General features: G+C 42.5%; 2 protein-coding genes across 3 annotated transcripts; one reads left to right on the forward strand and one right to left on the reverse strand.

The window, feature by feature from the left end:
• The first annotated feature begins 27,790 nt into the window (after nt 1-27,790).
• flrt2 (fibronectin leucine rich transmembrane protein 2) lies at nt 27,791-76,659 on the forward strand. Of its 2 annotated transcripts, none has more exons than XM_084952401.1 (2): nt 27,791-28,135; nt 69,317-76,659. In XM_084952401.1, the coding sequence occupies exon 2, from the start codon at nt 69,775-69,777 to the stop codon at nt 71,755-71,757; it is 1,983 nt and encodes a 660-aa protein (XP_084808527.1). In that variant the 5' UTR covers nt 27,791-28,135; nt 69,317-69,774; the 3' UTR covers nt 71,758-76,659. The 2 variants fall into 2 exon arrangements, with proteins under 2 accessions (XP_084808527.1, XP_084808526.1); XM_084952400.1 differs by lacking the exon at nt 27,791-28,135 and adding an exon at nt 65,787-66,980.
• A 23,989-nt stretch (nt 76,660-100,648) lies between these two features.
• On the reverse strand, nt 100,649-101,791 carry LOC146371385 (uncharacterized). The gene is made up of 3 exons (XM_084953321.1): nt 101,684-101,791; nt 101,184-101,276; nt 100,649-100,981 (listed from the first exon to the last, which is right to left on the reverse strand). Exons 1-3 carry the CDS (start codon nt 101,786-101,788, stop codon nt 100,649-100,651), a joined length of 531 nt encoding a protein of 176 aa, XP_084809447.1. The 5' UTR covers nt 101,789-101,791.
• Between the last annotated feature and the right edge of the window lie 42,388 nt (nt 101,792-144,179).

Raw genomic sequence — 144,179 nt, forward strand, 5'->3', positions numbered from 1 at the left:
ACACTTTGGGGGTTGGGAGTATAGACATAGGCAAAAATATTGAAGGTAGTGCACTCATTAAAACCAGGAACACAACAGGTAACACAACACTCATCACAAAGCTGCAGGGAGGACACCAATATTGTGATATGCTATTGTGCCATGAATATAACCATGCATTCATTTCTGGACTTTTGTTTTGAAGCCTTAACTCTAGTTTTTATGGCTGTTACCCAGAAATGGGACAGAAAAACTCCCTTTGAGCAGGAGGAAACCTCCTACAGAACCAGGCTCGGAGAGGGGCAGGGCCATCAGCCACCAAAGAGCGCCAAATCACAACAACAGTCGCCTCAAGGACCTTTATATTGTAAGGTCGACCCTACAATAATACATACAGAGAAAAACCCAACAATCATATGACCCCCTATGAGCAGCACTTTGGCGACAGTGGGAAGGAAAAACTCCCTTTTAACAGGAAGAAACCTCCGGCAGAACCAGGCTCAGGGAGGGGCGGGGCCATCTGCTGTGACTGGTTGGGGTGAGAGAAGGAAGACAGGATAAAGACATGCTGTGGAAGAGAGACAGAGATTAATAACAGATATGATTCAATGCAGAGAGTTCTGTTAACACATAGTGAGTGAAGAAGAAACTCCCAGTGCATCATGGGAATCCCCGGCAGTCTACACCTATTGCAGCATAACTAAGGGAGGATTCAGGGTCACCTGGTCCAGCCCTAACTATATGCTTTAGCAAAAAGGAAAGTTTGAAGCCTAATCTTGAAAGTAGAGATAGTGTCTGTCTCCTGAATCCAAACTGGAAGCTGGTTCCACAGAAGAGGGGCCTGAAAACTGAAGGCTCTGCCTCCAATTCTACTTTTAAATACTCTAGGAACAACAAGTAGGCCTGCAGTGTGAGAGCGAAGTGCTCTAATAGGGTGATATGGTACTACGAGGTCATTAAGATAAGATGGGGCCTGATTATTTAAGACCTTGTATGTGAGGAGCAGTACAGTGACATGAAACAAAGGGGCTCATTTTGAGAACATGTATGTATTCTAGTTTTTGGCGCTGGCTGCTTCTCGATCAGACCAAGTGAGGCTCCAGTAACAAAATCCATAGATGTTTTGCCGAGAAAGGAGCCTTATGTATTGTATTGCTTATGCTTTTTATTCATAGATGTAATTCTACACTGTTAACTCTTCAAAAGTTTCACAATCTCGCCCCAACGGAAGCTGACAAACTAAACTATTAGCAGGAGAATGTGTGGACAGCTCTCAGTGGCATTCTTTGTCTGCCAAATGATTCATAACAGGAGAAACCGCATCCAAGTTCTTTAAAAAAACTACAAAAAAACAAAGACAAAGGTGTGCAGCAGTGGAATTAACATGACAACTTGACAGCTCTTTACTTGCTAAGTTCTTGAGAACTGTGAAACCTATAGAAACAAGGTCAAGGGCCAGAAATAGCTGAGAAATCTCACACTACTCTCAGTGCAAGCTCAGGTTTTAGGTGTCAGAGCGAACTGTGGCAGGTAGGTCGACGTTGGGGCTAAGTCAAGTTACAACAGATCTTTGCACGGTGGGACTGTATCATCACTCGTCACTGATGAGAACAGATTGTGTTCGGTTTGGACTGCAACAGCATCCGGCCGGCAGTTTAAGACTTCAAAACACTGATTTTTACGTGAAACTAAAACCGCAGCGCGAGTCTCTGCTTGCTGCTCGATGACTAAGCTCAGCCAGCCATCAGCCTTGACATTTATCTGACAAACTTCTCCTCCGTTTGCCTCTGAGAATGTCGCACAATTGGAAAAAAAAAAGGAAAAAGAAAGAAAGTGTGTTTATCCAAAGCTTTTTGAGTCTTGGCTTTCAGGGCTTTTTTCGCTGGCCGCGCAGTACGGCTGCTTTACCAACACAGCCAGAGGAAGATGGAGGCGAGGACATCATAGAGCAGGTGGAGTGTTAGCAACATAGGGGCAGAGTGGAAAGAAGGTATCACATCAACAGAGATAAGAGGCCAGACATCTCGCGCACACCAAAACAATCGCGCCGCACCACCAAGACCCCAACATCTTTCACCTGTTGCGCATCGACCTTCAAAAGGTTTCGTTTTATCTTTTGTCTACAAAGTGTCGGGTAGTTTGGAGTGTGGAGGGATGTGCGCTGTTTGCAGGCGAGTGTGTGCTTTTCAACCAACTAGATAAAACAGAGACGAAAAGAAAAAAAGCCAAGCAGAGGAAAAATAAGGACTGAGCTGGTGTTCCCGCTGAATAATCTAAGCAGAATCTCATTCGCCGCTGGGGCATATGCTGATACTCTCTGCTCTCTGAAGCTCTCCCCTCTCTCCCTCTTATTTGAGGTGACTCTGGAGCTCAGAAGCCTTTGAGGCCTGACAAAAGCAACCATCACACAAACAGGATAAGCTTAAAGCTGTGTGTAACCAGATTTGATCCCACGGCATTGTCGGAGATGCTCGATTTTGTAGGGCGGCCTGAGAGACGCCGTTTTTAGCGTTCTTATGCAAACACTTTGATGTTAAGCGGAGCGGTGTAACGGAATGTTTTGGATCATTTGGAATTCTGACCCAGACTCTTCACGGGTTCATACGTTTGTAGTCGACTAAGCTGATGCTCTCACCTCTCCTCAATCATTAATCACTCCGAGCCTTGCCGGGGAAGATAGCTCAATCTCAAAATGTATTAAGGCTAAAGCCCGGCCTGGCAGGTTGATGAATTAATAATAATGTTCACATGAAGGTCTATTCCAAGTGGGGAGAATCAAGGTCTCCTCGCTGCTAAGACTCATGAGATTTGTGGAAATGAAATATTACCTTGGGAATATTTAGCGAGGACTGCTTATGTAAAAACTGGCTGGAGACAGATCAAACATATGGTACTCGAATGCATTTTCAGAGTGTTTCAAGGGTCGTTTCACGTGATTGGAACAACTGCTGCGGTTAAAAAAAAATGCATCAAATCACAAAGTTTGAAGAGTGTAAGTGTGAAAGAATTTTTTTTATGTTGCAGTGTTTAAACCATCTGTTACTTTTTACCCATCAGCTTTTACCACAACGTGATTTTACTAATTGTTTTGTAAGACCAAATTAAAAAAAAGAGTTTTATAAAATGTACATTGCAATATTTTGTTTTTTAATATCATTTGCTCGTATAACTTGAACGTATTAGTACTTTGTTGGGTAGCTGTTAACACACTGATCATATGCAGAAGTCTGATTTGATTCTGGGAGCAGACACAACCTCAAAGAGTCTCAAGTTAGTAAACTTCTTAAGCTTAAATGGAAAGGTTGTGTCAGGAACTCAATTTGGCATCAAATCTGTGCCACATCAAACATGTGGAGCCAGCTGGTAGGTCAGCAGAGGTGATAAAGTGTGCAGAAGGAAGTTGGTAAAACAAACATGGTGGCATTGCTTTGAATCACTTTAGATTCGGGTGCTGGTTTAGCTCAGTTGGATGAGAAAGCGACCAGATGCCGTATGGCTGAGAGCAGCTGGCCCGGGTTTCAATCCGACCCGTGGCCGTTTGCCGCATGTCTCCACCTCTCGCTTTCCTGTGAGTGTTCACTGTATCTGTCCAATAAAGCCAGAAAAAGGCCAAAAACTATATTCAAAAAAATCCTTTATATTCTAAAAATCAAATATCAAATTTTTTTGCATTTTTTTTAACAATGATGGGACAAATCAGATACAGTGTCTTGCAAAAGTATTGGGCCCCCTTGAACTTTCCCACATTTTGTCACATTACAGCCACAAACATGAATCAATGTTATTGGAATTGCACGTGAAAGACCAACACAAAGTGGTGCACACGTGAGAAGTGGAACGAAAATCAGACACGATTCAAACATTTGTTACAAATAACTGCAAAGTGGGGTGTGCATAATTATTCAGCCCCCTTTGGTCTGAGTGCAGTCAGTTGCACATAGACGTTGCCTGATGAGTGCTAATGACTAAATAGAGCACCTGTGTGTAATCTAATGTCAGTACAGATACAGCTGCTCTGTGACGGCCTCAGAGGTTGTCTAAGAGAATATTGGGAGCAACGACACCATGAAGTCCAAAGAACACAGCAGACAGGTCAGGGATAAAGTTATTGAGAAATTTAAAGCAGGCTTAGGCTACAAAAAGATTTCCCAAGCCTTGAACATCCCACGGAGCACTGTTCAAGCCATCATTCAGAAATGGAAGGAGTCTGGCACAACTGTAAACCTACCAAGACAAGGCCGTCCACCTAAACTCACAGGCCGAACAAGGAGAGCGCTGATCAGAAATGCAGCCAAGAGGCCCATGGTGACTCTGGACGAGCTGCAGAGATCTACAGCTCAGGTGGGGGAATCTGTCCATGGGACAACTATTAGTCGTGCACTGCACAAAGTTGGCCTTTATGGAAGAGTGGCAAGAAGAAAGCCATTGTTAACAGAAACCATAAGAAGTCCCGTTTGCAGTTTGCCACAAGCCATGTGGGGACACAGCAAACATGTGGAAGAAGCTGCTCTGGTCAGATGAGACCAAAATGCAAAACGCTATGTGTGGAGGAAAACTAACACTGCACATCACTCTGAACATACCATCCCCACTGCCAGATATGGTGGTGGCAGCATCATGCTCTGGGGGGGCTTCTCTGCAGCAGGGACAGGGAAGCTGGTCAGAGTTGATGGGAAGATGGATGGAGCCAAATACAGGGCAATCTTGGAGGAAAACCTCTTGCAGTCTGCAAAAGACTTGAGACTGGGGCGGAGGTTCAGCTTCCAGCAGGACAACGACCCTAAACATAAAGCCAGGGCAACAATGGGATGGTTTAAAACCAAACATATCCATGTGTTAGAACGGCCCAGTCAAAGTCCAGATCTAAATCCAATCGAGAATCTGTGGCAAGATCTGAAAACTGCTGTTCACAAACGCTGTCCATCTAATCTGACTGAGCTGGAGCTGTTTTGCAAAGAAGAATGAGCAAAGATTTCAGTCTGTAGATGTGCAAAGCTGGTAGAGACAGACCCTAAAAGACTGGCAGCTGGAACTGCAGCAAAAGGTGGTTCTACAAAGTATTGACTCAGGGGGCTGAATAATTACGCACACCCCACTTTGCAGTTATTTATTTGTAAAAATGTTTGAATCATGTATGATTTTCGTTCCACTTCTCACGTGTGCACCACTTTGTGTTGGTCTTTCACCTGCAATTCCAATAAAATTGATTCATGTTTGTGGCTGTAATGTGACAAAATGTGGGAAAGTTCAAGGGGGCCGAATACTTTTGCAAGCCACTGTAGACATAATGTGTGGTGTGCAAGGACGCCTGAGATAATGTTAGCTATGGAAGCTAACCTTAAATGAACGCAACTGAAAAACCAACAAACACTGGAGGCACTTAGCTTGACAAAGCTACCTGACAGTTAAGAGTGAGCTAAGAAAATAGTACAATCTATCATCTTCTTCATATGAAATGACCCGTGTCTATACAACTTGGTGGAAATCAAGGGCTTCTGTTGCTCAAGACACTGGAACCCTGTTACTTGATACTTTTACTGCAGTTTTTTGCAGAGACCCCGGCTCTAGAGAAAGGTGACGAGTTACATGTGTGGGTATCACAGGCTGTGAATTCATATGTGATTATAACAGCTATTTACTCCATACAGGACGAGAGGAGCCTGCTGTCTCACGGTCACAGTGCAGCAGTACACAGAGTACATGTACCGCTGTTATGTATTTAAAATACAAAATACGAGTAACTATATTCCGTTACAGTTACCGTTTAAAAAGGTGGTATTCAGAATACAGTTACTTTGGATTACATGGCGGTCTTTTCCTGTTTCCTGTTTTGTGGGCGATCGTGGCTCAAGAGTTGGGCGTTCGCCTTGTAATCGGAAGGTTGCCGGTTCGAGCCCCGGCTTGGACAGTCTCGGTCGTTGTGTCCTTGGGCAAGACACTTCACCCGTTGCCTACTGGTGGTGGTCAGAGGGCCTGGTGGCGCCAGTGTCCGGCAGCCTCGCCTCTGTCAGTGCGCCCCAGGGTGGCTGTGGTTACAATGTAGCTGCCATCACCAGTGTGTGAATGTGTGTGTGAATGGGTGGATGACTGGACATGTAAAGCGCTTTGGGGTCCTTAGGGACTAGTAAAGCGCTATATAAATACAGGCCATTTACCATTTATATGTTAGGCTGTCCCCTCTCTAATTTTGGTGATTCCAAACAAACCCAAACAAAACACACATTAAGAGGCTCTCATGTCTGTGTCTCAATCTTGCAGCCCATGTCGCCCCTACTTACGGCCGCATAATGACGTGAAGAAATATTTTTAAAAATTATTCAAAAAAAAGATTTAATATGAAGGCAATAGCAGAGCGTTACAGGCATCGCCCTAAAGCATGTAGCCTGATGGGCAGTGTAGTCCGTGCTGCAGGGAGAATGGACTGCTGTACCCGTGATGTGTCTTGAGCGAGGAGGGAGAAAAAGGAAAAGTGCGAGCTGTCACCGAGCAGAAACGGGAGCTGGAAGCATGTAAATATAATAAAAACCACTGCAGCCAAACAGAGAGCCTGACGAGCCCAGTTGTAAGTAAGCTATTAAGACTCGACTGTACGCTGTGTTCCTGTTTTCCTCTGAAACAATAAGTTCTGTTGCAGCAGCCTTTCAACGCCTCTCTCTGTCTCTGCTAGCAAAGTGACCCAGACAACAAAGTAAAGCTAGTTTTCAGCTATGAGCCCGACACGAACCCGACGTATTAGCCAGAGGTCCCTTTACTACGGTTCAGAGCCGCGGACCTGTTTTATATACGCGCGGAATAGTTTTCTACACGAGATCGCTGCAAAAAGTGCAGCCTTACCTAATGTCCACCTACTGTTACTCATTTATATTAAGATTTAAACATTAGTTGGTGTTGGTGTGGAGAGTAACCTCCAGTAATAGTAATAAATCACACAGCAGTAGGACATTCATGTAGTTGTAAAAAGCATGATAATATATTAAGTAATCCAAAGTATTCAGAATAGTTACTCTCATTGAGTAACGTAATGGAATACGTTGCAAAATACATTTTGGGGCATGTAATCTGTAATCTGTAATCTGTAGTGGAATACATTTTAAAAGTAACCTTCCCAACACTGGCAGTACAGCAGTCCACACATTTGTGCATTCAGTTGAGCTGACCTAGACTGTAATACAACTAACTTGGTTGTCATGTGCATGCACATACACAAGTTTTAATGACACTTGTGGTCAGTTCAACTGCTTCACAGTCCCACTGTGCACCAAGAAAAGCAAACCAAATCAAATTAATTTATTGTATTACATAAAGCAGATGCTGCGGATATAACTCGCATTTATTGCAATATAGTTTCGTGCAATTCACGGCACATCGCAAAATCGCTGTATCATTGTATCGTGAGTTACGCATCATGACAACATCTTCCTCGTCTTTTGTGACAGCCGTGGTAACAGCTCTGTGAAGAGCCTGGTGTTGCTCCTAAAGCTATATATTAATTATAATCAGGACTGTAGGCAGAGCCAGTGTAACATTTTTGTCTCCCTGAGCTGGTCTCTTCCTGTTAAACGGGACTTCTTCATTGCCACAGTCATTACTTCCAGGGGATTATCTGATTGTTGAGGTTCTCTTGATAACATTGTTGGGATTTAAAATGGGTTGCTTTGAGATACTTGGGCACAGCAGAATAGCTAAATACTAAGACATATATGCTAACATACTCACATAAGCATGCTAATGTTTAGCATGTATAAGGTAGATGATGTTAATTACTGTTTTTTTTGTGCACGTGTGTTAACATGCTAACATTTTCTCAGCAGAACAAAACACAAAAAGACTACAGCTAAAATCAATCTCGTCATCAAGCAGAGGATTCAAAGTTTGGCTTGTCAGCACTGGATGAAATCAACTTGTATGGCAATCTACTCAGGAGTTGTCAGTACTGCTAAATACAACTTTCTAAAAATATGTAATTGGGAATAGTACTGCTGAACGTTGTGCCAGTCCATCGAGCAGATGAAGATGACTGAATGTGATTCATCTTCTTGGAACCCTGAATGTGTACGAAATTTCACTGGAGCTCACGGAATAATTGGCAGAACATATTAAAGCCCAAATGACCAGCTGTCATCCTGCCAAAGCAGCTAAAAATGTGTAGCATTTTTGCCTCCTCTTCTCTTTTTCCCTGATTTTCTTACTCTGCTAGCAGGAAAATTGCAAAAGAAGCATCAACATCCTATAGGCTATTAAAGGATATGACTTTGCCCGACTAAAGTTCACGAAGAGGGACACTCGGCGCAGTGGAGCTCTTGCCCTTTAACTTTGTGTCTGTCAAGTTTTTGTACAAACTCGGCTGCGTGTCCATTACTGCAGCTACGGTGCATTCACTCCCTGCCCGGCTCTGAGGCGCTGAACGGTTTGATTCGGCCTCACTGCTTTGTTCAGCAGCAGGTACAGGAGACACAGGGCATGTCTGCTAAACGGTGGGTGACTGACTGTAATGATGCTGCTTTCGGTTTTGCTCTGTGGCCCCCAGCTGCTAAGGCCTGTCTCAGCATTTCTCCTCCATCTGTGGGAGATGGCACTACCTGGCGGGTAAGAGCCAGTTGGCCAGGAAGAGGTAAGTTAAAAGGTCAGGAGAGAAGCATTAGTGTTTATGCCCAAGCTCACAGGATTGCTGGAACAGGTTTGCTGCGTTTTCTTCTTCTTTTTAGCTCCTGGAAAGAAATATGATGATGTCACACTGTCTGATATCATATACTTTTCTTCTGCATTTCCTTCAGGCCCTCTTGTTTTTCTCTCTCACTGTCCAGTCAAACACACAGGTGAAAACCAGCACAGGATCTAAGCTATGACCCACAGACACGATGCTGCTGAAGAGATGGAGGTTAGGCTTCCTAATGCGGCACGCAGCATAACCTGAACGTGAACAGACCTGCTATGGCCACGTTTTTTGGCAGCAAAGCAAAACGTTGCCTGACTATATGCCCAAACTTTCAGAGCCATGTTAGGATTCATTTGGAGGAGGCCACCTCATAATTTTACTCTCTTTTTAGCTGTTTACTTCTCAAGGACATCAGACTCTTTAGCTACTATGCCGGGTGGGTTTCCTTCATTAATGCCTCCATGGCACTAATAATCACCAGTACACATACAGTAATGTCCAAAAATCTTGAGGTAGCCTCATTTTTTATATTTTGTTTGAAAGTCAAATTTTCAACACGTCTGAGCTCTAAAACATCTGAACAAAGGACACTTTCATCTCATTTCTTTAAGTAGTCTTCAGGAATAGTTCTCCAGGCGTTCAAAGATCTTCTTTAGATGTTTCAGGCTTTTGTTCTTTTCTGTGTCAAAATCGATCGCACACTGCCTCAAGACTAGGGATGGGTATCGTTTAGGTTTTATCCAATACCAGTGCCAAACCGGTACTTTTGAAACGGTGCCGGTGCTTAAACGGTGCTCAAACCGGTGCTTAAAGAATGGAGAACACTAAATTGGTCCAAAAACCTCTCATGTTCAGCTGTTTTTTTGTAAAAAGATAACAATGTTAGCCTTTTCTGCAACTATGGGGCATATATGGTATCATTCTTGGCTGGAAGCAGTGCTTAAACAATGGAAAAAACACAAACTTTGTCCAAAAACCTCTCATGTTTAACTGTTTTCCACTTTTTCTTTGGTCATTTTAGCCTTTTTGGCCAGGGTGAAGGGAGCATCTGCCATCAAACAAGAAGACAGCCGCATGTAACTACTGTTCTGGTTAAACTGTGTGCAGACCAAACAGGAAGTTAAGTTTCAGCTCGCCTTACGTGCATGAGTTCAGTTGCTGGGTTTTTTGGAAATTTTTGGAAATTCACAAATATTTGCCAAAGGGTGGAGGAGGAGTAAAGTGATGGGAGAATCTCAGTGCGAGGCTTCTGTGACACAGCGTGAAACTATTTTTTCTCTCTTTGCCAAAGTGGGCATATTTTCACTTGCACGAACACGTATGTGGCACTGTTGCCTGGCACGGATTTCAGGTTGTTTTGAACACACCGTGAGAGCAACCCTCCATAGCAGGACGAGGACCTCCACCTGAGTCCAAGAGGTGGAGCCAGGTCCATCCACCACAGCAGCTGGCCAATCTGCCGAGAGAAATCGGAAAACAGGAAACCTCTGGGATAGGTGGTTAGCAAGGACTGAACTTTCAAAATAAAAGCAGGACAAGTCTCCTGTATAATAAGTTAGCACGTTGAAGCAGTGATGCAACACTGTAAAGAATATAATTTAATACCATAAAACCATCAGACTGGGTGTGACGGTGTGGTGGAAACCAGCAGGGATGATTTTATCCTGCTGTGTGACACGATCGTTCCTGATGTTCAAAGTAAAGTCATGTGCTTGGATACACCATGATAACATTTCTGTCACATGAACACAAACTACGACGGTGTTTGCTAGTTCACCTTACATGCATTAATGTAATAACGTGGTTAGCCTACTCAACGTAAATTACACACGGACAACATTAAGCTACTCACGCAGAGAAGAACGGCTGCTGCTGCATCATCATCCTCATCATTTCTGCTACACTGGCAGGGCTAGGGGCCAGGACTCTCCTCTTTGGGTTTTTGGGGGATGTTGCAAACTCCGGGTCCAATAACAGGCACCACACCCGCAGTAGATGTGCACGGTGTGAGGTCTCGCAGCAAGCTATTAAATACGGCACATTTCTCGGCTTTAAAAAAAACGCTATGCGTTGCCAGGTGTTTTATCGGATTTGAGGTGTTACCTCCTTTGCACAGTATCACCTTAAAGCACTTGTTGCAGGCTGCTGAGTTTGCATCTTTTGCTGTGAAGTACAGCCAGACTTTTGACCGCTTCGCCTTGGACATTTTTAATCTGTAGCTCTGCTCTAAAAGAACGTACGTACCTGGGCCCGCCTACTATCCTCAGAAACGTAAAATGATTGGCTAGAATCTAAAGTGTATCACAGCTCAGGAAAAAAAAAAGCACCGAAATAAAGCACCGAAATGTGCGCTGCTTTTCGGTCTGGTTACTACCGTTTTTGACAGAACCGGTGCCATCATGGCACCGGATACCGGTACCCATCCCTACTCAAGACAATTGAGGTCTGAGCTCTGGGGAGGCCAATCCATGACCATGAGCTATTGCCCGTAGATAGATAGATCCCACAAGTGAAAACTACTGTGTTACAGCAGCAAGATTAAGAATAAAAAATAGTTCAGTCTACAATAAATACACTAAAGTTAAGGAAGAAGTGCCACAGGTACATAGTGAGGACCTTTTACTGTTGCCACTGATCTTCAGTCCAGTTATTTTGTAATTCAGTTCAATTCAGTTTTATTTATACAGCACCAAATTACAACAACAGTCGCCTCAAGGTGCTTTATATTGTAAGGTACAATAATACATACAGAGAAAAACCCAACAATCATATGACCCCCTGTGAGCAAGCACTTTGGCGATAGTGGGAAGGAAAAACTCCCTTTTAACAGGAAGAAACCTCCAGCAGAACCAGGCTCAGGGAGGGGCGGGGCCATCTGCTGTGATTGGTTGGGGTGAGAGAAGGAAGACAGGATAAAGACATGCTGTGGAAGAGAGACAGAGATTAATAACAGGTATGTAATGTGTATACCTTAGCCTTTTCTCCCTGTTAACAATGACTTCTTCACAGCCACCCTCCACTGAGACCAAACAGTAGATGAACCAACTGAAGGGCCTGTGTCAGGCCTTTGCTGGATTTCTTTCCCTATTTAAGGACGCGACCTTAGATACTGTTCATCTACTGTAGATCGTTTTTAGGCCTGACTCTTCTTCTCTTGTCCCCCACTTGTCCAGTCTGCACGCCATGCTGAGTGTTTAGCTAATCCCTCTCTGGGAATCATCTTATTGGTGAAAAAAATACTTTTTCATGTCTCTCATGCTCTGTTATCTTTGGCATTTTTAGTCTAACTGGTTTTTTGATGTCTGTGTAGATGTAACACTGGTTCATTTCTTGTGTTTGGTGCCTTTCTGCTTGAATCGCTCATAGATCAGCGATAACTGGCAAACAACAACCAAAAAAGCAGTCCTCTAAAAATGGTCAGAAACAAGGACTTGACTGGACGTGAAAAAAAAAATTAGCAGAAGCTTTGACTCTTTTGAAGCAAATAATAAAGAAATGAGTGAAGTTATCTGACCACTTGTTCATATGTTGTCTTATGAGTCTTAAACACAAGTCCGTAGCTAATATCACATGACATGAACTGAAGAGCCAACTCTTCAGTTGACAGCACAAGCTAACTTTAGTTTGCCATATCTTTCTGTAATAGCTAAAGCTGAGATCATATCCATGTGGTCATGGTGATGTCACCCATTTGCTTCCGTTTTGAAGCCTCGAGTTCCTCGTTTCGGCCGTCTGTATCTGTTATGGTCATATAGCAGTTTGTGAGTCACATGCTAGCAGCACACAAAGTCATACCCGGTTTATATACAAAATAAAAGTCATGCTGTTTCAAAAAAGACTTAAAACCCAATAAAGTCATCAAGAAAATATTTACTGAGGTCATACATAACATAAGAAGTTGGGCAATTTAACAAAGACTTCTACACAACTATGTCGGTCCATGCGGCCATCGGAGGGGAAATGCAGATTTAAGGCACTTCTGTATTGGCTTCGTTACTTTTAATAAATACAATGTTTTGGCTTTGGGCTCATTCATAGACACTGATTCAATTGCTTTGGAACATGCATACTCATAACGAAAAACAGGATCCTTTTATTTCTTTAGCAAAGTAATAATTCCTAATGCAGAGCTCAGCAGCGCTACGGGGCTGAGCAAGAACTCAAGCTTTCTAGTTGTATTTGTCAATTATGTATGTACTGCAGACAGAAACTATGGGAGACGCACTGTTGTTCTACAAGTGTGCTGACAGCTTTCAGAACCTGCGGATATGTCCTCTTGTCAGCGATAGAGCCTGAGAAACTGCACACCCTGCTCACAGTTTGAGCTGTTGTGACTTCTTAGAGCTACTTCCGCCGGTAAAAGTGGCGTCTGACTGCGCTAATGCCTCGACATGACAGAGTGAATTATGTGCATTTTCACAATTAAACTAACAAACACATCCAAACAACTCATAATTAGCTTACATACATACAGTACTAACTGCCTCGTTCTTAACACCCTGCTGACGATTCAATATCAAGGAATGAGATGCGTATACAAACTGTAGAGCAACTGATTTTATTTTATTTTTTTTTAAATGCAAGGCAAACACTTTTTGGAAAATTACACATCAATTCCCAGCAGCAGATAAATAGATCCAACTCAGTTTGCATAATTATGTTTACAATGAAAAAATTGTGCCATAATGGCTGCTTTTGCAGGAGCGTGCAAATACCCGGACCATGTAATTTGTTCCGATGTGTGTGCGGCACATCCGAGGTTTGTAAATTGTTTATCTGAGTACAAGAGGAAGGGGAGGGAAAAAAATGCTCGATACAACTTGGGACTGCACGTTCAGTCAATGAAGCGTGATGATAATGCAAGAAAGTCAGCAGGAAGGAGTCAGTGGAAAGATAAAAAAAAAGCAACACGAGAAGCCCCAGAGAAGCCAAAATAAGCAGCTTGCGGCGAGCCTAATGCAGCCCTGCAATAAACAAAATTACAGATCAGCTTGGCTTCGTTTCACATTTGTGGAACCGCAAAAGCTGATTTCCTGTTTATCTAGATGGGGAAGGTAGAGGAGTCTTAAGGCGTAATTTGAATCCATATTTCAGCTGACTTTAACAAGAGACTTTTTACTGACTCTGCATCTGTGCGGTGACACACACCCACACGGCCGGTCGTATGACTCATTAGTGTGTGTTTGCTGGGTTAAAGGGTTACGGTGTGTGCTTGCTGACCTCATGAGCCAACTTCTGTCAGGGTGCGACGTGCGTCTGTCCACATTTTTGAACACTGGCTCTCAGGGTTTATTGCAGGAACACGTAGACAGGAAAACCTCCAGGGGCACTTTCTCATGCTTGATGAACTCTGTGGGTGTCAATTTAAAGGGGAAAAAGAAAAAAAGCTGCGTTAAAGTACATCCTAAAGGAAATGCCGAGCGCAAGTGTTGACTAAGGTCAAGGCAGCCATAACTAAACCGGGAGTCTCAGTGACGAGCAGGTTAGTGCAGAGGGATAAAACATTTATCGCTGACACTGCGACAGCAGCAGCAGAACTATTCACATCACTTTATTTACCTCCCACTCTCAAACTCGCCCTTGACTTTAAATCAGAGGTTATATTAAATTTCCTTTAAGTGAAACTGCTACCTTAAGCCGGTCTTTTGAAATCAGCGAAAACACCTGAATCGAGCCGAGCCATCCCTCTTTCTGGAAGCTGTTGGAACGACCTTAACAATGTTTATCCATTTTTCCTTGCTGGATGCTTTCGACCGCACAGAGTGCCACGTTGTGCAAATACACATTTATAATTAATTATCTTTGTGCGCCACACCGCGGGTTAATATTTGATACATTTGCTACCTTGAGGTTCGTGTAAAAGCAGTCCGCCGAGGCAGAGTCAGAGTTAATTACAGTGGCGGGGACCTCACAGAGCTGCTTTTGTTGTGTGACAGGAGTTTACGCAATCAGTCAGAAATGCAAAAGGTGAGCTTCCCTCAGGCAAAGCCTTTGACAGCTTCAGCTCTCACTGCTATCAAAATACATGGGCTCTCTCCTGAGTGCGGGCCGATGGCAAAACACAAGGCAAAGTCGCCCAGTCTCCCACGTGAAACATTATACAATAGCCAATAAATTTTGAACCTAAGCCTTGGCCTTAAAACCTTTACGCATAAATGTAAAACGACCTCACTTGTCAGGAAACACCCTTTTAGCACCGGCTAGATGGAGTGGGTGGGTGGGAAGGGGTTGTTTAAGTCAATCAAATGGACTTTCCAAGGATCAGGCCTTTCTCAGAAGGAAAGCCGTCGGTCTGCTTAGTGTTCATTAATAAGTGGATCAGCCGGTCTAAAGCTCTCAGGGCCATTTTGATGTTAGCTGAGACCTTTTTTGTCTGACGTACCCGCCCAACCCGTCTTTATCCAGTATTTGGGGCTAATTCTTTTTGGCTTTTTGTTAGTTGTGCTTTTCAGCTCAACTGTTCGTTCCATCATCTGTCCTTTACAGTCATAGCTGCTAGCTTAAATATGACATGCACCATCTACTGCAATTAGCATCACAGCGATTTGTAATCATGTTTGGATGCTGTCCCAAACACAGATACTGTATTTCCTGCTACAAGCTGGTAGCATGCCTGTATTTTATTTTGTTATTATTCTTATTTTGTTATGTTATTTTCTTCTCATTATTATTTTGTGCCAGAGGCAGACCTTTATTTTATAGCTCGCTTGGTTTGAATAGTATAAAAGGTGAAAGTCTTAGATGTAGTTTTGTAACAGTTTTGTGAAAACACAGCAGTGGGCTGAAAGATAATCCACTGCTGAAATGCCAAAAAGTGCAGTTTAATCAGCTGCTGACTAAGAAAGTGAAACCTCATTGGCTCCCCTGGTCAAATGTCCATCTATGAAGGTAACATAGTTACAGCCAGCTACAAGCAGCAGTTTCAGTCTCAGCTCATCACTCTTTTCAAGACAACTGTACAATGGGTGAATTTTTTCCTCCCAACTGGTTTGGAGTGGTTGCTGGAAGTCGCTGTGAAACCGCTTTTACTAAAGCCCCAGTAACCCCAGTAGCACAGCTACAGACCGATCGGTGACCTGCTGGTAACCACCAGCTACTTGGGAAAAATGCGTGTTCTGCAAATGGTAACTTGAGGTTGCCAGCAGTTGCAGTTGCAGTTGCCAACAAAGGCTGCTCGCCTTAAGAGGAAACGGTGAGCCAAAGGACAGCTTTTACTTTGAAGGGGAAAATTCTGCTTTTCCAGTTTGCATCGCACTTTTTCAAGTTTTACTTCAACACACCGCTCCATTTATATTTAGTTAAATTTCCTTTAGCAAGCTGAACCTTTACCAGAAGTCACTGGTAGCCATCAGCAAGCTTCTGGCATGATTCTGGCTGCCTACAAGTTTCACCTGTGTAGCTGTTGATTTCATTATTCCATCTCCTTTCCATCAAATGTACCAGCAAAACAGCCAGAGAGCTCGATGCCACCACCGTGTTTGACACTTTCTTTGAAAGCCTCACATGTGTGAGTGCTATAAAAATGTTTATTGATATTATTATTATTCTCAGGTTTTAGCCCAAACACTAATGTGAGGAAAGCAGAACTCAGTGGGTTGGAGGCTGTTTGTTTTTCTCAACAGTGAGTTCAGTCAGACACAGTTTTTAATTAACTGTCATTCTTATTGTTTGAGAAAACATGGAGGGTTTTTTTATTATTAAATGATATTTTCTCTTTTTCTAAATTGAAGGAGTCCTTTCTGTGCCCTCCGTCTGCTGCAGGAGTAGCCGCCCCCCTGAGGTGCGCCGCCCCCTCACTGTGAACTGTTAATCCATCCACCAACTGAGCAAACTGAACCCGACTCGGAGCTTCGCCCTCTGGGAGTATTGGCAAAGAGCAGATGACATCAAATCGCTTCATGCCACATGTTCCATGAACTTGACACCGCCGGCTGCTTTATTAGACACAGCCGTCTTTTAAGACCCTAATGTGGGAGTGGTGCCCCCGTATGCTGCCACAGGGCCGCGTTCGCTGCGTGTCAACACCAACAGTAAATCAGCTGCCCGCTCTTTATCTCACCACTGACACGGCAGTTAACGAGATTGGAGAGTGACAAATCCTATGGAGCATAATTACATCAATCTGATTACAAATTATGCTAATCCTATTACAAAAAGTGGTAACTGAGTAAAGAGGAGATACTTAGAGCAGTCAGTGACTCATATTTGGAGCTACAGGCACATTGATTGAGATGTTTCATGGATGCACGTGTCGACAGTGTCACTCAGACCGGTGTGATGACTCTGCGTGCCTCTTTTGATAACTCTCAGTTGAATTTGTCCGGCTCTCGAGCTGGATTGATTCAATAACACGGTACCAAATAGTGTTTGAGCAGGTACTAAAGCTACATTTCATTCTGAGAGTGACCTTACCAGATTTGAGCCCAGCAGCTGCAGCCTGTCTGGCTTTTTTTCTCTCTCCTACTCTGTACCACAGCAGCAGCTGAGGAGCCATTTTGGGGCCTTGACGCATTCAACAGCTGGTGGTGCCAAGCCCGGGGTGGGCGTAGAAGAGAGAAGGAGGAGGAGAGAGAAGAAGAGGGGGAGAGCGAGGTCACCTGCCCACCGAGCCGTGGAAGCACGGGCCTCGGAGCATGTCGGTCGGCAGGCGAGCTGCCAAATGGCAAAACAAGGTTTGCAGGAGGAACAGCGACACCACTTTACCCGCGTCGCTCCTCCTCGGATCCAGCGCCGACCTAAAATCACATTTGTAAGCGTCCCATCACTCAAACGTCTGTGTAATGCATTCCAGGAGAACACTCGCCCATATGCCGCATGTTTTAGGAACCAAACCCCAGAGCTGGTTTCGGTTCATCGCTCTGTTCCTGGGCCAGGTATGTGTGTGTGTGTGTGTGTGTGTGTGTGTGTGTGTGTGTGTGTGTGTGTGTGTGGACACAGTGAGACAATGCACTGCTTGTGGATTTTTTTTCTCTTTTTTTTCCAGACTTGAGCTTCACTTAAGAGCAGTGTAAAGAAATCCAAAGTGGATGGTATCCCACTCTTCCTACAATCCCAGGATGTGCTTCCATAAATCAGCCCTGGTGGTGTCAAGTACTGGAAAAATCTCCATTGGGCTGAATGTTTACATGCACTGAGGAGAGATACTAGAGAGGTACGACCTCTGTTTTGAAATATCTCAAACCTCTTCACTAGACTGACAGTGTTTCTTCTTCTTCTTATTTCCTTCAACTATTTCGAGTGTGTTGGCGTGCAGAGAGCGCTGGTGCGGTTAGAATGAAGCAGACAGGATGCTGCGTGAAGGTTGAGTCTTACTGTTAAGTTGTTTTTTCCTCAAATAAAGATCATTCCTGTGTCCCTGCTGACACCCGAGGAAGATTTTCACTCTTTTTATGTTTTGTTCAATCACACAACCTGCTGTGTATCTTAGAGATTCTCTCCGTCCTCAGAAACGATGCGCTCTGTGTACAGTTTGAGGCCTCCGCATGTGTGTGTGTGTGTGTGTGTGGTGAAGCGACTGTGGAGATGAGAGGACAGCTGAACAAATGAAGGAAGAGATAAACATTTGGACAGGACACACCAGGTGGATGATGAGCAGTGTCCAGACGGCACTGTGACAAATCACGGTGCTACAGTTTGATGCATTTCTCAGCATTCAAATTCAGAAAAGCGCTCCAGAGTTTCTCACATTTCATCGCAAACTCCAAAACATCCTGTGTGATTGCTCAGATTCAGGCCTCCCAATCAAAACCTGCGATACGATTACTCGAGCTCACCCCATAAACAGGCGTACGCTCAGCCGTCGGCCATCATTTCTATCTGGTGGAATAACCGTGAAGATCAGGGCAACACTGTGACGAGTACCACGAGCTGTCAGGAAGGTTTAAACAAGCTAGCAGTGTAATCATATATTCGATACCACTTTATAAGGGTCGTAAAATTAAAATGAGCACACCCACAAAGATGGAAATGTTTTTTTGTTGTAGGACAAACACAGGTGCAGCGTTATTTATGGTTCTGTTCAAGCTGTGACTCCATAGTTTTTATTATGGTTGTTATCATTTTCTTTTCTTTTGTTCTACGATTTCGTCTTTAATCTGGTTTGGTTTCCACAGCGACTTTCACTCTAATTTTCACTGACTCCAAACGTTCAGTTTGAGCCTAGTTGTTATTATTATAATGACACATGTGATGGTTTAACAACTTCAAGACAGCACAATAATATAATAGGAACACATTCACACGGGTGCTCCACTTTCATTAAAGCAGATGTGCCAGTGTTTCCTTGAGCTGTGGGAAACTGGACCAAACATTCAATCTTCCTCTCCTTCACCCCCCAGATGAGACCCCCTCCCTGAGCCTTCCTGTTAAAAGGGAGTTTTTCCTCCCCACTGTTGCCAAGCTCACAGGGTTTTTTCTGTATTATTTGAGGGTCTTTACTTTACTATGTGAAATAAACTGAACTGAAAAAGACTGAAAGTAGAATAATGTGTTATTTATATTTAATATAATCTGTTTGTTGTTTGTTTGCTTTACTAAAACATCCTTTGAAACTTTGTATCGTTTTATTTAAACAATAATCTCGTGTGACACTCGAAGGTGTTTTTGACCTTTAACTTCTGCCGGCAGAGGTGGAAACACTGACGTGTGTGCAGAGGCAGAGCCAGACTATTTTTATAAGAGTTGTTACGATACATAACTGACTTTATGGTGGCCTTTCTTTCTTATTCTTTTTTATTTTTGCAATGCAAATTGCTACAGTCGAAATATTACATTTTTATAGGTCACTTACTTTATTTCTGCATTTTTAGGAATGACTGCAGAAATACACCAAGAAGACACATGTGGTATATACTATATATACGTTTTTAAATGAATCCTCTGTAATAGTAGTTAACAGATTATTATTTAATTGTTGATAAAGATATCTCTGTATGGGAAATGTAACCGTGATCTCCTAAAGTGCAGTCGAGACATGAATGCTGCTTAAACATCCACAAAAGCTTCTGCCTCACTGCTGGGATGAAGAATTTTGGCACACACCGAGATGTGGAGATCTGTGTGGAGCGATGAGAGGAGCACAACTTTCCTCAGATGAATGCATGAAACAAATCGAAATATTTTCGTCATATTTTTTTCTCCATCCTTTGAGGTCTAGCTTTTTCTTTTTTTATTGTGTCATCTAATTACATCTTCTTCTTCTGCTGTGGTTTAATGGCACCAAACTGAAGCTTTAGCACTGTTGTTTGTGTTTATCAGTCCAGTCTATTTGCATAGCAGTGAATGAAAAGGTAGATTCTCTGTAGATTACATTTCAGTTTGCAGTACAGAGTTGGATGGAAACTTACCCTTTGCAATATGACTGGAGGACCTTTGGTCCTGTGTAACCCGGGTGTACGACACCTTGACCTCTTCAGACTTTCTTCTTCTTTTAGTTCTCTGCCCTTGGGCAGCAATTAATTTGGTGAATATAGAGAAGAAGGATGGCAAACAATGCAAATCAGAGATTTTCCTTCAAAGGATTCTCAGGTGATTAACTCGTGGTTGGTACTTGAAAGCTAATATTAGCTACTTTAGTGAGTAAGGGTAAAATCCACTCCTGCTCTGTTCTACATCAGGCAGCCAAAAGATTAAAACCACTGCTATTAATTATTTTGTTACCTTGAAAAGCACTTTGGCTCCTGGCATGTGAAAGCTACACAGATACCTAAACACTGATGCAGATCTAATACAGCCACAATAGGATAAGACCCCTCGGTCGCTATGCCTCACCTCCAACCAGCCACTGCAGATGGCAGGAAGTTTCTTCCTGTTAAAAGGGAGTTTTTCCTTCCCACTGTCACCAAGTGCTTCGTGCCCTTTTCTCTGTATTATTGTAGGGGCTGACTGCTGCTGTGAGTTGGTGCTATATAATTTAAATCGGTTTGAATCTTTCCTGGCATCGATGTAATATTTGACAGGTGGTCTTAATGTTGTGGCTGATTGCTGTCTACTACTGTGAGTAGTTTTTGTCAGAGGTGCTTTTACATGGAGGAAAAAAGCCACTAAGTCAGAGTAAATAGTGGATGTTGGCTTCTAGAAAATACATACCTGTTTCAGTTCCTGCCATAATGTATCCTGTATGAACCCTTTAAATTGCTCCTGAAAGCGGTGACTAAAAACATAAATGTGAAAGGTATTTTTCACAATATGCGTCAAACAGATTTCCCTCCATCCTGCTATCACATTCAAAGTCCAATTTTATGATGATTCACCGTGATTAGCCTGCATTTCCACAGGGTTAGATGAACACTGCTGCCATATCCTTATTTGACACACTATACACCTCCTCCGGTACACCCAAGGTGTGCCAATGAATATTTCAGCAAGTCAAAATGGATATTACTCCTGAGTCAGACCTGCTGGCACAGACTGCAGCGCTACAGGTGGGGCTTTATGGTGCCAGGCACGCTCAGAGTGCAGGGCTAATGTATCAAGACATTATGGGCCTGGGTCACTGCAGTTTCTCTTTTATTCACCACACTTGGAGACTTGAGAAAGATTAGGAATTGCTGTCAGAAGCATATTCAGTTCTAATGGATGGATGCAGCAACATACGTTTGGACTTCCATCATTTGGAACGCAAACATCCTGCTAATCTTCGCCTAACATAAGCACATGCTGCTCTGCATTTCCAAGCATGTGCGTGTCCCTCTCGATGACTTTACAAATCGTAGTTGCTTTGCTCAATGTTTATTTAATTGTGTTGTTTTACTCGTTCGACAAAACACTGAAAAGCACATCCATGCATCCACCTGCTTATGTGTGATTAAAATGCGATACAACGGGCATGTTAATGCTAGATTTCAGGTTACTCGGATTCTGGCTTTCAGCTTCATTTATGTGTCATCCAGATGGTTTTGGGCAATAGAGTTCTCACATGGCTCATCAAAAGATAAGCTCCTCTTACAATTGTTGCATTTCAGCTGAGAGCGCGCTTCCCACTGCACAGGAATTGCCTTCAACCAGTCACTGTACAAATACTTTGACGTAAACCATCCATGAAAGAGCCTCATTCCCCCAGCAGCGTTTAAAGAAAGAGAATGCACGAGGAGGAAACATGACACTTTGCTTTTATATAAAATCATATGAAATGTATGCAGGTTTAACAAGCGATAACATTGGACTTGGTGAAACGTGTAGTCAGATTCTTATAAGGAAAGCAAAGCACGGCAGCCATTATTTGGACACGAGAAGCACATTATCATCGGCTCTGGCTCTGAATTTGCAAGAGGCACTTTGACTGCAGCTACAAAGGGGCTATGAGCCCTATTCAGGGTTTTGCTCTCATTCATGACAATACATCTTATCGTCGAGTATCCATCTCCTTTCATGTCTCTCCTCGGGGACCAAACCGGCACCATAAGCGCTGTGCCATGATTCAAGTGTGCTTCTGCCAATTTATTTTTCCATAAGACTATGTCAGTCAGGCTCAAAAGTAATAAACCAGCGCCTCTGGTAAAGACATTTGCAAAGTAAATAGGGCCTCCTTTCTGACAGCAAATGTGTGCCTATAACTGCCATCGCCATGGTACCGACTGTCAGCATCATTGTCGCCGTGGCGCTATGGGCTGATGTTAATCTTTTCTGCGGGTGTGACACTTCGCGTGGTCAGAGAGGGAGCTCCAGAAGCAGGGATGTGGTAAATGTGTCAGCTACTGTCCAGGCAAAGGACCAAGACAAAGCTGAGGGGGAAGCATGTTTACAAAAAACACTTTTAATGATGTTAAAATGTCAACAACACTGTACTTACTCATGCTCCACAGAGGGTAAATCTTCCTTTAGCACCAGCCAGAGCTGATCCACACGTTCAGAAAGCCGTTCATGGTTGCCTGAGGATACGTCCAGACTCTTCCTGTATTGATTATGTCAACACACAGAGTGTGCGCTCAACCCACCAATCAGCCAAAGCGTCAAAAGGTAACCCCTCACAGCCCAGCTGGCTGAGGCTGGTTCAGATTTCTTCCTGTTAAAAGGGAGTTTTTCCTTCCCACTATCACCAAGTGCTTACTCATAAGGGTCATCTGATTGGTTGGATTTTTGCTCTATAGTTGTAGGGTCTTTACAAAATAAAGAGGCTGTGCTGTTGTTGTTATTTATTTAAAAATATATGTAATATATATATATAAAACCTGAACTAAACTCATGGTTACAGTCACACTGCCGTCACCGCAGCTTTTGTGCTTTATGGTCTTTCAGTTTTGTGGTAATACACTGTGTGTACAAAGGTACTGGGCCGTCTACACGTTACACCTATGGGAGCTGCTGCCATGGAAACTCACGCCAAAAAGCATGAGACTGCAAACACCTGCATTCAAAGTTTAAGAAGTGTGGTCCTGAGGTTTTGTCCATACGATCTACTTTAGCAGGCTATAAATAAAAGCTCTTGTAAGTGTGCTTTTTAGAAAAGACACAACAGACACAACGAGTTTATTGCTCTATTTTTACCCGGCAATCACACAGGCCATGGTGGCATGTAACACAAAAGTAAAGAGTAGTGTATTACTTTGTTCAGGGAGTAAATAAAACTAACAACTCTAAAAATGGTGCCGAGCAGCCAAAGTTAGCATGCTCCAATGTTCACAGTAAGAGTATGTTAGACAGCTTGTAGCATGTAGCTCAAAGCAAACCACAGCAAACGCCCAAAGCCCCGAGCACGGTGTGGTTGTGGACTGCAGATAAAAGCATGGCTTGTGTAACGATGAAAGAGCCTTGAAATAATTCTGTTCATCTAAAGAGGTGACAAGGTTTATAAGACAAGAGTCTCTTGTAAAGCACCGAGTGTGGTCTGTTCTGGTCTGGAGGAGCGGCGGTGGAATATGAAAGACATTTTTCTTTTCTCCACCTCTCTGTTTGTTCAGTTTCGCTCTCGTGGGGGAAACAGATCAGAGCATGAAACACATCTGGGACTGGCCTGGTGCAGACTGTGTGTGTGTTGGATGGGGGGTACCTACTGTAGACTGGGTGCTGGAGAGAATCACCACTGTTTTCTTTCTCAGTAGCGTGCCCCACGCAGATTTACACTGTAGCCCTGCCATACGCTCTACCCAGGAAATGGGCTTTATTAATACATTTAAAAGCACGTCAGGCTTTGGTGACTTATGGTCTATATAAGCCAATGTGAAGGTGCATTGTCGGCACCTTTTCACCAATAACGACAGCGTGAGAGACGGAAAGAAAAACATTCTCTGGGGGCCCGACCGGTTTGGGCCTTGCACGGGGGGAGAAGGCTGTTTTAGCTGAGTGTTCCAGGTGTTGCTTTTTAATTGGCAATTCCACAAGCAATAAAGCATTTCACTTACCTTCGCTTGTAAAGTGCTTTCATTCCATCTCCAAATGATGTAATTACCCAGCCGTCCCAGGCAAGAGGGAGGAAGGAGAGGAGAGGAAGGTCTGCTGGCCTCTGTGCCGCTCGCTCTCTCAGCGAGAACCCTGGCGAAGAGTTTCTGGGAGAATGTTTTCATTTAGGAATCCAAATAGCGTAAAGCGAGGTAGTCATTTGCACAATAAACATACGGCGCTTTAATTTCATTTCAAGCTCAGTGTGGGTCTTCTATTAAAGAAAACACATCAAAACAAAAGCAAAAAAAGCCTGAATATAGGTTTGCAGTTGTGTTTGATGTATGAAGGTCAGCGGGGGATGTTTGTTCTTTGTTCCTGGACACAGATGGCGAGTGATTTTTCTGTGTAGCCAACACTGATTTCTTTTTATTGCTGTTCATAAACCTACAGAAGCGTTTTTTCCCATCACAGTTACAGTTTGACTTCTTAAGTCAGTACGTGGGCACAGCCACGCTTGCCAAATTCAGTGCTGAGATGCAAATGAGTTTTAAACCTGTCCACTTCTTCACCCTTTTTCTTCTGCTTCTTCCTGAAAAGGCTTCAGATTACCAATATGCTAATGAAGTCAGCTAACCCATGCGGCGATGTTATCGTTTGAAATTTTATGTGATTTAAAAAAAAAAATCCAAAACACATTTTCCTGTTCAGCTTGTGTGGAATTCCCTCCGAGACACAGAAAGGTCAGAAGCGAAGCCAAGTGTCTGTCGGCCAAGCGTGCAGAGACGTGTAACACTAACCTGAAGTCATTTGACTAAAACCGATCTCGCATCCACCTTGGGGGGGGGGGGGATTGTGAACCCTCAAGAACAAGTTCAGTCTGTCAGCTTGTGGCGTGGAGCGAGCTCTGAAACACAAGCGCCGTTTGATCAACGATAGGTGGAAGAAAAAAAAACAAGGAAAAAAGTGGAATTCCACCGAAGCCGTGTGACTGAATAGCTCAGCGTGGATTTAGAAACACAGAGGAGAAAGTCAAAGAGAAAACATTCTTTTCACATAAAGCCTACCTGGCAGAGATTTTGCATATCAGACCTCCCCAGCGCCTGTCAGTATTCCAGCAGTGGCAACACTGCCAAAAACCACAAAAACAAGCTGTTCGCTATCACTGCTGTTCCCATGGGAACAGGCCCGCAGAGGGTGTGCCCGCTCCGACACTCATCTGCACAAACAGTATATGAGCTCAGTCCTCAGCATGTTACACAGACCGGGAGGGGTGTGTGTGTGTCCCGTCAGCCTGTTTCTCTGAGACGCGGGGCCTCATACACAAACTTGCTATCAGTATAAGCGATTAGCTGGACCCCGCTTGTGAAAAGTGCCACAAGGGGGAAAAGGATCAAGACTCCTGAGATTTTGGGCCCGCGGTGCTCATTTGCACACTTCCTCTCCTTAATAAAGACCACACATTCCCGGCGACTGGAGCGGCTTCCAGGGCTGCAGTTCAAAGTTAGCTGGGCCGGCAGAAGAGGGGGAAAGAGTAAACAGCAGGAAAAACACGCCAGGCTGCATCTGTGATTCACCGTTATTATGATTATTTTTGTTTTATAGTTTGATCATCTCTGAGAGAATTACTTTGCTCTCTCTATCTCTTTTTTTCCTGGTGTGTTGTCCATTTAGCTCTCAGTGCAACCCCTGCTCACACCTCTGCAGCATCACCCAGGTGCAGCAAACTGCATATAATTAGCACAAAGTGTAACGTGCCACCAAACAGGTGCCGGTGATTGTCAGCAGCTCTTCATTTGCATATGAAACTGCAACAATATGGCCAAAGCTTTCACCCTCAAGTTGGCCACAAGCTAAAAGTGGCCTTTTTGTTTTTTATGGCAGCCTAAGAATATGAAATCCTGACAACAGAAAAATCTATTCATTGGCATATTATTGGCATTTACTTACAATATGAGAGAGTTTAAACAGAACATTTCAATTCAGTTCTACTTATATAGCAGCAAATCACAACAACAGTTACCTCAAAGTGCTTTACAATATGATAACAGGGGGTCGTCTGATTGTTGGGGTTTATCAGCAAACACTTGGCGACAGTGGGAAGGAAAAACTCCCTTTTGACAGGAAGTAACCTCCAACAGAACCAAGCTCAGGGAAGGCAGGACAAAAAACACACGGATAACATTGCTATGCTGCATTAATTTACTTACATAACAATAATAATAAAAATATACATATGTTTCACCCAAACTATTGAAAACATCTATGGACTTGTTCATTATAAAAAGACAGCTGTTGTTCTACCATACAGTTTGCTAAAGTTGCCTTTGGATATAAATGTGTTATTACAGACACAGTTCATGCAGATTTCCCCCTTTGTTTGTTAAATAAGGAATCAAATAAAGAAAGAATTAAAAAAAGGTTAAAAATAGAGTTTTTATGATCATTATGCGAGAGGTGAAAATCAACTCAGGCTCTGTAATTACAAGACAGATTTCATCCACTTGCTAAATATTTCTCACTTTGATTACAGCTTTAATAATTTATTCCCCATTAATTTATTAATGTATCCGGGCACAATATCAGGGACCTCACAGGATGTCAGCTCAGAGGCTTTCACAGAGACGTATACGACTGCATGGCAGCAGCACAGCTAAGAAATCAGGATTATGCGTGTGCTTCCTGTAGGAATGAGAAGGGCAGTGGTCCACGTCAGCTGCCTTGTGGATCACCTTAATTTGGCGAGATTCATACCTGCAGCTACCACACTTCTATCAAAGCTGCAGGTGGATCGATACTCTGGACACATGTGGGTAAGATTTCTCAAACACACGACCGAGTGCACTCTGAATGTGTCAAGGGGGAATTTCAGCCTCCAGTGGTTTGTAAATTAGTTGCATTATGGAGTTTGAAAATAGGGTTTGACCTGATTTCTTACCATGCTCTCAAGTAGTCATCAAGACCCAGTGGTTGCATATTTTCAGAAACAAAGTGAATTATTGAGTCTGTAACAATCCCACACCTGACTGTTGTAAAACCATGTGTGAAAAACAGCATTAACGGGGTTTAGTTCACATCTGGTTGAGAAAATCCAGAGCAGGGACAGAACTACTTTCTATTTAACCGCACAACATCATTGTGAATTATGGTGGAGTCTTTACAAACACTGATATGCATTTTGGGCTTATTCGCTAAGCCACGGTGATATTTTACCTGTTCTTCTTAATCTTCGGTGTAGCTGCCTGATCTAGGGGGCATTAGGTGCCATTAAACAAATTCCTGCTCCTCATAATCCTTGCTAACGTTGCACTATGCAAATGACCGTATTATTCTCCTGATTGTGGTCACACTCCTGCCTCTGACCCAACGCTGCTCAAAATATGAAAACAGCAGAAGAAAAAAAGCGTTTGTCCCGGAGGAAAACACCCGACCCCCTAAGTGAGCAATAAATCTGGCACTTAGACATGAATATGTGCGTATGTGAGCGTGTAAATGTACTCGGTGTTCCTGAAGTCTGTAGCCTCCAGAGATGTCAAATGTTGCCGGCAACATCCGTAACCCGTGACCCCTGAGACTCCTGTTTTGTTCTCGGCTCTCCGGGGCCCCCCTCTCGAGATATCCATCCGCTGGAACTCCCCGGGATGACGGACTCCCCTGTCATCCCCATTCCTCCGCACTACAGCCCGGTAGCCTTTGACCTCCCCGCCACCTCTCGCCTCTTCCAGACTGCCCTCGCATTCCAGCAAAAGACGCTGAAACCTGAGCCCGCGGTGAGCTCATCGAAAATCAAGAGTTAAATGATACCAAAAAACCCTGAGAAATGTGAGAGGGAGAAAAGGGGAGAGGCACGCCGCCGGAGCAGGACAGGTCTGGAACTGGTTGTGTGTGTCTGCTCGCCGGAGCTCCTCGGGGGGGTTAAGTTACAGCAGAGAAAGCGAGGAAGAGGAAGAAGAAACTGCTGGCGTCTTTGAATTCTCTCCGCTTTGTGTCTGCCTCGTTTGCCTGCTCCTCGCCGGCCTGACTGACTTGTGCCTGCAGTTTCCTCTTGACACACTTCAGCGAGCTCTCAAGTTAACGAGCCCGTCGGTGTCTGTGAGCCGGGCTGACATGAGAGCGTAACGCCGTGAGGGCTCCTCGCCTCTGTTCTCCTTTGACCCCGCTACGACCACCGAGTGCTTAGAGACGGTAAGTGTGTGTGTGTGTGTGTGTGTTTTAAATTGCCCGCTGTGTTTGGATGTGTTTTAGTGTCTGTAAACAAAAAAGAAAAGAAGAAAAATAGCAGATTTCTTCCCAAAGCTTTATCACAAATGTCACAGCTCTAAATCATTGTAAGTCATGTCTCATATTGTGATGAGTACCATTAAGATGCCTAATCACGGCACACATAATTAAACTAATCAGTGTCTATCTCAAGCTGAGCTCGGAGTATGACTGCATAGAAGTTGGCAAAAAGGCGCTTTTTTCCTTTCATGTGAGAGCATCTTCAGCTGAAAGCCAAAATGAACTTTCAGAAGTTGTTGTTTTTTTTCCACGCATGCATTATTCACGGCTGCCTGTTTCTCACTGGCCGTTGTTCACTGTGCTTCTTCCTGACCTGCTGCACTTGTCTTGTCAACCTTTGGGATGACGAATGCCTTCTGAAGCAAAGTTTTAAACAGGGCTGATGAATTTAATGGGTGGCCTACAGGAGACGCTAAATAAAAGGTTGAGTACACGTTATTGTTATTACTGTCTTTAAAGAGCGTGATGAAAAGAGTGCACCCACAGCCTCTGCAGGGCTGGTTGAAAAAGAAGAAAGCATTCAGAACAGGGTAAGGGCCGGTTTACGTTGTGTAACCTCACCAGCTCTTCCTTTTCCAGCAAAAGGAAGCGATTGAAAATAATTGTGAGCATACCAGCAATAACTTTTAAAATGTCTGAGGTGAAATAGAAACAATTATCTCTAACATCTTTCGCAATGGTCTCATTATTTAAATGGGTGTGAAGTCCTCCTCTGCCTCTCACAGGTAAACACTCCACGCTTCTTTGGAAATAATGACATCTCTATCATCAAAAGCTTTTCTCCTCTTCTTTACTGGGGAAAGCTGCCCTGATTACACTCCATTTACAAAGCTGTTTTATTCACCGGCTTTTACTTAACAAACCTCCAGAACGCCAAGTCCCAGACCACAACTGCCAATGAACGTGATTAATGAGGAAACATAAGGCTACAGCATACAGAGAATAGTGACACACACTTCTCCAGCATCAACATATGACTTCTAATATTTCATTTTCCTAACATGTTCACAGTTGTTCCATATTGTGTAGCAGTAGCCTGGATATGTCTGCTGTTTTTGTCCCTGTAGATTTTATTTTCAGAATCATATTGTTCATACGGAGTCATCAAACAGCTCGCAGGAAACACTCCACATATATGTATTTTAACTCACTGCAAAGTAATGCTTTAAAAACAGTCACTGGGTCAAGTTTGCTGCACCGTTCTGAGAGGCTGCGTCTGATTTGGAGCTTTTATTCATCGCTCTACTTTTTGCTGTTTTAACTTTTTATCTGTTGGGTTTAAGTAACAATTTTAGAAAGTGTTTGTTTAAAATGCAAATTCTCTCTTAACTGTTTGAACTTGGAGCCAAAGTCTTTACGGGCTCTGATCTGTTATTTTGGGTTAACCATTTAAAACGTTTACTCGGCTAATAGAAGTCATGTATTACACCAAGTGTTTGAAACGTGAATGCTTTCTTAGCTTACCATTTCAATCATTGTATTTAGCCTATTTTTAGCTAATTATTTAAACTAAATATGAGCTTTAGTGCTCTGTTTATTTTTACAGTTCTATTTAAATTTTTAACTACTTTTACATAAACAATTAAAATTCTTTGCTAATTATTTCAGCAGTTTTTATATATTACTTGTTGTTGTTACCTTTAGCTAACGTTTTGTTTCTGGTTTACTAACAATCTTTGAGCCAAACAAAGACGGCACATCTGAAAATACATTTCAAAGAAATCTTATTTCATTATGATTTATTACGTTTTAACAGTACATGGAGAAAAAAATCCCTCAGAAAACAAAAATCAAGTAAATAGAATCAAAGTGATGCGATAAGAGGTAATACTTCAAGAAGACAGTTGAGTGTTATTGAGTATTTTATACTGTCTGTCCTTCTGTAGTTTATACAGATTATTATTGAGTTACTACTACAGATGGCTTCACATGTAACCACGAGTTTCATATTTTAGTGGTAAAGGTGGTGTTAGTTCAACTTTTTTTCCTTATTTTATTTTTTTTTTTTTTTTACAAAACATCATTTTTGAGGCTCCATAATTTTTCCATATCATTTTTACACTGTAAAATAACTTGTACGTGATGTGTTTGTTAAATGCAATGAAGCATAAGTGTAAAGTGTCCGTCTAAAGCAGGGGTGTCAAACTCAAATACACAGTGGGCCAAAATTCAAAACTGGAACAAGGTCGCGGGCTAACATTAATATTTATTGAAAAATAAATCTTCCTCCAGATTTAAGAATGAATCTCTTCTTATGGACTCAAACAAGTTTTGCTGAAAAACTGAATATGGAACAAGCAAAGCTTAATACTAAACAATACATATTAGCTGTATAATACCAGTAGGCCAGCTCTAATAGTAATTTGGTATGGCTTCGCGGGCCAAATGTAATTAGGCTGCGGGCCACATTTGGCCCACGGGCCAGAGTTTGACACCTATGGTCTAAAGGAACTGACGTCTTTCCAAATCTGCAAATTTTCTGCATCATCATTTCTGCATCAGTTCTTTAAAGTATGCATTGTGTAATGTGTCAGTTGACAGCTCAGCAGGCACCTTTCTGGAGCTCAGGTTAAAGTGAGCGCTTTCACCTCCACAGTATCATTGCTTTGGGGCACAGGCAGAAGGGTTTTACACATCAGTATAGAAATGAACACATTCGACAGCTGCAGTGTGTTTTCTACAACATGGGGGATAAAAGACGCATAGATTCAGCCTTTTTTATTTTATTTTTTTAAACATTTTGATACAATTAGTTGCAAAAAATAATAATTTCACATGACTTTGACATTAGGAATGTCTCACTGTGTCTGAGACTGTCAGAAATGACAGTGAAGAAAAACAGTTTGATCTTTTTTTTTAAAGAAGTCTTGAATTACTTTATTTAGACTCTCGTTTATTAACATCCTGACAGAAGACTGAATCCTATACAAGCCCAAACCTGTAGCACTGAAGAGTCAGCTGACGGCAGCGGCCGACTCAAAGCACGAATCAGACATTGTCTGGTGCTGGACGCAGCCTGAGGGCAGAGCTCAGATATGCAGTGATGGAGGAGCAGGAAAGGACGAAGACGAGAGCGAGAAAGAGAGGGAGGGAGAAGGAAGACCGTAGGCTGCTTCTATGGCCGACTGGGAGATCGGACACAAGGAGAAGCTTGTTCTCGCTCCGTCTCACTGTTCTGGGCATGTAGCAGGAGGACATGGCCTCTCCTGAACGAAAGGAAAATAGAGTCAAATACCAGAGGATAATGTGATTATAGGCAAATAGGAGAACGAAGGTTAATTAGAGTTAAGTGTCTATAAAAAACGTCTCTGTGTATACATCTGCATTTCAGCCTCCGCCCCATCAACGGGCTCGAATTCTTTCTGCCTCCATTAAAACAAACATAACTCGGTAGTTCAGAAAGAATGTTGTGAATGTATATTTTTGGAAGATAATACCTGCGCGCAGTCATTAGATTATAGTCGACGGCTTAGACATTAACATACCATAAAGACCGATGTACCTGAAAAAAAGCCCCAAAAACACAAAGCTGCAACAGTGACCTCACGCACACGTCTGGAGGTCGAACTGAGTCAACATCAGCCATGATAAATCCCACCAATAGCTGTTTTCATCAAACACTCATAATCTCCCACTTGTGACCGCTGGCGCCCCATTAATGTGGGACCTGTCGTTCAGAGAGAGACGCGCTGCAGCCGTAACCTCTGAAAGATTCGACCAGAACTGAACCAATCAGGGAACAGCAGCTGATTTTCTTTTCTTTCTTTGGTGGGGGGGGGGCGCGCTAACATTCGCCATGTTGCATCAAATGTATCTGACGATTAGAGGTGACCAACACGGTTTGTTTTTTTCACAAAGTGAGCGACTCAACATTTAGCTGCACCTTTGATTGTTCTTTACGGAGCAGTTTAAAAGGAAAATCACAGCTTTGATTGCTGCAGTAACAATGTTCTGAAAAACAATTCAAACCACTTAGGGACAAAGAAACCCCGTAAACACCCAGAAGAGTCAGTTCAATCTGGCCCTTCTTCCTTCTCTCTCTGTGGCTGAGACCCAGGAACCGCCACGCTGTAAAAGGCATTTTGAATATTAGTTGTGGAAAATGTGACCATGGATTCTGGATTAAAGCTGATTGGTCACACGCTGTAGTTAGCAAGAAAAAGAAAGACTTGTTTTTGTAAGTCCTGCGATTTTTGGTTGTTGGCTCGTTACCGCCCCTGATGTCTTAATGTGTCTGAGGATACATGTGCCATGCTTAGCGTAACCCTGAGGGTCTGTGGGCTTCCTCGTGCCTTCTTCTTGGACCTAAATCCATTCACCAGCTGACTGTTATTACTGCATAAATCTAATTCTGATGAGTCAGTTTTGGTGGTTTGAACTGAAAAATGTAATTACCATTATACATCCTCACAATGACTTTTTGCGTACATTGTGTAATGCATAACTAGAGTTCAGCCAGAATATGAAAACCTCCCAAGGACTCAGCAAATGCTGCTTTGTCTAAAGCTGGAACCTTCGAGGGTATAGACCAAAGCAGCTCGGACACATCAGGACGGGCCCTTTGGGGGTATCGTGTGGTGGCAATGATACACTGGCAGCAGATCCTGTGGGGCTACAGACCTCTGAGGTGAGACCTCCATTTATTCTGTGTTTTGTGCGTCGTGCTGCCGATAGAAACCCAGCAATCTTTAAATGAACAGAGTAACAGAGTGAATGACAAGGCACGCATGTTGCAGCTGACTGCTGTAAAAAAAGCACAACATCTAACTGCAGTCATGGCAACCTTAAGCAAGATAAGCTAATGCTCCGTCTTTCTGAGTACAAACTAGTCTCATAGTTGTTGGAGCGACTCGGATATTTTGAGAGTGAAGTTGTTCACCACAAAATAAGTTTTGATCGGAAAAATTGGACGTGTTGTAGCTGAGGTATGGGCGTTACATCTGTTTTTTTCTTGTTCCTTTGCTTCCTTTGCAAAACACTTAACGATGGTTCTAAACTGCAGTATGAGTACAGAGAGTTGGCAGGAAGTCTTCAGACACTTGAAGCTATTATTTCAGCAAGTGATGGGACAACATGTGTGCCAATGCATTCGGTACTTTTGTGGTGCTTACTGCTACATTGGCTTCTGAACAGGCAGTATAGCTATTATGGTATTATGCCACAGACATAAACACCACAGATCTTATCCCCTGTCTTAACAACAATCTAGTATATTTGGTGCTACCATACCTGATGAAATTTTTTTTAAATTACAGATAATGTATAATAATAATAATAATGATGATGATAATAATAATATATACAGCATTCGGAGTATTGCCTAAACCAGCATCATGATACCTCGTTATGGGCCAAAACAGATACTCCACATTTAAATGTAACTTATAGATTTTCAGCGTATTTGGAAGTTACTGAAGTACTTTGAACATTTTCTTACCCTTTGAGTACAGCGCTGCCTATAATTGAGGACAGGTTTTATGGCGCGGAAGCAGAGCTGTTCCTGTTTGCTTTGGAAACCTCTGAAAGTGGCCAAAAAAGCGCCGGCGAATGCCAGCCAGAAGGGCTGCCAGCAGGCGTACATAACACAACTCGGAGCTGCACTCCTTGATTTTCTGCTCCAGTCACACTGAACTTTTAACAGGCTTCGTGCTGCTGACGCATTCAGGACTCAGCCGCCCCCCCTCCACCCTCATGTCCCCCCCTTATCTTAGATTTTATGTTCACATCTCATAAAAACTCAATTTATTCCTCAAAGTTGAGCTTTAGTTGTGAAATCCTTGTTGTCATTTACAAGCGATGTTGCATTTGGTGTTCAGGCATCGCAGAGCTATCAGCATTAGTTTTTGTGGCAGCAGTGCTGCTACACACACACACACACACACACACTGAACAAGTGTGAAAGTGAGTGGTAGGGTATTTCTCTCAAATGTAACCAAAACAGAAGGCTGCAGATTAGATGAATACGGGCGATGAATCGTCTCACACCACAGTAGTGGTGGTGATGCGGGTCGTATCAGACACCAGGAATGTTTGTCTCTGTTTCTGCTTCTTTCAACGCCGAGTTCATTTCATTCCATGAAGTCTTTTTATTCAGCTTCATGCGATGGCATTGGTTCTTTTTCACATTTACTGGGTTGTTGCTCCACTTTCTTGTCACATCTCAGATAGCTCGGAGTGGTTCGCTGTTTCAGCAGACCTCTTCCCAGAAGGCTTTAAAAATAACTGTTTACATTAGACTCCAAAAATAGACCCACATTTATGTGGCAAAACTTCCTTTTTTGATGACAAAAAATAAAAAATGTTTATATTTCCAAAGAATGTGGTTAAAATCGTCATTCTTCTTCATTCAAACCTCTCTCCTCTGATCTAACAGCAGTGATCCTGCTACAGCTCAAGGCTTTATATTTAAAGTTGTAATAACAAGTTTCAACTGAAACTCGCAAAATGTGGGTTCGTGCTTTGTGGAGAAACTGTTGTTGGCAAGTACAGCAGCAAGATGTTTCTTGTACCTGGTCAACAGTTTTGCACACATCTTATGAAGGTTTGGTTCACTAATCTTTACAAACTCTCTAAAGTCTCCAGCTTAAACTCTCTACACAGACTTTCTGTAGGATTAAGGTCTGGAGACTTGCTGGGCCGCTCCATGAGCTCAATGTTCTTCTTCTTTAGCCACTTCATTTTTGCCTGGGCCTCATGATTTGGGTCTTGGTGGAAGATCCATCCATGACCCATCTTCATTGCTCTGTCCAAGATTTTACGGTTCATGGCCTCCTTGTTGTGTTTAAGTTGTCCTGTACCCTCAGTCCCGAAGCATAATAGTTCCACCTTCATGCTTGATTGTGTGGACGTTTGGGCGGGGGGCCGCCTCTAACTGGTACTAATACCATACCAGTTAGAGGCTGTTCATTTCTTTGTAAGTCAGCAAACTTACAAATTCATTCCTGAAATCTCATCGACATCCCATCAGCTCTGGTCGCCACGTCGCCGTTTGGCGTTGACGCCTCTTTATCAAAGATAAAGTTGCCCTAAAGTCGATGCCATTGCAACTTTGAGGCTGTTTAGCATCGGCTGAAACCAATTGCATTTCTGGCAGCGTTTTCCAGGGTGTATCCTGTTAATAACCTAAAAACTATTTGCCACTTCACTGCATCATTTGTTTAAAGCTGTTCAAATTGGCTCCATTTCCACCAGTAACATGCTAACGGTAACACTGAGGCACCACTAATAACAATAACACAGGCCCCACTCTGCTTTTTCCTCGTTCAAGGAGGCGATTTTACCTGAAGCTGCATGAGCGAGCGAGATCAGAACTATAGTGCGCCGTATATCTTAACATCTGGCCAAAACATCACCGCCCGGGCATCCAAAAAGCTCAACATCTCAGCACAGCGGGGGTCTATTTTGTGTGTATGGACACAGTACACCAAAGGCAGTGGGTGGTTTCCAAGACTTATAGAGATGTATTTTTACTTAAATAAAAGACTCACAGACCTCCGTGGTCTCCAGCAGTTGCAGCCAGGTGTGATGTTACCGTCATGTGTTCTGTGTTAGGCGCTGGCAGTGACGTAAAGGACAGTTGGAAATGTGATTTGAGTGGCTCTGGGCACGAAGTCGTTTAAAATTTGATTTGAATCAGATTCCTAACCACCGACAGCGTGACTTTTACAATCTGCAATCTGATTCCAATTTGGATATGCCAAAAAACAAACATAACCAAATCCACGTCTTCACCCGTTTTCTTCACCTCCCACATTTTTATCACCTCTGCCCCCCCCCATTCTTCCTCCTTACCAGTCAACATGACATCATGTTGTTGTTGCAGCACCCAAACCCTCGACTGGGCGATGCGGGTGAGAACAAAGGTCCAAACTCAACAGCTCACAGGCGTTGCGTCACCTTTCTGTTATTACTCACCTTAAAGTTTTGTCTTTATTAAACTTTGTGACCTATGACGACGCTGCAGCTTAACACGGCAAACTGAAACAATCCTGTCGTGTGGGAAAAACATTGAATCCTTTTCTTTATATGCATGAATCACTCTCAATGAAACCAAACCTAGTCTGAGACACCCCCCCCCAGCCCTGCTTTCAGTCATGTTCACTTCTCTTTAGATGTGTCTCGATGTTTGCACGTGCTCCTTTTCTCTGTCTACATAAATCGCTTTTTCCTGTTCGTGTGCAGCCTTCATGTTTGCCGTGTGTCTCTGCGTTGGACCGACGCTCTTCACTTCTGGCACTCTAAGCCATTATTTTCCTATTTTGCATGTCGCTTGCTGAGTTAGCGCACGCTGTCAGCTGCCTGCTGAGCGATGCATTCCTCTCTATCTCAAAAGCTTCGCAGTAATTGCTAGGTAATTGTTTGTCCAGTTATGCAGCATGCAAAAGCCCAGCCTCACATTATGTCAGTTAAACTCTGTCGAAACAATGCACTGCCAAATAAAAAAACCAAACAAAGCATAAAACACTGAGATCTTTGCCCCGTGGCGATGTAGCCTCGCATGCTTCAGAAACTCAATTATTCAAATAAACCTGGACAACAGTGAGGAATAATCTCTCCCAGGTGGCATACAGTTTTCACTTTGTTTTAAAAAAAATAAGCTTTTGTGACTGAACGCAGCCTCTGGCGAGCAACCGACCCCGCCGCATTCCACTTTCACATGACCTTCTCGACAGACCTGGCCCGGAGCGAGAGCCGCGCAGCCCACCCCTCGCCACGCCTCCCGTTCGACTGGCCTAGATAGGACGAGGGCCTGCTCGTCTTTTCCTCCTTCTCTGTGTTTATTAGCTTGACTCAAGTCCAAGGAGGCAATTGGCTTGTAAATTTCATCTATGTATATTTACAGTTGTGTTTTACAAGGACAGATTCATATCCCTCTCAGAGGATGGGAGAGTGTAAAATTGGGCCTGGTGCAGGCGGTTTTCAGCATGTTTGTGTACATGGATGTTTGGAGAGTTTGAGTGCTGCAAAGTGGCCGAGTAGTTTAATTGATTAGATAATATTTAGGGAATGCAGTCGTGTCAGGGGTGATTTGTGACAGAAGGGTAACGGCGAGCGTGAAAGGGAAGGTTTACAAGAGGCTAGTGAGACCTGCTGTGATTTATGGTTTGGCTAAGGTGGCAAGTCAGAGCTGAAGATGCTGACTGGGAGGGGACCAGAATGGACATGACTGGGAATGAATACATCAGAGGGACGGCTCAGGTCGAGTGGTTTGGAGACAAAGTTGGAGAGACAAGGCTAAGATGATTCGGACGTGGGAGAAGGGATATATTGGACAAAGGATGTTGAAGATGGAGCTGGCAGGCAGGAGGAAAAGAGGAAGACCACAGAGAAGAAGGACATGCAGATGTGACAGAAGAGGGTGCTGGGATAGGATGAGATGGATGCAGACGCTGTGGTGACCCCTAAAGGCAGCAGCTGAAAGATCAAGATCGTTTTGTTTGCTTTTAAGCTCGAAAAATACACGAAAACACTCGGCTAATGAAAAAAAGGTCAAAAACCTAAAAGATGGAATAAAAATTCACCAAAGACTTTAAACTGATTTATTAAATCGCTAATTAATCAGTGCAGTTGTGCATGGCAGCGTGATTGTCTTTTTAGATGATTGAACATATCAGTGATAACCAGCGATTTTATCACCGTGAGGAATCAGTTTAAAGTCTTAACGCTAAGTTAGCTTTCATTTTAGTAAAAACCAGCTAGTTAACTCGTCGTGTGACATACAAACATCAGTTAAATTATTAGGGCCATGTCTTCATTGCCTGTTAACGTTAATATCTAATCAGCCAATAAAGTGGCAGGAACACAGCGTCCGAACCGAGCGTCAGAATGTGGAAAAAGTGGGATTTAAGTGACTTGAACGCAGCACGGTTGTTGGTGCCAGACGACTGAGTATTTCAGAAACTGCTGACCTGCTGGGATTTTCCCACACAACCATCAGTGAGCATTGTTTGAACACCATAGCCTTCCCGAGTGTTGCTGCTGACTCAGATGACCTGCACAGTCACCTGATCTCAGTCCTGTACAGCACCTTTGGGATGTGGTGGATTGGGAGATTTGCATCATGGATGTGCAGCTGCTATCGTGTCAACATCGTCCACAGTCTTTGCTGCACTAACAAGGTGTTCCTGCCTTTGGTTCTCTGGTTCCATATGTGATACCAAGGGATGGGCTAGATATGTTTTGGCACTTTTGAACCCTATTTTGAGGATACGTGTTAAGTGTATAATTGTTATTTACTACTATATACATGCAGCAGATGCAGCTCCTCGCATGATTGGCGGTTTGCTTGGCTGTGTTGGTGGGGAGGCCACAGGGTTACAGCCCAGTGCAGAGCTGTTGCCTCACTTGTTACTGGATTGTCATCATTAGGCTGAAGTTATTTTTCACTTTGACTTTGTTCACCTCTGTTTCTTGGCTCGACTTTATCTTCAGTAGAGGCCAAACTGGTCCACACTGTAAACATCCTGCACTGAGCCGCTGCTGTAAAGAAGGAAGAGCTTTCTCTCAGCTGACCCTCACATTTACTAACATGATATAACTTCAGAGGCACCAGTGAGCACCGCTCGCTGTTTCTGCCATTCAGTCAAATTTGAAAAATTAGCCCATGAAGCTGTTGGAGTATAATTAGTGAAGCTTTGGAGGTTCTCACAGGCTGAATGTGCTCGCTCTTTCTAATCTTCATGCTGTGGCGTTTCATCCAACTCGCTCCAAAGTCTGAAACTTTTCTCCTCAGACATTCATTAAGAAAAAATAAATAAAAGTAAAGCTTCTTAAATGAGAGGATGTTCAGCTTTCTGTAAATGTTACACCTCACTATCTTGGTTAGAAAACAAGAAGCCGTTCCTTTACTCCCTGAAAAAGCGACATGTTATTATTAGCAATAAAATCATCATTATGTGAGAGAGACTCGGCAGCGCAAACTCTCACATAATCGAAAAGTTCCTCTCACAAGTCCCAGTTTATATTTGTTTTCTGAAAAAAAAAAAAAAAAAAACAGGAGAAAGCTACAAAGCCGGTTTCTAAAACAGGAAATGGAATTGGCTTTTTTTTTTTTTTGCAAATGACGGCTTGAGTGTTTGTGTTAAGGAGTCAGAGAGACAAAGAGAGAGAGGCAGCACTTTAATATCCTCAATAATGACGCACGGAGACTGGGGGGGGGTATCTGTTTGCGAATCCCACATCAAAGGAGGCGCAGTGTCAGCGGAGGGTTATGCATATATTTCCCTTGTTCTTCTCGTGCAGCAGGAGCGAGCGCAGAAGCTGATGACTGGAAGGAGACGCTGTTGTGATCGGGGCCTGAACGCGAGGACAGGAGAAACCAAACAGAGCGGACGCCGCGAGTAAACACGCGGACGCAGAGTCAAAACAGCTACAAGAGAAAACTTGCAAATCAATTACATTATCAAGGTCTGGCTCTTGTTTTTGCTGCGTTGCGGGGGGGCTGTTGCGGGGGGGCTGTTGCGGGGGGCTGTTCCCCCCCCGCGAGGGCATCTGGAGGAGATTACGCTCCAAACTGAAACTGCAGGCCCCGTGAAACATGACTCAGGGATGAATGGAGGCTTTTAGACCGGTGTCTGCCTTCCCACACGCAGCTCTGCTATTCTTTATTTGTCCGTCACCCAATAAAACACGCACGGCATTATCTGATACCCGCACGCTGCATGAGCAAGCAAGGATCTTTTATTAAGCAAGCCTTTATTGATGCAAGTTGTTTTTGTGAGAGACACGCAAAAAAAATATGATATAGCTTCCCCTCTGAAGAACAAGATGTTACTGACGGTGTTATTAATCTCGAATCAGCTCTCAGCCCAGACCGTGCCTTATTGTGAGAGATTGTGATTTGTAAGGTCGCAAACGCCTGTTTTTGTCTCGTAAAAGCGGCGAACCCGAGCGTAAAAGAGAGCGTGGGGACGGGGAGCGTGAGGGAACGCGACAGCAACACGAGTTTGGGCCCATCGGAGGCCAAAGTATCTGCGAGAACAGACGGAGCTCCCGGTCAGGGCGCTACGTGGCAGCGGATTGGACGCTTATTATATTCGATCCACGTTTTTACTTGTAGCTCAGAAGAAGCCCTCCAGCCTCTATCCAGTTATGCCTGGAGGGGGGGGGTTCGCGCTCACATTTGCTCCTCCATTCTGGGGGCGGGGGGGAACTAATGCATGTCACCGATGCCACCTGCAGTTAGAGTAAACAGAGCTGACCACCACTCAGCCGGGCACTAATGCGCCACACAAAGAAGGCGAGGTTGGAACAGGAGCAAGTCCAATATTAGCTCCACATTACTACGTCAACTGACCCGGGCCACGTCGATGAAAGGGTACATGTATAGAAATGCGAGGCACGTGTGCACATTCATGCATGTTTTAAGTATCGTACGGATTTTATCCAGCAGCCTCCACCTGAAAGCCGTTTTGTTGCCTCTATAATTGCCAGACTTGCTGCTGCCGCTGTCAGCTGTATTTTTTTTTTTTTGCAAGAAAATATGCAAGCCGAGGTAGCGACTTGACACGTTAATCAGTCGGCGAGCGTGCTCAGCCTAACAAACATTTTTTTCGTGGCCTGGAGAATACGCATATTCTCAAGAGGGAGAGATGCAGGGATTCAGGAATTGTTTCCATTTCTTCAACTAGTCAAAGCCAAGACTACATGGCTCTGCTCTCTTTGAGAGTCTGCTGCTGTCCCTGCATAGGTTTCAATTTCAACCCTCTCAGCACATCGGCGATGCGATTGCTTCCTACTGCAATTTATTGCGGGCAAATTGAAAGATTCCAAGGCGCGAGTGGGTTTGCGTTGGCTCCGGCCGCGCTGGGCCGGTTGCCTACACCTTTACTCCGTCTCCTCACACACAGACAGAGCTCCCTCCCATCTGGGTTCGTCAGAGCTGGAGTTATTGTAACCAAGTCTTCAGGAAAGAAGGCGGGTTGGGGGGGGGGTGTCCAAAGCCTAGAGGCAGGATGGCAGTGGTCCCATTAGCTGACCCCCAGGCGAGCCCTCTGGAGGCAGATAGTCTTACCAGCGTCAGAGCGTAAGAATACGCGCTGGGCGGCATCAAAGTGCTGCACCGCGGCAGCTGATAGCGTGTGGTGACATCGTGCCGTGGGACAGAACACTCTCCGCCATCATTACCGTGGATCCCTCACATCAGCTATTTATAATCAATTTTCCATCGCCTGTGTCTCGCATATGGTGTTGAGAAAAAGAGGGGGGGGGGCAACGGGCAATAAAGGAGAGGGAACAACTGGAAAAATTACACAACAGGGACCGTTCATATAAATGGACCCAGACATGTTAAAGTAACGAGCGGTTTAGGGAAGCCGTTTCTTTAAAAAGCAGCTCTGACGAGGAATAAAACCACTCGGTTCCTAGTGGGTCGTGCTTCACAATAGTCCCTTTTCAAATTAGCCTGTAAACTGTGGAAAGCCGCATCGTTATTCGCAACAAAACGGCCTCATTTTCAGGCACACACATCAGCAGCCGGCGAGAGAAGCATTGTTCTGTATTTATTATCAGGGGACTTTTTACACTCACATTACTCCGGGTATCACTTTACACTTTTTTTTCCATGTGTACTGAAAACGCACTCATGAGTGGAATTTGTTTTGCTTTGGTTAAATGTCAGTGGAGCCAAACTGTCAAGGGATGAATGCTGTAGAGACTTGTACATCTTAGTATGCCCAGATGACAAACTGAGATGTGTGTGTGTGTGTGTGTGTTCACTCCCTCCCTGAAAGGATGAGCTGCAGCATTCTTGATCGAGGTGATGAACCCACATCACAGTGACATTCTGTCTAAGTGTGTGTGTGTTTGTGCGTGCCTGCGGTGTGATGTTTTGACTCTGACACGTTGATGTAGTAAAGGAAGGAGGAGTTCAGCTCGGGCTGTGACTGTGACGGGGAAATATGACTAAACCCAGAGACGACGGAGGGTCAAGTGCTGCTCTTCTTTCCCCTAACACTCGACACTTATTCATGCACACAAGCTGAGGTCTGTGGCCCCGTGTGTCACAGTAATAAGCCTGGAAGTGTAACTAGGTTCACAACTGATGCAGGTTAGGAGAAACAAATGGTGGTGCTGACCTTTGTGTTAACCTCTCTCATTTTTCAGCTCCGTCAGGCCCATCAGCACCATCAGATATGTGGTCCTCAGCCACATTGTTGGGCCTCCTCGTAGATTCCTCGTTGGTCACTGTCATTCATGGGAGCAATCTGCCCGCCCCATCTCATGCTGAGTTTTTCTGCTTGTTTAGTTTGTTTGCCCCACGTGTCATTGATCCAAGGGGTTTGGTTACGTAAAGTGCAGATTTTCACACAAATTTATTTATTTATTTTTTTGGTGAGGCTGCACATAGAGGGGTTCGACCTCCAGCTACTCCCGTCTATCTGTTGAGGTGTCCTCAACAGATAGACAGATAGACTCGAGCAGTCGAACGCAGGGCAAGCTAGCGAGACAGAAGCTAAGCTCTCCTTGCAACATGGCAAACTGAACCTCCCCCACCCTCATTCAGATCTGGCGTTTGGAACTATTTTGGTTTTCATGTGACGTATGACCCTGAAGGTAAGCGCGTCATGGACAAAAGTAAAACAGTATGTTGGATGTGCCACGCAATGCTCAATTACATGGGTGGGAGCTAGTGTGTTAGCGCAGTTAGCTCGTTAACGTGTTGGCCGTCCAGCCCCACCCACGGGGCGATCCGCGGTAGCTCGTTAACGGAGATTTGCCGTGTTGTGGCGTTAACGTCATTTCAACGAGAATAACGCTGACAGCACTAGTGGGAACACAACGAATATGACTGCACTTTACTCCGACATCATCCTAGTGCAAAGACAAGTGGAAGCAGACAAAAACAACAAGCACGCATGCTACAAACTTTACCCGAGTCATTTAGACAGCCGTTAGCACAGGATTCTCCTTATGGGGACCTGATATGTTTAATATGCTGCTGAGAATATAGCCCAGAAGAAGCGTATAGTATAGCTTTTATTTTGGAAAGAGCCATTTCTCTGTAATAAACTCTCTTTTCCAAAGATGAGTGATTTCTCAATCAGATTAATTTTTTTTATCCCTTTGTTGTTTCAGCAACATTAAATTTAAAAACTGTACTTTTGAGTTAAAATATATATTTATAATTTTAATAAATGACAAATTAAAAAGGCATGAACATTTTTTTTTGTATCGAAAAAATATCAAATCGTGACACCAAAGTATCGAACTGAACTGTGAATTTTGTGTATGGTTGCACCCCTACTATATATATATATATATATATATATATATATATAAATATAAATATATATATATTCTGATTAATTTGTGATGAATTCATTTCACTTTATTTATATGGAATTAAACTATAATTATAAAATTTACATTTTATAAAAAAAAAGCTCGTTTGAAAAACTAAGTTTGTGGTTTCCTGTGATCAGAGCAGCTGGTCGGTATGACAGGATGAGCTAACTGCATTATTATATGAAAACAATTTGAAGAGCAATTACTGAAAAATGATCAGTGACTTTGTAAATGACTATTTTCACATTTATGAGTGTTGATCAGACGTAAGAGACACATTATTTTTTCCCACCTTCTATAATTCAGTAGCTGGGACGATCTGATTAACAGCAAAACTGACAGTAAATTTTCTGCATGGGAAAAATAAAAATATCCATTAATTTGATACAAAGGCAAAATCTGAACCTTTGACTCTGCTTCACGTTGTATCAGTGAAAGTTCAGGGTTTTGCTTAAACAGTGGAAAAATAGCTGTTTATGCACAAGTGCTAAAAACGAGTCTGTTGAACATTGCGTCAGCGTGTGAGTGTGAATGAAGCTGGAAGTGTCGGGTGTTTGAATCCTAAATGAAACGATGTCAGTTTGAGGGCACAAACTGAAAGATGTCCGCTGATTTATAAACACAGCTGTAAACTGAGTGTGATCAGTGAAAAGCAGCTGAAGATGGTGAAAATGTTGGAAATGTAACTGACAGTGCAACAAAAATGATCCTTTAAAACGACAAATTGTTGGACAGTGGTGCAAATAATGATCATTACAATTCAAAAGAAAATAAAGTCGTAGAAACAAAGTCATCAGTGACAGGTGCAGTACAACAGCAGCTGACCTTCAACGACAGGGCACCAAACACACAAATGAGGAAATTAATAAAAAACCAAGAAAAACAAACTAATAAAAAATCTTTTAAGCTTCTTGCAGAAAGACAGAGATGTCAGTGGAACCGCAGCTAATCAATTAAAATCCTGATACTTCAGGTTTTTAGACCAAAACAAACTAAAATGAAATAAAAGTTTAAAAAGTAAACTTCACCAGGAATGCAGTGAAAGAAATCACACAAAAACAGCTCTGCTGACCTCCTTTGTATTTTAAAGAATCAAAACAACAGAGAAAAGATGAGAGTGAGAATCGTGAAATTAAACACCGACAAGGATTCCAGTTTACGGTGAATCTTTCCACGTCACACAGGATTGTTTCAGGTGTTTTTACAAATACTGATTTTTTTTATTTTTATTTTTTGCAAAAATCTGCAAAACTGAAATCTTGCAAAGTTTATAACTGAATCTGACAACCTTAAGTAAACAGAGCATCCACCCTCCACTGTGGACAGCTATTGCAACCTCAGTGTCACTTAAAACAACAGGACAGTTTCAAAGTTAATATTTGGGACACAGTCCTCAGTATTCATGGATTACATTTGCAATAAAAAGTTAAGTCCCCGCTAAATTAAAAGAAAAGCTTTTTATCTTTTGAATAGGACATTATGGCCTAAAAAGTTCCAAAAATATTCAGACATTTAAACAACGAGTTTTTTTTTTAAAAAAAAGCCATTGAGAGAGAGTTTTCTGAAGCAGCCTGGGATCATTATACGCCCCCGACTCTCATCGAGGCTGAGCTTCCAGGACTCAGAGCCCTCCCTGTGCTCTGCCTACACTCTGGAGTTATGCGACCAGTTGATGAGTAGCTGTGTCAAGTTGGAAGGTCCTTGGCAAGAGGCCTTGGGCACCACTGGAAGACTATCAGAGTGCAGAGTCATTAGAAATCCCTCATTCTCGCCCCTATGTGTAAACGGCCCCGCGGCCTCCATCTGAACGAGCCCCGAGGAAGGATCTCCTCCGTCGGGCTGAAATTGGATCGTGCAGAGAGGAGGGAGCTCTGGGAGCTGAGAGTTAGCGAGGAAGAAAAAGAGAGAGAGAAAGTAATATGCTCCTATTTATTGACTCGGCTGCAGAGATCACTGCACTAAACTGTTTCAAAGGAGGTGTAGTTTGGGGAGTTTGTCCCATAAGCACTGCAGGCATTAGAGGCATGACAAGTTGCCTTCATAAAAGCCTTAAGTGGCTTTTCAGAAGGAAAACTCAATTGGAAATGTACTTAAACAAATACCAGGTCAGCTATATGTTTTTAGTTTGTTTTTCCCAGAAATTGTATAACACGAGCAAAATGTGTCCCCAGGCAGAAACTGTGTGCACGCCGGGCTCTTGGAATAATGATTAAATATATATGTTTAATAAATATCACCTAAATGTCTAATACAAAACCGAAAGAATGAAATCCCAACAACTTCCTCATCGTATTTGATCTTGTAAAGGGGATACAACTTCAGAGAGAGAGAACCCCAGCCGTCAGATGATCCCTGTGAGCAGGACTTGGTGACAATGGGAAGGAAGACAGGAATAGACCTCTCCCAGAACCAAGCTCAGGGAGGGGAAGCCATCAACCACAGCGGGGGACCAAAAGAAAAAAAAGAAACCACATCAAAGCCGGTGTTCTTATTTCCTCTGAAATATATAAAAATTACACTTTGTGGGTGAAAATGGATCTGAACATCTACTGTTTAAAATCATGCAGAACCATGACCAATGCTGTCAAACGACTCTTATCGACATCGCGACATCAGACTGAGGGGTTATTTGTCCCCTGCAGCAACGCCACTGCTGCTACCATCACACTGACACTCGGAGACGTCCCCACGTTTTGTGCTTATATTGCCAGTTGGCTGTAAGAACTCCGGCTTCAGGCATTACTGGGGCTGTGGGCATGGTTTGAATGAATGCAGAGCCACGCTGGTCCTCCACCACACCAGTGCAGCTTCAGGAAATTCTGGAGGGCAAAAGCCATCAAGAGAGGCCTTTGGCAGAAGTGCCACTCTGTGTCCCTCTCCATTGTTCTCTGACCGGGGAAGTCACAAAGTAACCACCTCACAGATACATTTGAGGTAAATTAGTTTTAGCATTTTTCACTTTTTTCCAGTGAGTTGAGTCGATTTGGCACACGGTGCTGCCTTTACATGTTTCCATTAAATCTCAGCTGATTGAAACCAAAGGCCGTCCATCTTTTATAGTATAAAACATGGACCTGTCTACTGTAGCATCAGCCACTGATTTGTCCTGCTTTGAATCCTTGAGATGATCTTTTCTTCTTTTGAGATCTTGGTGTTATGAAACTGGATGTGAGGTGAGTCCGACTATGAAACAAGATACTGATTGGCTAAAGATGTTTAATAAGCAGCTGACAAAAAGTTAGTTTACATGTTTGGAAGCATATACTGAACAACAGATGCTCCTTTAGTTTGAAAATGTGAAGGTACCCAAACCCTCCACTCTTTCTAATCGACATAATCCCTGAAGGACTCTTAATTAGTAGCTAAAGTTAGCATGTCACTTAAAAGCGTCCAGCGTTTTGTTGTTAGCAAGTCAGCTGAAATGCTCCAGTTGCCAACGCTGACTAAAAGGGAACATTGAAAATTTTGGTAAGGGAACTAACAGTCCAGACTTTAACAAAGGTGATTCATAAATTAAGTCTTCTTGGGGCTAATCGAAGTCCACAAGCATGTGCTTAATGCTGGCATGTGTTTGTGTTTTATTTTGAATTTTGTGGATTGGGCGAGCCTCATCATAGTCACTTCACTCTGACCTGACCCAGACTTTCACTGAACTTTTCATTTTATATCACCTCTTAAAATCAAGATAATCTTGAAATTAAGGTGAAGTGAAGGAACATATTTGGACTAACGAGCGTAATGTCACCACTGGTCCTTAACACTTAAAAATTTAGTTAAGGACAGCAAGTATACCACACCATAATGAGGCGACTTATCTTTGTTGCCATGGCAGTAGTTATAATGTAGCTTACGCTTGACTGTCAAAAGAAATAACGATTTTTGCACAGAGACACGAAAGTGAAAATCTGATTCCCACTTGTGTTTTTATGTATTCTTTCATGAGTGAAGAAAGAGCGGCAGCCTTGTGTGTGTGTGTGTGTGTGTGTGTAATCGGTTCATTTAATTAACTGTTGCAGAGGGATACATGTGGACATTGGCAGAACAAATATCATCTAGACGGTCAAGGACCTGAACATTATGTCTAAGTGCTCAAACAGAAGCACATCAGTTAGAAAGTCTCGTGTGGGTCGTCGTACCTCCCAGAAAACAGGCTCCTGTTCAAAAACTTGTCTGGCCATAAATGTCTAATTTAATCCATCATTTACAGCATCACATGTACTGTGTACTGATGTGGCTTCACAGCACCACAACTGCTGCGCTGAGTTTGCATATCAAACCCACTTCTGTGCTGCAACAATAGAAGTGGAACGAGACGATGCAGAGATTGTGTGCAATCGCCAAACACTTTATGTTCACCAGACGAACTGAAAGTATGTGTGTCGTAAAAGTGCTCCGCAACGGAACGAGTGAAAACAGTCCGCATTAAATACGATAATGAGCTGTGCGATTAAGTCACACGAAGAAAGGAAAATAGGATACACGTGTTGTTTAAAGAAACGATGGCGTGTGTGAGTGATGGCGGGCTGTTTCTAAACGCTTTCTGAAAACAAAAAGAAACGTGACATCCGGGCTGGAAGGCGCCGAGCGGAACAGATAAAAAACCAAAAGGTTTCTTACAGCAGAGCAGCACCTTTACACGTTTTCCAGCAAAAATAGAGCAGTTGGTTGGAAAAGGTATTAGCACCTTTCCTCCACACACACCTGTACTCTTCATTAAGTGCCAGAGTGTGAGTAATGCAGCGTTTGGCCTTGGTGCTTGAGAGTGGTAGCTTTATTTTACACCAGTGTACTTGTGTTTGTGCTGCACGTGGGCAGCAGTCCGAGCTGTGGAAAAAGAAAATTTTTTTTATTGGCATGAATAAAGAGGGCTGATTGCAGAGGAAGAGGAAGTATGAGAGGTCGGCAGCCAAACAAGCGAGAGAGGAAGAAAAAACAGGTTTATAATTAAATTCTGAGAGGAAGCCTTGTCATTGAGGTAGGCCATGTCGAGACATTAGCAGGGCAGCGGATGGCTGCGCACTTTTTCACCTTAAAGGCAGCGGCAGCCAAGGAGGTGACAGAGATGTGCACTCTCCCTGCTTTTACTCCTATTACTCCCGGCAACGGCAGACAAATGTGCAAATGCCATTTGCTTTCCAAGGGTATTATCAATGTGCAAGGACCTTAATGCCTCTGGACACAGCTGGATAGACCAGCTCCGACCAGCCAAGAGCAACAAAGCACTGCGGCTACCTCCACACGCACACGGCTTTCTTTTTCTAAACCAGAATTTTCTTTCTTCCGGTTGTTTTTTGAAAACACAAAATGACGTCAAGAGCACCAAAATCAGTTTTTCCTTGTCAACATATAAATGCAAAAGTTTATGAAAGTTTTCACTTTGGAAGGATTTTCTGAAAAGCTCCGTTTTCACTGGTGTAAAATGGCATTGATGTTTACACGAAAGAGCCAGAACACGTAAAAACATAGTGGGGTGCGTGTGGACATGTATGGTAAATATATAAGCGTGACCTGATCTCAGGCCGAGTTTCCTTTCTTTCTCTTTCACATTAAATATCAACAGTCTCATGGAAAAATGTGAAATAGTCACAAAAAGCAATTATTTGTTTGTGTTGTTGAGAGTCAGCAAGACTTTGAGCCTAATTTATTTCAGCAGGAAGAATGATTCATGTCATGGCAATGATCATATTTCTTTATTTAACTGAGTCTCTTTCAGTCACAACTGATGACACATTTGAATTATAAAAATCTGTCTGTGGGATTCAAACTGAGGTAAACGGCCAACTTAATTCATACAAATCACAAAGCTCACACTCTTGTCTCAAACTGTGGATGTTTTTGCCATTTAAAAGTGAAAACCTTTATTTTGTGTGCATTGACACAATTGATTTCTACCAGGCTGATAGATAAACACAGAGGTCGAAGTCAGACGTAGCTCTGTCACAAAGAATCATCCGATTTCAAAAGGTTGCATTTTTTTTAAGTAAAAAATACTGCAAGCTTCTATGCAGTATTATATAAAGTTTTACATACAAAACAATATTCACATCCCCATCTGGGTGCACAGTAAACATCCATGGCTGGAATCACTGATTCCATCGATGTTGTGATGCTAGCTCGTCTTTCTAACAGTACATGTTTTAATCTTTGCTGAATTACAACATATGAAAGACAATAACTTTTCAACCTTTTCCCCCTAAAAAGTCCTTTTTTTGCCCAAAGCATGAGGTTATGTTTAGGGTTGGGCACTTTGGTCTCATGGGGTTAATTGTTTGTTCCATCAAGCCCATCAAGGGTTGTTTTCCCAGGAGAGGAACAGCCAGCTTGTTCTGTGTTCCTCGTGTTATAGTCTTTGAAAAACAGCGGAGGATGGATCAGTATTGAAAGTTTCAAGATGACTAAAGTCTTGTTTTAGTATTGACACCATCATTAGGGTAAATAGCAGAAAATGGATCGATCTAAGGCTGTTTCCACCAACAGTACAGAGCATTAGCTACAAACAAAATAACATTATCGGTGGAATTATTTGGCATTCTGGCTCTGCCATTGCACACTGACCCAAACACTACGACTGCGCTGGTGTAAACTGATGCAAATCTGCACTTTTTGTTACCATTTTGTCTTTTTTGCATATTTTTTTCTAGTTGAAAGATTCAGTTTCACCTGACTGGGAAAAACAACAAGCAGGCGGTGTGTGTGTGTGTGTGTGTGTGTGTGTGAGGTGCTGTGATAAAGGGCATTCCTGATGTCCCCACTGTTTCTGTACTGGCAGACTGTGTGTTTGTGTGTCCGTCTGTGTGTTTATCAGTCTGAGACCAGTTTATTTGCTCTACTGTCTGTTTGTCTGTGAGTGTATCAGTCAGCTGGGTGTATTTGTTGTGTGTGTGTGTGTGTCTTTATTGGAATGTTTGATGTTTGCATTTCTGTGTGTGTTGATCAGGGAGGACGCACATGTGTGTGTGTGTGTGTGTGTGTACAGCAGGAATAAAGCGCCCCATTGATAAGAACAAGTTCTTCTTGTTAATGTATCAGTAGAGCTGGACCCACGCCAGAGCTGAAGTCCCAGGGGCGTATTTCTGCACAGCCCCCGCTGTGACACGGCAGTTACTGTTCACACACACACACACACACACACACCCAGGGCTAGATAGCCCAGGAACCAAACATGTGTTAACACTCTTTCCAAGAGATACATTGAAGAGGACATTGAGCAATGTTTCGTCTTACATCTCTCCGGTGGACGCCTGCTCTGCAGCCGTCTAAAATGCTTCCATGTGCAGTCCCTGCATTCCGCCTACCTTTCTGGATCATTCCGAGACTATGCCTGAAGATACCCGATACCCGGGGGAAAGCAGATAGTCATGAGAAATACCTGCTAGCTCTTAACAGTTTTAAATAACACGGGGGGAATTTTTGCCTTCCTTGTTTTTCTGGTCAGGCACATGTGCCAGCTATTGTTTTTCCTCCCTTATACACCAGGGAGATGGAGCCAAGGCTGTTTTATGACAGTCATAATCACCACCCCTGGCAGCTGCATAGGGACATCAGCTCCAATCGGCTGTTGCGGGGCACACCTTGTTGTCAAATAAAAGTGTCTGGATGAAGGTCGGCGGGAGAACAAAGAAGTTCAGTGTGCAGAATAAGCACCTACAAACTCCCACCGGTGCACAGCGAGCACGCTCTGCATCGCGGCCATTTGTTTAACCGTTCCAGGCCACTGTGGATGTTGTAGAGACGTCCGTGCACGCGGTCTCTGACAGCAGGGGCTATCAGTGTAAATCTGTGCAGAGACACACAATTAATCACATCGGCGTGTTGAACAAGTGGCTCGCCCTGACAAATGCATGCGGGCAGCGGCCGCTGGGAGCCGAAACATAGCATTTAGTGTACAAATGACATTCCATCAAGGTGGCGTTTAATAAAAAACAGGCACGCTCTCATACAGGACACAGGAGAGCGTATTCAAAAGAGGCGTGTTGTTTGGTGCGCACACAAGGGTTTAGTGTACTGCAGCCCAAATTTAGCTCGTTAGCATCGTCCTCGTATCGTTTGAAATCGTAAATACATTTACACTTTTGCTAACTTGCCCGTTTATCACGAGATAAGTATTTACTGAGCACAAAACGCACTTTTAAAGGCAAGCGGGCAAGTTTTATTTTCCAGATGGCTTTGATATAGATCATAGCGGTGTCACCGCCGAAGCATGCTTTCCATTATTGGGAGCATTTAAAAGCTTTACCTCTTAAGGCTAATGCAAAGTGACAAATCCAAAGGGGTTCAAACAAAGAAAGGCAGCAGATCTTACAAATGGAATTGTCCCCATGGGCAAACCACATAATATTCATATCAAACCCGATACATCCACCATTTGAATTTCTAACCATGCAATCAGGGGCTTTGCCAAGTTAGTGAATACGCCGTGATGAGTGTGACGATAAGAGGGGACCAACGGGGCACTGTGGCTTTTGTGAAAGGCTGCGCTCTCATTAGCCATCAAACATCTCGAGTCGGTATAAAATATTAGCTCACAGGCAGTAAACACTTCCTGTGCTGCAGAGCCTGGAAATCTAATTTGATAAGTGGGAATGGTGGTTTTTTTAAACTGTTCGCAAGAGCAGCTTTTCACTGGTGACAGGATGTACATCGCAGTCACACTGAGACCTTACAATTATAAAATATTATCTATCTCAAAGAAATGCACTTTACAGTCGAGTTATTTGATGCATTCTGGAATTTTCTTTGGGCGTTGACTGTCCGTTTTTGCTCTACATGTTGAGGCCTGGGCTCTGGGGAGGCCGATCCATGACTGAGTTGTTTTTACTGATGTTTTCTGATTATTATTTTTTTAGTTTACTTTTTTCTGCCCCTTTAATGTTGCTCCTAATTTGATCTGTTATTGTTTACAACTCTCAGGATGTTTGTTACATATGAACACTGGATAGATAATAATACACGTTACAGTATTACTGCCGACAGCAACTTAAAAGACAAACTTTACAATTACTCGTTCTGCAGACAAATGAATCCTGTCACCTCGCCTCGATGACGCCTGACGTTTACGTGATCCACCGTGTCGACAGGAGTCCGATGCAGCCAGCTGGCAGGACGCTGTGGCTGATGTCATCAGTCTTGGTCAAGTTACTTGAAAAAAGTAATCAGTAACTAATTACTGATTACTTCCCCAAAAAAGTAATCCCGTTACTTTACTGATTACTTATTTTCAAAAGTAATTAATTACTTAGTTACTTAGTTACTTTTTAAAAACACGATTTACAACCTGAAGAGGTGATAAAGCGATAAATCTTTCAGCCCAATTCTACTTTTTCTACAATCCATCATACAAAATGTAATCAAATGGAAAAGTCGCTTTTTTAAAACTTGTTTTATTAGTTTTAATCTTTTAACTTTATGCATCAAGCAAAAATTTAATTATCTGCACCATTCTCTGACTGGAAGAAATTTGTTTAACATTTAAACCTATTTTCTGCACATTCCAGCACATAAAATAAAATATTTTTGTGTTTACACTCAGTCTTTCAAATAGATGCAAGTAAAACACAGCAGAAAATAAATAAAGTCAAAGACTAGCGGTCCTGTTGCTCTATTTTCACCTGTAAAGCAGGAGTGGGTCAGGCGGAGGTTTACCCTGGTGCAGGTGTGCCGCAGCGGTCAGTGGAAGAATCCTCGAGTTTCTCTGTGAGTTTCCCATTACGTCGTAGCTACTCGGTACTTGCTTGGAAGTTTAGGGTTTTTTTTCGCTGTAAAAAGAAGTTTTCTTCCCACGCACAACAGACGCTAATGTTTTTGTCACTTTTTATGGAATCAAACTCAAAGTAAGGTCAGTACTTCCACGCTTTAAACGCTGCACGCTCATACTCTCTCCCGCACTCGACATATGTATGGGCTCAAAATGTGGTCATAAATATTTTGTACTTGTAAAAAAGATTTGTATGTGTAAAAAAGATTTGTGTGTGTAAAAAGAATTTGTGTGTGCGTGAAAAAGATTTGTATGTGTAAAAAAGATTTGTGTGTGTAAAAAGAATTTGTGTGTGCGTGAAAAAGATTTGTATGTGTAAAAAAGATTTGTGTGTGTGTAAAAAAGATTTGTGTGTGGACTTAGAAAAAAAACCCCTGCAAGTTACAAGTACGAATTTTGACCCTATTTTTCTTCCTTTCATCTGATTGGTCAATGTCATGTCAATCACAAATGTAACAATCCAATCAGAGAACAGATGGGTTTGGCTGTCGGAGGGGCACTTTTTTGAACTGCAGGTCCTTGAAGGGTGATACAGTTTGAAGCTGGAGGATCTCTATATAAATATCCCATAGCAGTTAGGTCCCCTAACTTTCAGCAGCTGTTGAAAGGATAAAGTTGTGGTATGTCAGTGGTTAGAAATACCATTATTACTTTAGGATTAGTTTAACACAAAGTCAGGGCTGACCCGGGACCATTGCTGTGAGTCACAGTGCGCAGCATAAAAGTCCTTTCACATCGGACGCAGGATGTGCTGCTAATGCTAACTGCTAACTAAAAGCAAAGGATCCAGAATTTGTTGCTGGCTGCTGGGCTCTGTGGGTTTTTGCAGCAGCTCTACCTGTACTAGATGCACCTGCTCCTTGTCTTTTCTATCTCTGACTTTATGTCCTCTACAAGAGTTTCTGTTTTTTTTGCTGGTTCTTCAAATGTTCAATAAAAACATGTATGCTAATTCATAACGAAGAAAGCTTTGTAATGAAGACTGTCATTTCCAAAACACTGCCCGCCCCCACCCCGCGGTCCGCAGCGCTGTTGAAAAGGCTGTGGAAGTCCCTATATTAAACACGTAGACCTGTGACACAAAAATCACCAAACTCGGACGACCACAGACTGTTTTCCTTCGTGGTGATGAAGGAAAACGCTGGGTTGGCATGTAAAAGGGCATTTATTCCCTTCAAAGACCTGCAGTTCAAAAAAAAGTGCCCCTCCAACAGCCAAACCCATCTGTTCTCTGATTGGATTGTTACATTTGTGATTGACATGACATTGACCAATCAGATGAAAGGAAGAAAAATAGGGTCAAAATTCGTACTTGTAACTTGCAGGGTTTTTTTTTTCTAAGTCCACACACAAATCTTTTTTACGCACACACAAATCTTTTTTACACACACAAATCTTTTTTACACATACAAATCTTTTTTACAAGTACAAAATATTTATGACCACATTTTGAGCCCATACATATGAGCCACTGTTGATCTGCACACAGCTGTTGTCACGAACGTCGCACTCGCTTACGTCACTGTCATGAGACATTCTCGCAAAAAAAATCACGGTTTTAGTAACGCAATAACGCAGCGTTCCTATGGGAAAGTAACGGTAATCTAATTACCGTTTTTGCAGTAGTAACCCCTTACTTTACTTGAAAAAAGTAATCGGATTACAGTAACGCGTTACAAGTAACGCGTTACTGCCCATCTCTGGATGTCACTGTGGTCAACGCTTTCCTATTACTTAAAAAACGCCGTTGGCGCCTGTTCGCTCCCTTTCCTTTAGCGCTGTTATTCTGGGCAGTGGGTCTTATAAATAACTAATAAAGACAAATCCGTGATGTATTCATCTTAATGCACAGTGGCAACAGGGGCAGGTGTGCTGGCTTATTTCTACCTTTTGTAGGACAGCGCAATTAATCTGCTTTGTGCCAAGTTAAGAGCAGCGAGAGGGATGTGGAAAGAGACAAATGAAAAACCAAAAGGGAAAGTCATGAATTTTACAGTGAACTCAACCCAACGAGCACCTGACCTCGGTTACCTTTACACTCACACCTCCATCGAGAATCACTTCCTTAGAAAATAAGAGGCACCGGTGAAGTCGCCTGTTCCCGAAATAGAAAAACAATGAAGATAGGTGACGCTAGGCGTGTGTGTGTGTGTGTCGGAGAGAGGGTAAAGTGGGGAGATATTAGCCATATGTGATTCATTTACAACAGCATGCTTCAATTAATCTGGGCAGGGTGGCAGCACCGGGGTTGGGCCCCGTGCCACCTGAGCGAGAAAGGAGGAGTGATCTGTTGCTCAGCGAGGGATGAGCGATGAAAACAGATCCCCTCGAATCGATCGCTCTGCTCTTCCTCTCTCGCTGAGCCTCTTTGTTCTCCCTCTTCACGGGACGCGAGGCCAGAAGAGGCTCGATGAGACGCTCTGAATCACCGGGCGTCCCTGAAGCACCCTGAGAGGAGTGCTAATTCTCGTGTAGGCGTTCACCTCTAGAGACGCCCTCGGGATGTTTCGTGAGCCGGCTTTCAGAGTGGGGTGGGCGCGCTGCGGCAGTTAGTGGAAGCAGAGCAGGGAGGCAGGGAGAGGAGGCAACCAGACCAAGGGGCAAAAACCACAGCGACCAGATGGAAGTGCAGATTGTTTTAAGGGGCTACTGCCTCAGCAAAACCACGTTTACTGTAATCTCATGTTTGTTTTTTAGGACATAGTGAGCAGCACTTTGGGATCCTGCAAAGAATAAGATTTAAAAAAAGCGGTTATGTGCATATCTCTGGGGCATGTTGTTTAATTTCAACTCCAAAATAAGAGCAAGAGAACACTTGCCAGGCTTTTTAATACCATAACGCATTAGGTTACACTGAAGCTCGCCAAGTCCAATAGTGTGATTGTTGCAAGAATAAATAAAGTGGAACAAAAAAATGTGATGATGATGAATTAACCAGAGGAAAGAAACGTATATTAAGACACAGGATAAGGATATTAAATTACGGCACTTGATGGGAAAAGACAACCAAATGGCATCGGCGTGGCAGAGGATTACCGGCTGTAGCTTAGTGGTGTCTGACAGCATAATTATATTTTTAGCTGACTGTTTTGTGAGCCGTTTCACCTGCCTTCTGATGTAATCTGGATTTATCCAAAGTCCTGCCTCACGCATCGGGGGATTTTTCACACCCAAAGGGCGAGAGGAGGGCTAAAACGGATAATGGGAGCCTTTCGCACATCCACCGCAATGCCTACTTTTTGGACGTACCGCAGGCTGAAGTGTCTCCTCGCTTCCCAGGCAATTAAACATTTCCACGAGGAATAGAGATTGGCAGAGTGTTTAATCTGAAAGTGAAGACGTGGGAGCACATAAGCAAAGAGGAAGTGAAGAACAGCCTTCACGCGTGCGTCTGTGCCTGGCGTGCGCGACTGTTTGGATAATTTAAGCTGCTGAATTAAAAAAAAAGGAAGCAATGATCGTAATAAGGACGACAACAACAATTATCGCTTCATTTTACTCAGGGTTATATAAATAAAGAAGGTTTACAATGAAACCCCCATTATATGCTTAGGTAGTGTAATTATCTTTAATTAAAATATAGCAAATTGTCTTGAGACGTCCTCCACTTGGCTCTAATTTGAAATGGTGCATTAATAAATCAGCTGTCAGAAGAGGAAAAGGTTCAGGGGACTGTGGTGTTTTGGTGTTCCGGGGATTTAGTTAATTAGTTGGAGGGGAAAGCCAAAGATAAACACAGATTGTCATTCGAGCACAGGCAGAGCCTTTAAGCAGCTGCTGAGACCTGATCAAATCAAGTTAGTGGTCAGAGCAGCGCTGCAGCGCATACTCATCTTCTTAGTTTGTTACCGATCCAGTTTGGCAAAACAGTGTTTTATTGCCGAGTTCCTCGTTTTCAGACACTGAAAGTTTCATTTTATTCACGTGCAACATGAAAAAGAGAAATATGTGCTGGGCTCATTGGATGCGTAGCAGTCCTTGTGTTTCATTACATAAAGTATTTGTCATCTTTACTGTAAACCAAGCTTGTAATTGTGTTTTGGCAGCTCGATGAACTTGTTCATTGGCTTTGCACCCATTTACCGTTGCTGATATCAAAGCCGCCAAAGTCTAGATTCTCTAACTTTTATGAGTCAGACAAAAAAATTCCTACATTTCCCATAATGCAACCCAATAATATCATTCGTATGTCCACTTCTTTAAAAAACAAAGAGTATGTTTTGGGCGAAGGCCGAGGCGACCCTGAAAGACATCACCCAAGTGTTTTCTCTTATGTAAAATCAGTGGAGTGGCCTTAACTGTTTTCTTAAGAGTTTTTAATTTTATTGCACTTCTACGAAGTTATTTCTCCACTCACGTGGGCATGTGTCTGGCTGAAACTGAATCACTAGCAGGCTTTCAGTCCTTAGTATGAAATGAACCAACATTTCCCATAATGCAGTTAAATATTACCTCATAGAGAAGCAGCTCAAACTGTTTCATCAGTGTTGCAACCCTTTGTGTACAGAATAATGTGCACGTGACTTCCTCCTCGCAGGCAGTAAGGCCGTCATGACCCGTGTGATGAAATAAGTCACGAGTTGTACCTTGTCTCTGGTGTGATAACTGTTGTGATCTTTTGAACCTGTTAAACTGATTGCATCTGTCTTCAGTCAAAACAGGCGTTTGCTAACGTGTCACATGAGTGACCAGCCTGTCTCAGTCATCATGGAGTGATGAGCACTGATTCAGGGTCTGGCTATGGGATTGTACAGTGCCTGGTTCAGTGACTCATAGATGTATGGTATTTAGAAGTGTTTAGCCTGGGAGGCAAGAGCGGTCCTGAGACTCTTTTCCACCCACCCAGAAGACTTCCTCTATGCTCCGTGCAGAAGGGGAAATTCAGCCCAGATGTGACTTCAAACAAAAGAAAAGCTGCAGGGATTGGAGGTGGGATCAGGCCCATCTTTCGCGTGACCCCGAGACCTGCTCCTTCCTGGCATCTGTCTATTTTTCTCCTCTACTGTTCTTTCTCTGCTGATCTCTTGTAAGTTTCTCTCTCGCGGGTCTTTTTACTTTTACTCCTAAACATCCTGGCTGTTTTTAACAAGCCTGCGCTGTGTCAAGGAAATCCTGCGAGGAAGCACATTTTTCACCAAATAAAGTGAAATTCCAGGATTTGTAAAGTTGAACACACTTCAAGCCTTTTAGCTAAAAAGGCCTGCTTTACGCTTTTCAGCCGGGTATTTTATTTCTTCTCAGAAATATCGAACGAGCTGTGGGGGATGTTTAAGAAAAGGTTCAAACGTGAAGATAAAACATATGTAGTCATGAAATATCAGAATAAAAATTCTGCAGTCGTTCTTCTTTATTTCCCTTATGAAGAAAAAAAGAAACTTTATTTTTTTTACATTAAAATTACAGTTTTTGGCTTTAAATGGGTTTTGAACGCTCTGGTATGACAGTGCACTGTTCTCCTGCCAGTTTAAATTCTTAGTAACTTCCTTACTCCATGAGAGCTCCAAAATTCCCAAGAAACTGCCTAAAGTCATCTTTAAAAATGCAAATACTAGCAGCTCCGTGAGGCTCCGCCTAAACACGAAATGCTAATAAGGCAAAGCTCACATGCGTCACAGTGACAAAGCTAACGTACTCGTGATTACTGGTGTGTTCTGTTGTTCACACCGTGGATCTGTAGTTTCAGAGGGATAGTTCAGGATACATGGAAATGTGACGCATTTTTTTATAAACAGGGTTGAGATGATAAAGTTCAATTTTAATTTATTTTTTTTATTTCATATTTTTAATTTCAGGCAGCAGCAACCTGACAGCAATCACCTTTGACCACTGCAGTCATCTTCTTATACAAATGTCCAAGTTTCTCTGTGGCTGAACTTCCAACAACTAGCTCTGGTTTACAAACGAGTGCCATTAAGGGAGTGTGCCGTGTCATAAATCCTTAACTGACCTGTTAGCATAGATTAGCAGAACACTCGCCTTTCAGGCACGTTTTGCCCTGCAAAAAAATGATTGAATATAATTTCGTTATGTTTCAGTTTTTAAGGAATTACTGGAATAGCTCTCCTAGTTTGGCTTTTAATATGTTCATGGCAATTAGAAATGGTTACCTGGAAGCTGAGTGTCCGACACACTCCACCCCTGGCAACCCTGGCTGATTGGGACCCACACCCAGTTTCACACCTTGGCTCAGGCGATTAGAGGATCATCAGGGGGTCCTTTTGTCCCTCTGTGGGGGGATACTCCCACTAGGTTTAAATCTGGGACTCCCCGCCATTTGACCTTAGAACTGAAGAAGCTTCTCGGATGAGAGGTGAAACGTCTTCAAGCAACTTAAAGAGGTCCAGACGCTTTTCTTTGCAAGCTCCTTTGACTCCACCCCTAGGGCGACTTTTGATCTCGAGCTGATTGAAAAGGTCAACCGGTCTCCAAACAATCACGGTCTGACTTGGATTCATTGCTGTCACTCTTAGACAGTTTCGTAATAGTTTGCAAATAACTGCAGACATATTGTCAGCCCGTTGCAGTCAATTGGAGTGAGTCTGTGCCGATGAGCCCGAGTCAGCTATATGAATATGATTAATCTTCTAAGGACCATTAAAGTTTGATTGTTTGCTCCAGACAAAAATATGTCAGCAGCTATCAAAGTGCTGGACCAACAAGGCCATAGCAAGGCCAAAAAAGCAGCAATGATTGGAAAACTACTTATGTCTTTATTGCTCAACAGAATATTTTTTAATCGGGATGGTCTTGAAGGCTTTGGAGGATTGAAGAAATAAAGAAAAAAACAAAGTATTTTCACTCTGTGAGCAGATTGCACTGCTGTAGTGCTTTGAGATGCACTGACTGCAACATACTGGCAGAGATAAATATCACAGACCTGTTGTGTAAACTAAAGTAAAGATTTCCCAGGGTGGACGGCACCTTTTAAGATATTTTTCACAGCAGAGAGCAGCACACGTCAGCAAAAAAGCCGCCACTCATCTTCACAATTAGACACTGCAAGGCACTTGTCAGCGGTATTAAATCGTAGAAGGGCAGCGATGACATGGCAGCCACATATCAAGAACCAGTCCTCTTATGACCTCCTTTGATTTCAAACCACTCTGCCTCTTTTCTCCCTCTCCACCCCCTCCGCTCCCCCTTCCTCTGCTGCTCTCTCCCCCATCCCTCCCTCAGCAGAACTACAGGGGCTTGCTTGTTGTCAAGTCAGTGTTTTTACAGCCTGGCATTAGCACAGGGCAGCATTCAGTCAGGACCCTGCATTCACTCTGGCTCCCCTATAATTCACATGCTCACGTTGGAGCGCGCTGCCTTCGGTGCTACTCGTGAAACGACCCTGATTGAGCCGCGACAGTTCCGCTGACCATTTTGCTCATTTTATTAAAGCAACTTTTATGCCTCGCCGATAAATCTTTTTACATTTTAAATGCCAACACGAAACACCCCCCATGACATTATAGGGGGAGATGGAGTTGAGCTGGATTCGTACAGGACGCTGTGGGCTTGACTTTTTCCTCCGCTTTTAAAGAGGGCCTATTATTATGCTCATTTCCAGCTCCATAGTTTCATTCTTGGACTATACCAGAGTAGCTTTGCATGATTCATAGTTAAAAATAATCCTCTTTTTTTCACCTTTTGTTTTTATGATGGGTGCCTGTGGCTAATCGGAAGGTTGGCGGTTCAATTGCTGATCCGGTCTGCATGCCAAAGTAGCCAAAGTATCCTTAGCCAAGATGCTGAGCCCTGATGAGTTCATCCGAGTATGAAAGAGTGCGAATGTCATTGAGTGAAAGCACTCGGGCGTACAAAAAAATACTTGTATGAGTGTGTGTGTGAATTATTGATTGAATAAAGTAGAAAAGCTTTATATGAGAAGAAGTCCCATTACCTTATACGAGACCTTGGTGCGCCCCAACATCTGCTATTTACAAAACAAGCTTTTTTGGTTTCCTAATCTTTCCTTTAATCTTCCAACCTTTGTTCTGATTGGCTGCTCCTGGCAAAGAGAAACCCATGTTTCAGATGTCAGGATGCTCTAAATGACATAATCCAAGGCACAAATTTAACAAAAAAATGTTGGAAATTGAGTATTTAGAGTAGAAGATACACGAGCTTGTGGTTATAGTTATGTGTGTGTGTGTGTGTGTGTGCTTATTTTTGTGTTTGTGCCTGTTAAAAAATCTAAAGATCAAAAAATTAAAAGTGGTTAAAGAGTTTGTTCACAGCCCCCTGCCTCCTCTCAGCTCACTCCTTGGCGATATAATATACATCGTGTTGTCGGCCAAGTTATTTCCCTTGGCTGTGAAAAAGCGGCCCTTCTAGGAGTCGCGCCGTGCTGTTAGATGCATGTGGATTGATAATCGACGAGGGCAAACATAATTACATTGCCTGAGAAATTAATGAACGCATTGATCTCCCACTCTAAACCTAATCAGCATATTTTTCTTTAAGCCACTGGAATCTGGAGCGGCGGGCCCCCGATTGCATCACAGCTCGCAATATTACTGTGGTTTCCCACAGTTAGTGCTTTTCAGAGATCCTGCCAATACGTGCACGGAAGTTTTTAAACACTGATCTTGTTGCCACCTTTGAAGTGCCTTTCGGTGTCCAGATGTAAATTCATGCAGGGAGAAACGCGATAAGCTAATGATGTCTCTCGGGGACTGCAGCTAACATAACCATGGGATAAACATATCTGCATATCTAAGTGGACTTTCCCCCCACGCTTCTCCTTCCTCTGCCCTCCTTTAACACTGTTTGGGGCCCTGAACAGGAGCAGATGGACAGAGCAGGCTTTGATGTGCGCTCGGGTCATGTGTGTATCTGCAGTTTTATCAAGGTACACAAGCGTGCAGAGTAAATACGCCACACCAAAAAAACTAAAATCCCTGGGAAGGTCTCTGGGCAAGTGAAGGGGAATTTCCACTTCCAGTATATTCCTGCATTTGTCCGATATAGTTTCAAACATATGCAGAAGGAATCCTGATTAATTTGATCCGCTTCGACTCTTATTTATTTATTTTGCAGGTCATTTTACATCTGACTTCTGCTCTGTTATTTTGCTTGACAACAATGAGCAAAACCAAATTAACAAGCCAGATAATGGCTTCAGCGTATTTGCCCATAGCCCCCCCCCCTTCCTTTGCTCATCTAAATGTCTGTCATTTCATCCCCATTTGTGTGCTCGAGCGAGAACGAGACATACCGCCGCGCTGCAGCGACCGTGAACGTAGCACACTGCTGCAAAACACGTCCATCAAGGAGAAAATAAGAATAGGCTGTTTCCTCTAAATTCACTTTATCAATAATTCATGGCGTGCGGAGACGCTTGATTTATGAAGGAATTAAATGTTGTGGACTGGGCCTCGCAACGGCCGCCCGTCTGTCTCGGGGACGCGGCGGACAAAATTAAACGTGAAAGGCAAACGCCGAGAACAAGCGAATCATCTCGTGGAAGCGCTGTAGCTTTTAGAAGACTTGAGCGACACGTGCTCACCGGACAGGCCTGACTGGACGATATGACGGGGGTGATTAAGCGGGAGCTGCCTGATTTGTTGGAAAGGTTGTTCATGACTTATGTGCGTTGTTGAAATGGGTCACCGCAAGTCCATCATTAATGCTCTCTGGCAAATGGAGGCAAAGATCAAAGGCAGGCGCACCTGCTGACCTGAACGGCTTCCTGACCCCGGCTCCGCCTCACGCAGCACACAGATCCTGACAGCTTTTAGTATTTCTAAGGCAAAAGCTGACATTTGAATCCCTCCTCTTTTGTTAGTAATTTATATTTCTTTCCTTTCCTGTGAAAGCTAATATAAATTAGAATGACATCCTAGCAGGATCAGAGTGGTTTTGCCTCTGACATCTGTTTGCTAGCCCTCCGAGGCGACGCACTGTAAACCTCTGCCGTTCATGAAAGACACACATCATAGCCTACAAATGCTGTTTGCATGTTTCCCTACCTTCTCAGGCACAAATCAGCTGTCAAACCCTTTACGACTTTCAGCGCTCTGCTGTTTAGACTGCAGTTCACTGAGGACGGGGAAACTAGCAAACTACTGCTAGTCAGCCTGCCTTTGCAAGGTTGGAGAACACAGAGTTGACACTACAGGATAAATTCCAGTAGATAAATAATTGGAAAGTAACATATTATTGTTTTGTATATGTGGCTCAATACTTACATGGGCAAAAGGAGAGTTATAAGTAGGTGTTCCCATCTTACCCTCACATGGTAACATAGTAACAATTGTAACAATGTCAGACTGCTGGTTTACTTAGAATATTTCATTCAGAACGGGAGGCCGAGCCCTCAGCTTTCAGGTCCTTCTTCTTCTTTTAATAATAGACTTCAAACTTTCCTTTTTGATAAAGCACATAGTTATGGCTGGATCAGGTGACCCTGAGTCCTCCCGTAGTTACGATGCAATAGCTGTAGGCTGCTGGGAGCTTCCCATGAAGTACTGACTGCTTCTTCTTCACTCACCTCTTTTCACTGTGTTTAGACACCACTCTGCAGTTAATCATTAGTTATTATAAATCTCTGGCTCCCTTCCTCGGTGTGTCTTTTGTCCTGTCTCGTTGCCCTCATCCCCAACCGTCGATGGCTGCGCCTCATTGTCTTCTTTTTAAAAGGGTGTTTTTCCTTCCTACAGTCTAGAAAGTGTTACCTAAGAGGGGGTCGTCTGATTGTTAGGGTCTTTATTTTACCTTGGGATGACTGTTGTTGCGATTTATGTATAAAACTGAATGGAATTCAACTAAAAATGATACCACACACATGCATGTAGTTATATTTTTGTTTAGCTGCAGCCATGTTGGCAGTTGTGAATGCCTAGCATTGTGGCGTTTGCTAACAGTAGCGTAGAGTCATAAAGTCAGCAAATTATTTGGGAGGTTATACAAAGAGGATTGGAGTTGTCTGCGCTTCCTAAGATCAAAACCATTATTGGGGTGAAAGTGAAATGGTCACATCTTATTTGGGTGTCATTTTAAATCAGAATGTGTCATTTAAAACAAATCAAGTTAAAACTTGAACTAATTTATTTTTAGGAATAAATCTCGTTTCTCTGCACACGTAGGGAAACACAGAGAAGTACACTGATCTGCTCTTTCTGAATGCTCGTGGAGAGTACCTAAAAAAGTTGGAGCCTGTCTACGATTATGTTGTCTATGTTTTACGACGCCGTGGAACTCGAGTACGTCACAGTTGCCTGTATGCTGCTGCTGAGTGACCGTCTCTGTAAAGTTTCCCATTGGTTGGTTTTTATCTGTACATCTTTGCTGGGGCTGGTTCGTCCTTATCTCTGCATATATGTGTACAAAAACATAAACGGTATAGCCTGCACTCTCCCAGCATTACACAAACATTTGTCCCCAGAGTCAGAATTAGGGAAGAAAAAAAGCTTTTAAATGTGCTGCTGCTGTTTGCTGGAAGGATTTACAGAATGAGCTGAAAGGGCGGGATCGTTCATTTTACAACATGTGATTCCATGACAAAATTCTTATCTTGTTTGTAATTATAATACTTACATAAACTACTGTTTAAATATTATTGTTTCTGCTTTTCTTGTCTTCTGTTGACTTAAAGTTACTCCCAACATGTCTGTGAGTTGCCTAACCCGTCCTGTCAAAGCTGACTTGAAGCGAGATTCATTTAGTGGCTTCTCCTCGTTTCTGCCGTCCATTATCGTCTTCTGACTTTATCTTTTGGCATCTAACCACAAACCCGAACCATTTAAAGAGCGTTTTGCAGCTTTGCATGTTTTCCTAGCTTCAGGTGCACACCTGAAAAAAATATTTGAAACACAGACAGGTAAATCAAGCCTTCTCACGACAATAACACGTGGAGTGATACAAGCTGACTGACACATTTAAATCGTTGCTATTTGTGATACATTTATTAGTTATCATTAATAATAATAATAATAATGATTGACATGGCAGTTGGCTTATTTTCATGTCAATCACTTAACACTGAGTTAGCTTTAAACACATTATGCTATGTCACATGTCACACATTTGAAGCAGAAAAACGTGGAATCGTTTCATGTCTGTGGGAGGTTATTCCCTCTGGTAGCTTTGACATTTCTTTCATCCAAACATAAAAACAGTACAAAAGTTGGCCTTTCTCAGGAGAATGAGTCACAACCCTGAATCAGACCTCTTCAGCAAAATGGCGTCAGAAGCTCATCTCACAACAGGACCTGAGTGTGGCAACAGCAGGCCAGCTGTTTGCTAACATTAGCCACTTTAAGCTGTTAGTCACTAACAGCTAGCCAGGCTGCAACACACTGACTGTACTTATGAGTGTGTGTGACGTATGAATTTCATATATTTTAAACGTCCTCACTCATGCCCACGTGGGCATGAGTGGGAGAAGCGTCACGTGAGCAATTAGGCAAAGTTTGGCGCACAGATACACGAGGAGCGTTAGCGCACGCCGGGGACGTGCGCGGGCACGGCAGCAGTGCACCGGTGAGCCGGTATTAACGCCAGGGTGCAATGTAGTCTGATGAAATTACCGTGGCTGTCAACGCCTGTCTGGAAGCTTTGAGGCAGTACAAGAGAGTGGCTGCGGGCAAAGATGAAGCCGTACTTTTGGGCTTAATTATCCAGCTTTAAGCTAATTAGAGGAACACGTCACAAAAAGAACAGGGGTTAAAGAGGCCTAAGACATTACAGCGGGCCAACAGAACAGCACAGAAGCACCGTAGCTAAAGAGAAAACCCCATTTCCCTGACACTGGAAATTAAAATCCAGGATGATATAGAAGGGAATGCTGACTTTTTTTCCTTTTGCTTTTATTCACCGGGAATGTGAATCCAGGACTAATTTCGGGATTTTGTGATTAAAATGTAAATGTGTGTGTGTGTGTGTGTGTGTGTGTGTGTGTGTGGTTCGGGAGCTCGGATCTGACATCAGTGGCGAGGGTTAAGGTAGGCCGGGCAAAATAGCGTGTGTGGGGATAGAGTGTGTTTGAGAGACAAACTATTTTCTGCAGTGTGAGGGCAGCGGGGAGGATCTGTGGCTTAAAGCCATCACGGAGCCGCTCTGGAGGAGATGCATTCTTTATTCTGAGGAGGGGAGGAGGGACAGGAGAGAGAGGGAGAGGTGAGCGGAGAAGGCACGTCGCACTATCAGCTGAATCCATCTAAGAAAACAACTCGCAGGGAGTCCGGGTCTGAGCTGCGCCAGGCACTGAAAGGCAAGTCTGACCTCCCCACCAAAAACAGCGCACAGGACGGACGCAGCTGGCCGTCATGGCCCGTGGCGGATCAGGCGGCGGACAGTTCGGCGAGTGCGTCCTCACCGTTCGGCCAGAGTGTGGAAGGCGAGAGAAGTGCCCCCTGCCGCTGTCTCCGGTGCTTTTGCGCCGCTCACGGTGTTGAGTCAAAGCGGAGGGAGCTCTCCTTTTAGAAGCTGGGAAAACGCAGGAGAGAAAAAAAAGTACCGACGGCAGTGCGGACGGACTCGCAGCCACATCCGAGAGACACACACGGGGAGGCAGAAGGGGACATAACCCATGCGGGCAAATATGCTCCTCCGTAGAGTCGCCGGGTTCGAGCTGTTCGTAGGAACCGACTCGCACAAGCGTCGCCGAACAGAGCTTTACGCACGGGTTTGCAGCAGGACCGCATGAAGGACGGAGGCGTAAAGACGGGGGAAAAGTTGACTGCGGTTGCGGGGTTTGCGATGGATAAAGGCTCACCAAAGGTACGATGGATGCTTTTCGGTCAATAATGAAAATGTGTGTTAAAATGCAGCTTTACATCGGGCCCGGGCTGCGTTTAAACGAACCACTTTTCACTCGAAATTCGTTATTCCAGCGCAGAAAGCATAACCGAACCCACATCCAGCAGAACTACGTATGGTAAGGAAAGACGTTCAGGTTCCCAGACACTTTTAGAGAGAAAAAGCAAAGGGAAAACGGTTGTTCAGTTTATATTTGTGCGGTTCATGAGACATTTCATCGAGTTTTTGGCGCTAACAAAACACGCAGCTCCACATTTTTCCCACTCGAGTGAAAACCCGAGTTTTTTTTTTTTTCTTCTTTTCCTCTTTTTTTTTTGTAAAGGGGCTTTCACCCTCTGTGCACTGCACGGTTTTCGACCCCCCCCCCCTTCCCCGCTTTGAAATAATTCATTCAAATGAACACCGCTCACTGGGCAGCCTTTGAAGTGTACCTGATCCGCCTCTTATCGCCTCTTAAATACCTTATCCATTTTTAAACTTTTAATTGCGTTTCTGGGGCTAAATCCAGTTCTAATCGGATTGTCCTGGCCACATATCACAGCGTTCATCTGGTGGTGAGAAACTGTGCTCCCTGGGCTGAAAATTAAATTAAAAAGAAAATCAAGACGGAAAAAAGCAGAGTGTTGGTGGGGTAGTTTTTTTTCTCCTTTTTTATCAAGCCACTGCAGCTCATTGATCTGTGTTTCTTTGGTGGTGTTAAGTAAACTCGACACTGTGTTTCTTTGAATCTGGATTCTTGGTGACATTTTATTTATGCACCTATGTAATCTTGATGCTGCTGCCTTCTGCTGTTGATTCTGTCGCTGTGGCAGCACATTTTATCGCCTCATGTGGTTGCTTATCCCCACCACCCCAAGCTTATTTGATTAAATTTAGCTCTTTCAATTTAGAAAAGTAGATCACAGATGTGTGTCAGAGGATTGTTTCTCCATCCCCGCCACAAAGAGCCCATGCGGGCTTCCATCTAGTCAACAAACAAACGGTTTAATTTAAGGAAGTGGAGCCGTGAAGACGTATAGATTTCTTCTTCTTTCTTTCCCCCCTCCTTCTACTAAATATAGCTGCTTGTCTGATATACCAAGTCTGGATTTAGTTGTTTAACACGGCCCCTAAACTGAACAGATTCCTCTGAGCTTGCTGAATGATGAGGGGCCCCATAACCCTGCAAGGCTCCTTAATCCACAGTCACGGCCGTTGCAGTGCTTAACATTCAACCAGTCGTTCCCACCGTCGTGTGTCATCCAACGCTGACTTCGGGTGGAGCTTCAGTTAAGCTGAAAGCTACCTATGGTAAGGAAAGGTGGTGGTGGTGGTGGGGGGGCAGGGAAATATTTGATGGCTCATAAAAGTTGGAATAATGGATTTTAGGGAGGGGTGGTCTACTGTAATCCAGCGGCCTTGTGCTTCACTGCAAACCTCTCCGAGGTGAAAAACAGCCTGTATCGATCATTTGTTGCAGGTGGAGGGGCTAAATTATTTTCCAATCCCATTTCTTTAGACAGCTTGTACTTGTCACTCCATCCGGGGCGCGAGGGGAGGTGGAGCTGATATGCAGCGCCTCTGTTCCTCGATTGCCTCGTCTTTGTTTTCCAAACATCCACAGCCTCAAAATCTCCAGTTTGGCCACGTTAGGTTCAGGCCTTGCACGTAATAACGAGCTCTTCCTCGGGCCACCGGCAAAAACAATTGGCTGTGTTTACTGTAAGCACTTGTGTGTTTACCCGTGTACCTCTGCTCGAGAATCTGCTCAGGCAGCTGGGAAGCAGAAAAGAGGCTGTTGCAGCTTGTTTTCTGTTCGGCATTGTTTTCTTTTCCCAGGAAATATCCTCCGTGTCCGTGTTGGCACACAGAGAGCTCATATCTTTATTAACCTCGCCTCTTTTTAGCATGTTTTCCATTAAGCAGCGCTGATGTTGCTGAGAAACCCTGTGAATCCACGAGTGTGTGTCCTTGCAGTGCTCTATTACCGCCTTTGATAGAGCGCAAGGGATAAAAGCCTTCTTTATGTCTGTGAAACCGGATGTGCAGGAGCTGTTCAGAATATTTATCAGACTCTTTTTTTTTTTTTTTTTTTTTTACATAGTCAGTGCATAATTCCACAGTGCAATGTTTTGTGCCTCTGTCTGTCTTGGGAAAGAAGGGAAGAGTGGGAGCAAAATGGAAGTCAGTTGGTATGTGTTTGTATTTTAAATAAAGAGACAGAGGGAAAAGGGAGGCCCCCTATTTTTCTTTTCTTTTTTTCCGAGAACAGGCCACCTCTGAAAATACTCATCTAGCTTCCCTTTGTTTTCCCGCAGGTCTCTGGATCCAAATGTCACCCCCCTTGGACTCTGCCCTGGTCTGGGACCAGCAGTGTGTGACGGACAGGCGAGCGGAGCCTGCGGTGGCACTCAAATTGGCCCTGGCTGAGCTCTGCATGGAGCAGCGAGAGAAGAGTCCTGCTATGGTCTGATGTCTCAGCATGGATGGAGTCAGTCAGAGGCCTGGCCACCACTAATGAGACCATCGCTCTTCGGCTGAGGACTAGCATTTACAGGATTACTCCCACAGTTTCCTGCTCTTTTCCCAGCTAACTGCATCATTACTTAACAATCTTAGTTGGACTTTTTTTATATATTTTCATGGGTCTGGTTTTTGGTGGATATATACGTCATTTGCCTCTCTGATTTTCATTTTTTTATTCCCTCCCACCAGTTTTTTTTTTTTTTTTTAAATTGTTGGTTTGCCTTTTTTCCCCCCTGTTTGTTTTTCCACTATGGAGTTTCTGGCTGGACCCTGGATTAAAGATTGGGCTTCGTTCTTGCAATTTTGGTTGACTGTCATCCTAAGCCTCCAAATGCAATTCAGCCCAGGTGCCTCTTGTCCGCAAGAGTGTCGTTGTGACAAAGGGTTTGTGTACTGCAACGAACGCAGCCTGACATCAGTGCCTCTGGGGATACAGGAGGGCTACAAGGTCCTCTACCTCCACAACAACCAGATCAACAATGCTGGTTTCCCTGTGGAACTTCACAATCTGGCCTCCGTAGAAACTGTGTACCTGTACGGCAACCAGCTGGACGAATTCCCCGTGAATCTGCCCAAAAACACCAAGGTCCTGCACCTCCAGGAGAACAATATCCAAACAATCTCCAAGGCAGCTCTTGCCCAATTGACTAAACTAGAGGAGCTACACCTTGACGATAACTCCATCTCCACAGTAGGGGTGGAAGAAGGGGCCTTCAGGGAGGCGGTAAGCCTCAAACTCCTCTTCCTCACCAAGAACCACTTAAGCAGCGTTCCCATTGGTCTTCCCGAAGACCTGAAGGAGCTGCGGTTAGATGAGAACCGCATTGCTGTCATTGCAGAGGAGGCCTTCCAGAATGTGACACGTCTACAGCGCCTCCTGCTGGACGGGAACCTGCTGACAGATGAGGGCATCGCACCAGGGACCTTCCAGGACCTGGCCACCCTCCGTGAGTTGGCTCTGGCCCGCAATTCACTAACTTTCCCCCCTCCTCTCTTGCCCAGCCAGTCGCTGGTCAAACTTAGCCTACAGGAGAACCAGATCGACCAGATCCCCGTGGCGGCATTTGCGGGTCTAAACAGGCTGGAAAGACTGGATATCTCCAGCAACCAGCTTCAAACTCTAACGCAAGGTGTGTTCGATGGCCTGTCCAGCCTGAGGCACCTCATAGTGCGAAACAACCCGTGGCGCTGTGACTGCACTGTAAAATGGGTGGTGGTGTGGCTCAAATCGCTGCCTTCCTCTGTCAACGCCCGCGGGTTTACGTGCTCGAGTCCGGAGAAGGTGCGTGGAATGACAATCAGAGAGCTCACGCTGGATATTATCGAGTGCCCCATTCAACCCGACCAACCGCCCTGGCCCACCCTCCGCTCCACACCCCCTCCCCCACCCACCACCACCCCTGTCACCACCATGACTTCCACCCTCATCACTTCATCCATCCCTTACTACTTTGACTCCCCCTCCCCCACGCTGCCCCCCTTACTTAACAACCCTGCCGGACCCCTGCCTCCTTACGAGGACCCTCTTCAGATCTCCTTCCACGTGGTCAACTCCACCAACATCGACGTGAGCTGGGCTTCCTACTTTACTGTCACCGCCTACAAGGTCACTTGGGTCAAAAGGGGCCAAAGCCAAATCAACGAAGGAATGCAGGAGAGGACGGTGAGCGGGGACCTGCGGCGCATCAGCCTCACCAACCTGGATCCCCGGTCTGTGTATCGGATCTGCGTGCATGTCCTGGACACCCTTAATTCCTATAGGCCTGGGGAGGATACTATATGCTCCGAGGCCAGGACCAAGCCGCCAGTGACCACCAAGCCTCCGGGCAGAGAGCAGGCTCCTCAGGACAGCATCAGCTCCACGCTGCTAATGGCTGGGATCATAGGAGGGGCTGTTCTTATCGTCCTGGTTACGCTGCTCAGCTTGTTTTGCTGGCACATGCACAGGAAGAACCGGTCGTCTTCGACCAAGTGGAAATACAACCGCGGCAGGAGAAAAGACGACTACTGCGAGGCTGGAACCAAGAAGGATAACTCCATTCTGGAGATGACTGAGACCAGTTTCCAGATAGTGGCGCTGAACAATGAGCAGCTGCTCAAGGGAGATTTCCGCATCCAGCCCATCTACACTCCCAATGGGGGCATTGGATTTAGAGACTGTCACCTCAGTAACAACAGCATAGCCTACTGCAAGAGCAGCAACGTGCCCAGTACAGAGTTCTGCCACACGTGATGCTGCAGACACTCAGTACAGCAGCATTCACACACACACACACACACACACACACACACACACACACACACACACACACACACACACACACAAAGCAAAAAGACTTGCATAAACACACACACACTGTTTGTCTAGACATTGAAAAATATAAAAAATTATAGTGAAATATAACTGTATTATATATATTTCCAAGTTCTGTCTACGATGTAATTTATACTGTGGATAATAATGTGGGATTCTCTGCTATCTTTTTTATTCCTAGAAAAACAGATACAAGTGTTTCTTTTTTTTTTTTATAACCAGCAGGGTTTGGAAGTTGTTTTAACGGTCAGTACTGTACATGAACATGGATTTGTACAATCACGGCACCCTGGGTGTAGCTTCTGACAAAAAAAATTTGCTGTCAGCCTTGGAAATGTTTTTTGGGGGAGGGGGCACTTTAGGAGGGCTGGGATCCTTTGCTAACCACAGAAGCAAAAATAGGACCTTTTCACACTTTGAAACCCTGCAAAAAAATCAAAAGAATAATAAAAACACCCTCCCCAGAACAACACAGCAGACGGGGAAATCCAAACACTGCTGATTAGAGGAAATATGGCGCTGGTTCAGTGACGGCGTGTTTAAAAAGAAAACGTGAGAATTGAAGTGCATGTTCTTATTAAATGAGCGGAGGTAGGCGGTGGTGGCGTGTGACGGGGGTTGTGCACGGCCGTGCAGGTTGGGAATATCATCGGTGTTGTTGAAAAGCCTGGGCTGAAAGGTCCTTAACACTAAAAGCATCTTTGTTCTGTTTGTTTCCAGGTAGAATTGGTGGCTTTTGGACAGCTCTGGAAAAATTATTGTTTCTAAAATCATGCTTGAATGTGCTGATTCTTGCTGATCCTTTCCTTTCGAAGAAACATTCGTTCGCTCAGCTTCTTTTCCCCCCAAATGTTTTGGCCAGTGAGGCCACAAGGGGGCAGTTTTCCTCAGCGTTTTGTGTGTGTGTGTGTGTGTGTGTGTGTGTGTGGTACATAGACAGGCCAGAGAGATCACTTTACCTCCACCATTTCCCCCGAGCCCATTACCCAGACAACATTACTCATGCTTGAACAGCATTGTGTCGAGTATTTTTGCTCATTGGGCTACTTAATGATGTGGAATCATTTAAAACTAACAGTGTTTCTGTGTTTGCTGGCTAAATGATATGGATTTTCACCACTCCGGTCCAATATGAGATGATTTGTGTGTGTGTGTGTGTGTGGAGAGCATGATGAATTTTGATATGGCTCACACATAACACTAATTATACAGCCACTTATCTCAACCTTGTCCCATCGTCCATTAGACTTTGTGATAAATTAGGAAATTACAACAATGGACTCGCACCCCGCCCATGATCGCACACTGCGCTGCGACCGAGCGCTTCATCTAGCTTCTCATTATTTATCCTTTTGTCCGCACTTATAGTGTGGCCTTTTTCATTCACGCTTTGCTCAACCAAAACAATGCAGCTGCTCACTTCACAACAGCATCTCTGAGAAGATGATTGCCACTCTGTCTGCCTTCCCGTGTCAGCGTCCAACTCTTCGCTCCGATCTGTGCACGGCTCAGTTAAAACGCTTTCCCTGCCCTTCAGCTTGTAAGCGTTGGTGGCTTCTCTTTGCATTGAATGTGAGGGTGCCAGTGTGAGGTCTTCATTATGCACCTCTTAAGGAAGCTTTATTTGATTTGACAAGATTTTATTTTGAGGGGCCAGGCTTAAAGAGCTCCTTCCCTTTTCTTTCCCCCCTTCGCATAATCCTCAACCAAAAAAGGGAGAGAAATATGTAGGCCTTATTTTCACATGGCTGCCCGAAGCTCATGCTGAGAGGTAGTTTTTAACTCTTTGCGAGGCACACAGATTCAGCTGTTCAAATGCACTGTACCCGACAGAGTCGGCACAACCTAAGATCACTTTTTACAATCCAGAGATTTTTTTAAGGGCTCGTGCGAAGCGTTGAGATTAAAAGTAAGTGCTCTTCCTATGACTCCAGCAATAGCTCAGATTGTGATAAATTGGCCTGTTTGCAATTCCAGTGCTTAAAATCTGTTCAACCTTTAATTGAATACTTTAATGAATTAAATCATCCATCTTAAAACGTAATTTAAGGTCACCCTAAAATAATTTTTACGTATTGAAAATGCATTTGTTTTTTAGATGGAAGTGGTAATTTCTTTTTCAAAGATAAAATCTCTGTCATTAATTTTTTTTAATGACAGAGATTTTAATGACATTTTTTTTCTGAGTGTTTAGCTGAAAAAAAATCTACTAGAGTTTCATCATAAAAACTTTTTGTAACATTTCAGAATATCGTATATTATCATGTAGCCTAATTGTTCTTTGCTGTACAGTTGTTGTGTGTTTAGGTCACAGATTTACTCTTTGCAGCTCTTTGTTCATTTGCACAAAAAAAGAAACAAAAACCCAAGATATATAATTTCAGCAAGATTTGAATCAGTAGCTTTGTTTTCTCAGAAAAGCGTTTTAGCTAGCATAGCAATATTTGAACAAGGATCAATAGCAAATATGTTATAGCTATCACAACATTATTGTTGTCAGTTCTGTTTTTTTGGTCATGATAGTTGTGCAGTAAAATCTATTAAAAAACTTCTAATTAACACCACTTTACTGTTAGCATGCTAAAAAAAAAAGGTGCTAGCAGCGGCAGCCAGCTAGCCGAACCTAGCTTGGAAAGTAAAAACAGCTTGTTTGCACTCGCAGACAAGTCTATGAAGTCTTCTACGCTGTAAAATCACAAGGTCATTTTTAGACTTCTAATTTTTGTACAGATTGAACAAATGTGATCTAATGTAGATATTGGACATAGCGAGATTAGCCGTAGCCCTTTCTGTTTCAAGCTAAGCTCATCTGCTCTTGACTACGACTTCGTGTCTATGGCATCAATCTTCTCCTTACTTTAGTAAGAAACCACCTATTATTCCCCAACTTCTAAATTAATATGCAGGTGATTTAGATAATTTATTTAAAGCTAAGGATGATTGATAGCGATGATTGATTTGTCGGGTTTTTTAATTTCTTTTTTGTCATCATATCCAAATGTATTTTTTTTTTGTGAATATTTTTAGCCAAAATAATCACAATATCAATCATGTGAAAAAGGAACAATCATACTACTCTGCTCACTATAAGGGACACTGTCACTGGCTGCCTATTATCATAGTTGAGCTTCAAGTCTGAAAACTGGAAAATAGCTAGCGTGCTCAGGCTAACGCTAAAAAAATTTACTATAAAATGTTGTTTTTAGACTTCATATTTTTGCACAGATTAAAAACAAATGTGAACTAATGTGCTTATTAATGGTGTTGGCTTTGGTGCTGGTAAATGGTGAGTTGAACATAACAGTTTTAGCTTATCACTGAATTAAGCTATACAGACATGAAAGTGATGTGAGTCTTCTCATCAATCTCAGCAAAAAAAGTGAACTTTGTAAAACGGCAAACCCCATCTTTCACTTCTCAGCTCCTATTCAAGTATGTAAATCATTTTAAAAAATTATTTCAAGTTGTTCTACATCTTCTGTGGTTATCAAAGTATCTCTACTTTTTGTTTAAATCTTTTTCTACTAATACACATATCAGCCAACCCAATACATGCTGTCCATCGAGACACACCAGGCTGCCCTGACCTGTGCTCGGCTTTCCCCTGCTGGGTACCTAACCGACAGTTCACCATGTACTGTTCGCTACATGCTTTAACAGCTGACCATAATCCCACGCAGCACTTGAACATGCTACCGCTGGGATTTTTTTTTCTTTCATTTTAGATATAAAGCCCTATTTTAGTCCCACGATCAAGCAAGCCAGGTGAATCCATTGCAACATTTAGCATCTCCCCCTGTCTGTGAATGTGTAACGGAGACAGATATTTGCCTTACCTTTTATGCAGGAATGAATAATTAACGAGAGGGAGAGAGAGCGAGGGAGCTAAGTGGGAGGAAGAAAGGGGAGTAGAAAACATGAGACATAAAGAGACGGCAGCAAGAACAGAAAGCACATTTCTCCGATCGACTGCAGCAACAATAACGGCGTTAACAGGAAGCGTGACACACACACTAGCTAACGAAGAGACTGTTCATCCATAGTGCCAGAAATTAAGCGGTGCACTGCTAATGATTCAGCCAGACTGGGAAGAGGCTTTGGTGGTTGTTTTGCAGCATACATTACTCTTAATTTTGATCAAGAGACTGCAGTGCCATAGCCAATGGAATTTACACACGGCTGCGAATGTCGGCTTATTACAGTTTCAGGGTGCCGAGAAGCTCATTGATTCACGTTGGAATAATTACGTTTAATCATTGAGAGGTCACCTCAGACAGAACACGTGAAATTGAAAAGGTGGAAAGTCGCCCTTTTCTTCCTGCAGGCAGAACCGTTGCTGCAAATATCTATTAGCCAGTGATGTTCATTCAAGAATTTTTTGCATGTACTGTATTTAGCTTCATAGCCTTTCATTTGTTATCACACCGAGGTTTGGACTTTCAAATATTTCTTCTTCCCAGTCGATCGCCACACGCGGTTGAGATGCAGCGCGGGCAACCGTACGCAGAGATTTTCTTTGGTGTAGAGGAAGTAGGCTGGAAACTTACAGTGCATGTAAAATGGCTATGTTGGGATACGTCGCCATCCTGGCTTCTGGCTTCTCATCCGAGACACAGTGTTACGTTAGCCATCCACACCGAGACGTTTTCTTAGGAACCAAAGTTAAATTTCTGTTCTCATGATGAAATATTGATGTTGTTCCATGTATGTGCCTTGAGGTTGAACTTACAATGTAAAGTCCTTGAAACCTTTAAATGTTTTTGCACAAACTGTAAATACTTAAGTGAAGCTTTTTGAAAATAAAAGAGCCATTGGATTTGAGCGATCACTCGTTTCCTTGTATCCAGCAAAGAAGTGAATGTGTTCTTTGGAGTGATCCTGCATTCTTGTTGCTCTACATGTTCCCCAAAAACACACTCGGAGCGATATCTATTTTGGGTCAGACACTGGCAATACTGTGTCAAAGATTTGTGCTGTGCGCAACATGCCAAGTTATCCTCTTATTTCTATATGGGAAGCTTGTGCCGTCTTAGCGTAGCCACTGCAGCTTAGCATTCAGCTGGGGAGAATCCAGGAGACTCTCTTATTCTGCTTGTATGGCACAACTAAACCCCAGGATGGGCTCGATCTCGAAGTCCAACTTTTTTCCCTCCACGTGACCGCATCCCAGTGTGGCCTCTGTAACCTCCAGCCTGCTAAGAAGCCCACGTTAGCTGAGTCTTAATTCACTATGACAATTAACCACAGCTGAAACAAAAGGGTGTGCCACTCTGGTATTTTGAGCTGGAAATGGGTATATTTCTCAAAATCCCCAAATGTCAAAATGTGATTTGTTATTGCGGAATTGTCGGCTTTACGTGGAGGCCAAGTGGTTAAAAGAATCGAGGCTTTGGCACTCGGATCATCCGCTGTCTGTTCCTCCCTCTTTCTGTGTTGTGCAACTCTTGCTTTGAAAGATTTAGTGTATAATCTTCCCCCTGTGCATTTACCAGGACTGGCTTCTTCACTGAGGTGAAGCTAGTCATAAAGAAATTATTCACGCAGCTTGGATTTATCATTAAAATCTTTAGTGATGTGTACAAATGTTTGCAAGAAAATCAGAACTGCCATCAAGAAATGTAGCAAACTGTAGCAAATGTTTAAAAGTACAATTTCAGGAGGGAAAATGATATGTTAACAGAAACGTCCAAACCATGTAAAGTATTCAAAGTTAAGAAACAGCTTTTCAGAGTAAATAAAAATGGAACCGAGAACTTTCAAATTTTGCTAAGCTAATTCATTTTGGCTAATTTTATTGTTATATAACTTAAAACAGTTTACAGTTGTTACAGTGGTCTGGTTATGACATTAAATAGCATTTTATTAAATGTCAGGTTCCAGACGCATCAACCACATGACCTTAAATTTGAACCTGGTCAAATTAGCTTACGATACTTTAGCTAGTTCGTTGTGTTAGTTACACGTTACTCGGTGCTTCATCCTTTGTCAGTGTTGGAGCTTAAAACCTACATTTAATCGAGCAGGTATATTTGAAGTATTGACTTTATTGTTTTCTTGCTGCTTTATATTTTACATTGAAGTATAAAATAGACGCTGCTAAAATTAGCAACACACATAATTAAGTGTAGAAATTGATCTGATTTTTAACCACACGATTATCACATTAGGCTATGCAAATGAGAACAACAATATCCTGAATGTGTTAAAGTTGCTAACTTAATTATATGATCTCTTATTTCCCTTAGCTGTCAGCTAATTTCAGTATTGCTCTGCATTATAGAGGGACGTTTATATGCATAAACCTATAACATGTATTATTATGATAAAGTGCTGCTTAACCATTAGTTATAATAATTAGTTTATAGGGTTATAACACTTAAATTTTTTAATATTAGTGCTGCTTAAGTAGCATTTCGCTGTTATATATTTCTTTTATGCTCTTATGTATTGTAAGTAAAGGACAGACTGTTCTGCGTACAGTCTGGTGAAAATTAATCTCTTGTTAAAAACTCTTATTTGTGCTACAACCCATCTTATCTATTGATTTGGTAAGCTCTGCTGAGTAGTCACCTACCCAGTGAGTACTTATCTGAAAACCCAGAGATAAGTACTCACTAGGAACAGAGTTGGTACGCTCAGTTTTCTAGAACATGTTTTTTGTGAATGCTGTAAATCATTTCAAAGAAAGTGGTTTGTCATATTCCATATGGCAGCAACTAATCAAATGTGAATTTCTGCCTTTGAATCGTTCCGTGAACAGGTGTTAGCGCCGAGTAGCTCTATTTTTTTCGCTCCCCTAAAGGAATATTCAATTTTGTGCCTTGTAAAAGCTCCATAACAGCCTTACTTTGTGATCCACATTTAAGCATCTTCTAATCAGCCTCAATATGGTGGAAAAGTCATTAAAGCAATCTTATTCCAGGTATTACAAACGTCGACATCTGGCAGAATTAACATTGAACTGATTGGTTTAAAGCTGCGCTCCAGCGTTATCCCGTCTTTCATTGCCCTCAGTAGTGTTTAATTAAAGCCTGAATGCAGGTGAAGCCTTTGCCTCTTTCACAATATGTCGGGCTAATTGTGTGTCACAATGGGTCACTGGACTCCGCCTATTGGTTGCCAAGAGTGGACACAATGAACATTAAGTAAAAACCACCCAAATCAATTTAGGATCACCTTGCTGTGTGATGAAATGATATGGAAAGTAAATGAATGGAAAATTGGTCTGAACAGGCAGCACTGTGTGTGATTATTCCTGCGTGAAGGTGAAGGAGGAAAAAAGGCCCGGCGACTTTTCCCTTTTACGAAGCGACACTGTTTGCTGAAGGTGCTCGCCCTTTTTGATGCCAGCCATTAAAATGTGATGTTCTGAGTTTAAAGCAAACGCAGCACTGACACTGCAGGAATTCCTCTGGCAGTGTTTAAGGGTTGAACGTGGGGTGGTCTTTTCAGCGGTTGTCGATCAGTGGACCGTTTTGAAATGTAAATTCAATTTGTCCTTCTGAATTTAGATTTTTCGGCGCCAGATTGCCATGTGAGCTGCGAACAGCCTTTTTTTTCTTTCTCTGTATCTCAGCACAGAAAATGTGCTCGGCACCATTAAAATAAGAAAGATATTTTCAGCACTGAAATGAGTGCATTAAATCAGGCCTGACAAGCTGTTTAGTGTCTGCGAGGAGACTTGCCTTTAAAAACTGCAGCACTCTCCATAATATGAACTGTTTTCTTCCCTTTTACAACTTATGAAAAGTTGCCCACCGGCTACACTGACCACTGTAATTGGTGACAAGATAAGGGGTTACACTGAAAACTGCTGTCTGGCTGCCTGAACTGGGTGGTGTTTACAGGTGCAGACACACTAAAAAGCAGCCCCCGCTGTTTACAGTGTGATGCAACCCACAACCAGACAACAGTTGCAACAAATGGTGCAATTGTGAAGCTTATAATGGTCAGCTTGTGTTGCGGCAGTTTCCTGGAGGCAATAATAGAGCTGACCGGCCAATGGTAGCAGATTGCAGTGAACTGTCTCTAAGGTATGAATCAAGATGGTTAGTAATCATTTTAATAGGTTTTGCCATCTACTAATATTATTTGTCTTATTTTGGCCACGTGTTAAAACTACTGTTGCCATAATCTGGACACTTTGTGCATCAATAGGAAGTATAATGTTGCACATTTTACAAACGTAGGCTCACTTTATCCAACCCCGTCTTTTAAAGTGGAAGTATTAATGATGCATATTGTGTGCTGAGAGGTTTGAGTGCACTTTTAACTCACAGTCTCAACTTTCTATAGCCAACTCACTTGCACCCCCCTCAGGATGTGCGCCTCACATGAAAGAAAAACATGTATATTTATTGAGATCTATGAAGTGTAGCATGTTGGTTTTAATGTTTCATAGAAAGATAAGTAACCTGCCATGCTAGCTCAATGAGTTTACAGAGATTATTACAAACTGCAGCATCCACAGTATTTGAAACGCTGCCTAAACTGCTTTTGATTGGACGCCTGTAACAGCACAGCTCTGTGTCGTACTGCCAGGTAAAAACTCTCACGTTGACCTGGTAATTTAGCTTGTTTTTCAAGCTCACAATATATGTACATGTCCTCACTGTCTTTTTTCCATGAAGCTGTGCAGAGTGGAACTTGTGCGCATTTGTATGCTAATTGGTGATTTCTCTGTCTAGCTTACATTGCGGTGTTGGGTTCCTCGGGGAGCCTGTTATCATAAGAAAGGTGATGTCTTCTAACACAAGTATAGAGGAATAATTGGCTTGGACCTGAACAGCACTTCGTCTCTGTCTGGTTTGCTTGATTGAAAGGAATTGTGCGTCTGGCACGCTTGAAATTAAAAAAAAACAAAAAAACAATATTAATGATGTTGAGCTGGATGAGTTTTTTTAATAGAGAAGATGTTTATGCATGCGCAGCAATCACAACAAGGAGGAAGGGCGAAATGGAATAAATTGGTCGTTCTGGCTTTGAGTTGTTGTTCTTCAGAAGTCATTTGTGGCAAGACTAAATGTGAACATTTTAAATAATTAAAACGCCACCTGCCAAGGAAACTTTGAGCAAATTCCCCAGTAGCCAGCCAGATTAAAGTTTAACTTTCTCTCCTGGAGCACACGGAGCAAGATAGCACTTCCATATGCCGGGCCAGTGGGTCAGAGGAGTCGCCGTTCCAGGTGGGACGGAGCAGCTGTGACCTTGAGCGCTGCTCGCCGTCTGGTAGTGCCCATAATGAATGGAGACGGTGATGAATAGTGAAAGCAAAGTTCTCCCAGCTTTCTGGAGGTGACCAGGAGGAAATGGTCTCTCTCTCTTTGTTTTCATGTTAGATCTAAGTTCAGCATGTGCAAGGTCTCAGCCCAGAGAGGTTCACCGACATCACTGAAGCTCTGCTGAGACTCAAAACGCAGGACGACTGGGTGAAGTTTTGCTTTAGAGAAAACAAAAGAAAATGTGTTATAATTATTCTTTTGCTTACATTTAGAAACATCTTACCTAAAGAAGCAGAAAATCTAACCTCTGTAGGGTTGAAGCGTCTATGAGGGTGAATATCACCAATGGAAGGAAATCCTGAGACTAAACTTTTCATTAACTAGCTGTTGTTTGAGTTTCACCTCAGTTCAGTTTTAGAGTTCAGCTGTGTTTATCTGACCAATCGAAAGACAAAGAAATAATATTAGCCAATTTGCCCCTTTCTGGAGCTATAATAGGTTCCTCAGAACAAGATTTAAAATATGATGATAATTATCCATCCTCCCCACCCGAGTGTGACGTGGGTCAAACCTCACCACTGCTTTGAAATGGTCCAATAGTGATATATAAAACATAAGTCAGTAACCAAACTGATTTAACTGGCAATAAAGCTTGGTGAATGAATAGCAACCTGTGCTGGTTGTGTTTCATTTCATCTTGTCAGCTTTCTACTTTTCTACGTACACTATCGAATAAGCAAATGTAGGTTTGCATACAAAGCTGCCTCCAAGTTTCACCACAGCGACATGAGAAAGTGCTCAACTGCGATGCGAGACCGCAGCGGGGATCGTTGCGAGTCACATAATCTCCCCGAGTCATGAACTCCTTGTTCACAGCTGCATTCTTCAGGCCGAAGTCATAAATACCCTCCTTGGAGAAAGTAAAACCCGTGGTGCTGCAGTACTGCTGGCCCAGAAACAAGGCTTTGATGAGCAAAACATTCCCCCATTTGTGATGGAAAGAGTGCTGAGTGGTTGTCGCCAGGCAAACATCTGCAGTCGATGTAACGCAGGAAAGTTGCTTTTGATGTGCGCTCATTTACAGTCTGTTAGAAATCACGAGTTGCTGTGCACGTCCTTGGTAATCAACTTTACTGAATTGATCCAAAACTGCATCCAAAGAAGGGATTCTTAAATAAATACAGTTCACTTGATTTACCTTTGAGAAATTCTATTTATGTTTAGCTGCGAGAGTGCGCTGACGCTCTCTGTGGGATGGCAGCTTTTGGTTCTGACTGGCAGTGTTTGTTTTCAGTATATAAAAAAAATGATGAATCATTAAGGAGAACATGTGGAATATGTTGTGTAGGAGTCTATAGGTCTTTACCTCTGTATGCACTGTCTTGTGGAGGTTATGGCCTCAGTCTCTCATTTTGGGTTCTACTGAATAAATAAAGTAAATCTCTTTTGTAAATCTTGATCATGCTGTGTTTCAGATTGGAGGATTATCTGTGGTATGAAGACGAACATTATTGGCTAACAGTTTGTAAGACCCGTCCGCATCACGTCCAGTCTCGAAATTGGACTCCACAAACCGGCGGGCGACGTCCACTCTCGATGCTCTAATCCTATTGGCAGCAGTAGCAGTTAATGATGACTCCTTCATGACACCCTTGCTGTTTGTGAATCAAATTGTGGATATGAACAAAGGGTCACGGTTACACTTCTTAGCCTTTCCTGTCAGCTTGGACAATGCAGTCACTGAGCTTACAGTAAACATTACATCACACCCAGGATATTTATCCTAACACATTGCAAGTGGGCGCTAGGTAGCCAAGAGCGCACACGCTTATAAATACATTCATCTTGTTGAAATACAGCTGTAGGTTACGTACAGGAAAACGCACTACAGCTAGCTTTCTTAATGTAGACAGTAAAAACTATGGACGGCGCCACCATGATCTCACGCACTGGTTACTGACGCCCCAGTTTGAAGCGTGTTCTCCATTCCCATTGGGCGCTGATCTGATCTAAAATCAAAGTGTACACTGGATAGCCCTCCTTTCTGATTCTAAAATGACGCTAATTTAAAAAATGACACTCAGGATTACCTGGAAACTAGCTGTTGAGCCCATAAAGCTGTAAAGGAAGTCACAGAACAGGGGGCGGAGTTCCATTTGTCCATATACTTCTATACAATCAGAAGTCTTTTTTTAATGCCCCCTGCTGACCATTTAAAAGAATGCAGGCTTAGACACCTTCTATACTTTTATGTCTCTTAACATTCATAGCATGAACAATACAAATGTATGAGTCTCTCCAATATTCAACATTATCATGTAAATCTCTATAAGACACATCTCCAACTTTAGGCAGTTTTTTGGGGGAGGGTCTTAGGGTAATCCAGCAATCCTGGCATGTAACACTGTTGCCACAAATACTCTGTATCCCTAATTTGACCTCATACTCTTTTGAATACTAGAGATTCTATTTTCTTCCCAAAGCAGAGGGGAAAAAGGGAAAAATCCAGACACTTGTTTCCAAATATTTATCTCTTCGTGATCATGTTGATTCTAAATCATGTGGAAAATTTTGGTTTCCACATAATTGAAGAATATTATTTTTGTTCATTTCCTGTCATGCAGTAGTTGTTTTCTTTTTCCCCGGAGCTTGCAGTACCTAATGAGCTCTAAGCTCTTCACATGATTTTTAACAAAGTATGTGTGTCGGTGTGTGCGTGTTAGCTACAGTGCATGTTTTTATTGATGATTCCTGTAGCATTGGCTTTACTTTGAGGAATACAGTAAATGTACTGCTGAGGTTTCCACCACTCTTTAACTACCTGCACACACAAAATATCTAAACCTGTTGGGAATTAAAGTGCCTGTTTTATTCTCTTAAACACCTTTTTATTTATTTTTTGTCTTTTCCCTGAACCTGCCTACTTCCTCTCAAATTTTTCCAGCCCCAAACAAACATTTCAGTCTAAATTGGGAGCTGATTAGGGTCTCACACATCCACTCAAAGCACGGAACAGCGAGATATTATGAATTGATTTTCTCTATATCTGGACTATAAAAGCTGAGTGCATTAGCATTAGAGAAGACAAACGCTGCATTTGAGGCCGGCCGAGGGGTGAGAGTGGTGTTGAATTAAACAGACATGTTTAACAAGCTGTTAACAACTCTCGCTGTTCCGCGTCCTCTCTCTTTCCTCTCCCTTTTTGCTGTAAATAGCAGAGACAAAAAGCAGCCGTGGCCCGAACGGGAGCGCGATCCCACGAGAAAACGCAGTGAAAGGAGGCTTTCGCTGGGGGAGAGGTGGTGACAGTTCACACGGCGATACTGGAGAGGAGACTGCGCACAACAAAAAGCAGAAGCTCTTTGTCTCACAGCTGGGGGAAGTGCGCCTCAAAGCTGTTTAAATGTTATGGCGACTAGGAATGGTTCTTACGAGCCCCGGGTCCGGAGTGCACATTACATGTTAATGACTTGGAACACACAGCAGAGCAGAGGCTCAAACTGCCAATTAAGCATATGCTACAGACGCCACTGGTGTTCACACACAAGCATCTGATAGCGCTCAAGCTTGGCCTGCAGATCTGAATCTCTCCATGGGACGTGGAGGCACTCCAATGGTGAGTCATTAGCCACAGACAACCCCTGAAAACCACAGAGGAATAAAAGCAGCTGCTGATTGGATACCGCTCAATCAGCGCCGTCCTTTTATGACGGGCTCACTGTTCGTCACTCATCTGCTTAGTCAAACACTTGGTGGTGATGATGATGGTGTTTGCCTGTAAACATGTAAGCAAACAACACTCCAGCGCCTTACCTCTTCAATTGCTCTGCAAAGTGCTGAGTGGCTTGTGATTAAAGTGCGGAGGTGTTAATACTGATGTGGAGGGAAAATACTGCACTCTAATATGGATTACCTTTTAGAAATATCGATACCCTTTCAGAGTTTTCTTGTGTGTTTTTTCAGCTCATGTGTACAATCAGAGTAGATTTAGAAACTTTTGAATTGAGGTTTCAGCCTGAGGCACCGTTTTAACGAAGAGCTGTCGATTTATAAACTGCATACGAGATCCAGATAAGCTGCGGTTATAGCTAAACGCTGTATTATTAATAAATGCATTGCATATAAAATGAAATATACAACTTCAGTTATTCTACTGTCACAGTTTAGGCAATACAGAAAACCATAAACCTGTTTTGGTCCTCAGCTCTGGTATGACAGTTATTAGATTAAATGATGTGCTATTAATACAAATATCTCACAGTCACGAACAGATTATCCAATTAGGTGCTCCAGGCCACAGGCTTCCAAAGGGTCCTCGCCCGTCTTAGGATCAACGTGAGGCTGCATACCCCCTCCAAGCACAAAACTTCCATTAGCACAATGCATGAATTGAGTGCCTGGATCCAGACAGATATCTAAATTTGGAGCAGTTTTTGACATTTTTCTTAAGAAGATGAAAACAGTGGGGCTCATTCACTAATACTGTGTTTGCCCCCTCCTCATTTCCTATTTGTTTGGTATGTTTTTCACACTTAAATGTTTTAGATCATCAAAAAAATCACATCTACACACAGGACATTGTAGGTTTGGATCTTTGTCACATCAGTGTATATGTATAGATATGCTCATACCTTGTGCACAAAATAAGGACATAAAACAGCTTAGTGTAGTTGTAGTGTAGTGTAGCTACACAAACATCTTTGTGTAGCTGTTAGTGAATCACAATCATTCTAAATGGATTGTGGACAGCAAGTATCAATCAAAAGCCGGAACATTTTATGAGTGAAGAAACTGAAACGACAGCGTCTGAGGTGAAATCCTAAAAAGGCAAATAGAGCAAATACTCCATTTGATCAGGTAAAACAAGGAAGCATTGACGTCTAATAATGTTAAAACGTAATACCAGTGAAGTCAAGTGGCTTTGTTGTCATTCAAACCATGTGCAGTGGCACAGTACACAGTAAAATGAGACCATGGTGCTACATATGAAATATAACAGACAATCAACACAGGACTACTGAAGTGCAAGTGTGCAAAAAGTGCAAAACAAACAAAGACAGTGCAACAGCAGACAGAACAGAACGATACAGACACAACAGTGCAATAGAAATGTGCAAAACACTGAGCGTTGTGCACCATTTTGGTCCAGAGCGCCGCCGCCGTGCCGCCTGAGACATAAGCCTACTAGTAATAATAATAATAATGAAGTTTCATTATTTCTGGTCACATTTTCTATGACAGGCCTTCATCATCTGTAGGGACACATAGTGGTATTTGTTGGTATTTGTTCAGGGAGCCGTTGTGGTTGCTTAGATCTCCTTTTGATGTTATTTAGAGCATCTTTGTGGTCATTTAGTTTTCTTTGTAGTTATTTAGTGCCTCTTTGTGGTCATTTAGAGTTTTCTTATTGCTATTTAGTGCATTTTCTGTGTTTGTTTAGCAAGTCTTTGTGGTTGTTTTGATCTCTTCTGGTATTTATTGTATCTTTTAGTTGTTTAATGCATTTTCTGGTGTTTAGTTTGTCTCTGTGGCTGTTTTGAGCTCTTTGTAGCTATTTAGTGTGTCTTTTGGGGTTGTTTAGAGTATCCTTGTTGCTGTTTACTGGATCTTTGTGTCTATTTACAAAGTCTGGAGTTTTGATCCCTTTGTAGTTCCTTTGTAGTTTAGTATCTTTGTTGTTTAGTGTCTCTTTGTGGTTGTTTTGATTTGTTTGTGGTTGTTTAGTGTCTCTTTGTGGTTGTTTAGTGCATCTTTGTGGTTGTTCTGTCGCCTCTGTCAGTGCGCCCCAGGGTGGCTGTGGCTACAATGTAGCTTACCATCACCAATGTGTGAATGTGTGTGAATGGGTGGATGACTGGATGTGTAAAGCGCTTTGGGGTCCTTAGGGACTATTAAAAAGCGCTATACAAATACAGGCCATTTACCATCTTTGTTTTTGTTTAGTGTCTCTTTGTTTTTGTTTAGTGCATCTTTGTGGTTGTTTAGTGTTTCTTTGTGGTTGTTTAGTGTCTCTTTGTTTTTGTTTAGTGCATCTTTGTGGTTGTTTAGTGTTTCTTTGTGGTTGTTTAGTACATCTTTGTGGTTGTTTAGTGTCTCTTTGTTTTTGTTTAGTGCATCTTTGTGGTTGTTTAGTACATCTTTGTGTATGTGTGTGCGCATGTGCTCATCCAAGAAATTGTTACAATGTCTTGCATGGCAGGAGAGATAGGACCGGTGGTGTGCCACTGAGCAGTGTTTACTACATTGACTCAGAGTATGTTTAATTAAGCTTTATTTTGAAGAATTGAAAAAAACTCAAAGTGAAAAGAAATCTCTACAAATTGATCTAAATTAAGCCCAAGGAAAAAACACAAAACAATTGATTGCATAATTCACCCACTTTAAATCAATACTCAGTCGCGGCGTCTTTGGCAGCAGTTGTAGGCCTGCCTCTGTGTGTATCAGTCTGTCTCAGGTTTTAGCCAAGACGCTGCAGAATTTCCACATTTTTCTTTGCCAAACTGTTCTAGCTCTGTGAAGCTGCGTGAGGCAGTCCATCTGCATTCTTGTGTGCCTGTGTCATGACAGGCACATAGTCGGTGTGATAATGTTTTGCTGTTACTTGACCTTAATTTTTTTTTATCTTTTTAGAGACCGATTTGCACACTTTATTATTATTTGTTTTTTAGCTGACCTTTTCTTTCACAAGTTGTTCAGAACAAGCTGCAGAGATGCTTCCCCTGCAGCATAATGACTGCCACCAGACTTTGGGGATAGTGTTTTTGCTTATGTAGCAGTCAGTGTGCTATTATCACACAATTCTATTGCTACCATATCTCAACATGGCCTCTTTTAATCGTGCCTTTCTCATATAGACTTTTAACCATGAAAACTTGTGACTTGTGATGACTACTGAAATGTACAGAAAAGAAAAAAACAGACTTTAATTAACTTAAATCAATGTAATATATTTAAATACATTCATAAATTTGTTTTGGTTAGACATTTAGAATTGTGTTCTGTGTTCTTGTTACACAGTATTTTAATAGGGACCGAATGAAGCAACAGTCTCTCAAATGATGTTCGCTCATGTGGTGTTTTGATGTTGAAGAGCGTATTCCTCTGAATTCTCATGTAGGAGTTTAATTGGATTCTGGGAGATTGGGTGACTTTGAAGGCTATAGCATACAGCATGTTTCAGATCTTTTAGCACTCATTAAACCACTCAGTGACACTGTGTACCCTGCATGGAAGCATCTGTGTTCACCACACAAGATAAATAATGCAATATGCTGTACACTAAATTGGTGTATAGGTATAAGAACATATGGGCTATAGAATGAGTTCATTTCTGAACCTACAGGTGGAATCGTCACTAGAGTGAGGAAGGTGAGACAGTCTGTGGTGCCCCCCTCCCTGAAAAGGAAGAAATTCATATGAATGTCAATTTTACATTTAGATATTCTTAATTTAAATAAAATGAAAAGCAGTGAATACTTTGAGACATGTTTTCTAGTGATGGGATTTCCGGCTCGTTTTAGAGAACCGGCTCTTTCGGCTCCGAACCGGCTCTTCAGTTTGTTTTGTTGCTTTAATTAATTTATTATTAACAATAATATAAAATTATGCACAAAAGGAATTACTAATGTAAAAAAAAGAACTGGTTTTATTTATATATGTTTATATATAAATATATGCTGTGGCCCCAAGAGACAAAGCACGTACACATACAAACTCCAAAACACATTGCTAGCATTAACTGAACTTCCAAAACAGAGCTACCTAGATCACTTAAATTACACAATTGAAAGCGTATGTGTATTGTTTATGTATTTATACACAAGCACTCATATATATTCAAATAATTTAAAAAAAAATGTTCATTTACCTGTTACTACCACACACCAAATCCGGTCGTTGGTACTTGCTGGCTTGTGTAGCCACTAGGTAACAAAAGCTCAACACTGCCCCCTAGCATCCTGGAGCACTTCTGTTGTGTTTTTTACGTGTTTTGGAGTTTGTACGTGCTTCAGAGTTCGTACGTGATTTGAAGTTTGTATGTGTTTTGTCTGTAGGGGCCACCGTAAACATACTTTTATTTATTCACTCCACATAAAATGTAATAAATAAATCATATAATACAAAAATCAACTATTCACATTTCAACTTTTAACTATTTAAATTTTCAGCTTTTTCCTTTTAAACAAATTTAAAATGAAACAACACAAAACACTGCAAACCACAACACAATTAAATATGAATTAAAATATGAAAACAAAAAGAAGATGCACATTCTCTGTCATATGGGCCTGCATGAATAAACTTTCTGAATCCTTTATCATCTGCAACTGAAAATAGTTGTGGATGATTACTATACCTTTCTAATGTGACGTTGTTGTCCCTGGCTCTCTTTCTCTCTCCCTCCCGCTCTGTTCCTGTGCTACTGCGAGTCCCTCGGAGTGACGCGGAAAAAAAGTGCGAGAGAGAGGGTGAGAGAAGGAAAAAAAAAAAAAAACACGGCTCGCGTCGTTCACGTCAAAGATCCGGCTCTAAGAGCCATTTCGTTCCCGACCGACACATCACTAATGTTTTCTTCTGTATATGTTTACATGTCATCAGCGTGATGATGAAGAGGTTAGCACTGATACGCTGTTGGTGCAGACGATCCTGTGAGTGGTCATTAAGACTAAAACAAAGTGGTATACAAATGCAAATCTAAAGCTAGCTACTTAATAGCTAATTAAATATATAAAAAAAAAAAATACTGTACTCAAACTTTTTTTTTTTACTGTTACATTAAGGCACAAATTTGTTATTACAGGCAGTAATTATTGGACTTATTTAGTATTGTTGCAATTGTAATAGCCAGCTCGATCACAGTAAGAAACACAGAAAAGGGTTTGCATTTATGAGGCCACAGAGAGGACAGACAAACAATAACTGTGCCGCCACTTCTTGTGTCAACACCATAAGAAGCCGAGCCACAGGAGAGGTCCTCAAACAAGGCAGTTATTCCTGGTAAACAAGCAAATATGAACGAGGTGGACGAGTAATCAAATGCATTAAGGGAGCTTGCTGCAGCGATAGCATTTCCCCCCTGTTTTATCTTTCCACCAGACAGAAAACCTTTTGTATCGATTTTGCTTTTTTCTGAAGGCTCCGTTCGCCGCCACACTCAAATCAGCAGCATCATTTTAGCCAAGGTTGTAGAGTCGGGGGAAAATTCTCTCAGGGAAGTGATCAAGAGTCACCACAAGTCTCTGAATGTGAGACTTTGTGGTCCTGCCAACACTCACTTCACTGAGAGGAAATTCTACAGTAAGCACTCTTTCTGCACAAGGGAGCTGCTGAACCTTTCGCCCTGTAGTGGCCACAGATGCCTTTCAAAGCCTTGATGGAGAATTCTACAATGCATGTTTAATGCTATGTTAAGAAAGAGACAAACCGCCGATGCTGCCGGCACTGCTGTGCACTGCGTTACATTGTGTTTCTTTTTTAATTCGACATTGCTGTTCTGATCTGTCCAGATGAAAAGCAAGCTTCAGATTTTTACGTCTTGTTTAAAAAAATCATTATTGTTATAAAAGATTTGTCACCACCTCAGCTGTAAGGTACAAAGCAAAAACATGTACCTCCTTTCAAGCATACAATGGCAGCACGTTAGAGGGTAGCACCCCAGTGACAAGCTATTGTACCCTAAGAGGTTATTTATTTTCTGAGTATTCTGCAGAATAATGTTTGGCACTCAACTTCAAAAATGATTCCACTGTCAGGTTTGTTGGTCTGACAATAATTTTGCAGCATTACCTGCCTGACGGTGTAATGGGATGGAAAACAATCACAGTACTCTAAATAGTACTGGTCGACGTATATACGTGTGATATTTAATTTAAATCCCTCGAATGGTTTTGATTTTTGGTGGCATACAAAACAGCTCTTTGTCTCTTTAACTTTCCAATCAATTTGTTAACGTTATGACTCACTATATGCTACTGTTAGCATATGCAGTAATGCTGGGCAACTGCCACAGCGCCTCCTGCTTAACAAAACTATAACTACACTACAGCTTTCAATACAATTTTATTTATATAGCACCAAATAGTAGTGCAGCGGATCACAGTTGATACGTAATCTGAACCGATCCCACTCCACGGTTCGGTACGCACGTGATCCGAAGATTCGAAAAAAAAGAAAAAAAAGTACGTGTATGGTGGCGTATTGTGTCAGTCAAGCGATAGTTATGGCCCGCACTAGCAGTCCAAGGAGCAGAGGAGTTTGCGGTATTTAAGCAGCCCTTTGCTGCCCAGTCCGACCGGGCTAAAGCTATTACAGAAGCTGTTGGGGTGTTTAGCTGCAGACGGGAGGCCGTATTCTGTTGTGCAAAACAAGGGGTTTAAACTATGATGAACGTGCTTGAGCCACGCTATGATATCTCGTTGCGCGTCCACTTTAGTGGCAAGATCGTTCCAAGCATGTATGAGCAGGAGAAGTTTAAAGTTATGGCTGAGCTGTCCCAGGCATCTTCTGTTGCCCTAACTACTACAAATGGGTGGAGCTCCGGGTCAACGGAAAGCTACGTGACCGTGACCGCTCGTTATATCACAGCGGAGTGCGATATAATGAGCGGTATGTATTATTGTAGGGTCTACCTTACAATATAAAGCGCCTTGAGGCGACTGTTGTTGTTTAATTGAATTGAATTGAATTGAGTGGTAGATACAAAGACTGTACTGCCCTATATTGTATCATCATTTTTTTTTTAATAATTGCGTGGAATGAGTCTAGAGTTGAATGTTTTTAACAGGCAAAAAATACTTCAATAAGTAAATAAGTAAATGTTCAATTTTTATCTTTTTTTTTTTTTTTGCTGATCCAAAAATTGATCCGAACCGTGACTTAAAACCGTGATCCGATCCGAACCGTGACATTTTTGATCCATTGCACCACTAGCACCAAATAACAACAACAGTCATCTCGAGGTGCTTTATAATGTAAGGTACAATAGTACAGAGAAAGACCAACAACAAGGCAACAGAGCAGTTGGCAACAGTGAGGAGGAAAAACTCCCTTTAAACAGGAAGACACCTCTGGTAGACTCAAGCTCCAGGAAACCTTTTCATCTCCCATGAATGGTTGGAGCTGAATGCAGGGAGACAAGACAAAAGACGCACCGTGTAAGAAACCAAAAAAAAGAAACAAAACCAACAACAACCAAAAACACTCGACTGAATCTCACTGATACAGGCAGGGCCCATTCTCTCGCTCGTCATCCAAAGTGCAGACCAGGACCTCATATTGTGCTATTGTTGAAAGTTCATTTTCTCCCTGATATGCAAGCAGCAAAATCAACAGTGACAATTCAATTTTCCACGATCCACGAGCGTTCAGCCACTCCCGAAACCAAACCACACACATCTGCTGATAAGCGTCTCCGCACACCGAGGAAAGTTGGTGCCAAAAGCAGTTTGCACAGCATCTCTTTGACCTTGGCATGATTGCCTGTGAGGCACTTTAATTTAATCAGCTTCCCCAAGCTTGAAGCTGTGCTCATTGTTAAGGAGAGCAGGACCAGGGAACACTGTCCACACATGTACACACACACACACACACACACACACACAGGCACATGAAGGCATACTCCTCTTTGTGCTGAGGCAAGGTTAGCGACACACCAAAGCTCTGGGGACCTGGGCCTCACAGCCTCACAAAGGCCAACAGACAGAGGAGTTTGCCAGGCATCTCCATCAAACAGGCCCGTCTCTAATTATGTCATCAATCAGGGACAAGATGACGGGCAGGTACTCAATTAATGGCCATTGGAATGCAGCAAAGGGTCTTCGGGCACCGTGCCATCTCTGTCATCTTAGACAGGCAGCAGGACATACACATCAATGCACTTGGAGAATGTGCGAGGTTGGGGCTAGGACAAACACATGGAGCCATTGTACCGGACCCAAAGATTGTTAAGGCTGCATTCTTGGTGCACTGCAGAACTGATCAGCTGCTTCTGAGAGAATTCACATCTTAAAGGTTGTTATGCCTCTTAGCTAGACACAACTGCGATAGCATCTTTCTTTTGTTGTTACTCCAGTTAATATTTGATGGCTTTGGTTACGTCTGCATGTTTTTCAAACTCTTTGAAAGACTGCCCTAATATCACTGCTGTATAATACTCACTGACTACCTGGTGCAGTGTGGGACTGTGCTTTGTTAACACCAACTGCTTCTACTGGGTTGCTAAAGTTAAACAGTTAAACTCAAAGCTTTGTGGAGTTCTACACCTGACTAGTAACCTGACTAAACACTTTCATGATGTGAGACTCCATATTTATCCTAATGTTTGTTCAAGTACCCTGAACACCAGCTATTAAGGGAACTGGATGTGCCCCAAGGTTGTTCGCCGTTGTTTCCAGTATAATTTGCTGACTGCTCACAGGCTTATTTGGTTCCACTGAACTGACACACTTCCTGCTGACTCCTCACACACACAAATGCCTGTACTGATGGCAAACTTTTTAGCTAGGGCAGTTACTCCCAAATGATAGTATTATGGCCCCTTTTCACCTTTCTTTAAGAAAAGCTCAATCTTTTACATATATCAGTGACATTTTATAATTTAGAATGATTTATTCCCTTTGCTTCAGTCCAATTTTCCTCTTTGCTGTTTACATAGAATTTGCTCTAATGTTTTCCCCTGGGTGCCCCAGCTTCCACCCTGAGTCCAGTGCTTGTTAAGTTATCTGATGGTACTGCATGGTTGTCTGTCTCCATGTGTTGGTGACCCATCCGGGTTATACCTGGCCTGTCACAGCCACACCCTGACCTCAAGTTCGGTGTAGGGAGAGAAAAAACATGGATGTAGGGATGTATGGTTCTGGGGATGTCCCTAGGAAGAAGTTGCTGTTGCTGAGTTGAGATTGCTGTGACATGCTGCTTGATGAGATTAAGGTAGCTCATTCCTGGTGTAATGTTCCTCCTCTTAAAGGCTTTGCAAAGACTCTGCTGACTGACCAGCAGTAGCACACTTCTAAAACCATGCTTTATGCGTTGGCACCTTGGCTAGCTCCAAGGCAAACTTAAAAAGAAGTTAGTAATGCAGGCTGGGGTGGACTTCCTAAAGCGATATAGGGGCAATCGTGGCAGTTGGCAGTTCGTCTTGTAATCGGAAGGTTGCTGGTTCGAGACCGACAGTCTCGGCCGTTGTGTCCTTGGGCAAGACACTTCACCCGTTGCCTATTGGTGGTGGTCAGAGGGCCCGGTGGCGCCAGTGTCCGGCAGCCTCGCCTCTGTCAGTGCGCCCCAGGGTGGCTGTGGCTACAATGTAGCTGCCATCACCAGTGTGTGAATGTGTGTGTGATTGAATGTAGCGTAAAGCGCTATACAAATACAGGCCATGTAAAGCTTCCTTAAATATTTGGTTTGATCTTTTGTCTTAACACTTTCAGTCTGTTTTTGCTCCATCATGTTCTCAACAAAATGAACAAAAACGTGAAAGTGGCTTATAATGCCCACCAGTAGAGTTTTCATTGATGCAGGCATACTAGACACTTCATAATGCCTCATCATTTTATTGTTATAATTACTGCTATAAAAGAAGGCTCAGAGGTGGGAGCATCTTGTAAACTCTGCATGAGGATGAAATGGAATAATTGCATTTTCCCATAAGTGCTACAGCTAAGCGTAACCTGCTGCATGTTCTGCAGCATAGCATAGTGCTGAAGTGACTCAGGATGGCAAATGAGGAGGAGGGAATGACAATTTCCAAGAAAATCTTGAACAAACCAGTTCATGTTTAATTGCAAATGAATGAGTGCGCAGTTCACTGAAAACATTCAATGGATGCAACGAAAAACAAGAAAGAAAGCAAACTGCAAAAAAGGTGGTGAACAGGAAACGACATAAACAAGTGATGAACAAGGTTAGTTTTGTTTAAAAGCGTTTGCACTGGTTTAGCAAAAAAAAAAACCATCTGTGTGTCAGGTGATTGAATTTCTTGCTTGTATAACTTTGTTGGCGTTAAAAAAACCCAACACATAAAATAATTCTGTAGTACTTAAGAAACCTGTCCAAAGGCCTGTCTCCCCTCACCACACTCCCTGCCGGTAACTGATGCCCTCAGGGGTCGGTGCGTTGGTGGTTCTTGGTGTCCGGGGCTGGGCGCTCAGGTATGTACCAGCTCACTCCCGGTGACTACTTGGCGTGGCCTGGTGCCTGTTGCTCGGTCAGGCCTCTTCCGGGGCGTAGGGGGGCCTCCGGGCCTGCGACTCAGTTCACTCTGGCACAACTGGCTGCCGGCAGAGCCCTCCGGTGGTCCTCCTTGGGCTCTCGCACTCTGGGGCCTCAGACAACAATTCTGACGGCTAAAGAACCAAATGGGACAGGCACAAAAAAAAAAAAAAGAAACCTGTCCATTTATGGACTATAAAGTCAGATTTGGGGTCGGGGTGGGCGACAACTGATAGGTAAGTGTGTGTACAGTACAGTAATGGACACAAGCTTACGGTACTATTTCATAATATTCATGGTTGAGTATGAAGTGTTACATATAAAACTGACTGTGGTTACAAGTGTTCAGTTTGTCCCCCTCCACACGTACGACACATGTCCAAACAATAGTCAGACATGTACTTGCGAACCAGCCCGTTCTCCCGAGGCGTAACAATCTGACAATTTGTCAAATCCAGAGGCGTTCCTGAGGAATGTGAAATGTGACCTTCAGCGTTCTTATGCTACGCGCCGCGTTATGGATGAAATCCAGCAGAATGACGCTCCCACAGTAATACACGTTCCAGCAATGTATTCCAACCCTAACCTTATCTCTAACCCTAACCAGCACTTTAATGACATTTGTGACATTTGACCAAAGTGATTTAAGTAAAACGAACATGTGTAGATTCATTCCAAACGGTTCTCATGTTTCCTCATGTTTTTCGTTCTCGTAATATAGGGACGTGTCGGGTGCCCGGAAGCGTAATATGTTGACGATTTATCACCTAGCATAAAATGTTATGCTTTGGGAGTGAGAACGTGCTGTACAAGCACGTAACAGTGGCTACCGTGAAACTCACGAATCCGTTATTTCTAGCAGTCCACGTTTTTATTGTTAGCAGTGAATGGCTGTGGAATTACAGCACTTTGAAATCCTGTCATTATTTTTGATACACGCTGTATATCTACAGCCCTGTTTATAATTATGAATTATTATTTCAATTATGAATTGGGAATTTGTGATCATTTCACTTCAGCTCTGATACTAAAGAAAACAGTTCACAATAAAATTTGCAGCATTTATTCTTCTCTGCACTTCTGCCCTAATGCCTTCCTTTATTCTCCATATGCGAATGTAATTGAACGCATTAATTTTAAGTAAGGCAAAATCGAAAGTACAATATTCATTTAAACATTTAGGGAATAACAGGCTCCTGCTCCAATTAAAAGGCTTTAAAAGAAACTCGACACCACTCATTTTGATTAACACATATGATGATGGCTTTTAAGGCAAAAACAGACCTCCTTCAGTCTTGCTGATGAAGGAGGTGTCATCATTAGTGACCCTGCTATCTGCTCCATGGGAAGCCTTTGTGATAGATTACACATGAAATTGAGTCTTCTGCTTTTTTAGGGTCTTCTGTGTACGACTCTTCATTCTTGGGTTGTTTTCCTTTGCTGCATATTTTTAGTATGTTTCAGCTGTAAGATGGAAACCTGGAGGTTTTGACCAGTAGTTGCTGGACCGTGCTCGCAGATGGGAATATTTACCAGGTCAACTAAGCATAGGGGGCTTTGCAGAGAGCTGGGTGACGATACCGAGGAATCTCAAAGCTGTTATGAAAGGGGAAGAGAACAGATCTTGTGCTGCTCTTGAACTCTGCTTGTGCACTCTGTGGTCCTGCGGGCCTTTAAGAGCAGAGGTAGAAAGATGGGTTTTTGTAGACAACTACACAATTGTTGCCTCTCAATAGAGTAAGAAACTCAGTGTTAAAAATGTGGCTTCTCAAACCTCAAACAAGAGGTGGAATGGAGCGCTTTAGCAACTGCTTACTTAATCCATGCTTGTCACTACCCAAAAATGTAAAAGTGTGACACATATTTATATACACCCATGTCTTGCTCCTAATAGATTACTCGTGAATTAGCTATATTTTTTTCGTAGATTTTTTAAAGTTAACAAGTCCAGCACAATAATCCAAACACAGTAACATTATGTAGCATCACATGAAACTGACTCTATGTAACCAAACTGCTCCTACATAAAAACCCGCTGTGCCTTAACACACTGATTTATATCTGTTAGTTATGAGCCATTCTCTTGATAACCTGAAACTAATAATAATAATTTAAACTAAAACTAGTGAATGAGCCCATAAAGTAGTTTTTTTAAACCTACTGAAGTCACAGAACAAAGGAGGCTTCTTTACAGCCTGGGCAGAGCAAGTCCTTTCAGAGCCAGAGTAGTCGCCCCCTGCTGGCCATTAAAAAGAAGACGAGTTTAAAGCGATTCTACATTAGTATCACTTTTGAGACCCCGAGGGTACGTCCATTTTTTATACTCCCTATGGCACAGGCACACGTACCTGCAAATTAGTAACAACAATATGCTTTTATGTTTTTAATGCTGGTAACATTGGCTGGTTACATTTTAACATGCTTAGAGAATCTGCCTCATGTGGTCACTATAGGAACTACAGCTTTTGAGATTTCTGTGTTGTTTTTTTTTTTACAGTGAATACAGCGGCGCATTCTCACCAGCTAGACTTGTAACCTACAAAGCTGACTTAAAAACACTATGACGACAGCGCGTATTGTTATCAGCGGTGGGTATGCGCATCTGCCAGTGACGATAATCATATGAAGGTCAGCTTAGAGGATAAATGTTCGTATGGTTTCTGTTTTTATTTGGTGGCGTTCGTTCTCTTGAGTTTCTAAGGGTTTAACTTTCCGTTTCATGTCTTTTTTTGGAGTTTCTTGCTTTATTTTGCTAATCAGCTGCCTTCCTGTCTTTGCCTCTTTTATTTCCTCTGCCTTTGTAATTGTCTTCTCCCAGCCCAATTAGGTGGGTCTCTATCTTGTTTTCCAAATTACCCCTAGTCTCTACTTACTCCTCTGCCTTGTTTTCTTCTTCTGGATTCCTTTTTCCGGTTTTGTTCTTTAATTAGACTTTCTTCTATTGAGCATTTGTTGTTTCCTGCTTGCACAATGCAGGGATTTTTGCTCTTTGAGGAAGCTTCATTAAACGTTATTGTCATGTCTTACCCACCTGTCTGAAGAATGAATTTGGATTGTCATTATGAAAGAAATACATCATCTATAAAATTAAGAGGAGTTATGTGGACTACTGAAGGGGGAGTATCTTGATAAATATGCCTTCAGTGCATCATCAAAGCATGACTTCTGCAAATGAATGTCAAACGTTATGAAAAACTATTTAATGTCCTGGTGCCACAATTCCTCACAAGAAACTTTTAATGTTTTCACAACTTAATCACTTCTAACACTTTTTCTATATTTAGAAACAAATCAGAATTTTCTTGACGTGTTTCTTTTTAATTTTCAGAGAGAACTTTTAGTAAAACTGACTGAAAGACTCTGGCATCCGAGTCGGATCCCCGGATGACGGGAAGCGATTTAAGCTAATCAAAAATCATTTCGTTCAAAGATGAAAACTAATATTGAACCTCAGATGTAATCATTGCATTTAATCAAGGATGCCGACACGTATGGAATCCACATAATTTGTTTACTGATATGCAGAGACCTGACATTAATACATCTAATTTTTTTCCACGGGCACTATTAGAGCAGGCTGAAATGGACTTTGATCAGTGATTTGGTTACAAAATGAATCGCACTAGAATTAATGATGTTCGATTACTGTGCAGGCCCACTTGTGAGATGCTAACTGCACTCATTAGCCCCTGAACTGGGCAGGTGTGAAATGGGCGCCCACTGTGTGTCGATACGAGCCCCTGCCTCAATGTGCAGCGCACAGCATTATCAGCGGCTGTTTAGACAGAGCCAGCTGATAAATAGGAGGGCAAAAATGCACTTAAACTGATTCATTTGATTAGCATTGGATGTGATTTTTTTTCCACTGGAGACAACCTGTTCATTTCTGTGAGGGCGTTGAATCTATGCGCCTGCTCGTGTGTGTGTTTGTGTGTGCTGGCTGACAGATGTTCTTCTAGTCAAACCGTGAAAATACCTCCACAACAAGTAAATTTAGGTGAAGCCAATACTTGTGCCCAGAAAAACAGATTCTTTATACCAGATGGATCAATAGTTTTCTGCAGTGGAGAGATATCCTGGGAACATTCGGCTGGCCATTCCTTTGAGCCTCTGCAGCTCGCTCTCTATATATACTCCAGCATTAGAATTAAAATGAATGCTCACAAAAAAAGAAAAATGGAGGCAGTCCAGATGCCACAGAGCTGCTGTGCAGAGAGGGAAAGTGAAATCAGGGTAAGTTGCTGCTGCTTCTACCCCTGTGACAGCTTCACGCTGAATGCACATTAATATTCCTGTTTTGAGTTTTATCCGGGTTTTGATCGTTTTCTGAATATGACTTTTTTATTGAAAAAATGAGGAGCCTGATTATTTACGTCCCAAATGCTGCAATGCATGATCATTGCAGCATTCGGGTTTCTGGTCACTGGTGTGCAGCGATCAGAGTAAAATGTTTCCATGTCCAACAGGCAACAATCAGGACATTAGTGGCTCATTCGGTAGAGCAGATCGTCTGCTTATCGTGTTCAGTCCCCGGCTCGTCTACACGTCAAAGTAGCCTCGATGATCATAGTGAACCCTGAGTCGGCCTCAGAGTGGCTGAATGTTGGTTAAAAGAGCTTAGGAACAGGAAGTGTGTGAATGGGTGAGCGAGGTTTGTAGAAAGAAATCACTCCATAACATTCAGTCTGCTATAAACGTTTGGCTGGTTTGTGTTGATTTGTGTTTCCATCTGGAAATACACTCACTGTAAATAAAGGATGGAACTGTCTTGCAAATTTGAAAATCAAAGCGCCTTTAACCTGCACTCTTTCAAAAGTCTGCAGTTTAGACTTTTAAGCTAGAAACAATTTAATCAACAAAGGGCCCACTGTAAGAATTTACCCAATAAATCTGAGGTAACAATTTGCATTGACTTTTTTGGGGTAGATTTAAGTCAATATATTGTGTATAAAATAGCTTCAATAAAAAGCTATGAAATACTTAATTAAATTGGGTAAAATTTACCCCATATTTACGTATATATTCAACAGCTACTTACTCATTGAAATTAGGTAAAATTAATTTTATAATTACTAATAAAATTTAATTATTATCAGTTGATAAACATTACCTATTCATATAAGGTAAAATGTACCCCCCCAAAAAAGACATTCAGATGGTTCATCATCTCAATGTTTTTATTACATAAAAACACAGAATAAAGTGCAACACAACAGCTAATGCAGACAACAAAGGCCACTTAGTCCATTTTAAAAGCCAAAAGCACAGAAACTCTACGAGGTTGTTTCTGTGCATGTACGTTATCAAAAATATGGATACATAGAACAGAACACTAACATTCAATCTGTGCTTGCTGTCAGAAGAAAAATTACAGCTCCATCAAGCTATGTCTGGACAAAAGATCCTCTGGGAACAGGAGGGGAAACGTGTGTGCATTGCACAAGCTTATTTTTAAACTTTTTCAGTAGTTTCGCCCCGTCAAGTTCCAAAAAAAGTTTTTGAAAAGTATCAAATGTGTTCTTCAGCTCCTTCGGATATTCGAGGTTGAGGGCATATATCAGTCCCATCAGCAGTACACATGCCTTTGTTCGGCTTCCACATCCCTCCATCACTTGGTTTCCCTCAATCACAATGGACACATCTGATGGATCCTCCTCAGCCATGATGTTGTGGATCACGATCACCTTCATCATATTGTCTGTGTAATCCTCACATTCCTACATGTTAAAAAGAAAGAAAGAAAAAGCATACACATGTTTTATTTGATTTAAGATGCTTTTTCAGTACATTTCAGTTTATCTAAAGAGGGGAGTGGACACGATGGATAGAGAAGGGGAGAACAGGGGATAGGAGAGGACAGGAGAGAAGAACATTAGGATCCCTTGAGTTAATAAGTAATCTGTTATCAATATGACAAACCTGGCAGTCATGAAAAAGATCTTCTTGTCTTTCCCCGAGGTAGCTAATGAGGCAGCAGATAAGGAGATCCCTTTTCTTCTCAATGCTTTGTGTCTGTAGGGAGATACAATTTAGTGAAAAGACTAAGTCGAGTGATTTACTTACATTAAGACTGAATTAAAAACAAAAACGTGGCTGATGTCTATCTCCAGCTTTCAACAGGTGAGAAGCTGGGTACACCCTGGACAGTCAATCACAAGGCAACATAGAGACAGACGGGATAAACAACCACGCACACACTCAAACCTAAGGACAATTTGGAGAGACCAATTAACCTAACAGTCATGTTTTCTGACTGTGGGAGGAAGCTGGAATACCTGGGGGGAACCCACACATGCACAGGGAGAACATGCAAACTCCATGCATAAAGACCCTGGGCCAGGATTTGAACCCAGGACCTTCTTGCTACCCACTGCAGCCCTCCACAATTACATATTTGTGAGAAAAGTCAAATAACATACGTCATTCAAAGTGTCCAGCAGAGGTCTCATCTTGGAACCAGCAGCTCCTCCTTTGGCAGGCATAAGCTGCAAAAGACCTGGTGTGTACTCATCAAGTTTCAGCATGAATGTCTCCGCCAAAGAAACTGGTGATGTGTCTGAACTCTTCGATGATCTAAGAAGGGGACAAAAAAAACAATGAAATGACTGACCAGATCTCATAGTTATAACATGAATGTTTTTTTATTTATTTGTTTTCCTCCTGAAAAATCTCCCTATAGCTGGAGTTCATGATGCTGCTGTGTCCCAGTGTTTCCACGCAGTGCGATCAGCTGAGCGGATAATGAAGCAGATACGTGAGCAAAGCTGTATCTGCATGAGAGAACAAGCGACTACTGCCACACACATTTTTAAATACAAGCAAGCATGCTTCAGAGTTTTTCAGAAAGTTCTGGTGCTGCTAAAACAAAGCCGCCAGTTACAGCTGGGAGAAAGCTTTCCGTGAACTCTCCGCGATGATGAGGAGCTACAGATCAATGGGGAGACGCAGACAGAAGCAACAGCTGATTTTTAAGAGTTTAAAACACGACTGTTGGGAATGATCTGCCCAATGTTCATAGAATCTCAAAGACATACAGGATTTAAGTTTGTTTACCTGTTTTATGTGTTGACCCAGAAGCAGAGCCACCACAACTTAAGGATTGCGCCTCTCATTTCTCAAAAAAATCGTCTGACGTCCATTTTCTTTTCCATCAAGGCAGGAAAGTAGTTTGCAAAGACCGTGATTCAAATTCATGGGCTGCATCCTCCTGAGGCCGCATTTGTAGACCGATTATGCCACAGCGACGCGCCGAAGGCTGTCCAAATTCGTGGACTCCTCCGAATGTCGCCGACAAATGCGTCCTCCTTTTCCTCGAATTTCAAGGATGGGTCGCGTGTGTCCTTCGTGGCCCACCTTATCCCAGAATTCATAGCGCGGCCCAGCCAAACTCCAGTTTCCGGCAATGGCGGCCGCTACTAAGTTTTAAAATTACTCTTATTAATCTTTCTGGGTCACAAAATAAACTTTTAACATATTTTCAGGCGAGAATGTGGGTGTGTAAACTTCAAATATCTGCTCCGTTTATCGAGACATCATTTGCAAAAGTGACTGGTCATGCATGCTGACTGATAAAAAGCGCACCACGAACACATTTCATTGCAACTTACCGGCAGTTGTCTAGACGGTTAACAGACAGCAGCAGATTCAAAGTTTTATTTCAAGTAATGGTGCATTACACAGACGTAAGCAATACAAGTGAAGTGTAATAGCTCATTACTTCAAAAATTACCATTTGCATACGCTATTATATATTATTCACCCTGTGTAAATAGCTCACCTTCACTTCTGTGGTTCGATCGGGTTTGTTGGAAGCTGAAGAAAGGACCCAGAATTTGCTTCCTGTCCCGCTTGGTCAAAAAGCGCGGTCTGGCGCAATTAGGAACATAAGACTTATTGTTTTACTGTATTTTCTAATGTAATGTTGTTACTGTTAGGAAAAGGGTATAATTAACCCATTACTTTATAGTTCCATGCCTGAGTGCAATATTAGAGTAAATTTTACATGATTTGCATAGGTTATATATACCTCTCTCCAAAATAGCTTTTATCAGTGCATGTTGTTGTACATGTAGAATTACAATAAAGGGCTGTTCCATTCTATTCTACTCTATTCTAATATTTTTCTCTGACAAATAAAAATGAGATGTAAATTTTATTTGTATACCTCCTAATCGCCCATCTCATGGGTGGGATGTGTCTGGCTTAGTTAGAGAGATGGATACGTGCCATCCATGTTCCTGAGTAGGTTAGGTCAGGTTAATAAAATGCTAGTATTTCATCATCAAAGCTGAAGTACACAACAGTGATTAAATTAATTGTCAGAAAATCACAAACAGCCTGCGTCAGGACACATTAGAAAAATATTCACCACCCTAAACTGTACACAGAGGCCGAGCCCACTGTATTTCATTCTTGGGTATAAACACACTTTGTAATGCTGTGAGTTGCACCGTGCGACTCTACAGGCACTGGCACTAGCTTCAAGTGGCCACAGGAGGAGCTGTGGTTTTTGGCACATGTGTGCTCTGGAGGCTGGCCATGGTCATTATCCTGGTGTTGGTCATTAACTCTAATGCAATTCTATTTTCACATGTATCAAACGCCTGAGACTGTAACTGAGGAAAAGCTCCCACACAGCTTTATTCACAGTGGCATGCCCACTGCATGACATTTTCTCACTTTTTTTTAAAGTAAGACTTTACCTGCTAACTCATTTCCTTATTGGCTAATGTTGGTCCTGCATAGCCAACGAATAGCTTTGCTTTATTTTCTGTCATAGATACAGTAAACTTTTATAATAGCAGCTGCTCATATTAAAGAAAGTTTTAAATAATGAGATAATAATAATTAGGTACTGATCAGGGTGCTATAACTACTCTATTTGAGACCATTCTTTCTCCTTTTGACTCTCTGTGATGACCGTGAGAGCAAATATCCCATTTCCAGCAAAGAAGTCCAACCTGCTTGTGCACCAACACCATGCAGAGCTTCTCTTGTAGAGTCCAAAAAACAAATTATAGAGCTGTAAATATACATGCAGGCCACCTTGAAAGCATTTACTAGGAGAAAAAACCACACCTGCTATTTTATATATTTTATATATGGATATTAAAGTGCAGCACTTTGATATAAAATTTGAATAGCTTGTTATTTACAAGAGAGAGAATAACTAGTTTATCAAATGGTCACGATGGTTATAAGATTACAAAGGAAGAATTGTGGCTCTCAAATATTTTAGTAAGCAAGGTGACATGACAGTGTGAGGAGCAGTAAATGTGCTTTTCTCTGCTGGGCATTATGAAAGGGGCAGGTTTGGATAGATATTGTCGATTCTCTAAAGCACATTTCATTCAGCTCTGCATCTCGAACGCTCGGAAGAATAGAGCAGCCAAGCACAATACTGCGTCTATGCAGGAATCTGTCTCAAACTCTTAACTTCATCCCTCTTGAAATCCTATTGGCAGATAATGACATACTTACGTTTCGAGGGTTTAACAAGTGGAGGCCTGATTCTCTCTGCTACTCTTTTCCTGTACTGAGAGCAGTGAGAAACAATAAAGTGTGAAGCTACAAAGTAAAGTCACACAGAAAGGAGTATTTTTCTTATCATGAGACTGATAAACAGCTCAAAGCAGCGACACTCTTCACTGTTCCTTAGTTTTGCTTGTAGGCTTTCTGTTTATCCATTCAGATAGTCATATGTCTGTGTTACAGCTGAACTTCCCGACGGTGTGATCAAGGCCATTTTTCATGCCATGTCAGTCAACATCCAGCATCCACTGCAGAGGATGACATGCAAAGGGTTGGGCTAACCTTTAATTACAGCCTATAGTACACAGTGTTGAAAGGCAAGTGATTCATAGACATTAAGAAGTTATGCATTAAAAAGATGGCTTGGTATTCATGACATGCTCTAACAGAAGCATGGAGATGACTTGATTGTCTGTATAACATCCAGCCTCAGCACAGATGACTTTTAGTCATTCTAAATGTTGTTATGACTGCGAGCTCTGCAGCTGAGGCCTACCTGATAGCATCACATTGTACACAAAGCGCACTTCCGTTGCCGGGCTTGGCGAGCGCACGTTGAATCCAAGGTTCACAGTTCCTCTCCTATCAGTATGACTGATCGCCGGCATCTGTGCTGAGCTAGCACAAGCTAATGATGCATCGCATTGACTGCATTGATCCAAATGTCGCACTTCAGCCTTATAAAATCAGAGTGACTATAGAATAACGATGAGGTGAAAAGATAACTGAAAGACATTGCCCTACGATGGACGGGTGACCTCTCCATGGTTCAGCCCGCACGTCGCCCTGTGATGCTTTCTGTGGAAATGGTTATATGATAGTATATAGGGACACTTTTTAATCAGAGTAAGCATCGTCAGTTAAAGCCCTGGGATATTGATCTGGTTGGTTAAGTAGAAGGGGGAGTTGTTAATCAGTTTCGGCTGCTTCGGTGTTATGTCCCAAAACAGGAATGGTTTTACAGGTGGAGGCTCCTCATGTTTGCTATTTTTTCACTAGTTTTGCATTTGGCTAGAGTCAAAAGCAGAGATACTGGGAAACAGGCAGTTACTCTGGGAGAGCTAGACAGGGCCATAGAAGGCCCTCAACCATCACTGGGACCAGTATCTGCTCCTTTGTGCAAGGAGGACCAGGATGAGCACTGCCAGGACTACAATATGACTTCCAGCAGGCCACTGGTGTGAATGTCTTTGACCAAACAATCAGAAACAGACTATGGGGATGGCCCGAAGGCCCGACATCCTCTAGTGGGCTCTGTGCTCATTGCCTGTCACCATGGAGCCTGGGTGGCATTTACCACAGAATACCAGAATTGGCAGGTACAGCAGTTGTGTCCTGTGCTTTTCACAGATGAAAACAAGTTTCCCTCAAGCACATGCAGATGTGAAAGGGTCTGGAGGGATGTCCTGACTGTCATTAATTATCAGGATGAAACTGTTGGACCCAGTGGTGCAGTTGATCCTGGGTTTCCCCTTATGCACAACAGTGGCTGACTTCATGCAGTGAAAGTATGCATACATTTCCTGGAGGATGGAGGAATTGACACATTGACTGTCCTCCACGCTTGCCTGATCTAGATCCAATAGAGAAGCTCTGGGACTTTATGTTTCGGTCCATCTGACGCTGCCAGGTTGCTCCTCAGAATGTCCAGGAGCTCAGTGCTTCCCTGGTCCAGGTCTGGGAGGAGATCCCCCAGGACACCATCCGTCGTCTTATTAGGATCGCGCCCCAGTGTTGCCATAAAAACTCCCGAGTACCATTTTGAGTTGCTGCAACGAAATCCCAACAGCACGGACCAGCCTGCTGCATCATTTCTTAACTTTGATTTTTGTCTTTGAATTTGTAGGTTGATCTAAAATTGTGGCATCTTTTCATTCCTAACACGCTACCCCTGCACATGGATATGCAGCATGAATTTTTCCCCATTGAGATCTGATGTGTTTTTAAAATGTTCCTTTAATTTTTTTGAGCCGTGTCTGTATAATCTGAAAAGTAATTAGTGGCTTTATCTGATACTCTGATATTTAGAAAAGGTACAGCAGGAAACACACTTGGTTAATTTCGACTGGCGGTGTTATGTTCATTACATTTTGATAAAATAAATGTCCATAGCTGTTCTGATTCCAGAGATCTCATTTTGGTATGAGCACAACCGTATAATTATTACAGTAGCTCCTAGATATCAATGAAAACCACTCATTAAAACCAATCATCACTTAGTTATTTGCTGATTAGTCCCCGGAAGTTAAATTACAATCATTTTTAGGAGTAGATAGCTATTAATTATCTCATTACTAATTTGCCCCTCTTCATTTTTTAAACTAGCTCTGAATTTTTTCTGTAGCGTGTTCTACTGGTAGCACACGGAGTCCGTCATAAAGTCTGAATCTCCAGCAAAAGGAATGTTTAGATGGAGGTTAATGAAGGCTGACTGGGTGAGAGAGCAGAATGGCGCCAGGGAGCTCGCCAGGCCTCAGCCCCTCCAGGGAATCACAAAAGACCTGCAAGTAGAGGAGATCATGGCCCTGCCAATCCTTGATACCCCTTGAAAAGGACAGACATTGTCTGGCCTGTGCTCTCATGCCTGAAAATAAGCATTCCTCTGGGCAATTTAAGCTGTTGTGGATGCCAAGAAGCAGAAAAAAAGGATCTGGTGATGCACGGTTAATGTTGGCAGATTAAAAAGAATCCTTGACAGCTGTGCACATTTGTGTAGGTAAATTCAACCTTATGGGTAAGGATTATTTCAAAATATGAATGTGCACTGTTAGACGTCTTATAATTCTCAATTAAGTGCTATATGTGAATAATTAAAAATGACACTTTTTGCTGTTATATTTACAAAGCAACTAAAATAATAGTCACGTTAGCAGCTGCTTTACCTTTTTTTACACAGCACATCGCTGTTAATGAGCAGCTTCAGAGCCGATACCACACATCACATGTTCTCCATATAATATGTAGAAATGGAAAATAATACACGATTTAGCTGTGAAAAATACTTTGATTTCCTTTTTCTTTTTTTGTCACACAACATTCAGATCATTGAAGAATGCAGTTTTCAAATGATGATGTCGTTCAAACCTACCTGGGCCTGCATGAAAATGTCATTGCCTCCTAAACCTAATAATTGGTTGTGCAGTGAGTCTTTCACATCGCTGGGGAGGACATGTGTCCGCTGTTCTTTGCAGAATAGTTTTAATTGAGTCACACTGGAGGGTGAACGGCATGCTTATAGTCATGCAAAGCATCACAGTTGGAATTAAGTCCAGACTTTGACTAGGCCACATTTCATTTTTGTTGTAATAATAATAATAATAATAATAATGGATTGCATTTATAAAGCGCTTTTTGGGACCGTCAAAGCGCTTTACAATTCCACTATGCATACACACTGGTGTAGACATTCAGACTTGCTGGTGTTTTTTGGCATGACCAGTCTGCTTCAGGAATCTCTGCTGGAGACTAAGACGTCCAGAACCTGAACCAGCAAAGCAGCCCCAAATCATCAGACTCGCACTGCACTGTTTGACTGTTGGCATCATGTTCTTTTTATGAAACGCTGTGTTAGTTTTATCCCAGATATGAGAAATACCAGATGCACTGTGTGCACTTCATCAGTGCACACAGTGTTTCCCAGTGTTGGGATCATCGAGATGTTTTTTGGCATGTGTGAGATGAGCCTTTGTTCTTTTTGGTCAGAAGAACTCGTCTGTTGATGCCATTTTTGCCCAATAACTGAGGCCTGGAGGTTTTTAGGTGTTGTTCTGGGTTCTTTTTTGACCTCTGGGTGAATCTCACCGGTTGATGCGCTCTTGGGCTAATTTTGGTGATGAAAGTTCACACTGTTCAAGGTTTTCAGCTCTCACTGTGGTTCAGCCCCAAAGCCTTAGAAATAGCTTTATAGCCATTTCCAGACTGATAGATGTCACTGACTTTGTTTCTCAGCTGTGATGTGACGTGTTGCTTTGTGACATCTTTTAGCTTACTTCACTTTGTCAGACAGGCTCTATTACAGCAGGTCCGACAGTAATCAGCTAATTTATGATTCAACAAGGTGAGGAAAAAACCTTTTCATGTAGCTCCAGTTGGTTTGCAGCTCCTTCCTCATAAAAAATAAAATATTCATTTTATTATCTTTAAGGTTAGAATTTGTTTGATGATCTGAAACCTATAAATGTGACAAACAAATAAGAAATCAGAAAAAGGGCAAATACTGATCTGCGATGTAGACAATTCAAGGCACTAATGCTGCTGTAGTGCTCAGAGGCAAACATCACTGTAGATTAAAATGTTGAAGCTCTTTCAGCTTCAGTAAAGTGAACTCACTATTCTCCCACGTGTTACAATCAAGCACAGTATCCGTATTAAACAGAGTAGAAAATGAAAGATAGATTATTAATATGTTCAATACACCGTTAAATAAGAAAATTCATTATTCAACTAAAATCCGGTTTGGAATAATTAGTGTTTGGTGTAATGGCTGCCATTTATCAGAGATGACAGGACTTCACATATTCAGACCAGTCATTTGAAGCCAGAGCTTTTCAGTATTGGCACCTTGATGCAATTCCACATTCAGGGAAGTGGACCAAATGGGCCAGCTGGAGGAAGTACGACTACAGGAGTGGTTCGCTGAATGCCATAATCACAGAGAACACGTTTCAATCAGCGAGAGTACCTGACTCAGAAGCTTGACCAAAACGGTTAGCAGGTTAGAACAGCTGGCCCGGTCCTGAATGCAGCAGCTGAAAGGATCTACGTGCAGAAGATAAAAATATCAATCACATGCAGACGCGAGGGGAGGACGATGAGCCAAGATGTCAGAGGAAATTGTCCAGGCGTAGGGAAAGTGAAAGCACTCAGACGTCTAAAAAAATGGAATAATTTCATAAAGAACATCAGGATTATATATTTAACACAACGCTTGAATGTTATCTCTTTTGCCTGTTCTGTAAACTGACAGTGAAGAGCATAAATCAGAATAAAGATATAGATTTACGAGTTTACGGCTCCTTATTTTTCCTCCTTTTTCCTCTCAGCCATATTGTCCCATAGATCTACAAGGCCTGACACTTCGATGAGCCTATTCCAAGCGAGTGATATTGCACCATAGATTTTAACAACGTGACAGAAACACCAATACAGTGCTGAACAAAGAGGCATTAAGGCAAAGATAAACCTCTCTGAAAAGGACATAAATCTGCAAGGGCCTGGTTTAAGATGGAGCCCAGAAGGGTGATGGCCATCCTTAATCAATAAGAAGCTCATCAAGAAAGGTTTCTGCTACTCTGCTGAAACTTATACCGTGACTGGAAGGAGCATCTGCTTTTAGAGCACACTTAGCTTTGCTGGTCCAATTAGTTACTGATTGTGCTGTGACAGTATTCTTACATCCCAGGCAAAACCATCTGGTTGGGAGTTTGGAAAGTTTCTTTAAAGTAAGTAATTTTAGACACGTTTCATCGTTTGGTTTGTTTGTCTCATTAAATCCAGTGGAGGTTAAACTGAAATACAGATGGACACGGGGGAAATTAGTCTTCTGGTATACATGAATGTGCTGACAAGTTTCAGCTAAACAGGCACACGACAAAGTCTCACTGGGGTTTTGATAAAAGGTCATCTCAAGTGTTAATCCCCAGAGTCCATCAGTTAAATGGACAGTGACTGGCCAATAAGCTTAAAGTTCACTGCGGGTTCAGTACGGAGAAACCTGAGATCAAGTTCTTTTCACTCAGTGTGAGGTCAGCTGTGGCTGCATTTGTTGTCTAATGTACTGGAAACCAGGATTTTGTGTTTCCTTATTGCCCAGTAAAGTCTTATTCAATTCAATTCAATTCAATTTTATTTATACAGCATCAAATCCCAACAACAGTCGCCTCAAGGAGCTTTATATTGTAAGGTCGACCCTACAATAATCCATACAGAGAAAAACCCAACAATCATATGACCCCCTATGAGCAGCACTTTGGCGACAGTGGGAAGGAAAAACTCCCTTTTAACAGGAAGAAACCTCCGGCAGAACCAGGCTCAGGGAGGGGCGGGGCCATCTGCTGTGATTGGTTGGGGTGAGAGAAGGAAGACAGGATAAAGACATGCTGTGGAAGAGAGACAGAGATTAATAACAGGTATGATTCAATGCAGAGAGGTTTGTTAACACATAGTGAGCGAAGTGCATCATGGGAATCCCCCGGCAGCCTACACCTATCGCAGCATAACTAAGGGAGGATTCAGGGTCACCTGGTCCAGCCCTAACTATATGCTTCAGCAAAAAGGAAAGTTTGAAGCCTAATCTTAAAAGTAGAGATAGTTTCTGTCTTATTTATTTTAAACATTAAAAGTTGGTAAGTATTGAGTCTGACTTAATGTAAATTAATGTAAATTTAATTTTCTTCATCAATCCTTGTAAGTGTGGTTGCTACAGTTTTGGTGGTGCCACAGTCTACAGCCACTATTATCCATAGTGTGACTGTAGCATTACTGAAGCTTCTCCCAACTTTACCCATCAATTTAAATTCCTACAAACATCCATGCTTCCCTTATAATTATTTAATAATTAATATTTAATCACACCATGAGGCTGCCGTGTTATTTAGTGAAGCGTCCCGGTACATATGGCATAGTTTTAATGCAATTATTTAAACGCTAATTAATAACTGTTAGCAACTATACATCTGGTGCTAAGATGGTAACACTGATGCAATTCTACGTTCTCAACAGCTGCAAACCAAAAAAGTTTAAATTTTTTTTATGTTTTATAGCTTTTTTGTATAAAAACCCATTTACACATTCCAAAGTCAATGCCGACATCGACTGTTATCCTATTATTATTACTGTTATCTTAGCCAAGGGCAAAGCATGTCAAAGGCAGTGAGGAAGTGAAGACCTTTAATTTTGAAGCCAGTACGAAGGATGATAGGAAAATCCTTGACAGCTGCTGGTTAATGGTTAATGTGACACTAGCTTTGATTGTATGCACACAGGCCAGAGGTGTGCTAGAAATGCTAACGCTGTAGCACACTCAGAGAGTTGTGAAAATTTCATGACAGACTTGAAAACAAACTGTGTTTAACGGTAACTTTTGTGCTCGCAAGCTAAACTCTGCTGGCTCTCCAGTTAGCATAGTATATATCAGCTTCAAAGAGACACAGTTGTACTCTGGGTTATGTTACCAGCTGACAGCTACTTTATATATATAGACTCTGGGGTTAAAGTACATAACCAATATTCTTTTGCCTTGCATTTGCAGGGGCTAAGTGACCTATCAAAGCTGACTGGAGACAGGGACGTCTTAAAGAGGCAGGAGATAAAACAGAGTGAAAAACGGCGCTGCAGCAGAATTCAGTCTGAGATACACAAAGTGTTTAAAATAAGAAGGTTATGAACAAATCATTAGAAGCTTCTTTAAGGTTAACATTTTACCATTTAGCGTGCGTCTTTGTGAAACAAAGATTTGGATTAAAGCTGATATTTTCTGATGCTTTCCACTTTAGTGTTGCCATTTAGAGCATAATCCAGCATGAAGTACTTCTGTGCATGAGTAGATTTAGGTTTACTGCTAATTTGCAACATGGCTGAACTTACTTAATATGGATCAACGCTACAGCAAAGCATGTTCAACATTTTTGCCAGGCTGCTATTTATATATGTAGCTTATATTGGGATGAGAGCCTTTCAGGTGCTCCACTGTCTAATTGAAGTCCCCGTAGAATGGAGCCTGGACCTCCTGACCTCCTAACGTCCTTGACATTTTCTGTTACACCTGAAATAATTACACAGCTTCAAAGATCAAACTGAAATAAAGCAATGAAAGGGGAAAAAGGTGGCATGTGATCTTGGATATAGGGAAAATGCTAAACTGTTTCTCAGTGCTGCCCTTGAGGTGCTGTAATATTTTGCCTTCCAAGAACAGTGCATCCCTTTGTTAAGAAATCTTTGCGTTTTGCTGCCATTTCAAAGATCTTCATTCAAGACTGGTTGAGCATCTGGCATTGTATTCAGGTTGCTCAAAAATATGCGTCTGTTTGGCAAAGCTTGCTCCGCTTACAGCCATAAAAAATAAGTGAGAAAACAGAGCATTTAAAAGAGAAGTTTCAGATTGTGTTTCTATATCCTGGAAGGTTCCCGAGTTTAAACTGACAGAGAAATGGAGTCTTGTTTCCACTCACAAGGAGTACAAAACTAGGTAGATTCACCTGGAGAGTTTTAGGCCTTTGTACCCTGTGGTCAATTGTCATGTTATATTAAACACGTGAAAGAAGTTTCCTCTAAAAGAATCATCTGAAGAAAGCCTCTGGAGACTCCCACAGATTCACCTCTGGATGTGCTTTGATCTGTCAAAGCAAGCAAAGGCAGAGAGATCACAGATTCTCTAAGCTTAGAAACAGACATTTTACCCACACAATAAGCCATCGCTGTGATCACACAGTAATTACACTGCTTATACCAACAGCAATCTACAATAGCACATCTATCAGCTACATATGCATAAACAATATACATACGGTTTTTCATCTATGGTGCTCAGTTTGCTCAGATCAGCCTCCTTCGGTTGGAGTGAAGAACTAATAGAAGCAAAACTGCATCAACTCTCTGCTTTATGTTCATGCATGACTAAAAGCAGAGTTATGATGTCTACACGGGCAGTTCAGCTCTGTTGGCTGAACCAAAATGAACCAAAGTACAGCTGCTTTTAGTTTGTGTCCTGCTCCATTTTTACACTGGCTTTATATCAAGGACTCTCAAAGTGTCGATGATCAGCCTCCAGTCTACGAAGTCCAGCCATGATTGCACGAGAAAAATGCTGACATCAAACACAACGAGTGAGTGTGTCTGTTTAGGAAAAGTTAGGCCTGCGAGTATTTGGACAAGGACACAGTTTTTCTAATTTTTCCCCTTTAAGTTGGACGATCAATATGAGGTTGAAGTGCAGTCTTACAGCTTTATTTCCAGGGTTTAGCAAAAATATTGAAACCACCAGATTTTAAAATGCACAGCTGTTACTTTGAAGGCACATTTTTTGACAGTTTAACTACCACTTGGTGAGAAGTTTGCAAGTGTCTGCAGCAAAGTCGGCACCTTCACTGCAAAGTACTGACCAAGGCAACACACTAGCATCTAAAGCAGTTAGTTCAGTTTTTAAAAGCTCATGATGTGACTTCAGTCCGTGGGCTCAGCTTTTCTAGACCCCAAATATTTTTCTAATGCTCAGTGATGCCAAAGTTTGGAAGCCAAAGAAGAGTTAATGCCAGGAAATGGTTAACGACGGCAGTCTGTAGAGCCGGACGGGTTTTAGTGATGTCACGACCTGCCTCCATATTACCATTAGAATAAAATGTAACTTATCAGTAGTATTACTACCACAGGTGTTTTGGGGTCACTTGTAAACCAAAAAATACTGCCATTATTAACACCGCTATATTATTTTATTGGAGAGGATGTACTGATGCTATTAATCCTGGAAATGATTTATTACAAAATCCTTGTGGTCAGTCATTGCCAGTCAGCACCACGGTTTGTAATGGGCAGTGTCTGGGTAATTCATTCAGGCTAACGAGGGCAGGCCTTATCTTAATTAATAAGAAGATGCCAACGATGGCCACCAGGACATGAAACATGTTCATGGCATCTACAGCTTATCGAACCAGCACCTTAGTTGGAGAGTTGATTGAGAAAATGAATAAATTATCACCAACACAGACAAAAGTGGCTTTTTTATTAGGAAGAGGCCAAAAGACAAAAACAGTGGCAGTATGAGAAATGAGGCTGTGGAGATCATGTCGAGATAAGAGCTCCAAGCAGTCAAGAGCCTGGTCAATATTGTTCTCTGTTGTTTTAATGAAAGCACGTTGTTCTTCAGTGGTTACTGATTGTCCAGTTCCTCATCCTGTAAGACACAAAGGAACGTGGCAAACCAACAACTTCCACATAGATTCATCAAACTCTGAATAAGAAGGAAGGTTACAGTGACCCAGAGGAGCCACCAAACAGACAGAACATTAGGAATGCAGTGACATGTCCTCACCTTCATACGCTGTTACTTATTCCACACAGACAGCTCTGCTGTAGCACCGAGAATCACCATAAATCCAATTTAACATAAAGTCACTTAAAAACTGAAACTCATCGCAGGCTAAATCTTGAAGGGGAGCACTGACTTTTTTTCTTTTTAATCAACAGCTTCTTTGTGGGCCCGGCTTTCTATCTAAGGGTCTATGAAAAATCAAGACAAAGACTTAATGTTGTAAGAAGGCAGGCAGAGATGGAAGTGCCACCTTCTTGATTTTAACAGAAGGAATGATTCACAGTCTTACACCCGAGCACTCCCAAACTCTGCGGGCCATAACGATCACGGCTTGGGCAGAAATGAAAAAAGGAAGGACACAGAACAGGTTTGATGTTTATTGTTCCAAACTACAGAAGCATATCTGCACGTCCATACAAGTAGAGCGACTCTGTGATACAAATGTCACAGTTCCATCTTCCCAGAAAACTTTTATCCTCTGAAGGATCGTGATACCTCGTGATCAGCTGTTTCAGAGGCGACTGCCATTAAACTGAGAGAAGCGGCCATGATCCGCCTTTAATAATCAGACAACTTAAAAACAAACAAACAATGTGTTTATGTGTCATCCATTACTCTCTTCAGGTTAAATAAACTGGTTTTAAAAGATTGCTTTATTTCTTGACTCGAAAAAATAACTAACCAATCAGGAGTCGGCATAAGTAAGTAAGCATATACAGGTCAGCCATGCACCGGGGAAGCACAAGGAAAGACTAACAGCACTGTGTGAGTCACACACAGCTATGCTTTTATTACTGCGACTGCGTTCACTTTGCAGCTTGGAATGCTGGGAGATCAATTCAGCCGCAAATTGGAAAAGAGGGAAAATTTGACATTAAACATGACGTCTCTGGTGAAAATGCTCTGACACGACCGGCGTCGGCTAGAAAAGTGGTCCTAGAAGTGCAGCAGGAGCAGACCTGGGATCAGCTGGATCGAAAGGATTCACGGCTGTGTGCACAGGAAAATATGTATCTGCATTCACTATATCCCCTCCTAAAGCCATACATACAGGGAGTGCAGAATTATTAGGCAAGTTGTATTTTTGAGGAATAATTTTATTATTGAACAACAACCATGTTCTCAATGAACCCAAAAAACTCATTAATATCAAAGCTGAATGTTTTTGGAAGTAGTTTTTAGTTTGTTTTTAGTTTTAGCTATTTTAGGGGGATATCTGTGTGTGCAGGTGACTATTACTGTGCATAATTATTAGGCAACTTAACAAAAAACAAATATATACCCATTTCAATTATTTATTTTTACCAGTGAAACCAATATAACATCTCCACATTCACAAATATACATTTCTGACATTCAAAAACAAAACAAAAACAAATCAGCGACCAATATAGCCACCTTTCTTTGCAAGGACACTCAAAAGCCTGCCATCCATGGATTCTGTCAGTGTTTTGATCTGTTCACCATCAACATTGCGTGCAGCAGCAACCACAGCCTCCCAGACACTGTTCAGAGAGGTGTACTGTTTTCCCTCCTTGTAAATCTCACATTTGATGATGGACCACAGGTTCTCAATGGGGTTCAGATCAGGTGAACAAGGAGGCCATGTCATTAGTTTTTCTTCTTTTATACCCTTTCTTGCCAGCCACGCTGTGGAGTACTTGGACGCGTGTGATGGAGCATTGTCCTGCATGAAAATCATGTTTTTCTTGAAGGATGCAGACTTCTTCCTGTACCACTGCTTGAAGAAGGTGTCTTCCAGAAACTGGCAGTAGGACTGGGAGTTGAGCTCGACTCCATCCTCAACCCGAAAAGGCCCCACAAGCTCATCTTTGATGATACCAGCCCAAACCAGTACTCCACCTCCACCTTGCTGGCGTCTGAGTCGGACTGGAGCTCTCTGCCTTTACCAATCCAGCCACGGGCCCATCCATCTGGCCCATCAAGACTCACTCTCATGTCATCAGTCCATAAAACCTTAGAAAAATCAGTCTTGAGATATTTCTTGGCCCAGTCTTGACGTTTCAGCTTGTGTGTCTTGTTCAGTGGTGGTCGTCTTTCAGCCTTTCTTACCTTGGCCATGTCTCTGAGTATTGCACACCTTGTGCTTTTGGGCACTCCAGTGATGTTGCAGCTCTGAAATATGGCCAAACTGGTGGCAAGTGGCATCTTGGCAGCTGCACGCTTGACTTTTCTCAGTTCATGGGCAGTTATTTGGCGCCTTGGTTTTTCCACACGCTTCTTGCGACCCTGTTGACTATTTTGAATGAAACGCTTGATTGTTCGATGATCACGCTTCAGAAGCTTTGCAATTTTGAGACTGCTGCATCCCTCTGCAAGATATCTCACTATTTTTGACTTTTCTGAGCCTGTCAAGTCCTTCTTTTGACCCATTTTGCCAAAGGAAAGGACGTTGCCTAATAATTATGCACACCTGATATAGGGTGTTGATGTCATTAGACCACACCCCTTCTCATTACAGAGATGCACATCACCTAATATGCTTAATTGGTAGTAGGCTTTTGAGCCTATACAGCTTGGAGTAAGACAACATGCATGAAGAGGATGATGTGGACAAAATACTCATTTGCCTAATAATTCTGCACTCCCTGTACATCTGATCATAGTGTATAAGAGTCCTTAAAAGTCATTGACACATACTGGAAGTGTTTTGCAAGATGATGAGAGTAGCAGCAATGCCTCGAATGTGAATAAAAGGGTAAATCAATTGGCTCATAATATAGAATTATTTGAGTGAAAAGATTATGTTTTACTACAAGGTTGCATCTCTTACCTTGTTTCACATGCATATATTTCACCCACTGCCATCTCTTAAAAAGCTGCGTGTATGCCTAGTCTGATTTGAAGTTTAGTCTTTGTGCAGCGTGTTAAAAGCATTTGAGAACATCACGAGCTGACGGCATGAAATCCATGAATGATGGGCATCCGTTTGTAACTATTAGGGCATCACTGATGATGACATCGAAACATCTGCAGACCACTGTGTCCCCTGTGAACTCTTAGAGGTGACTTATCACATTGCCAAATACACAAAGGACATCCTCAACTGCACGTTGAAGCAAATGCATGTGAACAATCTGCCTCTAACCGTCTGCCTCCATGTTGGGCCATTTGATTCCTGTGTTCGGGTCCACTGGCTCTCACTTCTGCAGGAGCACAAGACAGCAAATGGAAGGAGAGACCTCCAGAACGCCATCATTTTGATAAAAAAAAGCCAGAAAATCAGGGGTGAATTCTTTTGTCTTCAGTCCTGTCAGTCTGTATCACATCAGGCTTCCCTAATCTTGGTCCCTCTGTGTTTGTATGAATTGAATGCTACATGGATTTGAATGAAGGGCGATAATTTATCAGTGATCAACTGAGCTCAGCTGAGATGAGGAGAAACTGCATGCTTCCCATTCATAAAAACTGTTAATCACAGCTATCTGCAAAGTGCAAAAGCTCCAGACAGTAATAAAGGGACCGACTGGATGGAATAAGAGGCAGAAAAAGCCGAGGAACAGTCAAAACAATATCCCACATCTCTTCTCCCTGTTTCAATCTTAATTAACTCCCACAGCAGAGTTATTGCAGAAATGTCATACTTGCTGTAGATGACATTTAATTTTGGGGGGGAAACGAAGTTTGAGGTTTTTGCACATTTTTGCACAAATGTATCCAATTCAAAGGCTGTTTGTCTGATAGAGGATTTTTCCCGTTTCTAATGTTTTACAGCAAACTTTCCCCCAAACCCAACATATCTAAGCCCCCAGAAGCCCACAACACACAGACTGGAAACTCTTTGCTGCTGAGGTGACCTTATCCCCTGGCTTCAAACGGGATGCGGTCACGAAAGGCTGATAAATCTGAGATGCTGGAAATGACAAGGACCTGCCAGCTGACGAGCCTTGTAATGTTATGACGAGAATGATGAGGATAAGACAAGAAACCAAAACATATTTGTAATCTCTCCGGTCGGATTAGGTTTCGAAGAGCGATAGCGGGTTTGCAAATGGTAGCTGACGAATGTTTCAGCATCTCTGTGATAAAAATAAATGGTGTCATTGCACACTTTTGTCCGGGCTTCTCATCATCACTTGTTACAGTAACACCCACCACGTCTCATCTGGGAACGCTGCCTGCTGTTGTAAGTCTATAAACTAGAGGACAGTGAACACAAAGGGAGATCTTTTGGACACATGTTGAAGGATCTGTGACAGCAGCAGGTGGCTTTGGAGCAAACGCACACAATTCGACTAATAGCCTCAGTATGGCCCCCAAATCCACTGACAGGATGGTGCCGGGGAAAAACAAGACATTAGCATTCCTTTTCATATTCATTATGAGCTTAACTGCATCTCTAATTTATAAGCCGTTGTCTAAAGAAAATAATTGGAACATTTTTTTGATGAATACTCGGTGACATCGTGATAGAAATGAAAAAAGAAGCAGTGGTTGATATTTACCATAGCGCTGGAACAAGTGGGGGACGGAGCCGTGCAGCAGAAATCTGACGGTGTGTAATTATCAGCATGCAAATATCACCCATCTGTGCTTTAATGTGGACTTGAATTTTCCTTTTTTTTCCTGCACCAAAGGGCAACATTTCTAAAAAGCCAGTAATTACTCAGCTGAGAACGTGGGCCCCATTAATTTCTGCTTTGGCACAAATACTGCAAGTACATCTTATACCTACTCAGAGCTGCAGCTGAGATTTATTAAAGATCAGCATGTGCTGTTCCACGATGAGTATTATATTAAACTGTGTGCTGTCGGTGGGTTTTTCGAAATAATCATCGCATCTATTGGTAAACAGTTTTAGAGCATATGGTGACCATAACAGAGATACTTGAGTTAGCTGATGTAAGTGTGGGAGCTTTACTGCATCACTATAAACACTGTTGAACAGCATGTTTCCTTTATCAAGCACTCTAAGCCTCAAGCTCTTTTCACTTTGACTGTTTAACGTTTCCTGTATTTCAGCATTAATGTTGTAAAAAGAGCATCAATATGCAGACTGTTGCAGGGAATTAATATTAGAGACATACGATTTTACTGCAACGAGTCACTTTTCACTTACGCTTCACTTACATCTCTTAACCTTTGGATTCAGGTGTTTTTAGTCCCATTGAAACAGGCGAATAAAATCAAGCACGGAGTTATGCCGTCTGCCTTTACAAGCGAATCGGTCGTTCCGAAGAGATCAGCGAACGTGATCGGTGCTGTAATCCGGTCGTTAAGTGATGACGTGACGAATCCTACTTCCGGGCCTAAAGTAGTCTGCGTTTAATATGGCTTTTGTGTTGTTAACATGTTTAATGTTTTGTATTTTCTTCCATTTAATCTCAAAAAGCTCCTAAAACAGTCAGTGATCACTGTTGACCTCCCTCGGCTTTTATTACCGCTAATCATTTATTTAAGCTCAGTTTTTAAAACCTTAGGATGTAACTACAGCCCAGCCCATGCAGCAGTATATGAATGACTAACCTCGTATTGTGGATGGATTATCTCAGTTGTTCTCCTGGCTGAAGTTTGGTCCTTTTACAGCATCCTGCCATGCGATTACATTTGTTCCTGACCACCGAGAACACTCACGTTAACTTTTATCCAGTGGAAAAAAAGTTAGCTTGTTTATATTATGCTAACATAGCTGTGTCGCTAGCGGTCACGTAGCACATCATTATATACCAGCTAGCCAAACTTCAGTAACCCTACAAACGTCACTGCTGTTTAGTTTTCTGTCTTCATTTATGTTGGAAGTGATAGCAGAGCTGTACGTTTTAATTTGTTTCCAAAACCCCGCAGTCAGGACATGCTATATTGTATTTAGATAGAAGCTAGCAAGCTAACTTCCTGCTAACTTCTAACTCCGTTAAATGTCATAAATTCCGTTTTCATGGATGCCTGGATGTTAAACTCAATTGTTACACCTGGTAGAGCAGAACGCTGATCATTTTATTAAAGATGAAAGACTTTAGACAGTTTTTCAACTCTCAGTAATGCCATAGTGATCGTTTGATATGTGGAGCTGCAGCGGAGTTTAGGCCCAGACACGGCTAGTGACGTCAGACTTAACAACCGGATAGGATGCCATCGTTGCAGCGAGTTATTCCACCATCAACTTTTAGTGGATGTTTTGTAAAGTGCAGGTGTTGGAAATGACCGTGCTGAGGTGCACAGTGCCAACTCTCTGCTTACTGAGGCTACGTCCACACTATTGCGTTTTTCGTTTGAAACATCTTTTTCTCTCCGTTTTGGCCTCCCGTCCACGCTGAGACGCCGTTTTCGGTCAAGGAAAACGCAGCGTTTTAAAAACGCTGTCCAAAGCGAATACATTTGAAAATGCCGTTTTCACGTCGCAACTTTGTACTTTTGTGTTACTCGCAGCAACAACTCCAGCTCATTGTTAGTCCACTTAAAAAACTCGGTGCTTTTCCTCGATATTTTGGCACGACATTTCAAAGAGCCGGAAAGTAAATAAGCCGCAGACAGAAATGAGGCAGGTCGAATGTGTTTCACGCATGCGCAGGACTGGAACGTAAGTGTTTTTGGCCGTTTCAATGTGGACGCACAACTCTGTGAAAACGATAGTGACGCGAAGCGTTTTCAGACGAAAACGGTGTTTTCAAATTTATCCGGGCTAGTGTGGACGTAGCCTCAGTAACTGCAAAGAATTGTGGATGCTGCTCAGTGGCTCACGATGCTGCCGCTTCCATTATACTCAGAAAAGTGTTTCACTACAGTCAAAACCTGTAAACAATTATAGAAATGCTCTGAATAAAAATGTGGGCTGCAGTTCCATAGAGCCCTACTTATTCTTAACTGTTTAGCAAGTGGCCACTGTGAAACTGAAGTCCAGAGACTGTGAGCTGTTTATTATATCAGAAGTTCTCTGATACGTGTGCAGTGAGCGAGGTACCTGCATTTATTAATAATTCAGCTTACTTTACAGTCTTTGATTTTGTTTCTCGGTGCTTCGTATGCAGAGTGTCATTACAAGCCTTCAAGCGTTTAGCCTCGAGCTCCAACAGCAAAGTCAGTTCAACAAAGAGAAGGGGATTATTGATAGCAGCTAAAGTTGCTCCTCGCGTTACTTTGTGCACCTCACTGTGTTTGCGTGCATCTTTCCTGCTTTGCCTGTGAGCTGGTTACCGCTTCAAAACGCACTATTATGTCTGCTGTAAGAGTCGAAAGTATAAGAACTAATCTAGGCACATACAACACAATCAGCCACTCATTTCCAACTGTCTGTCATGCACGATTTAGCCTCGGTGCAATAAATCATTCACTGACACACAATGTAATTGGCCATGTGATGCAATGAAGTATGCTTGAGTATCTGATGGCCAGAGGGCCAGTTCTTTAGACAGCTCTCACTTGGTTGCCCAGCATATCATAATTACTCTCTTTCCCCACTGGCTTGCAATCCGTCTCCATAGTGATCCATCTTTTATATTCAGGTCTTGTAGGTCCAAGCATGTAGGTATGCACGCACACATACATACACACCTCCCTTAGCGTTCCTCCAAGCCCCCAATTAATCTCTGCAGCAGACCTCTCACGTTCGTTTTTCGCACATGTTTGCGTTGGTGTATTTATTACAACAGTAAATGAGTATCGACAGCATGTTCTGCTCGTGTAAATGAAACATGGGAGGACTGGAAGTGGCAACAATTGAGTGTAATTCATTACGAAAGGCTTTAGACTGTCGCGCTCCATCCCAACTCCAACAGGAACTCGCGAATCCTCCCGGCAACCTCGATCGCTGCCGCTGCTGCGTTTTAATCAATAATGCATCGCGGTGTATGTCCTGGTCCCAGCGATCGCATTAGATCCCATCATTTCCACTTGACACATTTTGAATATTCAAGGGACAGAAACAGTGTAATCATAACCTCATGAATAAAAGAGCGCACCATTACAACCTTATGAAGACTGTAATTTACATTTCATGGTGAGATGACTTAAACGATAGCCCAGGGAGAAAGTTCAGTACTTGTAGTCATCATTTATAAGACTATATAGACTTTTAAGAGAAACTTTTTGGGGTAATTTTGTTCATCATCAGCTCTGTTAAAAATTATTCCTTAAGGCTTTTCCCATTACATCGTTTCATCATTGCCTTTTTGTGTGTGTGTGTAGGCTCTCTTTAATAATAGGTCATTTACTTGTGGTATCCTGAGGTTGTGGATGCCGAGAGGACAAGCAGTCATTTCAATGACGGTCTCAGTGAGCCCAGTAAAACGACTGCCAGTTAAGTAATAAGAGAGTATTAACAAAAGGCAGCAGCAATTTGGCAGTAAGAGATATGAGCAGTTTAGTCGAGGGTTGTAAAGAAAGTTTGAATGCACTAATTTAATTCAGAAGTGTACAAACTTGTTAATCTTTAAACAAATATAAAACATACATTTGTGCAGCTTAAGTATGTCTTTTATGTGGTGGAAAAAAAGAAAACTGAAAAGTTAAGTTACCATTTAAGGTTTTGCCAGTTAATAATACTAAAAAGATTAAAAGTAAAAAAAGAAGAAGGAGAAGAAGAACAGATTAAAAAAAGAAGCAGAACTATTTGCAGCCTGAAATGAACTCATAAACTTGGGTTTGGGGTTTAGAGACGCGCAGCATTTAATTCGCAAGACACACGACGGCGTCCCTGACTCACAGAGACTGCATGAAAAGACTGGGCTGATGCAAAACGGGTGCAAAGTTTCAGATTTTGCTCCATACGCTGAGACATATCATGTAATACCACTGCTGGGCCTTTTTTGTTATGTCACAACTTATATCCTGAGATAGAGGTCATGGCACAAAAAAAATCACTAAAATAGAAACTGAAGACGAGGAGGATGTGTGGGGTTTGGCAAACATCAACAAATTCATTCTCCTTGTGAGGCCTTTGAGATGTGACAGTTTGACAAGAGAAACCTCTGGGGAGATGCTTCCCGTAACCCCCCTACAAATGAAATATAGATTGTCAGGAACTATTCATGAAGGACACCGATGGCCAGACGTCACCGTGCTGTGTGTGTGTGTCTGAGCGTGTGCAAGAAATTATTTGCATTGCATTGCAGTAGCATATTTAAATCAGTCGTTTTGGTACAACCCTTGAGCGAAACATTTTTTACACTAAGCCAGTAGCAAATAAAACAGCTTATTCACTGAAGTTTTCACATGACATCACATCGTTCGAGGTACGCCCACCCAGAGGGAAGGTAGGGCTGTCGTTCACCTCTGTTGTTCCTGCGTCATCATAATAATGTTGGTAACACAACATCTGAACTATCACATCATTGTGACATCGTAGCCTTGGAATGTTTACGACAAAAAAAGCTTTTGTTTATATAAACCTCTCTTCTAGAATTAATAGTTAGCATTTCAGTTGTTTTCCTTATTATTTTATACAATAAAATAAATATCAAGTTAGTTTCTAAGTTCTTGGCTAATGCTAACTGAATGGTCAGACAACATGATTGCTTAGTTGTAATGTTGTCTGATGTCATGTTCTTTGATTTCTCCAGTGCCTTCAACACTATTCTTCCCTCGGTTCTGAAGGACAAGCTGGAGAACTCTGGAGTGGACCATCACCTCACTACCTGGATTTTGGACTACCTCACCGACCGACCACAGTATGTGAGGACTCAGGGCTGTGTGTCGGACAGGGTCGTCTGCAGTACGGGGGCCCCACAGGGAACGGTTCTGGCTCCGTTCCTCTTCACCATCTACACTGCAGACTTCTCCCACAATTCCACCCAGTGCTTCCTGCAGAAGTTCTCTGATGACTCTGCAATAGTCGGCCTCATCACTGATGGGGACGACAAGGAGTACAGAGGACTGACTCAAGACTTTGTGGACTGGTGCCAGCTGAACTACCTCCAGATCAACGCCAGTAAAACCAAGGAGCTGGTGGTAGACTTCCGCAGGCACAAGCATTCTCCACTGCAACCACTGAACATCCAAGGTATGGACATTGAGGCTGTGGACAGCTACAGGTACCTTGGTGTTCATCTGAACAACAGACTGGACTGGACTCATAACTCAGACGCCCTCTACAGGAAAGGGCAGAGCAGGCTGTACCTGCTGCGGAGACTCAGGTCGTTTGGAGTGGAGGGCCCACTCCTGAAGACCTTCTATGACTCTGTGGTGGCTTCTGCTATCTTTTATGGTGTGGTCTGCTGGGGCGGCAGCATCTCTGCCGGGGACAGGAAGAGACTGAACAGGCTGATCCGAAGGGCCAGCTCTGTTCTAGGATGCCCTCTGGACCCAGTGGAGGTGGTGAGTGACAGGAGAATGGTGGCTAAGCTGTCATCACTGTTGGACAACATCTCCCACCCCATGCAGCAGACTGTGACAGCACTGAGCAGCTCCTTCAGTGGGAGACTGCGGCACCCACGGTGTGGGACGGAGAGATTTCGCAGGCCTTTCCTCCCCACTGCTGTCAGACTCCACAACAAAGACTTTAACTGATCAAACACACACATCCACACATGTGCAATAACACTAAGTACAATAATCTTTTCTGGCATCGTTGTATTTTTTACTCAGTTGTATATAACATTTGTATTCTATTTTTATCTTATTGTATATTTTATTCTACTGTATATAGTATTTTATTTTATTCTATTCTGTACAGTTGTGTACTGTATTTATTCTTATTGTGTTCTAATTTTTGCTTCATAACTTTTGCACTGTCCACTTCCTGCTGTGACAAAACAAATTTCCCACGTGTGGGACTAATAAAGGTTATCTTATCTTATCTTATTTTGATCTTGGACCAACGTTATAATAAACAACACCAGTAAGACGCTATCAGATCATGTGTCTGAAAGCTGACACAATTATTTGTACCGTCTTTGGAAAGTTAAAATGCTGCTAGCTGCTAGCAAAACTGCTGGCAATTATAAATAAACAACACGTTCTCACTCCTGAGGCGTAATATTTTACGCTTGGTGACAAATGGTCAACACGTTACGCTTCCGAGCGCCCAACACGTTCCTAAATGATGAGATCGGAAAAATGAGGAAACGTGAGAACCGTTTGGAATCAATCCACACATGTTCGTTCATTTTCCTCAAATTTGGAAAACACTATTTCACGTCATTAAAGTGCTGGTTAGGTTTAGGGATAAGGTTATGGTTAGGGCTGGAATACATGGCTGGAACGTGTTTTACTGCGGGACCGTCATTCTACTGGATTTCACCCATAACCCGGCGCCTACCTTAAGAACGCCGAAGGTCGCCTTTCGCCGATGTTACACCTCTGGAGTGAGAACAGGCTGATATAAAACACACACACAACAATTGTGGTATCACCTGTTAGTGCAGGGATCCTCCACCTTTTTTGCGCCTCAATACGGGGACCGCCGTATTGAGTATTTGAAGTCACCATCTTGGTTTTTAGAAATTAGATGTGACAATGAAGACAAGAAAGGACAAAATATTAATTACTTGTGACTGACAGGTTTTCAGGGGTTTTACTGAAGGTTTCAGCGCGTCACAGAAGAGCTTTTTCAGATCGCTTTGCACCGCTCTCACATTTGGAAACTGTGGTGTATTCAGACACGCTTCTCCAAACCAGTCGTAGAAGCAAAGGCACCAAAATTGCATTTACCTTAACTTCTCCACACCAACCTGGGCTATCAGTGGTCATTACTGCCTTGTCATTATTAGCTTACAGTGTTGTCTGCAGTGGCCCTGAGATGACCAATGGATTCACGTTAGAAACTTAACTAACTCTCGCACTCTGGGGCCTGGATCTCCTCCATACCTGCTTCATGCCCTGGAGGACGGGGCTATGGCTCCCCACACTCCCTAGCAGATCATTACATGGAGAAACCTTTTGAATACAAGCGTGCTGATGCACACGGGTGTACACAGACACAAACTACACCTTTCTTGGCTGCTACCTCAAAGCACATTGTGCGCTGTCGATCTTGCGTGCTGCACAATAACATGTAATATTTAGTATCTACTGTTATCTAGTTTATTGTGATGATGTTTTGTTTATTATGTTGCTCTTTCTTGTTTGTTTTCTCTTCTGTGTTTTTTTTTTCTTCCCCCCTTTCTCACCATCTCTCCTCTATTTTTCCTTCTCTCCCTCTCTTTCTTTCTTTCTGTCTCCCTGTCCTATCCCCCAGTCATGTCTGTCCGTCCGTAACAACCGAAAATAAAATCAAATAAATACATAATTAAAAAAACTAACATTAGCTAAACGTTTGTTTGCAGCTGGATATGAAACGTGTACAACAAATATTTAAAGCTTCTTCTTGGCTGCTGAGACTTTGCTGTCTGCAGTGTGTCCAAAGTTGCAGTTCTTTCTTTTCCCCCTACACACCTTTCTATCCCTTTAAAGAGCTGAAAAACTGACAGGTCTCTGCTGCAGGTCTACTGAGCTTCCAGTGTTGGCCTGCATACAAAAAGAGAAATATGACCTCAAGGGAGAAGTGAGTACGAGTAGTCTCTGTGTGTGCGCATATTGATTAAACTGTACATGGGCTAATATGTTTTATCAAACATGACTTAACTTTGCTAGAAAGATGCTGATTAAGTAATGTAAAAGTGAGACAGGTCTTATTAATGTGCTGCAGTGTTTTTGTCCTTTGGTCTTTGAATAGAGGTAATCTTCGAGAACTATTCAGTTATCATTTTTGGCCTCTCCAGCTTTTTATTAGCATTATTCATGTGTAGCATGTCCTTAAACTAAGGTGCAGTACGCCCCTGAGCAATATTCCTGACACGAATACTTTATTGCTTCTGAAGAGAATCAATGGCCACACTGAAAGTAAGATTTCACTGTGGCCGTTAAGCTTCGATCACAGCTGTCTCCAGAGAAGGCACAGCAACATTAATGACTGACCTGGTGGGTGGGGTAATCTCAGACATGCTCAAGTGTTTTCTGTTTTTAGTATCTTATTTCTGTGATGGTATTTACAGTGGTTGTAAAAGTATTCGGCCCCCTTGAACTTTCCCACATTTTGTCACATTACAGCCACAAACATGAATCAGTTTTATTGGAATTGCAGGTGAAAGACCAACACAAAGTGGTGCACACGTGAGAAGTGGAACGAAAATCATACATGATTCCAAACATTTTTACAAATAAATAACTGCAAAGTGGGGTGTGCGTAATTATTCAGCCCCCTGAGTCAATACTTTGTAGAACCACCTTTTGCTGCAGTTCCAGCTGCCAGTCTTTTAGGGTCTGTCTCTACCAGCTTTGCACATCTACAGACTGAAATCTTTGCCCATTCTTCTTTGCAAAACAGCTCCAGCTCAGTCAGATTAGATGGACAGCGTTTGTGAACAGCAGTTTTCAGATCTTGCCACAGATTCTCGATTGGATTTAGATCTGGACTTTGACTGGGCCGTTCTAACACATGGATATGTTTTGTTTTAAACCATCCCATTGTTGCCCTGGCTTTATGTTTAGGGTCGTCGTCCTGCTGGAAGGTGAACCTCCGCCCCAGTCTCAAGTCTTTTGCAGACTCCAAGAGGTTTTCTTCCAAGACTGCCCTGTATTTGGCTCCATCCATCTTCCCATCAACTCTGACCAGCTTCCCTGTCCCTGCTGCAGAGAAGCCCCCCCAGAGCATGATGCTGCCACCACCATATCTGACAGTGGGGATGGTGTGTTCAGAGTGATGTGCAGTGTTAGTTTTCCTCCACACATAGCATTTTGCATTTTGGTCTCATCTGACCAGAGCAGCTTCTTCCACATGTTTGCTGTGTCCCCACATGGCTTGTGGCAAACTGCAAACGGGACTTCTTATGGTTTCTGTTAACAATGGCTTTCTTCTTGCCACTCTTCCATAAAGGCCAACTTTGTGCAGTGCACGACTAATAGTTGTCCTATGGACAGATTCCCCCACCTGAGCTGTAGATCTCTGCAGCTCGTCCAGAGTCACCATGGGCCTCTTGGCTGCATTTCTGATCAGCGCTCTCCTTGTTCGGCCTGTGAGTTTAGGTGGACGGCCTTGTCTTGGTAGGTTTACAGTTGTGCCGTACTCCTTCCATTTCTGAATGATGGCTTGAACAGTGCTCCGTGGGATGTTCAAGGCTTGGGAAATCTTTTTGTAGCCTAAGCCTGCTTTAAATTTCTCAATAACTTTATCCCTGACCTGTCTGGTGTGTTCTTTGGACTTCATGGTGTCGTTGCTCCCAATATTCTCTTAGACAACCTCTGAGACCGTCACAGAGCAGCTGTATCTGTACTGACATTAGATTACACACAGGTGCTCTATTTAGTCATTAGCACTCATCAGGCAACGTCTATGTGCAACTGACTGCACTCAGACCAAAGGGGCTGAATAATTATGCACACCCCACTTTGCAGTTATTTGTAACAAATGTTTGAATCGTGTTCATGTTTGTGGCTGTAATGTGACAAAATGTGGGAAAGTTCAAGGGGGCCCAATACTTTTGCAAGCCACTGTATGTCTGCAATGACCAACATGCATTTTTTTTCTGCAGGGTGTATCGTGCCTGTCGAAATAAGGCAGGTACGTTTTTGTGCTTCGTATTGAAATAAACTGACTGCACCTGTTTTTTGAAAACTGTCCAAATGACCATAAAAATGAACCTCACCTCTGAGCTCCGTTTGGGGAGTGCGCTCATCAAAATGAGAGGACACAAGCAGTGTTGGTCAAATTTATTGAAAAAAGTAATTAGTTACTAATTACTGATTACTTCTCCAAAAAGTAATCCCATTACTTTACTGATTACTTACTTTCTAAAATAATTTGTTACTTTATTACTTTTTAAAAACATGATTTACAACCTGAATTTGAAATAAAGCAACAGACCTTTCAGCCCAATTCTATTTTTCTGCATAATCCATCATATAAAACTGAATCAATTGAAAGTCTCTTTTTAAAACTTGTTTTATTAGTTTTAATCTTTTAATTTTATGCACAGTGCGTCAAGCAAAAATTATATGCAACAGTCTTTGACTGGAAGAAATTCTTTAACATTTAAACTGTGAAGGTTCTCAGTCATCCAGGTCATCGTTGTCAAAGGAGCTTGCAAAGAAAAGCGTCTGGACTTCTTTAAGTTGCTTGAAGACGTTTCAGCTCTCATCCGAGAAGCTTCTTCAGTTCTAAGGTCAAATGGTGGGGAGTCCCAGATTTAAACCTAGTGGGAGTTTCCCCCCCACAGAGGGACAAAAGGACTCCCTGATGATCCTCTAATCACCTGAGCCAAGGTGTGAAACTGGGTGTGGGTCCCAATCAGCCAGAGTTTCGGGTGAGCTCATTGTGAAACCTGGCCCCACCTTATCATGCGATGTCCTGAGGTCAGATGTCCCAGGATGTGAGTGGGCGTTAAGGCGTCTGGGGAGGGAACTCAAAACTGGATTATAGATGGCAGAGAGTTGGTGTCGTAAGCCCCGCCTCTGTTCAAAGATGGTCGCTCACAGTGGACATAGATGCTTCTTTCACTCCTCTTTCAAACCATCTGTCCTCTCTGTCCAAAATGTGAACATTGGCATCCTCTTTCAAATGGATACAAGTAAAACACAAAAACAATAAATAAAACCATAGACTCAGCAGCTCTTAAATCTATTTCCTGTTCAGCAGGAGTGGGGTGGGTGGAGGTTTGCCCGCTGCCACAGCGGTCATGTCAGCGGGGAGATCTGGAAGCTTTAAACGCTGCACGCTTGTACTCTCTCCAACACTCCATATTATCCGCTGTTGATCTGCACACGACTGCCAAGGACGTTGCACGCTTGTACGTCATTGTCATGAGACACAATCACGGTTTTGTAACGCAGCAATGCAGCGTGCTTACGAGAAAGTAACAGTAATCTAATTACTTTTTTGCAATAGTAATTCCTTTACTTGTTATTAGAAAAAATTAATCGGATCATAGTTGCTGCACTTCTCTGATCACAGTCCTACTGCTGTCAGTCCTTTTTCAAACTTTGATCAAATTCTTCATGTCTTTCATGCGTGTGTCAAACAGACTCGTGCTGTCCGAGTCTATAAAACGTGAAGTTCACTGTACCAAAAAGGTCCGATGCATGTGCTTACATTTATAAACCAGCTTCCCCGCCCGTTCTGATCCACAATCTTAACAAACAGCACAAGTGAAAAACAAGCTTTATCCACAGAGGGTGCACAAACAGATGAAGTGTCGGGGTTAATGTCACGATGAAGCTGTGTGTGCAGATAGCATGTACTCTGCATTTTATAAAGGGCAGCAGCAGCAGCAGCAGCACTGTGTAGGGAGAGTAAAAAGGCAGTTGTTTGGAAGGTAGGGACATGATTTTTTTTAGTGAAGAAACTCAGTTAATATAATAACCAATCATGTGTAACTGCACAGCCACCTGGTGTTCAGCCGGCTGAATGTTTTTAATGCAAAGTGACACTTGCTATAAGTGTAGGATATATGACTTCCTGATGAGACGCAGTCCATGCATGTTACTAAAGCCTGACTGCAGCCACTATGCTCAGGTGTCCTACATGTCTCTTCTTTCTTATTTGAGCAGTATGTAACTGCTCAGTCCACTGCTTTCTAAGTAATGACTTAGTGTACTGGATGTCCCAGTGTTCCTCTCTGCCCCAGCGGACAACATCTGGCTCGATGACCTCTGAGAGAGGACTCGCTGGACTTCCAGTGCCACCTTCTGCTGTTTTGCATGCGAGCAAGGGAGGAAGTGATATATCAGTGCTGCTTTCCCTGGACCGGCAAAGCACACCTCACCTTCACTCCTCTTCACTTTTCCATCTCCCTTCAGGCCCGAGCGTCCCGGCCTCCAAAAACCTGAAGATGAAACAGAATACTAACTGAGTATAAATTGTCATTTCTTTCCCCCTCCTTCCTTCCTCTGTCTTCTCCCCGCGTCCCCAACCTGACATCGCTGCATTTCCGTTCAGTCTCAGATGCCGAGTGTGACGGAAGGCACAGGAGGACGGATCGGAGGAAGAAATGCGCATGAGGAATCTGGAGCGCGGTGCAGCGGTTAGTGAGATAAGTGGCATTTGTGTTTCCTCCCGTGGCTAATTATGCTATTTATACCCCGGCAATGGAGGAGACGCTTTGAGCTGGTACACCAAGATTAGTATTCTCACTAACATTGTTTATCCTCCTGAAAGCGATAACAGCACACACCTCTTGCTTTGGGGGTGATTGCTGTGCTTGTGTCTCTGTGTATATTTGACTGCAAGGTTATGCAGATGTGTCTTCACAGTTTTTTTCAGTGTTCAGTAAAATACCAATTAGATAAGAATGTCAGTTTTCTTTTTTCGCTATTTACTTCCTGTATCCATTACGTCTAAGTGTAGCCTGATTATCATAATTGGTGAGATAGCGAGTGTTTGGAAATCAAGGCAGACTTTTTATTCCCTGAAATTTATGAAACATTTCCAAGCTACAGTTACAACACGCAGCTGCCTGCCGAGTAAAGGCGCAACAGCATCGCACAGTTTGATGTAACCTCTCCATGCAAGCATAACTGCCAGAAAAAGATCCCACTTCTTAGGGTCGCATGTTTGCGGAAGCCGTGCGTCATTGGAGTTAAACTTCTAGGCAAAATTCATCATGCATTAGTGGAAGTCTAATGCCAGTTAAAGCACAAAACAGCAGCAATAATAAAATATGAATGTAAAAATAGATGATAAACTACTTTATTCCTTTGCTGCCAGTGATGCCGTTTTGTGGAAGGAACAAGAGGTGGTGGAATTACTGCAAGACCAAGATGGAGTGCAAGGAAAACAGCTACAGGCTGTTCAGAAAAATATCAGGTCCTCAGTCCTGTACATCTTATACATGTGTACTCAGTGCATTATTCTCCAGACTGCTTCTGCAATATCCCTCCATTCTTCATGTTTTGTTTCTCCCCAGGACTGTACGCAAACTAAAGCAGGTAAAGGAAGTTATCAGAGGTCCCAATTAAACTAGGACTCAAAGCTGTGTGTATAATATTCTAACACATATTTACATTTCAGGCAACACGTGGGTTCAGTGAAAGCAAAGCCAACGTCCTAAAACTTCCTTAATCTTGACACGCCCCCATCCATGCAGCAGACATCCACTGACCTCTGCTCGTCTCCCGGTCATGTCATTTATTTAACTACAAAAGTAATCCAAGCTATGTTTAATCCATTTCATGGCTGTCTGTTTTGGACCACATATAGATGTATATATAGCCCTAATGCATGAAATGACTGAGATGATACGCTCGTATACCACCCAACAAAAACAGTGAAAAAGACACTGAAGAGACGACTTTCCCAGATGTCTGAACAAGGTTGAGCTTTATCTGACAAGTAAAACTTGAACAAGGTCCATTTACATGTGGACACACTGTAGATTAGAGGTCTAAAGGTGTCCAAATTATAAAATTGAGTTAAATTAGGTTCAAAAGTGAAAGTTTAGTTCAGTTCAGACGCTGATAAACAGAAATGCAGATTGCAGTGGGAGCAGTTGGACATAAAACACATGTGTCTCATGCTAGCAGCTTGGCCTCCTCACAGCAAGACGAGTCTGTTTCCGTGTGCAGGGGTCTGGCTCGGTGGGGTTTGTGGAGGTGTGGATACGCGTGTCTTGAATCATTTGTCTGTCTCTCTGGAAATAAGCGACCTCTCCACGATCTCTTAGGACACTTTAACTAGAAGTTTAAAGATAAAATTGCATGTTTTAAACTTTCATTTGAAAACCAAATCTCATTTACAGGGAGTGCAGAATTATTAGGCAAGTTGTATTTTTGAGGAATAATTTTATTATTGAACAACAACCATGTTCTCAATGAACCCAAAAAACTCATTAATATCAAAGCTGAATGTTTTTGGAAGTAGTTTTTAGTTTGTTTTTAGTTTTAGCTATTTTAGGGGGATATCTGTGTGTGCAGGTGACTATTACTGTGCATAATTATTAGGCAACTTAACAAAAAACAAATATATACCCATTTCAATCATTTATTTTTACCAGTGAAACCAATATAACATCTCCACATTCACAAATATACATTTCTGACATTCAAAAACAAAACAAAAACAAATCAGCGACCAATATAGCCACCTTTCTTTGCAAGGACACTCAAAAGCCTGCCATCCATGGATTCTGTCAGTGTTTTGATCTGTTACCATCAACATTGCGTGCAGCAGCAACCACAGCCTCCCAGACACTGTTCAGAGAGGTGTACTGTTTTCCCTCCTTGTAAATCTCACATTTGATGATGGACCACAGGTTCTCAATGGGGTTCAGATCAGGTGAACAAGGAGGCCATGTCATTAGTTTTTCTTCTTTTATACCCTTTCTTGCCAGCCACGCTGTGGAGTACTTGGACGCGTGTGATGGAGCATTGTCGTGCATGAAAATCATGTTTTTCTTGAAGGATGCAGACTTCTTCCTGTACCACTGCTTGAAGAAGGTGTCTTCCAGAAACTGGCAGTAGGACTGGGAGTTGAGCTTGACTCCATCCTCAACCCGAAAAGGCCCCACAAGCTCATCTTTGATGATACCAGCCCAAACCAGTACTCCACCTCCACCTTGCTGGCGTCTGAGTCGGACTGGAGCTCTCTGCCCTTTACCAATCCAGCCACGGGCCCATCCATCTGGCCCATCAAGACTCACTCTCATTTCATCAGTCCATAAAACCTTAGAAAAACCAGTCTTGAGATATTTCTTGGCCCAGTCTTGACGTTTCAGCTTGTGTGTCTTGTTCAGTGGTGGTCGTCTTTCAGCCTTTCTTACCTTGGCCATGTCTCTGAGTATTGCACACCTTGTGCTTTTGGGCACTCCAGTGATGTTGCAGCTCTGAAATATGGCCAAACTGGTGGCAAGTGGCATCTTGGCAGCTGCACGCTTGACTTTTCTCAGTTCATGGGCAGTTATTTTGCGCCTTGGTTTTTCCACACGCTTCTTGCGACCCTGTTGACTATTTTGAATGAAACGCTTGATTGTTCGATGATCACGCTTCAGAAGCTTTGCAATTTTGAGACTGCTGCATCCCTCTGCAAGATATCTCACTATTTTTGACTTTTCTGAGCCTGTCAAGTCCTTCTTTTGACCCATTTTGCCAAAGGAAAGGACGTTGCCTAATAATTATGCACACCTGATATAGGGTGTTGATGTCATTAGACCACACCCCTTCTCATTACAGAGATGCACATCACCTAATATGCTTAATTGGTAGTAGGCTTTCGAGCCTATACAGCTTGGAGTAAGACAACATGCATGAAGAGGATGAAGTGGAGAAAATACTCATTTGCCTAATAATTCTGCACTCCCTGTAGATATCTGAGAAAGCAGAGTCTGATTTTTTGTTGGGTTTGATGTATTTAATTCTACCACAATCAGTTAAATCTGTCGCTTTATGTCATTACAGTGGGATGCAGTGGGATTACGACTTTGACTCAAAGTGCTACAAAATTTGGGAATTATGAGCCATCACTCCCCCAGAGCCTATAGGTGGATGATGGGGTGGTGGAGGGGTTCAACAAGCAACCACCAATGCAGGGCAACATAGATTTGTCCAACTTGCATGGGGGGGAAATTTGCAGCTTAGGACCAGTCACCTAAACATGCTTGGTAGGAAAAAATGAGTATAACTGATTACAAGTGGTTGCTGGAGATTGCTAGCAATAGCAAGCAAGATTTAAATCGCTAAATCCTCGTTCACACAGGCCAAGACCAGAAAAACTTGGTGAGTGGTTGCTGGCAGTTATATGGTGCTATATGGTTGTAAAACTGTGAGGAGTGCGCCTTCAAAACACACCTCATTAGAAATACATGTTTTGTGTTGGTTTCAGTGGCAAACTGTGAGTTTTGCTCTAGAGGATAATACTCTCTTAATACCTTAACTGACAAGAGTGAGCTATGTTAATGTCAGTTGAGCTATCTGTATGAACTTGGTGTCAGTCCTTTAAAAAAAACAAACCCACAATAAAACATGAAGCCAGTGCTAACGTGTTTCATTTAAGGTTTTTGGTTAAATATGGACCTGACTGATGTGAAAAACAAGAACCAAGTTAATTGTTCTCCTCGTGGTGCTCAAGTTTTTCATATCAGGCCTTTTCGCGTGCCTAATGTTTTGTCCCGTCGAACTATAAATGTTGGTAGAAAATTAAATTTCAGTGTAATATTGTGGACGAACGGAAAGAGCAACATTCCTTCGAGTCAGAGCGATGAATAAAAGGCTGCTGATGCTAAGTGAAGTAAATTAAGGTTTCATCAATAATTCAACAAGTTAACCAGGTGAGATCCAATGTATGTGCTGTCTTTATCCTCTTGCATCATAACAGCACAAAATTGTTTCTCAGTCCACCCAATTATTTATTTATTTATTTATTTATTTAGGACAGTGCATGTTAATGAACATAAATGTAAAAAAAAAAAATTACATGAATGTAAACATACCAGATTATAGCCAAGGGCTAATTTCCATCTGTTGTCCTTAAGCATAAAAAATAGACATAATAATTCATAAAAATTCATCATTCATTCATAATAAAAACTCCATCACCCAACTTACACATACACACCATTCTGTTCCCAAATAAAACATTAAAACTATACAACTCATACATGATCACACACTTGATTTGTCCATAACCAGTTTTTAACCTTTGCCTTAAACAAATTGAGTGTAGAGCATTCTCTAATGGGTTGAGGAAGACTGTTCCACAGATGGCCTCCCTTGACAGAGAGGACGTTCTGCCCAAATGCTGTCCGTCTGTGGGGTATAAACAAGTCTCCTCGGATTGAAGCTCGAGTGGTCCTGTCTGAGCTTTCTTTATGCCTAATGAACTGCTTTAGTGGTGGTGGAGCAAGGGAGTGTAAGACTTTATATATTAAACACACTCTTTTAAGTTTCACTAAGTTATTGAAGTTCAGTAATTTGTTTGTTTTTTTGTTTTTTTTTATATATTTTGGATATTTCAGTCAGTGCTGGAGTGAATGACCAACATTAGGCCAGACAGCGCTACTGAAAGAGCAACATCGCTTGGAGCCATGTTGCTAGCTACTAGCTAAAAACATGTAGCCTATCTTTTTTCTTTTTTCGGCCTCTCTTTTTCTTCCCTCTGTCGATTTTATATGTTGCCTCCAGTTCCTCCAAACCGAAGCACAACTCACTCCCCGTGGGAGATTTGGAGATAGCGAAGAAGCTCCGCCACTTTGATATGTGGATTGCAACAGACTTGCTGCATTTGGGCGAATATTGCTCATATGTTTGTGAATGATTTAGAGCGCAGCTTAATAAATCCACGTCATGTAGCTTTAACAGTATCTCTGGAGACTTTCTTAGTATCAGGGAAACAGACCTGTGACATGCAGCCACAGTACGGGAGACTTTCCATCAAAACCAATCTTCCTGTAATTCCTCTTGGCCTCTCCTTACTTCTGCTTCCCATTCTGTCATAGATGGTGTTGAAGAAGGTAGATAATGGATTCTGCTGCGGCTCACTGATAAAAGGCAACAGAGCTGAGTCATGTGATCTTGTAAGCTCTTTGTGTTGAGTGTAGAGGACAGATCATCCCACAGCAACAGGAGAGCCCATTGTTTCTGTCCCCTGAAAATGAATTCCGATCTGTAATTCCAAACATACTAAGAACAGGATACCGCGCATGATTTGAGACAAAAAAAACAAATTTTCCTCCCAAAATCTGCTGCAAATGAATCATGTCAGAGCTTTCGTGCCATTTTCCGTTGCTCCCGTGTCTTTTTTTAAATGTGAGTGTTACGGAAGAGTTAAACTACTGAATGCCTTTTTAAAAAGGAAAACATTACCGGGTCTGGCTCAGGCGAAGTGGAATTATAGCAAATTGTTCGTAAAATTAAACTGTATCAATATAGCAAACACAATTTAATTTCATGTCAGGCACATAAATTGTGTCTCCTCTAAAAGGGCTGCTTTGTTTTTATGTTGTTTGGGCTTGTTTCAGGTTCTAAGCACAATTTAATCAAGTATTGCAGGTGCAGAAAGCACAGTCGACTGTGGTTTGTGAGACAATAGCAAAAACACAAATTGGATTTTCCATTCACTTCTACAATTAAACAGTTGAGCTGCTGATTAGCACTTTTCAATTTCCCTCTTCACCAGCTGCAGCTGCTCTCGATCGATCGATCTATCTGTAAGTCTAATTGTTCATTTTACACATCAACACAAAAAAATCAGCAGCCACCTGTTGTCAGCTGTGCAAAAGGCCTCATTCAGTTTTGATAATCTGCATCGTGGTTCCACTCACTGCTAATTCCAGTCATTACGATACGATCGCTGGTCCTGCACGACTGGTTTACGTGACATCTGACAGTTTTGGTGCATTATTGCGTGTGATAGATGTGAGAAGCAAAAGTCTATTTAGTTTTTTAAGGTAATATAAAAAAAGCAAACAAAAAATAGACGGTGTTATATTGACTGCTGCATCGATTGAGTTGATATTGTGAAAAGAAAGGCAGACGTATATCTGATTACATTTGCTTCCTACCAGTTTCTGCTTTCTCATTTTAAGCTTCACGCTGCTCAAAGTGTGATACTTGCTATTCAGAAAGCTCGTTAATATTTTATTTAAGAAAATGATCTCTGCGTTTTCATCTTCTTGTATCGAGACAAGCAAAGGCAGGTGAAACAGGCTAATGACAAGTACTTACTAAGGCAACGTTTGCCATGCTGATCAGAATATTAACACCAGCAGTCAGACTCTATATATCTCCAACAAGTCAGGAAAGTACTTTCACACAGTTTCACACAGGCCAGTTATTATTCCAGCTTCATATTTGTGACGATGCCAAAAGCTAGATTTCTCTTAATGGAAATAAACGCTTCCAAAAAAATTCCTGTTCCTGATCCGTCTCAGGAGTGACTCCAAAGGTTGACTCCTTTCCGTTAGGGTGATGGCCGTCGTCTGGCAAATTTTTATTCTCATCTGCGTGCAGTGTTTTCATGTTGGTCAGAGTAATACGTAGCATTGGGTTTACTTATGTAAAGTATGAAGGACTGTCATACTGCACACTGAGCCCATCTTGCTTACATCCCCCATACTCAACTACAACTCACCTAGAAATATATTATTTCCACACTACAGAAATAGATGCAGCAACGCTTCCTTTCATGCTTGTTTTTGGTCGTGATGGCAGCTCGGCCATCACGTTTAATTATTATTACAAACTTTTTGTCTCTTTTCTCGCCCTGATACAACTTCCCCGAGAACATACCAGCACCTTTTAGAGCCTGAAAGTAAACCAGGAGTGCTCATTGGTTTTTGGCTGATCATTCAAGGTTGTTTAGCAGGCTGTCCTTACATTTCTGAGTCCCTCCTCCAGTTTCAAAACCCCAAAATGACAGTGGAGAAAACACTCAACCTGAGGCTTCACAAGCTAGCTGGTGACATCATGGTGTTATGTCCATCTATGATATGGACACGCACATAGCACCGTGTTGATATGTGTGACCAGCAAGTGCTGCTTGACCATAGACACCCACGCCACGAAGCTCTCATGGTCATGGTCCGGGTGAGTTCCGGTGACTCCACCTCTTGGCTACACCTGTGGATAATTAAGCTGCTGGCATTTAAGCGCTTGCAATCACCCTTCAGCAGATCTTCTGCTAACCATTGTTATCAGAATCAGAATACTTTATTAATCCCTGGGGGAAATTATTTTTTGTTACAGTGCTCCATTATAAACCAACATTAAGACAAGACAGACAATACGCTAACTAAGAATAGTACAATATATACATATATATACATACATAAGTCACTCATAAATAAATTGCTGGAAAAGAAACGTGTAGTTGTAGCAGTAACCAGTGTGTTAAGTGGATGCGTTGTACAGGGAGCCACAGGCAGGAAAGATTTCCTGTGTCGTTCAGTGGTGCTTTTCGGTAATCTCAGTCTCTCACTGAACGAGCTCCTGTGACTGACCAGCATGTCATGGAGTGGGTGGGAGGTGTTATCCAACATTGTCTTTATCTTGGACAGCATCCGCCTCTCCGACACCACCTTGAGGGAGTCCAGCTCCATCCCCACAACATTACTGGCCTTACGGATTAGTTTATTAAGTCTGTTGGCATCTGCGACCCTCAGCCTGCTCCCCCAGCATGCAACAGCATAGAGGATCGCACTGGCCACAACAGACTCGTAGAAAATCCTGAGCATTTTCTGGCAGATGTTGAAGGACCTCAGTCGCCTCAAAAAATAGAGACGACTCTGGCCCTTCCTGTAAAGTGCTGTAGTGTTTGTAGCCCAGTCCAGTTTATTGTCAATGTGTACTCCAAGGTATTTATAGTCCTCCACAATGTCAACACTGACCCCCTGGATTGAAACAGGGGTCAAGTGTTTCCTGGTCTTCCTGAAGTCCACGATCAGTTCCTTGGTCTTTGCCACGTTGAGCTGAAGATGATTCTGCTCACACCACGTGACAAAGGAGTCGACCAGGCGTGCAGGCGGCTCACTCAGGAGCGCCACCTGATATCTGTTTCCTCTCATTGCACTGACTGAGTATACCAGCTTCACTTCCCCGTCACACCATCCCCTTAGCCCAGAGGTGGGCAATTCCAGGCCTCGAGGGCCGGTGTCCTGCAGGTTTTAGATCTCACCTTGGGTCAACACACCTGAATCAAATGATTAGTTCGTTACCAGGCCTCTGGAGAACTTCAGGACATGTTGAGGAGCTAATTTAGCCATTTAGATCAGCTGTGTTGGATCAAGGACACATCTAAAACCTGCTTCTTTTTTTTTTTTGTGCTGATTACAGACGAGGTTTGTAACTCTACAGTTACTGAGTCAGCAGAGCTTTGGTGATCTTTACTCACTATTCACTGCCGTACTCAGTCATCCTGCTCTTTATGTGGACCACCGTGGTTGAAGTTCCAGTAACTCCACTTCCAGCTAATGTTTCTAATGAGGGACTGCATGATCAGGAGTCTGATTTATGCAGCAGTGGCAAAGGGAACTTAAAACACCTGAATTCAAAAGTTAAGAGCTGTGGTCAGACACCTTTGCGTTCACACAGTGCTTCTGTGATTCACACTTCATTTCTGGGGAGTTGTTGATGTTAAGAACTCCCTTGTTTTGTATTCTTGCATACTTAAGTTTTCACGTTACTGTTACAAAAGCTACACATAACTGAGATCTTAGAGCCTTCCAAGATTTTTGAAGTTATTCTGGAAATCCGTGGTAATATTTTACAACGGGTCAAATGAGAAACACATTTCAGCCACAACCACCTTGTGTTCTAAAGTTCAGTTGGAGTCTAAGTGTTGGTTTGACCGCTTTACAAAAGACACACTGTTCCACTCGCTGACCACAGCAGCCACGGACTTTGATTCATTCGCTGCGACCTTAACACAATGGATGTGAATGAAGCTTTGAATGGAGCCTCTATGCTGCATTTGAAGCTGGTAGTGGCGCCAGTTTAGTTTAAATTAACACAGAAAGCAAGAAGCCATTTATAATTGCATTTTAAATGCTGCCAAATTATCTTTATTAACATATATTGTTGTAACAGTGTTTCGATTCTTGGATCAAAGCTGTCAAACGGTGACAAATCCTTAGAAAAATGAACCACGTCTGCAAAGCAGAAAGACTGTTTCTCATTGATTATTGATATTTGCAAATGAGACATTTGGGCAGTTTAATATAGGAAGATACTTAAAGGTTGCATGTGAGCACCATCTATCTTGTGCTCCCTTAAGTTTCAAAATGAATATCAGACACCCTCTGATGCAGGAATGATCATGAGAAAAGTGGTGGATCAGCCCAGGAGGAGCTTGTTAATCTGAAGGTAGCTGGGACTACACTGACCAACACCGACACTGGTACCACACTACGCCGCAGTGGATTGAAATCTTGCATCTACACGTCTTCCTGCTCAACAAGGCACGTGTACATGCCCAGTGAAAAAGTGCTGAGTATGACCCAAGCAACACCATCTACACGGAGGTGGAGACATCATGCTTTGGGTTGTGGAGGCAGCTGAAGCTTAGAGCTGACAAGCAGCAGCCAAGAAACCTGAAGGATTTAGAGTTTCTGCAAAGACTGGAGCCAAAGTCTAAAATGAACCCGGTGACGACCTCCAAGAAATGTTTCACTGCTGTGCTTCCTAACCCTAGGTCATGATTTCCATGGAGATCAAATACTTGCAAATCCATTTAAACCTTTTAAGTAATATATTTATGTCTATTTTTAGGAGTTTTGGTTGATATTCTGCTTCTCTCCACTAAAATGAAACTATTAGTAAAAGTAGAGACTGTTCATTTCTTTGAGTGAGAACACTGGACTTCACCTCACTGTACTTTTCATTCAACGATACCACACTGTTAGTTTTGAAGCATATTTAGCTGATAACTTGCAATTTAAAGAAAACGGTTATTTTGTTCCTGAGTAAATGCAAACAGAATGAACAAAACTGGTTTATCAAAAAATATTCTGAAGGATCTGAGCGCTACTTATAAAAAAAAATCTCAGGACTTGTGAGTTTCCTTCAGGCCAAGAATTTCTCCCTGCAGGAAAAACCCTCCTTTATGGTCACATCCAATCAGCTAAAAGTAACTGATGTGAAAGATAAAATGCTAAAGTTCCTCTTGCTTCCACTTTATATGCTGAGCTAAACTAACCATCATCTGGCTCGAGCTACAGTACAAACTTTCATCAACAGAGTGTAATCAATCTTCTCATCAAGCTCTTGATAAGAATGTAAATGTGCTTGTTTCCAAAAAGAAGCAAACATTTCCCCTTAAAATCCAACCACATTAAGCTGCAAGCTTTCTGTGCTCCTCTGGGCTTCAAAGCTTTATGTGGTGATTGGAAAAATCAGGCAATTAAAGTGCAGAGGGCAACAGCAGCATTCCAGTTGGCCTGTACAGGCGCCCCCACACAAATTCTTTCAAACTCAAAAAGCCTTTGACAGGTTTTCTAAAAGTCTCCAGAGCTCACACAGGCGCTGCAGTTCTACATTCACCGACTCGCTGAGAGCTGCCAGTCCACAAGCTCTGACACACACTCAGTTTTTTTGTGTGCAGGCGCGATAAGGATCTGGTGAAGGTCGAGAGAGGGATCTCATTCTCAGCAGAGATGAGCCGGCCGATAGCGTCAGTCCTGTGGGAAGATTAGGCCAGTCTGATTCCACTGCCGCCCCAGTCGTCCCAGTGGTGTCATAGCTGCAGCACAGATGCTATCTCGCGCAGCCAGCCGCTGATGACCCTTAAAGTCCATTAAAGATTCCATTTAAGTCAGTAAGTGCGTGTGTGCATGTGTGAGCCCGAGCATGTGGTTTTGTGTTCGCTTCCACTCGTGTGAGTGAATAAAATCTGTACCTGCTACATTTTGATTTGACTAAGAGCTGCCAAGTACTACCCAAAGTTTTCTGAGCAGCTCAAGTGGAGTAATTCTGGCACCTCAAGGCTGTCTGCTTGGGGAGTTCTCCCCTCCTAGAGTTTCCCAGCCAGCCCCGGACTCAAGAATAATAATGTGGAGGTCAGAGAAATGGTTACACTGACAGCCTGAAGGTGAAAAGACAAAGAATAGAAGAAACGTTGTCTTGTCTGTGGTTATTGTAGCTGTTACACCGTCGAACTCGGTGTTTCTTTGTTGCTCTCTCGACGATTCGAGCCTGACAGGACGATCGGCTTTAATCCCCGAGATCTTAGAACACGCGGTCCAATTCGCTACTTTGAATTTCACTTTATTCGCCGCTTATCGCAGGTTGTTTTTCTTTCTACACCAAAAATGAGTTTGTGAAAAAGCCAAGTTAAAAATAAAAAAGTGCTTCAAAAAGACGCTGCCAAAGAAAAGATTTGTTGTTGTTGTTGAAAACCTTTGCTCTTTGTCAGTAATTAGAACGCTTTCGTTAAAGCGTCACGCCGAGACGCACGTTCAAAACCATCTCTGGATACAAACACGTGTTCTGGCTGAAGACGACTCATCAGCGTGAAATATATGTTTTGCGTGGTCGACTAATTAAGGAGGGATATTAGCCGATATACCCCTATTATCCTTTTAAACATGAAAGACCTTTAGTGATGGATTACACAGGTTTATAGCAAAGATTATTATAAGGTTCTTTTTCTGGTATTTATGAATTGGCACAGGATGAAACTGGAAGGAAATATTTGCAGTGATATTTCCATTATGTTGGACTGCAGTGTCAGGTTGTGATAATCCTGTTGGTTCTGCTCTTGTTTGATTAGCTCCTCTCCTTATTTGTGCATTCCTGTGGCCTGATTCATATTTCAGAAGCGGCATTTAGTGTCGGAGTCAGATGTAGCACAGCGGCCGCTGCTTTAATTGTTCACCCACAGTTCTGATCATAAAGAAAAACAGGCAGATTTGATTTAACACTGACTTTTGTTAATCTGCTGTAAGAGGAGGCTACGTGTTCGTTTTGTACAGAGTTGTTCCAGAGGGCACGCCAAGAAGATAAGTCCAGTA

Source organism: Perissodus microlepis, chromosome 15, assembly GCF_051167445.1.
Source record: "Perissodus microlepis isolate ML-2025 ecotype Zambia chromosome 15, ASM5116744v1, whole genome shotgun sequence".
Taxonomy (NCBI): Eukaryota; Metazoa; Chordata; class Actinopteri; order Cichliformes; family Cichlidae; genus Perissodus; species Perissodus microlepis.

Coding starts and splice junctions, on each gene's coding strand:
- LOC146371385 (XM_084953321.1), bottom strand. CDS start 101,788: ATGCTGAAACTTGATGAGTACACACCAGGTCTTTTGCAGCTTATGCCT. Junction 101,277..101,683: donor TGCTGGACACTTTGAATGAC/GTATGTTATTTG, acceptor ATCTCCCTACAG/ACACAAAGCATTGAGAAGAA. Junction 100,982..101,183: donor ATCTTTTTCATGACTGCCAG/GTTTGTCATATT, acceptor TTTAACATGTAG/GAATGTGAGGATTACACAGA.
- flrt2 (XM_084952401.1), top strand. CDS start 69,775: ATGGAGTTTCTGGCTGGACCCTGGATTAAAGATTGGGCTTCGTTCTTG.